The following is a 137,970-nucleotide window of genomic DNA, read 5'->3' as shown; positions in this document are numbered from 1 at the left end:
TCCCTGCAGTGTTGGTGGTGAGCCGGGCCAGCTTCCCGCAGGGCCAGCGCCCGGCCTGGCCCACTCTCTGGCCCTGCTCCCCGCACGGCACGCCCAGCCCCTCCCTGCCCTCCCCGAGGAACACCAAGCCACGTGGGGGTCCAGCAGGCACCGTGACTCCCTCCCCAACTCCGCTGACCCCTTCCCTCTGTCCCGACGCCCCTCGCTGGGGCAGGGGTCAGAGCGGCCAGAGGCCTGCGGGCAGCTGGCGTCTTCCCGGGGAAACGGCTGCTGAGTCCCTCAGCTCCGCAAGGCGGCTTGGAAGGCTGCGACGCACGAGGCGTGCGGGGGCAGCTCTCGCCTGGTTCCTCTGCAGACCCCTGTGCTTGGCCGGACCCTCTCGCCCGTGAGTGTGTGCCCCGTGGCGTTCAGGGGTCATTGCCGGACCCTGCCCCGTCTGCTTGCCGCTTGGTGTTTACAGCGCCGAACCTTCCGCTGATGTCTCTGGTCCTGTCCGGGATTGTTTTACCTACAGGGGAGTTTGCAGACCAGACCCTAGCATGTTCTCTGTGCGAGTCAAACGCCCGACCTGCCCCTGCGGGGATGGCCTGGGGGTGCTGTCTTCCCGCCGGGCTGGGTGGATGCCTGTGGCTTTGTGGCTGAGTCTGCAGCCCGAGCGGGCCGGCCTCAGCCTGGTGTCCCTGCTAGAGACTGTCTGGCTGTCCTGGGTCTTCTGTGGCTCCTGATGAGCTCAGGATTAGTTTTCTCTGTTTCTTTAAAGAATTCTGTTGGGGTTTTGGGGATAGTCGGGAACCTGTGGCCACGGGGGACATGTGGTCTTGAGTCGGGCCATTTCTCTCCCCAGAAGCCAGGACATCGTTCCTTCGTGTCCTCCTCGTGGCTCCTTCAGCAATGGGTTTCTGGTTTTTGTTTCTTTCTTTGATTTGTGGGGTTTATTTTTATTTATTTATTTTTGGGCCATGCCTGGTGATGCTCAGGGATTTCTCCTGGCTCTGCACTGAGGAATCATGCTGGGTGGTGCTTAGGGGACCAAATGGAATGCCAGGGATCGAACCCTGGTCAGCCACATGTAAGACAAAACCTACCTGCTGTGTTATCACTCCAGTCCCATGAATTTTTTTAATGTCTTTTGTGCAGCCAGAGTCAGACCCTGGGGCTCTCCCAGTGGGCGAGTGACCTGGGCTCTCTGCAGGGAGTGCTCTGGGCTCTCAGCGGGGAGTGCTCTGGGCTCTCAGCAGGGAGTGCTCTGGGCTCTCAGCAGGGAGTGCTCTGGACTCTCTGTGGGGAGTACTCTGGGCTCTCAGTGGGGAGTTCTCTAGGCTCTCATCGGGGAATGCTCTGGGCTCACAGTAGGGAGTGCTCTGGGCTCACAGCAGGGAGTGCTCTGGGCTCTCATCAGGGAGTGCTCTGGGCTCTCAGCGGGGAGTGCTCTGGGGTCACAGTGGGGAGTGCTCTGGGCTCACAGTGGGGAGTGCTCTGGGCTCTCAGTAGGGAGTGCTCTGGGCTCTCAGTAGGGAGTGCTCTGGGCTCACAGTGGGGAGTGCTCTGGGCTCACAGTGGGGAGTGCTCTGGGTTCTCAGTGGTGAGTGCTCTGGACTCTCAGTGGGGAGTGCTCTAGGCTCACAGTGGGGAGTGCTCTGGGTTCTCAGTGGGGAGTGCTCTGGGCTCTCAGTGGGGAGTGCTCTGGGCTCTCGGCGACAGTGCTCTGCCTCAGAGTCCCATTCCTTCGTCGGCCCCAGGACCTGCAGTCTGCAGTCTCCATGTTCCTGGTTAAGTTTCTTCCAAGAACTTTGTTTACCGTGAGTGGATTGTTCCCTTAAAATCCCTTTGGGTTCTTCGCTGTTAGTCAGTCACAATACGCCGAATTTTGTGTGATTTTGCGATCCCACAACTTGACTGAATTTATTCGCTGATTCTAGGAACTATTTGTTATTTTCTTTCACTCCTCTACGTCTGTGATCTCGTCCTAGGAGCAGAGAGAAGCTTCCTCAGGCCTCTGCGTTATCCCGTCTCCTCGCTGTGGCTCCGCCTCCAGGGTCACATGCTCCCTCTCTGGCTCTGCTCTGGACAGCCTCGACATAGACCAACCTGCCTTGCCGGAGGGTCTGTGTGGTCTGCGTGAGAAGGCATGTGGCTCTCCCGCCTGCCGACACGCACTGGACACTGAGGGACATGTGTGTGCTGTCCCTGGTCCTGGATGACCCGCCTGGCTGTGTGGGGGCTCTCGCGGCCTCTGCTGGTTTTGTGGAGGACTCGACTGGGAGTGGCCTTCACGCTCCGGGTCCAGCCACAAACACGGGAGCTCGTGACCCAGGGGTGCAGACTCGTCACCCCGTGAAGGCCCAGCGTGGCAGCTGTGCCCGGGGCAGTGTCCAGGGGCTGGCCGACAGAGCGGAGGGGCCTGGCCAGCCCTGCCCTCGCTGCAGTCCTCCTCTCTGTGGGGTCAGGCGGAGTCCCGAGAGGGCACGTCCCAGCAGGCCTCTGGCCATGGCGTTCCTCTGTCCACTCCCCTTTCTTCCTGCAGGTGGCCAGGCCAGGGTCCAGGATGTGGGGATAATGGCCACATCGGCCAGACCCCTCTTGGGGGCTGGGAGGGAGAGGCCGCGGGAGGGAGGAGCGGCCCAGGGGACACGGACGGGGGAAGGAGGGACACTCAGAGTACCAGAGGCAGCTGGTCAGGGACGCAGTCCCCAGGGCAGGCGGAGGGACGTGAAACTGAAGTCTCCAGGGTGGTCAGAGGCCACCAGACCCTCAGGGTCACAGCCAGGGGCACTGGCTGGGGTCTAGGGTGAGGGCAGCTGTGGCCCCCAGCCCCACCCAGGTATAGCCGGGATCAGGCGAGTGCTTCCTGCCTCCCTGGGTAGGACGCGGGCATGCTCCGGGCAGGGTGGCACCTCACACCTGGGGCTTCCGACACAACGGCAGGCACAGCCCCCTGTACAACCTCCCCTCAGCTGATCACACCCAACTCCTATTCATCCCTCAAAACCCTCTGCTCTGCTACCTCAGCTGTGTCCTTCACACACGCCCCTCACCCAGCCCCTCACGCCCATGCTGGTCTGTCTCCGCTGCGTCTGCCAGCCTCCTCCCCCCACCCCCCTGCCCTCCCAGGCAGCCAGGGACATCTCCCAGGCCACGGACCCAACTTCTCTCCAGTCAGACACCAGCTGCCTGGGCTGCCGCTGTGAGGGGCTGTGAACACGGGGGCGTTTGCTGCCGCCTGCACCCTCAGCCGTGGCGACTACAGGTCGCCTAGCCTCCTCCCGCCCGAGCCACCTGGGCGGCACAGCGGGGCAGGGGGCACAGGGGCGACGGCCACGCCAAGCACAGGCCACGCCGCCACGAAATCACCCGGAACACCGACTGACGAGGAGGGGTGTGAGGGAGGGCAGGGGTGTGAGTGTCCCCCTTCTCCTGCCCTCCCCCGTCCTCCCCCGCCCCACACCACGCTTCCCCCTGGGGCCTGTCACCCCCAGTTTCACCTCAGGGCTGCGGCAGTGCTCCCCGCAAAGCCACGGCTCTGACTTGTTCCGGGTGGAGTCTCACCCAGAGGTGCTCAGGGCTGACTCCTGGCCTGCACTAGGCATCACCTGGCGGGCCTGTGGGTGCCCAGACTGAGTCCAGGTGGGCCCTGTGCAAGACAAGCGCCCTCCCCGTGGTACTATTGTTCGGCCCTATATACCACATCTTAAAAATAAACACACACGGACACACACACAGACACATACACACAGACACACACAGACACACATAGACACACATACAGACACACACAGACACAAACACGCAGACACACAGACACACACAGACACACACAGACACACACACAGACACACAGACACACACGCAGACCCACACAGACACATACACAGACACACAGACACACATATGCAGACCCACACAGACAATACATAGACACACACAGACACATACACAGACACACACACAGACACACATGTGCAGACACACAGACACACAGAGACACACACGTGCAGATGCACACACAGACCCACACAGACACACACGTGCAGACCCACACAGACACACACACAGACACACGCAGACACACAGACACACGCAGACACACAGACACCCTTAAAAAGAACTCAGGGAGCTCGAATCGGACCCTCTGCGCCTAAAGACTTTGATTCCAGAGATGTAACACATTCGGGCATCCAGCGCAGCATCCGATAGCAATGCACTGGGACTGCAAACTGGGCTACAACTCTGTGCTGCCAGGGGTGGATTTTTTTTTTCCTCCCCACCCTGTCTTCCTGCACGGAAAGCGGCGGGCTGGCGGCACCCATGTGGCAGGCGCCATCTTCTGTGACTCCAAACCCAGAGGTATTCGGTTTTTACTTTTGGGGCTCCCAGGAACTCATGGGAAGGGGGCGTAACCGGCACGCCCTCGGCCCAGATAAATCCGGAGCCGCTGAGCTCGAATCGGACCCTCTGTGCCTAAAGACTTTGATTCCAGAGATGTAACACATTCGGGCATCCAGCGCAGCATCCGATAGCGATGCACTGGGACTGCGAACTGGGCTACAACTCTGTGCTGCCGGGGGTGGATTTTTTTTTCCTCCCCACCCTGTCTTCCTGCACGGAAAGCGGCGGGCTGGCGGCACCCATGTGGCAGGCGCCATCTTCTATGACTCCAAACCCAGAGGTATTCGGTCTTTACTTTTGGGGCTCCCAGGAACTCATGGGAAGGGGGTGTAACCGGCACGCCCTCGGCCCAGATAAATCCGGAGCCGCTGAGCGCGAATCGGACACTCTGCGCCTAAAGACTTTGAATTCAGAGACTTCTTACAGCAATGCACTGGGACTGTGAGCTGGTCTATGTAATTTGTGGCAGAATTTTCCCTGGACTTTATACAGAAATCCAAAACCATGCGGACGCAGCAGCGTCCGCGCGACTTAACATTTATAATTGTCAGCAATGTGAAATGGTTCCTTTTGAACAGGTCTGACTTAGGGGGGAAACTCCAAATAATAACAGTAAGTTTTTGTTGAAATATTGAAGGTTTTTAATGTAGCAGCCACCTCTCTGGACTGTGAACTAAGCAAAAGCCCCACGCTGGCCGACGCGGCGTGGCGTACACCATACTATGAGGCGCTGGAGGGGGGATGGGGGGAAAAAGGAAAAAAAAAGGGAAAAGGAAAAAGAAAAAAAAAGAGAGAGAGAGAGTTATGTACTTGTAGCAGTGGGGCTACATACATATCTATTCATTTCCAGCAATGAAAAACTAATTATCAAATGTAGTAGGTCTGTCTCTCTTGGTTGGAAACTCCAACAACTATAGTGAGTTTTGTGTTGAATTATGGAATGTAATCAAGGTAAAGAAAAAATGAAGTGAAATTCATTAGTTATACAGTAGGGGGTAGGGGGTGGGGGCGGGGGGTATACTGGGGTTTCTGGTGGTGGAATATGGGCACCGGTGAAGGGATGGGTGTTTGAAAATTGTATAACTGACATATAAACCTGAGAACTTTGTAACTTTCCACATGGTGATTTAATAAAAAGTTTAAAAAAAATAGAAGCAATGCAGAAAAAAAAAAAAAGAACTCAGGATTTTTTAAGTTTTGAAAAGGAGACAAAGTAATAGAGATGTAAGATGAAAGAACCCTCTGGGGAGATCAGACAGGGTCGAGGACCTTCTTTGCCTCCTGCAGACCCTGGTTTGGCCCCAGGACCACTGGGTCCCCAGCACTGGGGGCGACACTCAGGGCCAGGAGCGGCCCCCAACTCCCACCCCTCAGAAAATAAAACTAAAGGGCTGGACTTCACAGCAGTTTAGAAAGCAAACCCAAGACAGCTGCCCTCGACCTGCAAAGGCAGAGAAGGAAACGGCTGAAATAAAGTAGGATGCCCAAAGGGGAAACGGAGAACTTATGATTTATGGGGAATTATTTTCTGTATTAACCATACCAATTTTAATAGATAAGAAAAAAATAAGAAAGAAAAAGATTTACGGGGAATTAAATTAGAAATGTAACACACATCACGTTTAAGCACTAAAAAAGGAGAAAAAGACAGATTTTCTTTAGCCAATAAAAGGCATTGACAGATGACTCACACAGCTTATTAAGCTCCAACGAGATAAATAAAAAGGAAATCTAAGCCAGCGAGTCACCCTAAATGTGCAGAGATGCAGAGATGAAGAAAACCATTTTAGGAACAGCCACAGGGGAGGGAAGGGGGCCTGGGAAAGCACAGCTCTGGGCCGGGCAGGGCAGGGGTGCGGGAAAGAGACGGACCTTCAGGAAGGGGCCAGGCCAGGGCTGAGGACAGCAGGAAAGGTGTGAGAGTGGGCAGCGTGGGACAGACCAGGACCCGCCAGTCTCCAAGAGCAGGGAGCACTGTCAGGGAGCACTCAGCAGGGCCATGGGGGCCTGTGAGGGGGCGGGGGCACCCCAGCCATGAGACTCCCCTCCTGCACGTGCCTGGGTGCCCCGTCAGGGAGCAGCAGAGAGGCGGCGGGGTCGTCCCTGGGGACTCGGCAGCCAGGCTCACTCCCCTGAGTGCTCTCTGGTAAGTGCTCCTGAGCCAGGAACCCACAGCCTGGGCAGAGAGAAAGGCCTGATCCCTCTGGAGAGGCTGGGCTTCATCCTGGGCGTGAAGGGCAGTGCCACAGGGACACGACCGCCCCACACCACTGAGGATCGGGCAGGAGCGACAGGCCGGGTCACGGGGCGGCAGGCGAGCTGAGGAGGGCTGCAGCATGGACCCTCCTTGGCAGCCAGAACCAACGTGGCTGTGGGTGGGGCAGAGAAAGATCCAGCCAGAGCTCGGGGACACAGTGCTCCATGTGACACAACACAGCGACAGGCCCCACCGCTGTGGAGACAGCGAGGAGAGAACCTGGGGCAGGAAGAAAGCTCAGGAGAAGTCCGCAGGCTGACCACCGTCCACGGGACACAGGACGCGGCGGGGGGAGTGCCGGGCTCCCAGCCCCGCCGAGACCCCCGAGGGCAGCGGGCAGGGCAGCGGCCGGGCGCCGGGAGCTTCGAGAGGGCAGGGACCTCACCTGCCTCTTGCCTCTGAGCAGGCCAGAGGACGTCGAAGCTCTCCGAGGTTTCAAACCACGCGGGGTCGGTCCACGGCAGGAGCCTCAGCTGCTCCTTCACCCCGGGAAACGCCGTCGAGGTTCCAGGTGCTCCACGGAACCCTTCACGGAGGGACAAGGAGGAGGTGAGCACTGGAGAGTGAAGCAGCAACAGAGCCACTACAGCCGCCACCACAGTCGAGACTGAGGAGCAGGCGACCACGGGCGGGCGGGGCCTCATCACGCCGCCGGGCAGGCAGAGGCGTCAGCAACGCGCTCGGGGCGGGAGTTCTGACTCCCTCCTCTCCTGAGTGACCGACGGGCAGGCCGGGTCGGGAAGGCGTGTGGAGAGGAGAGCAGCGGGGCGGGCAGAGACATTCTGCACGGCCACGCTCGGCTGTGGCACCGGCCACACGCCCCGCTCCAGCCAACGGGCAGTGCTCTGGTCCGGAAATCAAGCTGCAGAGGGGGTGACAAAAGGCGACTGGCACCTCCCTGTCCTTGGCATCACTCGGGTCTTACAGACTCGCCACGTGACGGGGGAAGTCGAGTTCCTTGCCCGGCGGCACACACGTAAGCTGAGGGGACTCGGGCAGCACCGCACTGGAAGGGCGGAGCCAGGAGCTTCCTGGGTGTCAGTGAGGGGAAGGACTTTATTTATTTATTTATTTATTTATTTATTTTGCTTTTTAGGCCGACCTGGGTTGATTCCTCCGCCCCTCTCAGAGAGCCCGGCAAGCTACCGAGAGTATCGAGAGTATCCCGCCTGCACGGCAGAGCCTGGCAAGCTACCTGTGGTGTATTTGATATGCCAAAAACAGTAAAAACAAGTCTCACAATGGAGATGTTATTGGTGCCCACTCGAGCAAATTGATGAACAACAGGACGACAGTGCTACAGTGCTTGGGTCACACCCAGAGATGCTCAGGGGCTCCTCCTGGCTCTGCACTCAGGAATTGCTCCTGGCAATGCTCAGGGACCATATGGGATGCTGGGGATTGAACCCAGGTCGGCCGCGTGCAAGGCAAATGCCCTACCCGCTGTGCTATTGCTCCAGCCCCAAAGTGGAATACTTTAGTTGAAGACATTTTCCCTAGAGGAACCTGAGGTGAGAGGCAGAGAGGCAGAGGCAGTCGAGAGATAGCACAGGTGGAAACATCCCTCACTCGCAGTAGGGAGGGAGCCGCACAGAGGCAGGCGGGACGGGACAAGGGGAAGGTCCCCAAAGAAGACAGAAATGTCACGTAAGAGAGTCCTGCCAGGGGCACAGGATGGTGAAAAAGGGCCAGTAAACTATCAGGCACATGAAATATCAATAAAAATAGAGTTGGGCCTGGAGCGATAGCACAGCGGGTAGGGCGTTTGCCTTGCATGCGACCGACCCGGGTTCAATTCCCAGCATCCTATGTGGTCCCCCAAGCACCGCCAGGAGTGATTCCTGAGTGCAGAGCCAGGAGTGACCCCTGAGCATCACCGGGTGTGACCCAAAAAGCAAAAGATAAATAAATAAACAAACAAACAAATAAATAAATAAATAAAAACAGAGTTAATCCAATGTCGAAGAGCAAGTAAGTGCGTTGTTGGTCGACGCCAGTGAGACTCATTGGTGATTAAGGTGAAGGTGTGAATCAGCGTCTCGGTGGGCATCGGGCGGGCGCAGGCTGATGGGGCACCGCCCTGTGGCCCAGAGAGGACACGCGGCTGACATGCTGGGCTGGAGGGGGAGCAGAGCGTCTGGAATGGTCCTGAGAGGCCGGCTGACTCCTGCACCATGAGGTTCCCCTGAGCACTGCACTGAGAGTAGCCACAAACCAGTGCGGTCCCAAAGAGAACCAAACCAACTGCCCCGGGTTTAGTGAGCTGTGATGGATGCAGACCATGTTGGACATGGCTGCAGGGGACACGGGGAGCCACGCAGAGGACACAGACCCCGAGGGACACAGACACGCGGGACATGAGTCGCACTCATGCAGACGCAGGCACAGACCTCGGAGGAGTCTCCTTCTCCAAGCCAACGGGCAGGGACGCACGGCCACGGGGGCGGGCCCTGGACACAGTTGCTTTCTGAGGGGCAGCATGCCGGCCACACCGCCCCAGACATAGCTCAGCTCCCCCAGGCGACGCCCCTCGCTGTGCCCGGCAACCCGAGCTGGCTCGCGCTGCCCAGCCATGCAGTGCTCAGCAAAGCCGGGTGTGGGCCCTGCCAGCCTGCGGCCGCTCCCCGGCTCAGGAGGCCGGGACCGAACAGGAAGGGCTCCCAAAGGCCCCCAAGAACAGCCCGGGGTCTGAAAGGGGCCACTGCACGCTCACGGCACACACACACACACACACACACACACACACACACACACGCACGCTCACTCGCACTCACTCCCACACACACTCCCGAACATGCTCCCGAACACGCTCACACACACGCTCCCGCACATGCTCCCGCACATGCTCCCACACATGCTCCCACACATGCTCCCACACACATTCATACATACTCCCTCACACACTCCCACACTCCCACATACTCCCCCCCACACACGCTCCCACACACACACTCCCACATGCACCCTCATACACACACACGCTCCCACACTCACACACACTCCCACATATGCTCCCACACACTCACACACACTCACACATGTACCCTCACACCCACACTCGCTCCCACAAGCTCTCACACATACACACTCCTACTCCCCCCACACACGCTCTCACATACCTACACACGCTCCCACACGTTCTCACACGTACTCACACACTCCTACTCCCCACACACAAGCTCTCACAAACACACACACACACACACACACACACACACACACACACACACACACACTCTCTTCTCTCTCTCATACACGTGCCTGTCCAAGACGCCAAGTGAAGGAGGGGCCCAGTGACACCTTTGGGTGCTTTCTCTTCTCCTCTTTGCTGGCTAAAATAGGGAGGTCCCACTTCCTTAGTAAAGTTTAATACAGCAAAACAACAACAACTAAATAAATAAATAAATAAAGCCCTCGCTCTTGCCAAGAAGTTTCCAGAAGCTGCTATTCTGGTCGGGCTCCGGGAAGGCAGCAGCTCCCAGGCCCGCTGACGGTGCAGCCTGGCCGCTCCCGCCATCTGGGCCGCGTGCAGATGTGGGGGCAGGAAGGCGCCCCCCTCGCGTCTCCCGTGTCGTGGAACAAAGGGGCCGGGGCAATTTCAGCTCCATTCAGAGAGCGGGGAGGCGGCCGGGAATCAATATTTGCTCAGAGGAGAAGAACAAAATCAGTTGGGGGAAAACAATTATTTGCCGCTTTTCAGAGAATATTACAAATAATGACGGTTCAGAACCGTGTGTGCGGCTCAGAGCGAGCCCGTCACGGGGCCCGACCCGCCCTGCGTCTTCCTCCCCGGACGAGCTGAGGCTGGGAGGGTTCACAGGCTGGTTGCCCCCAGCGCCCACCTCCCGGGGCGGCAGGGAGGGGCAGAGCCGGAGCCTGCAAGCGGAACCCAAGGCTGCCCTGGAGCGTGACAAAGGCCCGTCCCCCAGCGCCCCAGAAGCCTCTTGTCCAAACCTGAACACGATTAACCTGCGGGGGGAGGGGGGCGGCAGCGCCCCCGGGGACACGTGTCCTTCCGGAAACCCTCTCCTGGCCCCCCGGGGGCGCGGCCGGACTCAGGAGGACGTGGAGCGAAACTTCCAGAACAAGGACGTGCTGCTGCCCCGTGGAGACCAGCCCCCACTGACCGGGCCCCGACAGGACCCACCCTGGCTCCTGGCAGCCCCCTCCCCCACCCGGAAGGAGCAAGAGTCGCCAGGACTGGGTGGGAAACTGAGGCCGAGCTCGCTGGACCGTAACGGGCTTCCCAGGGGACACAGCGAGGGCAGGTCCCGGCCCCCGCCCCGGCCTTAGCCCAGCAGTGCTGGGTCCCTGTCCAGCCCGCAGGGGGTGGGGTGCTCCCAGGGGTGCAGGCGCGTGTGGAGCAGCCCCGGGCGAGCCTGCAGTTAGCCGGGCCCCTCGCGGCCAGCCTGGGGACCCCCTTCCTGCTCCCGGACCGTGGGCTGTTTCTCTCAGACTCGGGCGTGTTCCGGGGCCGGGTCCACACAAGGCAGCTGCGACCCATCCCAGGGGCCTTTCTCCCGGTGGCCAGCTGGGTGGGCTGGGGGGCCTTGGGGTGTCCCAGAACGGCTCTGCTCGGGGCTCTTCCGTGTGCAGGACTCACGGCACAGTGCTCGGCAGAATGTGCTGGAAGCACAGAGGCTCACGGCCAGAACCGGGAACCGCTGGGTCGTGGGGCCTCCTCGGGGCAGCATGGGGGAGGGCACGGGGGCTTCAGCTGCGGACACGCCGGTTAGCCGCGCTGGCCCGAGCAGCCCGGAGCCCGCAGCCACCTCACGGACGCCACATGGAGCAGGACCTGCAGCCCGTGCAGACAGAGGCGAGGGTGGGGGGGACAGACAGCCGGGCGGAGGAGAGAGGACGGAGGGGCAGGTGGAGGAAGAGGGGCTCGAGTGAGCCCTGACGTGGAGGGGCCCACCCCAGGCCGTGTGGGAGTGAGTGGGGCTTCGGGGTGGGGACTGCTCGAGCATCCCGGGCACTCGGACGGGCCTCGTGAGGGTCAGCCCGAGGCTCCCCTGCCCCTCCCGGCAGCCCTGGCCACAGGCAATGGTGTGACAGGCCAGAGAGGGGCACAGGCCAGGCCCACGGCAGTGCCCACCCCTCATGCTGACCCCCGCAGTGCCGTGACCTCCCAGTGCTGACCCCCAGCAAAGCCATGACCCCGCAGTGCTGTGACCCCGCAGTGCTGAGCCCAAGCCTCACCAGGACCGCGGGAGCAGTGGGCTGGACGCACGCTGGGTCCTCCCAGGGGCAGGTGGGGGCGTCCCTAACAGTTTGTACTCCTTGAGCCCCCCCGCGCTGAGGGCACCAACCCCCCAGCGGATGCCAAGGGGGCCCAGGAAGGAAGATTCTCCCCATCCCCGTCACCCCTGCCAGTCCGGGCTGCAGTGGGGGCGTCCTTGGGCGGGGTCCCCGGGATCACAGTGAGCTCACAGACCCCCAGGCCTGCTCTCTGCACCGGAGACGGGGCCGCTGGCCCTGCATGTGGCTGACCCCAGTTCCATCCCTGCCACCAAATACAGCCCCCCCAAACCCCAGCAGGAGTGAGCCCTGAGCACAGAGCCAGGAGTGATCTCTGAGCACGGAGCCGGGAGTGAGCCCTGAGCACAGAGTTGGGAGTCAGCCCCAAGCACAGAACCAGGAGTGAGCCCTGAGCACAGAGTTGGGAGTCAGCCCCAAGCACAGAACCAGGAGTGAGCCCTGAGCACAGAGTTGGGAGTCAGCCCCAAGCACAGAACCAGGAGTGACCCTGAGCACAGAACCGGGAGTAAGCCCTGAGCACAGAGCCAGGAGTGATCTCTGAGCACAGAGCCGGGAGTGAGCCCTGAGCACAGAGCCAGGAGTGATCTCTGAGCACAGAGCCAGGAGTGAGCCCTGAGCACAGAGCCAGGAGTGAGCCCCGAGCACAGAGCCAGGAGTGAGCCCCAAGCACAGAACCAGGAGTGACCCTGAGCACAGAACCGGGAGTAAGCCTTGAGCACAGAGCCAGGAGTGATCTCTGAGCACAGAGCCGGGAGTGCGCCCCGAGCACAGAGCCAGGAGTGAGCCCTGAGCACAGAGCCAGGAGTGATCTCTGAGCACAGAGCCAGGAGTGAGCCCTGAGCACAGAGCCAGGAGTGAGCCCCGAGCACAGAGCCAGGAGTGAGCCCCAAGCACAGAACCAGGAGTGACCCTGAGCACAGAACCGGGAGTAAGCCTTGAGCACAGAGCCAGGAGTGATCTCTGAGCACAGAGCCGGGAGTGCGCCCCGAGCACAGAGCCAGGAGTGAGCCCTGAGCACAGAGCCGGGAGTGAGCCCCGAGCACAGAGCCAGGAGTGAGCCCTGAGCACAGAGCCGGGAGTGAGCCCCGAGCACAGAGCCAGGAGTGACCCTGAGCACAGAGCCGGGAGTGGGGCCATGGGGGGCGCCCGGACACAGCCTGTAGCAGCAGACTTGGGCCTGGGCGCTGGGCCCCGCCCTGCAGGGTCAGCCCTCCCAGCAAGGCCCTGAGCTCATTCACCGCCCGACCTTCCCCGCAACAGTGAGGGGGCCAAGACCACAATCCCTGGGGGCGGGGGGCTCCTCGGGATCGGCAGAGCTGGACAAGCCCCCAGCCCGGCCCTGCGCGGGCTGAGCCCGTGTCCCCAGCAGAGGGGCCCGTCCGGGAAGCCGAGGTGCAGGTGGCCCGGCAGGGCGGGCTCGGGCGCTCATTCCCGGCCGGGCACGCGTGGACGGCTCCTCCTTCCGAGTGGGCAGTGTTGGTGCTGGCCGGCCTCCTTCGTCCTTCACAAAGGAAGCCCCTCCGAGAGGTCTCGGGGCTGGACTGCGGCCCCCTCCGACGGTCAGGCAGGGGATGGCCGTGGGGGTGACGCAGCAAACAGGGCCACGGGAGGGAGATACGGGACTGAGTCCACAGAGGGTCACACAGACCTGGTGGGGGGCGGGTGTAGGGAGGCGTCTCTGATCCTGGTCAGAGTCACGCAGCAGAGTCACGCGTGGCGGCCCCCCCGGCTCTCCGTGGCTCTCACGGACACCAGCAGCGGGGAGACCGTTTCTAAGGCTCTCTGGTCCCGCCGACGTTTGACAAACGCCCGGTGGAAGCGGCTTCCCGGCTGCCAGTGCTCCTGCCTCCACACGTGGTCCGGAGCCCACCGGGAGCCGCCTCCCGCCCAGGGGAGACAGAAACGCGGACATGACAGAGTATTATGAGGTAGCATCCGCCGAGGTGCGTTATTACGCCTCGCGGGAAGGCGCCTGCTCCTAATGAGCTCACGCCCAGCCTGCGCTCGCCGCCCGGCCCGCGGTGAGGGATCTGCCGCTCCTCCTGCAGACAGCAAGGCCCAGGGGCTGCATCCGGCCGAGCCGCTCGGCTCCACAGGGACCCAGTTCCCCCCGGGTCAGAGCCCCGAGTCCGGCTCTGCAGGGCCCTTAGCAAGGGGCAGTCGCCTTGTCCTTCCGTCTCTCAGCACGAGTCCGAGGGTGGCCAGCAAGTGTGTGACTAGCCTCGGAGCCCGGGCCGGCCGCCCCAGACCCGCGTGGGGCCCGCCAACGCCCCGCGAGTGAGCTAGAGGGACGGACCCCAGGACCCGGCCGGCAGTGGGGCAGAGGCCGAGCCCCGCAGGGCGTCCTCGGGGCTGAGAGTGGGCAGGCGGGCACCTGGGGGCGGAGTTGTCTGGAGGATGGGGGCAGGGTTCGAGCAGGGCCATCGCTGGTGGCGGGAGGGCGCAGACCGTCTGTTTTACAGCCGAGGCCCGGCCCAGGGCACGGGGATCTGCTAAACTGGAAATACGTGTGAGAGGCATTTTCTTCTCTTCATGTTGTATTTCATAGGGGGGAAACTAAGCTAAATAATACGTCGTGTCCGAAGGGTCTTTCTCCAAGTCACCCAGAGGTGATTCAGCGTTTGAAAAATCTATCAGCGTCATCTGGAACGATGGTTAATGAAGAAAACCGTCCAGCATTCGCCCAACCAAAGGGGGTTGGTGAATTAAGAACACATGTGCACGACTGCGCGCAAAGCCCGCGAGAAACTAGGAATAAAGGGAAACGTCTGGACGCGGCAGAATGCTTTGAGCCAGGCCCAGAGCAGGGGCCCGAGTCTGCGAACCAGCCAGACGGCGGGTCGGGGAGGCACGGCCCTCGCGAGGGAGCACGCAGCGGGACCTGGCAGAGGGCACGACACCTGCGCTGCGGGCAGGAATGGGCACAGAAATCGAGGAAGCCCAGCCTCCACCAGACGAGAACACGGGTGTTAGCAGGGGTGAGCAGGAGAGAGGGCCCTGCAGGGGTGAGCAGGAATGAGGCCCCTGCTTGGGTGAGCAGGGGTGAGGCCCTTGCAGGGGTGTGCAAGGGTGAGGGTCCTAGATGAGGCCCCTACAGGAGTGAGCAGGGATGAGGCCCTTGCAGGGGTGTGCAAGGGTGAGGGTCCTCGATGAGGCCCCTACAGGAGTGAGCAGGGATGAGGCCCTTGCAGGGGTGTGCAGGGGTGAGCAGGGGTGAGGCCCCTGCCGGGGTGTGCAGCGTGGAGGACATAATTCATGCACCTGTGATTAGAAGGATGGAAGGAGGCAGGTGTGCGCGGGCAGCCCCTGGACATGCCAACACCCCGGAGGGCGACAGGGCACTCCAGGGAGGTGCAGGGAGCGCTGTGGGGTAGTGAGACCCAAAGGGGAGCGAGAGCAGCGTCCCGGTCACTGGGGAGGGAGTCCATGCAGAACGACACTCTCCGGAAGCCATCCAGCACCTCAGGGAATTCTCGCCCAAGTCCCACCGAGGGAAGCTTCAAAGACTCCGGCAGACTCTTCCAACAGTGCTCTGCGGAACAAGCGTGGGGGCCAGGTGGACCGGCACCTGCGGGGTGGTCTCGGCACTGCAGAAGAGCATGAAAGCTCAGCGATCTGGGAGCGGCGGGCAGAGCTATGGACACCACATGTGACCTGCTGCTCGGAGTGGGCAGAGCGTGGGCAGGCACTGGGGGGGCACCCCAAAGGGACTCAGCTCCCCGGACAGGGACTGGGGGGGCGGGAAGGGGCAGCGCTGCCCCCAGCACAGGAGGGGCGGGCACCTGTGTCCACTGTTAAAGTGACGGGAGGGGCAGCCCTGAGTAACTTCAGGACTCGTGTTGTGGGAAGAATGTTCTGGAATCTTCTGGAATCGTGCATAGATGCTGCACTTGTGTCTTCAGCGTCTGCTCGTGCTGCGTCTCTGCTGCAGTGAGACCCATCCCCACGTGCCCTCCCTCCGCTCACCGCCATCCTCAGCCCCCTCGCGGTTCCCGTGGGCAGCCCCCTCTGAATCCCCACCCGGCCGCAGCTCCTGTACCCGTCGGGTCGAGCCGGGGGTGAGCACGGGGCGTGCGTCCACGCCCGAGCTGTCTCAGCTGTCTGGTGAAGCACCCGGCCAGTCCCGCCACCCGGCCCCGTGGTTTGTGGTTCCTGAGAATCCCGATGCTCAGTCCGGACGGCCGTGTGTCCCTGTACACACACACACACACCACGGCTCCTGGGAGAGGAAGCTCGAGCTGCTGAGGCCACGGGGCTCAGTGTCCTGCGGGCCGGGCGCACCCGAGTCCTGGGCAGCCAGGTGGCCTCGGGCACTGCCCACTGCGCTGCCTGGCCCCTGCCTGGCGCAGCCACGGGGCAGAGGGAGTGCTGGCCCTTGGCTGCTGGCGGAGGAGGGGCCATCGGGGCGAAGGGGAGGTGCCACGCCGTGTCCACTCCCCAGAGCCCGCCGTGCCCGGGTGAGTGGCGTCCGTGGGTCCACCGTGGAGCCAGGCGTGCACCAGGCCGGGCGCCCACGGCAAGCGAGGGGGTGCGGGCCAGGCGGAGGCTCAGCTCTGCGGAGCCTGATCAGACGCAGCTGCTCCGTGATGCCTGTTTACTCTCGGGCAGGACGGGGCCTTTGAAACCCAGGACCAAAATAAACAGTGGCCGGGGAGGGGGCGGGCCAGGCAGGCAAGGGGCAGCCGCCAAGAGGGGTCACCAGCCGCCACCCCGGGGTGCCCCGCCGTGTGCGGCACCGGCTGGAAGGGGTAGAGCCAGCAGCAGGGAGCGAACAGGAAACCACCATCTCCGGCCGAGGACGCGAGGACGCAGTGCCGGCCAGGGACAATGGCTCTCAGCAATTAAGCCCTGGTGATCGCAGATGCAGAAATACAGTTTAATTGAATTAAGACAGAAAAGAACTTTTTATTTACACAAGCCCACATCATCTCTGACCCAAAATCGTCAAAGTGAAAGCGAAGGCGGCCTCGGGGCACAGGGCCAGGGACTCCGCCAGAAGGAGGCTCTTCCCAGCCGCACGCACTCCCGTCCCGGCCAGCGTTCCAACGGAGAAAACCCCCATTTCAAGGGAATATGGTGAAAATAAAACACAAAACAAAACAAAACAAAACCTCATTTGAACGACTGTCGCTCGTGCGCTGCAGCTAATGAGATTAGCGCCCGCCTTCGCGGTGATTGAAGCCGCCCTGCGCGGAGCTTCTCACCACGGCGTTGCATTAATGTCTCGGTTTCTAAGAGATGGAGGCCTCGGCGGTCCCATTGTTCTCCGAGGTAATGACCCAGAGAAAGCGGCTGTTTGCTTTTCGTTCCCGCTCGCTCGGAGGGGAGGGGACGCGAGAGCCCAGGGCCCGAGCGAGGGGGACGGAGAGGCCCTGGCCGGACAGTCTTGTCCTCGCCCCCGGGGCACACTGAGCTCTGGCCCTGCTGCTGGGGTCCCTCCGGCCCGACCCTCCTGACGGTCCCGGGCAGTCCCCCTGACGGTCCCCTGGAGATGCTGTTTCTCGGTGCATCTGTCGCCCTGGACCAGAGGCACACGCGTTCGTCCCCGCGTCTGTCCTGGGCTGCCCACCCCGCAGTGCCCCCACCGAGCCAGCAGGGAGGTGTTAGTTAGCGTGTCCCGGGCCTGCAGGGCCCAGCCCACGTCACGGAGCAGGGCGCCAGGGAGAGCTCGAGAAAGAGGGAGAGTGTGGGGTTGCCGGGATGGGGGGGGGGCAAGCCCCGCCTGGCCAAGCACTGCTGGGAGGGACCCTGTGAAGGAAGGGGGGTGCAAGGCCCGGGCGGGGGCTGGGACGCCACACGCCTCTCCCTGGGGCGAGGGGGGTCCTGGAGGAGCAGGGCAGGGGTGGCGGGTGGCGGGCGCCCTGCTTTCTGCGGAATCGGACAGGTGGCCATCCGAGGGGGCCTTGGGGACGCAGGCTCCTGGGGTCAGCAGCCTCCGGGCAGACGAGTCACAGAATTCTCTGGAAGGACCTAGACCTGCTCAGAGAAGGCTCTGGGCCGGCCGGCAGGTCCATGCAGGGCGGGGCCTTCCGCCTGCTGCACAGGGTCCGCCAGCAGCCTGCGGGGCAGGGCAGGGCAGGGGGGGGCGGGGACCACCCCACTGGGTCGAGTGAGGGCTCCGGAAGGCTCTGGAAGCCGGGTCTCCTCGGACCCCAATAGAGGATGGACACCCGGGCCACAGCAGAACCGTCTGGAACGGCCCAGACTGGGGCTGCTGAGACGGTGCCAGCGGGTAAGCACACGCCTGTGTGGCCGGCACTGGCGAGGCCCCGCTGGCCTCACCCCTGCCCCAGCATCTCCCAGACCCAGCCCTTCACAGGGAAAGCCTGAAGGAGAGAGCGATGCCCGCCCCTGTCCGGCCTCTGCCACTCCCTGACGCACCTGTCGTGCCACGCCCCCGCCACGCCCACTCCCTGACACACCTGTCGTGCCACGCCCCGCCACGCCCACTCCCTGACACACCTGTCGTGCCACGCCCCCGCCACGCCCACTCCCTGCACCACCACACCCCTACCCTGCCCACACCCTTACCACCACCCGCCCCAGCCCCGCCCCTCCCTGCCCTGCCACGCCCCACCCCGCCCCACCCCGCCCCTGCTGGCTCCCCAACCCTCTCCCAGTGGCAGTACCTAAGTGACGCCCCCAGAACCGGTCCAAACAGCCCCTGCTGCCTGCCGCCCAGGGGCCTCCGTGTTGGAGAATGAGAGGGGTGACCCCTGGGCCAGAACAGGTGTCCAGGACCAAGAGAGGACTTGGGGAAGTGGGGCCCAGGAAGAGTGGGGGCACTGACCCAGGAGTCAGGGGGCTCCTGCACCCTGCCCCAGACGCTCCCCACCCCGAGCCCCCCACCTTCCCTGCACCCCCAGGGGCGCCCAGGGCTGCCCTTGCTCAGCTCTCAGACCCCTGCTGGCTTCCAGCCACTCACGGGGTGGGGGCGCGAGGAGGGGGGGAGCGGAGGGGAGGGGGACGCAGGCCAGCTGTGTGAACTCCAGGACTGGGTATCCAAGGCCGGCTGTGTGAACTCCAGGACTGGGTATCCAGGGAGGGCCGGGCAGCAGGGCAGGGGCCAGACGGAAGGGCCCGGCTCCCGCAGAGATGGGGGGCCGGAAGAAGCAGAGCTGGCCTTGGGGGGACTGGAGGGGCCTGGGGGTCTGGGCCTGGCCTGGGGGTTTGGGCCTGGCCTGGGGGTCTGGGCTGGGCCTGGCTGGGCCTGGGGGTCTGGGCCTGGCCTGGGGGTCTGGGCCTGGCCTGGCTGGGCCTGAGGGTCTGGGCTGGGCCTGGGACCCCCGAAGCCTGTTTCCGTTTGTGTCGTGAGCATTGAGTTGGCCCTGAAATAGGCCCTTCCCCGAGTCCCGGAGAGCAGCCGTGCCTAGAGTCCCTGGGGGTGGCGGGGCAGGCGCCCACGGTGGTCTGGAGCCTCAAGGCCACATGTGCCGCCCGGCCCAGTCTCTCCGAGGGTGGCCAGGGGCCCACTCTGACCCCAGCCTCGAGGGACGGGTGCTGCGCCTCGAGGAAGCAGCCCCCACGCAGCCCACCCGTCTCGGGGCCCCTCCCCAGCCGGAGCACAGGACACTGGCTGGCCGTTGTGAGCGGCGATCGGCTATCCAGGCCTTTGTGCCTTGGTGTGGAGAAGAAAAGGACCCTCCAAACTCAAGGTGCGTCCAGCCGGGGCCTTTGTCTGCCTCCTGCCCGGTCGGAGCAGCTGCCCTCTGCTCGCAGGGGTGAATTGTTCCGGGTGGCCCGGAGCTGGCCAGGGCGGCCGAGGGCGCAGACAAAGCCCAGTCTTTCAGGGACGAGCGAGAATTTGTAGGCAGGGCGCAGCTATTCCGAGACTCCTTGATAAAGATATACAACCTGAACAAAAGGTAAGTATTGCGCTCGTCTGTGAAAGCCTGCGGAATTTATTTTTGCAAGCGCTTACAGCCCATGGCCTTCCCATTCAATCTTGAATAATAGCACTGAATTGAGCTGTAAAAGCTTCCGAAGTTTGAAGCCTTTTGACAAGTTAATTTAGCAGTATGGTAAAAAGTTTTTCCCCAAGACAGAATAAAGCCATCACATGATGCGCTCAGCCACGTCCCGAGGAAAGAAAACGCCATTAGGGTCAGGAGTGATGTGCTTTATGGAGAGGGTTTGTGGTTTCGTGTAATCCACTATCAATATTTCAGGAGAAAGATGTTCCACTCATCAGTCAGATGCGAGTCAATATCTCCACTTAGAGCCAACACCCAGGGGCCAGATCACATCTTTCTTTTATTGGAAAAATCACATTCTCGAGGCCGTTTTCCTTTCTGCAATTCTTTAGATTCTAATTGTGGGGTGCGTGTGTTTGTGTGTGTGTGCGAGAGAGTGAGACAAAGAGGTCTCTCTCTCTCCTTTCTTCTAGGAAAAAACAAGGAACAGAAAGCAGCAATATTTTCTTTGTCCCCCCCACACACATAAATCTCCCACCCACACTTTCCCTGCACGGCTGGAAGCCGTTTTCGTGCCCGTACAAAGTGCTGGGAACCAGCCAGGCCCTTCCTTAGATAAGATGGGAAAACCGGGTGAGCTGCTATCATTGTCCTTCGGGTTTTTGTTTTTAAAAATTAAAGCCGGTCAGTGACTCAGGCACCTGGTTGAGGTCGCTCGTGTGCTGGACAGCACGCGGCCAGGATGAGAGAGAGAGAGAGAGAGGGCCGTGGCCGCTGCAGGACACTCTCCACCTATAAATAGGATGAGTGCTACAGATCTGGCTTTGTCATGATGGAGAAAAAAAGCCAAGAAAAATTAATTATATTTCACAAAGAAATGCTTCAGATGCCATTTGGTCTTGTGCCCTGAATATAAATCTCCAAATGTTTCTCACTTGAATATTTTAGTGGGGAAAAGAAAATTAAAATTGAAAAGCAGATGCCCTATTATTGTGTTTATCTCGCGGTTGCACGGGCTGCCTCGGGCTGCAGCTTCTTGGGGACGAGGCTCCGGGGGCTGGGCGGAGGGCAGGCGGGCTCCCGCAGACGGACGGACGCCCCAGCCCACACGGCCAGCACGGGGACCGTTTCCGGGCCGCTGGACCCCGGCTTTGTGGGGGAGGGAGTCCAGTCGAACTTTCCTTCAAGAAAATCATCTTTCATCATCAAAGCCCATCTCGTGCCCTCACGGCCCCCGAGCGTTTCTGGAAGAAGCCGCCTGGCGGGACGGGAGAAGGGGAGGACAGCCAGCGTCCACGGGGGCCGCTTGCCCACGCCTGCGTCCACACGCGCTCTCCACCCACTAGGTGGTTCTGGAGGCATTGCCTCAGCAGATGGGCCGGGCAGACTCTGCAGCGGGGAGGGCACTTGACTGCGTGAGACCAGCCCGGGTTCCACCGCATCTGGTTCCCCGAACACCTCAGACGAGGTCCCTGAGCGCCGACCCGAGAGGGAGTCTTGGCTTAGCCCCAGGGGCGCTCCGCGAGCTGCTGTGCCCGGGCGATGGTCTTAGGTCTGCGCCTGGGTGGCTTCTTCCGTCCTGAGCAGCAGGGCGAGCTGGGGTCCTGCCATGCTCTGGGGGCGCACTGGGCTCGCAGAAGGGCCGGGGCAGCCGGGTCCTCTGAGCCGATCCGGGGGTGGCAGGGGCCACGCCAAGAAGCTCCGAGGTGCAGGATGGTTCCAGTTCGGGTGAGAGAAAACGTCTCCCCGGGGCTCCTCCCATCCACACAGACACTGGTGTGTGTCCCCTCCGGTGACCATCCGTGAGAGTCCCTTGGAATTTCTGTGTCCAATCAGGAGTGGACGGCACTTTGGCCATGGAAGTAGCAGCTGGCGAGAGACAGAGAAACAGCGGCAGAGCCATGACAGGCTCACAGAGCAGCCAGGAGAAGCGAGGCCTGAGTTCCGGTCCCAGGATTCCCGGGATCGAGCACAGATACCTGGGGTTGAGTCAGGATTTCCCCGGAGGGAGGTAGCCATGGCGAGGGCAACCAAGGGTCACCCCCCAGATGCAGGCGGGAAGTCCCCGGAGAGCCCTTACGGAACGCTTACCGACCCGTATGGGACTCAGCTTACAACCAAGCAGCTAGGGACAGGGAGTGGGGAGCCCCTCGGGCTCCAAGAGGGTAGTCCGCAGAAAGCTCTGTTGCATAATGCCATGGTATAAAGGCCCCTCACTTTTGAGAGTCCCGAGAGGCTGCCCTGTGTCGGTGAGCCGACGAGGCCTGAGTCAATAAAGACCCTGTGCTTGTTGAATCGCAACTTGTTTCCGTGTGGTTCTCTGGGGAGATCTCAGCCCAGCCTAACACCAGCACCCACCGCTGGCCTGGCCCCCAACGCCTGCCACCACTGGGCCGTGAGCCGCCTGTGGGCCGTGAGGGGTCCCCGTGCCCCCCACAGCCTCGGCAGTGTCGCCTCAGGTGCAGGGCCCAGTGGGGGCCGGGCACTGAGAGGGGGGCTCTGACGGGCTACCCAGGCGCGAGCAACCACCATCGTCCCGAGCCGACGGGGAGGAGGGGGCTCGCTCTTGAAACTGTCCTCCTCCACTCTATTCTCACTTGTTTCTCTTTCTTCTGCAAACGGCACAGTGGGGCTTTGCTTAGCCCAGGCCGGACGCGTCACCCATCCTGCTGCTTCTTTCCCCCCTTGGACGCAGAAGCAGCTCTCGCAAACAGGCGGGCAGCTCCTAATTCAGATAAGAGTCAGATCTTCTCACCGGCTTACGGAGGTCCCAGGGCACACGACAGCGATTCCTGCACTAAAAGATGTGGCACTGGTCAGTTTGTCCCGTTTTGGTTACAAAACAAGCTCTGGCCTTAGCGGTATCTCTGTTCCACTCTCCCTCCCTAGGACACATGCCTTAGCCGTGTCTCTCGGCTGGCTGCTCCTCGGTGTTCTGCTGCAGAGACTTGGGCGGAGATGGGCACGGCCGCCTCCAGCCAGCCTCGCGTCCTGCCGTGCCCGGACTCAGTGCATCCCCTGGGTCTTCTTAAAGGGCCCACGGGACTCTCAGTTTTCTCTCTGCACGACCTTGGTTCGCCGCTCTACATTTTTTTACCCTTACAGATACCACTAGTGTCTGTAACAAATTTCCAAAACTTCCGAATAGTTTTGATTGACAGGAAAGTTGAAACGGTAGACCTTACGTATGGGAAACTATCTGCAGAAGAGGAAGAGGCTGACAGGAATAAGAGTCAAAGAGTTTTTCACTTAAGATTTGCAAATCTGGCTGAAGAGGAGATGGCTCAAGGGATGTGTGCCATGCGCGTTGCGTGTGCGACCCCTAGGTCTGAACCTCAGAGTGGGGGTGAAAAGTGCGTGCTCGCAACGTGGGCCTCCCACGAGAACAGCCTCCCCAGGACGAAGGAAGGCAGGGCTGGGAGCGAAGGGAAGGCCACAGGTGGGTTGGCAGCTGGGACCTCTGCCTCCCCCTCCCCCCCTTCACCGCTTCATAATGTGCATCGATGCTGCTTGGCGGCAAACAAGGCTGGACCGACTCCCTTCACTCACAAACGCGTTTATTCGGAAAAGCACAACAAAAAGGCAGTTTGGCCCCTGCAGGAGCCGCTGAGACTTCCTGCTTCCCCAGAGCAGAGGCCAGGACCAGCTCAGGCAGATTCCAGAGAGCCCATTGGTGGAGACCAGGAGTGTGTGTGTGCGTGTGTGTGTGTGTGTGTGTGTGTGTGCATGTGTGCATGTGTGTTTATATGTGTATATGTGTGCATGTGTGTATGCATGTGTGCGTGTGTGAGTACGTGTGTATGTGTGTGTGTGAGTGCATGTGTGCGTGTGTGCATGCGTGTGGGGGCTTTCCATTGGTCGGTCTCTCTCTCTTTGGCTGGGCTGTTGCCAGGCGACTAGGCCCCACCTCCTTTCCTCGCCCGGCGGGGGGCGGTGTCGAGGCGGGACCCTGCAGCTGCCAGTCCTGTCAGTAGGAGAATCGGCCTCAGGGGCTGTGGCCAGGAGTCTCACCGCGTCCTCCTCTGCGGATCTCCATGGCTGTCCAAGCTGAGCAGGGGCCCGTGAGGCTTTCTTTACAGCACGGTTAGCCAGTGCCCGTCCCTGCGGCTGGGCCCGGAGCACGCACGTGCCACTCCTTGCCTGGCGATCGGTGGTCGGCGGCGGGGTGCACGGGGGGCGCGGGCCGCGGAGCTGCTCCCACGTTTCAGTCCTGCGCCTGGGCAGCGCCCACCTCGGGGCACTGCCACTCGGGCGGCCGCTTTGGGAACAACCGCTGGCCGGGCGCGGCCACTGCCAGGCTAGCACCCCCTGCACTGGCCACTGTCCTGCCTCCCCCGCCGCGGGCACCGAGGTGGCAGCCCCTGCGGTCTGATCTGCGTCTCCCCCTTGCTGGTGGTGGCAGACTAAGCTGCCAGTTCTGCTAGTATTTCCCTTTCTGCGTCCTGCCCTTCGTGTCCCGTGGAAGAAACCCTCTTACGGCCCGCGAATGCTCGGCCCATGCTCTTCCCTGGAACTTCAGGGCTCGCTTTACATCGCGGCGTCCTGCTGGTACGCCCGAGTGCTCGGTGGGAGATGAGAACTTTATATTTTACAGGATGGTCAGCCAGTTGTCCAGGCATCAATTATTCAGTATTGCTCCTTCCGTGCGCTGTAACTCAATCGCTCTCACAGATGAGTCCTCCTTCCCCGCGTCTGCCCGGCCTGGACTCCGCCCTCTGTCCCCCGGACAAACCCCACACGGTCAGACCCTCCAACTTGGACAGACCTTGATACCTGAGGGGCGTCTCCCCGCCCCCTCCCCGCTCCCCACCCACACCGAGTGTTTATCAGAAGTATTACTTAGGGCTGGCCTGGGCGTACAGTGGGGAGGGCGCTTGCCCTGCACACGGCGGTCACAGCATCGATCCCCGGCATCCCAGATGGTCCTCCGAGCACCGCCAGGAGAGATTCCTGAGTGCAGAGCCAGCAGTAAACCCTGAGCACCGCCAGGTGTGGCCCAAAAACAAAATATCATTTAGGAAAACACCAAGTTATGTCTACAACTGGGCTCTTTGCTAGCAAACGATTTTCAGAAGTAACTTACTGAAGGCCGCTTAAACGTCAAAAAGTGCGTGACTGGGGCTGGAGCGATAGCACAGCGGGTAGGGCGTTTGCCTTGCATGCGGCCGACCCGGGTTCGAATCCCAGCATCCCATATGGTCCCCTGAGCACCGCCAGGGGTGATTCCTGAGTGCATGAGCCAGGAGTGACCCCTGTGCATTGCCAGGTATGACCCAAAAAAAGAAAAAAAAAAGTGCGTGACTGAGGGCGACCGTCTTTCCCATCTGCAGTCTGTCAGTCCGTCCATCTGTCCACCTGTGGCTTTGGTTTCCAAGCCTCCGGGCCCAGGATGGGAGCGAGTGGAAGGAAGAACTCGTGATTCTGCGTGCGGAGCCGTGCTGAAGCGGACGACGCTGCGACAGGGCTGAGCCCGCTCACTCTGACGGGGTCTGATTTCCCACGTGTGGAAGACGAGAGCGAAACTCGAAGCGTGCTTTGGAGCTGGCGGCGCCTGCTGTCGCCCCGCTCGGCTCTTTGGGGGACACCCTGAGAGGAAGCCCCAGAAATAGCTCACAGACACTTTGGGGCGCACCTAGCTATTCCGAGCCTTCTGAGGACTCTGCGTGTGGAGGGGCAGCGGGTGTCCAGGGGTGGACCTCTGGCCACATCTCCGCGTCTGCCATCCTGCCCTCAGAGTCACCTTTGGTGACGGCTTCCTCTCTCGGCCCAGTCGGGTCCAGGAGGGCGGTGACCAGCTGCCCGTGCTGGTCACCTGCCCCGGCGCTCCTGGTGTCGGCCCCGAAGAGTGGGCAGAGTGGGCATGTGCCGTGTGGGGCTGCTGCTGGGCACAGGCATTCTTCAAATCGGTTCCATTTGCTTGTGTTTGTTCTTGGTGCTCAGAGCTTGCTCCTGGCTCTGTGCTCAGGGATCTCCACTGGGGGACCATCTGGGGCTCCCAGGGACTGGGTGTGGACGCGAGGCAATCGTGTCCCCCTGCTGCTGTCCTGGGCCTCGACTCTCAGCTACCGATTATTGAAAGACTAAAGCGTTCCACGTTTACAGGTTATAAATGGAAACGTTTGACATTTTTTTACATTAATTTGTTGACAAATTAGTAGCTGGGAATGAAGTTTCAGCTGGTTTATCTCCCTGGCAACTGCCCCTCTGGCCGTTACGGGGGCACCTCTCTCTGCTGTGTTCTTTCTTCGGGGTTTGTTTTGGTTGATAATATTTGGTTGATATTATTATAAAAACAGGAGCTGCTTTTGCTTATTGGTGGCCTGAAGCAGCTTTTGTGCCTCACAATCAACCCATTTTTCAGGATTTTCATTTTTAGGACAATCACTTATAAACGCGCGCGGGGAGAGGTAGAGTTGGGGGGTCATGTGGTGTGAGGGCCCACACCGGGGCCTCAGGCTCGCGGGGCCGTCACACTGGACGGCAGGCACGGGAGGTGGCAGCTGGCACCTTGGTAGGTAGACGCCCGTGGGTGATACAGGGTCACCGAGCGGCGAGGAGGCCAGGGCTCCCTGGGTGCCGCGTGGCTCTGCACCATGCCCGTTTCGGGACGCCCCTCCTGGTCGTCTCCCGGGGAAGCCGTCTCGCAGGCGGAGGGGCGGACCCCCCGGACCAGGAGGCCATGCTCGACCCCTTTTCAAGCTTCCTGTGCGCTGGCGTGCCACCTCCCCCCCCCCCCCCAGCCAGCGGGCAGCCACTCTCTCCAGCACCAGCCTCCGAGGCGGACCCCCGAGCAGGCCCCCCTCTGAGGAGCCTTTGACCCCTGTGCCGCAGCCCAGGAAGTCCTGGCTGTCCTGTCACCCCCATCTTCGGAGCAGCCGTGGGTCCCCAGGGCCCCCACGCCACCTGCCCGCCTGCGGCCCCTGCTCACCTGCGTGTGCTTCCCACGAGCCGGTGCTCCACGCTATTCGGTGCTCCGTCCTTTTTTATTGCTCAGTCGTATTCCCTTGAGTGACTATGTGACAATTGGGTTTTTTTGGTTCGTTACTGTTTATTTGGGCCACACCAGCTCAGGGATCACTCCCAGCAGGGCTTGGGGGACCATATGGGGTGCTGGGGATCAAACCTGGGTCGACTGTGGGCACGGCAGGTGCTGCTCCACTGGACTTTCACGTCCCCAGTGGGGGTTCCTCTACTTCCCCGGCAACTGGACCCCAAACTTACACTGTAACCAAACTCATCAGCATTTCCCCGTACAACTGCTAACGGAACCCTCTTACACCATCCCCCTACGGAAACGCTGACTACCACGGTTTACCGAGTATTTTTGCGATTTATTGTCTTTGCACAAGGATCGTCTCTCGCCTGCGAGATGGGAATGCCGGGGAGGCGGGGCTGTTTCTCTCCAGTCCTGGGAGATGTCCGTCCCCCGCAGGGTCTGCGCAGGTCTGAGAAAACGCCTTTACTGTATTTTGCATTATTCCCGGGAGTTATCAAGAATACCTTGCGGGCAGCCCCTGCCCAGGTGTGTCTGCGGGTCTGCATGCCGGGGCCTGGTGGGACGGATGGACGGACAGCCGGGCAGCAGTGGCGGCTGGATGTCCACTTGGGGCTGTTCCCTCGTGCTCTGTTCTTCACCATCGACCAGGGCCAGGCCACTGTGTTTGCAGCCGGAGCCGGAGAATCTGTTTTGTTTTCTGGGGTCACACTTTCTCCCTCATTACTCTTCCCTGTGACAGCTCTGAAATGTTTATTCTTCCGAGCGGACAATCCAACCATTCGTGCCAATTCCCCTGAAGTTCTATGAGGATTTAATGCTACATTTAGGTGTTTAAAATGTCCCTCTGCTAATGTGATTGGAAACTTTCCATCATCAAAGATGCTGAGCACGAGCCTTCCTCGGCGAGTATTCCCGCTGGTCCGGGGCCACTGCGTGTCCGTTGCTAGTGGCGCAGAGTGAGAACGGTGAGGATTTCAAAACACACGTATTTCCTTTGCAGGCGGCCATCTTGCTGACCCGGCTGCGGGTGGGGGGGGACACGCCGCCTCCCTCTCGCCCGCTATCCGGACACCTGGGTCGGCCCCCGCGCCCACGTGCGTTTGAGACGCTGCTGTACCTCTGAGCGAATCCCGGGTGGAGGGAACACCGTCCCCAACACCCCTCGCAGCCCCCACACGGCGCCCAGACCAGCAGCCCACCCCTCCTGCCCTGCCCACCTCCCGGGCTGCTCACACGCTTCCCACCGGCTCCACCTGGCACACCCGCCACCCGCTCGGCCACGTCACACAGCACCCCTGGGGCGTCCCCCTCTCCAGCCGGGCCCGTGGGCGTCTGTAAAGCGAAGCTTGCTCCTGCTCTGCCGGACTCCCGGCCCCCGTCCACGCCGGCACCGCTCTGGGGGCCTCGTGTCTGCGACTGTGCGGCCCCCGTCCTGGGCAGCGGCTCTGGGCCCCGAGGGCTTTGGGGTTCGAGTTAGGCTTTGGGGGAGGCGTTTCTTCTTAGATTTCCCAATCACTACCTTTGCTTCACTGGATCACTGTTGTCCCATTGTTCATCGATTTGCTCGAGTGGGCACCAGTAACGTCTCCATTGTTACTGTTTGTGGCACATCGAATATGCCACGGGGAGCTTGCCAGGCTCTGCCGTGCTGGCGGGATACTCTCGGTAGCTTGCCGGGCTCTCCAAGAGGGGCGGAGGAATCGAACCCGGGTCGGCCACGTGCAAGACAAACACCCTACCCGCTGTGCTATCACTCCAGCCTACCCTCACACAACCACACCCACACGTCCTAACACATACACATCAACACGCCCATACATCCTCACACACACCCTCACACACTAAACCACACCCCCTCTCTCACAACCACACCCATAACATCCTCACACACACATACAGCCACACACCCCCTCTCTCACAAACCCCTGCAGATCACACCTACACACGCTCACACCCTCACTTCCCCAGACACCCCCACGCCCCCACATCCAACACTCTGCCAGGCTCCATGCCGCACTCACAACTCGGGCCTAGGGGGGCTCCCAGGAGAGCCTTTCAGGATGCTCTCCTCCAAGGGGCTCGGAGTAGGGGTTCAGTGCTGAGCTCCTACTCCTACCTCTACTTCATGAATTAAAAAATATTGGAAAACTGGAAATGACATATATGTATGCATGTGCTCGTGCACGCATACACACACACACATTCCACACAGCTATTCTTTTTCTCTAAAACTCACTGATGAAGAACAGAACCAGAAGCCATCTTTGCTCCTGAGAGACCCTACAGATGACCTGCACCCCCACTGCACCCGACCTGTGGTCTGACCATGCAAATGGCATCCGATTCTGGCCCTGTCTGCATCAAGGATGATCTAACGGGGCTGGAGAGAAATACAGAGTTAAGGTCACTGTGTGTGCCCAGCCTCTGTTCAAATCCCGAGCACAGCACCAGGAGTGACCCCCGAGTACAGCGCCGGGAGTGAGCCCTGAGCACAGAGTCGGGAGTTGGCCCTGAGCACAGAGCCGGGAGTGAGCCCTGGCACAGAGCCCTGAGTTCTGAGCATGGAGCCCTGAGTGAGCCCTGCACCCCGCCAGGTGCTGTCTAAACCTCCCCCCTTCCCTCTCCCCCATCCTGCAGAAAGGACAATCTAGATTGATAATTAAACAGACCTGTTCCCTAACTCTTTTATTTTTAATTTTGTTTCTGGGCCACACCTGGCGATGCTCAGGGCCAATCCTGCTTTGCAGTCATGGGCCTGTGGGATGCCCAGGCTCGGACCCGTGACTGACGCGTGCCCGGCAAGCGCCCTCCCCGCTGTCCTATTTCTCCTCTAACTTTCTTTAAAATTCCTGACCGTTGGGGGGGAAAAAAATCACACACAAAAATTTAAAGCGTACATTGTAAGCAGTAAATTAGCAATAGTAAATTTAAATAGCTCATAGTAAGTTTCTATAGTAAAAGCACAAAGCATTGATTTTTGAGGAAACGTGAGTGTTCCCCTGGGAAGGAGGCCGCAGTGGCCAGAGGAGAGTCCATCTGTCCCCATGTGTAGACAGCGAGGTGGGGGGACCCGGCGCCCGGCCCTGCTGGGGATGGTCAGTGCGGCCCCTCCAGGAACTCAGGCTGGACGTGGTGGACGCGTGCAGAGGTGTCCAGGAGCACGGCCCCTCGGGGACCCCACGTGGACGTGGTGGACGTGCAGGGGTGTCCAGCAGCACGGTCCCTCGGAACCCCAGCTGGACGGGAGGGACCGTGCAGGAGTGCCCAGGAGCGCGGTCCTCGGGGACCCCAGGTGGACGGGCGGGACGTGCGCCGGCTTCGGGTGGGCGCGCGGGGCTCCCGCCCTATGCCCTGTCCTGCTGCTGTCCCCGAGATGCCCCGACGCCGCCCGTGCGGGCCTGGCCGCAGACCTCGGGCTTCGGGGGCGGCGTCCCGCGCGACCGACGCCCGCCGCGGGCCCCGAGCCCTCGGAACGCGGGCCCGGGCCCGCCGGGCTCCGGCGCACGCGGGAGGGCGGCACCCACGCGGCCACACCTGGCCAAGGTGCTCCGCTCACGTGGCCGCGGCCGCGGGGCCGGCGCGACCCCCGCCACCGCCTTCCCGCCGCGGGGCAAGGCGGGGTCCCGCGCCTGCGCACTGGCCGCCCGCGCCGCCACCGCGTCTCCGGGCGGCACGTGACCGGCTGCCAGGACCCAACATGGAGGCCGCGGCCCGCGAGCACCGCGGGGCCCGGGCCGGCGCCGAGCGGCTCTGCGTGACTGCGGGGCCGGGCTGGCCGGGGCCCGGGCCCCCTCCGCCGGGCAGTGCCCGCCCCGCCTGCCGGCACTGGCTCAACCACGAAGCGCCCAGCGACTGGCGCCGGGAGCGTCCTTCGCCAGCCCCGCCTCGGGGGATTGGCAGCCTCGGCGGCCAATGGGGCCCAAGACGTGTGCAGGGGGGCGGGCGGAGGCGGGGCCCCGCCGCCGTGCCCGGGCCGTCGGGCGCGGCGATTGGCGGCCGCGGGCCGAGGGGCGGGCGCAGACGGGGCCGGGCCCGGGCCCCGGCGGGCCAATGGGCGCGCGGCCGAGCGCCCGGGTAGGGCGGGGCCGAGCCGTAATTGACGAGCTCTTCATTAGAAACCAGCCGGGAGGGCGGGGCCCGGTGAGGGCGGGGCCGCGCGCGGGCCCCGGCCAATGGGCGCCGCGCCGCCGGCGGGCGGGCGGGGCCGCGGCGGCTGACGGGCGGCGCGCGCGGCCTATGGGCGGCCGGCTCGGCGCCGGCGGGGGGAGCAGCATCATGGTTCAACGTGGGTCAATTTTTTGTGAATGAGGAGGGGAGGTTGTGGGGCCGCCGCCGCGGAGCCCCGTCCCCGCCGCCGCCGCCGCGCCCGCCGCCGCCGCCCGCGCCCGCCGCGCCGCCGCCGCGCCCGCCGCCCGCCTTCGCCGCCGCCGCGATGCGGCCCGGAGCGCCCGCCCGCCGCCCGGTAAGGCCGGCCGCGACCATTGTCAGGTGGACCCGCCCGCGGCCGCCCGCCGCCCGTGCAGGCCGCAGGCCGCGCCGCAGGTGGGCCGGGGCCGCGCCGCGCGCGTTTATGTAACTTTGTCCGCGGCTGTGAGTTTGCAGAAAAACGCCCTCCCGGGCCCGGGCCCGCCGCTCCTGCCAGGCCCCGGAGGCCCCGGCCAGCGCGCCCACCCGGCCCGCGCCGCGCTGCCCCTGCTGCCCCTCCCGCGCGGCGGGCAGCGCCCGGCCCGGCCCGGGGGCGTCGCGGGGGAGCCGGAGTTGTTCCCTCGGACGGCTTCCCGGCCCGAGCCCGGAGCGCCGCGGGGACAGCCCGATGGCCCGAGCCGCCGGCGCCGGGACCGGGCCGGGCGCCGGTGCCGCAAGCGCGGGGCCCCGGGTGCGCCGGCCCGGCCCGCCCGACCCGGCTCGGCTCGGCTCGGCTCGGCCCGGCCCGGCCCCCGCCCGCACCCCCGCCCGCACTCCCGCCCCCCGCTGCAGGGGGACCCGGGCCGCCCGAGTTCGGATCGGTCCCGCCCGCGGTTCCGAGCGCGGCTTTGGAGGCGTCCCGTGGCGGCCCGGGTGGCCGTGGCAGAACCAGCCCGGGAGGTGCTGATTGGGGAGAGGGGAGAGATTGAATTAAGGAAACTCAGCTGCTTGTACACAAATAAACACTCGGGCAATTACAGGCAACAAAAGTTATTGCAGAATTCTGCGGTAACTATGGCAACACAATTACTCTATTATAATTGGAAACGCAGAATGCCGCCGCCGCCGCCGCCGCCGCCGCCCTCCAAGTTTCCCGGGACCGAGTTTGGGATGTCACAGCAGGGGGGTCTCCTGGCCCTCTCTCTCTCCCTCTGTTTTCCAGGCGCTCCCTGAGAATTCTAGATTCTGTCCAGGGATCCGTTTGTGCCATTGCTCAGGCCCTCTGGCCCTTGGGCTCCGGGCTCTTCTGCTGACGCTGTTTTGGGGGTGGTGCTTGGGGGGGCTTTGCTCCTGCCTCAAGCCCACCCCGCATGCACGGGGGTCCTGGCTCCTGGACTTTTTATTTCAAAGATCTGACACTTTTCCGAGGCCCTGGTGTCTCTGGGAAGCAGCTGGCAGATGGAACCGGCTGCCCTGGGGGGCTCCCATCAGGGCGGGGGCGAGGAGGGGTGTGTGGGTGATCACGGCAGGCCCCGGACCCAGGACAGATGTGGCTAGGCAGGGACGAGGAGCCAGAGAGGACGTTCTGTGGTCAGCGGCTTCTGAGCAGTGTGGAAATCCGCGGATGCCCCGTTTCCCCCAGCCCCGGGGGGCCGGGGTGGTACCCCCCGGCCACGCAGCAGGAGCCGCACATCTGGCCCACCAGCGGTCAGACCCTGGCTCTCCAGCGCGGCCCTTCTTGATGTTTAGCAGGAGGACTCTGGTTCTGGAAGTTTCCACATTGTAGGGCTGCTGCAGTGTAATTTCGTTATAACTCGCCTTTTAACTGCTGCATATTTATGCCCAGTAACCCACTCGCATTTTCCAGCCTCATCGTGAGGTTTCAGTGCAGCGTGAATGGCTTTGAATCCCCAGCCTTTGATGTCGGGGGTGGCCCCGGAGGGAAGCCGACTTTGTGCGTCGTAATTGCCAGAGCAGAAGAAACATTTCATCACGCCGTGGAAGCCGTCCCTACCACTCTCGATTGGAAACGGCTGGTGCTCGTGGCTGGGCGGCGTGAGGGAGTTGTACCTGGCGGCCCGTGTGCGCCGCAGCCAGGCGGTCGGCTTTGGAGGCGCTCCTTTTCCGGCCGTCACTTAGTGTGTGGTGCCGGGGTGCAGTGGCCTCTGGCCGGGCTCCCGGGGTCCCGGCTGGGCCCACCTAGCAGGCGCGTGTCTCTGCTCAGGCCAGCGGTCCTGTGGCCGGCCTCTTTCTGGGCGCGGAGGCTGAGTCCAGGTGGGCTGCAGCCCCCAGACTCTGCCTGAAATGCCTGCGCTGTGGCCCTCCCCCGTGGCCCCCTCGCCCATGGCCATGTCCCCTGTGGCCCTTCCCCCGAGGCCCCTCCCCCGTGGCCGCCTCTCCGTGGCCTCATCCCTGTGGCCCCCCTTGGCCCCCTCCTGTGGCCGCCTGCCCCAAGGTGCTCTCCCTCGTGGCCACCTCGCCGTGGCCCCCCTGTTCCGTGGCCCTCTGGTTCCCTGTGTGCAAGGTGCCAGAGTGACTCATTCCCGGCGTTAGGAGCGGCCATGCAGCAGGGGCCAGGGGTCATGGGCACCTGCCTGGCCACGCGCTGTGTGCGGTGCTGGTGTGTCCCCTCCCAGGCCTCTCCCACCAGAGGCCACCAGGCTTACTTGGCCGCCGTCCCCTTTTCAGAATAGAAGCCCTTAGCGGCCCCCTGGGGATCTGCCTCCTTTAGGAACAGACAGGAAGTGCCCCTGCCCCCTGCCCCGGGGGCTCGTGGGGGCCCACAGCACCCACTGTGGGGGGCGAGGGCAGGGCACTTGCTGAGTGTGCTGGGTGCTCTGTGTGGGCCCCGGGGCAAAGCTGGCTCCGTGGAGGGGCTGGAAGCCTCGCTCCTGGCTTGGGTCTTCCTGGGGGTCGCCTGGGACCCCGCCGCCTGGGCGGTGCTCGATTTCTGCTCTCATGTCCAGTGAGGACCCTCAGCATGTGGCCAGACATGGGCGAAGGAGGATTCGGGCCCCACGAAGAGGGGAAGCGGCTTCCTCAGGCCGGGCCGGGCTGGGGGCTCCTTTCCTGCCATCCTGGGGAAGGGCCGGGCCACCTGCCCATGTGCATGTGGTATGCATGTGCAGTCTGGGTCTGCGTCTGCATGTCTGGGCACATATATGTTCATGTGCATCCCTGTTCATGCATGCATATATATGCATACATGCGTCAGGGTGTCTTGTGTGTGCACATGTGTGCATGCACATGTGTCTGTGTGCCATACTGTTGCATCTGTTTCCCTCTGTGTGTGCACACATTTCCGTGTGTATGTGCCATGCTGGTGTACCTGTGTTCTGCTTGTGCACATGTGTGTGTGCTTATGTGTCCTGTGTCCTGTGTGTGCACATATGCTTATGTGTCCTATGTGTGCACATGTTCTTGAGTGTGTGCACATGTGTTGGTGTGCGTGTGCCAGGCTGATGCACTTGTGTCCTTTTGCATGTGCTCACATGTCCTTGTGTGTGTGCATGTGTGTCGGTGTGCATGTGCCAGACTGGTATACTTGTGTCCTTCTGCATATACACGTGTCCTGTGTGTGCATGCATGCGTATCGGTGTGCATGTGCCAGAATGGTGTACGTGTGTCCTTCTGCATGTGTGTCTTGTGTGTGTGTGCATGTGTGTCAGTATGTGTGTGCCAGACTGGTGCACTTGTGTCCTTCTGCATGTGCACGTGTGTTCTGTGTGTGTGCATGCGTGTCAGTGTGTGTGTACCATGTTGGTGCCCAGGCCTCGCTTTCGGTGCTTTGCTCTGGAAAGTTCTGGTCTTTATGCTGGGGCTCAGGAGGTTCAGGGCACTGTCGGGGATTCTTGCTCAACTGGGCCAGACCAGTGGTTGGGCCTAGCGGTGCTTGGGCCGCCGCAGTGCCTGGTGGTCCGCGGGGGGATGTGGCATCAGGGACCAGACTCGGGGCCTGTGTCGGCCCATGTGGCCCTTCGTGGGCAGCCGCCCTGCTGAGAGCAGAGGGCAGTATGCTGACCGAGGGCGTCCCCTGGGTCGGCGTGCAGGGTGGCCGGCAGTTCTGTAGGCTGCTGGGCCGGCGCCTCGTCCAGGGCACGGTTAGCACCAGGAAGGTGCTGGCCTTGCATGCGGCCGACCTGCGTTGGTTCTGCTTCCTATAGGGTTCCCTGAGCACAGAGCCAGGAGCCAGCCCTGAGCCCTGCCGGGTGTGGTCCCGACCTCACAACCCAAACTAGCCCAGTGTGATGGTTCCGCTGGGGACTGGTTCCCTCGCTGTGCTCTTGGGAGTGGGTGCAAGGCCTCAGGCTGCGTGTCAGAGCTTGGCCTCCGGTTCTCCAGAGCAGCATCTCAGAGCACCCACGCGGGCCCAGTGGGTCAGGGCCACCCGTTGAGGGGCACAGGAAGGACCCAGTGGGGAGGCAAAGAGAGCCGTCTGCTGCCCGCTCCCTGTGTTCCTCCTGTGCGCTTGTCCTGGCTCCTGCTGCTGAAAACCCCAGGGCCTTTGCATATGCCAGAGTCGAGGCATCCTCTGCCTTTGCCCCCTCGCCCCAGCCTTTGGTTCCTTCCCTCCCTGGGCTCCCATTTTATGGGACCACTCATGCCATTTCAGCTGTGTCCCGCATGCTGGGGGCGGGAGCTCCATGGGGTCGCAGGAACCAGTGTGCCTCACACCTGTTTAGTGCCCACGGGGGAATTAATGAACAGATAGACAGGAGCCCAGTGACCAGCCAGGCCTCAGCTCCTGAATCACTTGCTCCATCCTTCCCCAGGTAGGAGATTTGGCACCTGTAGAGAGGGGCCGAGCTGACGAGTAGACAAGCAGGGCTGAGAGTGGCCGGGAGCCCTGTGCTGGACCCTGCCAGGGCTAGCTCGTCCCACATGTGGCCGTCTGGGGTGCGACCCAGCCTACCTCCCGCGGTGCCTAGGCCTTTGGCCAACCCCCATGTGACCGGAGCTCCGCCCTGGGTGGGCTGAGATGGGCCTGGTGGGCCCCAGGTGGGCTGCTGAGAGCTGGGGCCCACTTTTCCCTGGGCGCAGGACCCTCTTTAGCCCGGCCTCCCTCTCGGGGCGGGGGTGGGGGGCTTTTCGGAACGTTCCTCGTGGATGAGCTGCTGGTTCGCGGGCACCTGTGCCCAGGGCCAGGCTCGTGGGGCGTGTCCCGGGGGCCCAGCTCTGCCTGGCAGGGGTGTGTGTCGTGGGGGCAGGTGTGCAGCTGGGAGGCTCTTCCCAGCCGGGAGGGGAGAGGGTGCAGGGACCGGGGGGTGGCGAGTCGGGGGTCCTTCTTGTGGTGTCTTACCCCCTGCCCGGAGTGCTGGCCCTGGGCACGGCGAAGCAGGGAACCTTCCAGAAGGGACGGGGCCGTTTCCTTCTGCACTAGGAGCCACGACTGACCCTCCCGGCAGGCAGGACGCAGGCTGCAAGCTGGGGGCACGTGAGCGCCCCCCCACAGAGCCTCCCGGCCTCCGCCTGCCCCGCCCCCAGCAGCCGCCCCAGAAACCCACCTTCCTGCACAGAAGGTGCCTCCGGTGCCCACCCACGGCTCAGCCCGGCTGCAGCCAGGTCACTGCCCATGTGGGGCCACGGGGCCGGGGTCAGCCTGGGCTCCCGAGCGAGAGCCACACCCCCAGGGCATGCGGGAAGTGCACCCAGCTTGCCCACCCCTGCACCCACCTCACCCCACCCCTGCACCCAGCTTGCCTACTCCTGCACCCACCTCACCCCACCCCTGCACCCAGCTTGCCCACTCTTGTACCCTCCTCACCCCACCCCTGCACCCAGCTTGCCCACTCTTGTACCCTCCTCACCCCACACCCACACCCAGCTCTGCCCCACCCCCACACCCAGCTCTGCCCCACCCCTGCACCCAGCTCTGTCCCACCCCCACACCCAGTTCTGCCCCACCCCTGCACCCAGCTCTGCCCCAGCTCTGCACCCACCTCACCCCACCCCTGCACCGAGCTCTGCTTGCTGCCCTGGGACAGCCCTGTGCTGTGAGCGGCATGGCCGACTCTGGTGCCTGTGGACACTGAGCATGTGTGGTTCCTCGTGCGTCTGCGTGCGAGGTCAGAGGTCACAGCAGCGCCCGCACCTCGCCGCAGTCACCGGGCCAGTCTCCTGGTGCAGAGGGCTGAGATCTCCGGACGGGCCTGGCCAGCCCCCGCGCCTGGTCCCCACTCAGGGCTCTGAGAACAGTGTCCTTGGAACTGCTGTCAGAGTGGAAGGGCCAGTTGGTGGGACCCTCCCTGTCCACTCTCCCACCCCTGCCTGCACCCCCCCTCTCAGCCCCCACCTGTGGTCTCTGCGGGCCCCTGTGCCCAGTGCTCTTTGATCTTTCTGGGGGCCACACCTGCTGGTGCTCGGGACTCCCTCCTGGCTCAGTGTTCAGGGGTGACTCCTAGTTCTGTGCTCAGGATCATTCTTGGCTCTGTGCTCAGGGATGATTCCCGGCTCTGTGCTCAGGGCTCACTCACAGCTCTGTGCTCGGGGCTAACTCCCAGTTCTGTGCTCAGGGTCACTCCTGACTCTGCTCAGGGCTCCCTCCCGGCTCAGTGTTCAGGGCTCACTCTGGCGGAACTCAGGGGACCCTGTGTGATGCTGGGGATTGAATGTGTCGGCTAGGTGCAAGGCAAATGCCCTCCCCACTGGACATCACTCAGCCCCAGTCCTTGGTCTGTCTGACGCAGGCGGTGGCCTTCGCAGCCCCTTTGCTCAGGTGGAGGAGAAGGGGTCCAGGTGGGATGGGGACATGGCAGGCCAGGGGGTGCCATGCACTCGCCTCAGCATGACACAGGGGCGTGGTCCCCCTGCCCCCCATCTTTGCTGTCCTTATTAAGGCCCGGCCCGGGGTGGTTCTACCCTTGTCGTGGCATTTCCTCTGTGTGGCAGAGTGGGGCTCAGCGAGCAGCAGCCCCTCACTGCCTGTGGCTGGCATGTGGCGTCCCCATGGCTCAGCTCGCAGGCCCAGCCCGGGCTGTGAGCTGTCTGCCCGCAGGGATGCAGTGCCCTGCGCTGCCATCTGCCTGGCTGGCGCTTCTGGGGATGTGCATGCGTGTCTGGGAGTGACGATGTTGGGGTGTGTGTGACAGAGGTGAGGTGTGGGTGATGGTGTTGAGTGTGGATGATGGTATTGGTTGTGGGTAACAGTGTTGAGGTGTGGGTGATGGTCTTGGGGTACAGTGATGGTGTTGGGTGTGGGTGATGGTGTTGGTTGTGGGTGATGGTCTTGGGGTGTGGGTGACAGAGTTGTAGTGTGCATGTGTGTTTTGTGTGGGTGACAGTGTTGGGTGTGGGTGACAGTGTTGGGTGTGGGGGTGCGGTGTTGGGGTGTGGGTGACGGTGTTGGGTGTGGGTATGGTGTTGGGGTGTGGGTGATGGTGTTGGGTGTAGGTGACGGTGTTGGGTGTGGGTGATGGTGTTGGGTGTAGGTGACGGTGTTGGGTGTGGGTGATGGTGTTGGATATGGGTGACAATGTTGGGTGTGGATGACGGTGTTGGGTATGGTGATGGTGTTGGGATGTGGGTGACAATGTTGGGTGTGGGTGGCGGTGTTGGGTGTGGGTGATAACATTGGGTGTGGGTGACGGTGTTGGGGTATGGGTGACAATGTTGGGTGTGGGGGTACGGTGTTGGGTGCGGGTGACAGTATTGGGTGTGGGTGATGGTGTTGGGTGTGGGTGATGGTGTTGGGTGTGGGTGATGGTGTTGGGTATGGGTGACGGTGTTGGGTATGGGTGATGGTGTTGGGTGGGTACAGTGTTGGGGTGTGGGTGGTGGTGTTTGGTGTGGTGACAATGTTGGGTATGGGTGACGGTGTTGGGAATGGGTGACGGTGTTGGGGTGTGGGTGACAATGTTGGGTGTGGGTGGCAGTGTTGGGTGTGGGTGATAATGTTGGGTGTGGGTGACAATGTTGGGTGTGGGTGACAGTGTTGGGGTGTGGGTGACGGTGTTGGGTGTGGTGATGGTGTTGGGTGTGGGGGTACGGTGTTGGGGTGTGGGTGATGGTGTTGGGTGTGGGTGACGGTGTTGGGTGGGTACAGTGTTGGGGTGTGGGTGATGGTGTTGGTGTGGGGGTGACAGTGTTGGGGTGTGGGTGACAATGTTGGGTGTGGGTGACAGTGTTGGGGTGTGGATGACGGTGTTGGTGTGGGTAACGGTGTTGGGTGTGGGTGTGTCCCTGCGGCCCAGGCTTCTGTCCATCCTAGGCCTGGGTGGCTGATGTCCCCCAGCATGGCCAGTGTACTCGGCGGCATGCACAGGCCCGAGGCCCACGGGGGTTTCTGCATCAGCCTTGACCGTGGTGCCCACCTGTGTCGGCGCCAGGCAGGCTCCTGCTGGGGGCTGTGCGTGTGAGTAAGGACAGGAAGGCTGGCCGACCCCTTTCTCAGGCTCAGCCTCTGCACACATGCCTGCCGTCAGGGGCACGTTTGGGAGCCGCGAGCTGCTGTGAGGCTCCCTCCAGCAGCACGGCTGTGCCACTTTGCATCTGCGTCCCCGTGTCCCCCGTCCCCTCTGTGCTCAGACCTCAGGGCCTGGGCGCTGTGTCCTGACGTGGGCGGGAGCTGGTGCTTTGGGTCGCGGCTCGGATGCGGCTGAGCTCTGAGTAGGTGTGGCGTGGTGGGTGTGGGCCGTTCCCTTGCGTTTGTGCCATGAGATTCCAGCCCCTGGAGTGCGGCTCGGCCTCTTCCGGGAGGCTGGGGCAGACGAGGGCGCAGCCGCGTGGTCAGACTGTGGGCAGCGTGTGTGCACCTGTGAGTCTGCACATGTGTGTATGTCTGTGTGAGTCTGTGTGCGTGTATGTGAGGGTGTGTGTGCCCTCTTGTGTGCACACAAGTGTATGCCTGTGTGATTGTGTCTGCATGTATGTGAGTGCGTGTGTGCATCTGCGTGTCTGCACATATGTGCAAGTCTGTGAGTGCTTGAGTCTGTGAGTATGTGGCACATGTGTGTATGCCCGTGTGAGTGCATGTGCAACCATGTGTGTGTGAAAATGTGTCTGCACAGGTGACCCTGTGTGTGTGTGTGTGTGTGTGTGTGTGTGTGTGTGTGCGCGCGCACGCGCGTAAGTGAATGTGCTCACTGGTGCATTTCAGCCCAGACCTTTTGCAGGGGTGAGAAGCCCATCTTGGGGGGGCGGCCCTGTTGTCCTGGGCACAGCCCCAGCCCCTCGGAGAGACCAGGAGTGTCCCCGCATCAACTCTGCTGGAGTTTCACAGGCGCTCCCTCAGGCCATTGGGTGGGCTGGCTCTGTGGAGTCAGGGGTCTCGCCCCATCCGTGGGGTTGGGGGTCGCGCTTTGTGGGGTCGGGGGTCTCAGTCCATCAGTGGGGTTGGGGAGTCTCGCTCCGTCCGTGGGGTCGGGCGTCTCGCTCTGTCTGTGGGGTCAGGGGTCTCGCTCTGTCTGTGGGGTTGGGGGTCTCAGTCCATCAGTGGGGTTGGGGAGTCTCGCTCCGTCCGTGGGGTCGGGGGTCTTGCTCTGTCTGTGGGGTCGGGAGTCTCAGTTCGTCTGTGGGGTTGGGGGTCTCGCTCCGTCCTTGGGGTCGGGGGTCTTGCTCTGTCCGTGGGGTCGGGGGTCTCGCTCTGTCTATGGGGTCAGGGGTCTCGCTCTGTCGGGTCAGGGTCTTGCTTCGTTCGTGGGGTCGGGGGTCACACTCCAGCCTGAGATCAGGGGTCACGCTGCCTCTATGGCTGTCCCGCCAGGCCCCTGTCTCATGGGCTTCTCCTTCCCGGGGGCCACACAGACCCCCCCGCCCGTGTCCAGGGCACAGAATCCTGTGCTGCCTTGCCCCGTCTCCAGGAGCCCCGTGGGGCGCTGGCGTGGGAGAAGGCAGAGTGGGTGCAGGGTTGGGATGTCAGTTCTGGGGGCTGGGGGTCACCTCAGGCAGTGGCCATCTGCCCAGAGTGAGGTCCATGAGCCTGAGGAGGGAGCTGGGCCTCAGAGACCTCCCATGGCCGCCGCCTGCCTGCCCGCACCCCGCCCCTGGGCCTCGGACCCTGTGTGCACGCCCGGCTGAGGGAGACTGGCTGCCCGGCTGAGTCCTGCAGGGAGACTGACTGGGTGCAGCAGCTTTGGCCAAACTGACCTCTTGGTGTGAGTGTGAAGGCATGTGTGTGCACATGAGTGTGCATGTGAGTGCATGTGTACATGTGAATGTAAGGGTGAGTATGTGTGTGAAGGTGTATGTGTGTTAGTGTAGGTGTGAGGGTATGTGTGTACAAGTGTATGTGTGAGGGTATGTGTGTACAAGTGTATGTGTGAGGGTATGTGTGAGTGTATGTGTGACGGTGTGTGTGTATGAGTGTACATGTGTCAGGGTGTGAGTATACATGTGAGTGTGTGCAGGTGTACATGTGAGTGTTGCATGTGAGTGTACGGAGAGCATGTGTCTGCGAGTACGTGGGAATTTGTGCATGTTATACATGTAGGGTGTTTGAGTGTATATCTGTGAGTGTACATGTGAGGGTGTGTGCATGTGAATGTACATGTGAAGGCGCGTACATGCAGGTGTACATGTGAGGGCATGTGCATGAGAGTGTACATATGAGGGTGTGCTAGCAAATGTACATATGAGGGTATATGTGAGCTGATGTATATGTGAGGGTGTGTGTGAGTGAAAGTATGTGAGAGTGCATTTGAGTGTACATGTGATGGCGTGGGCGTGTGTACATGTGAGGGGTGTGCAAGGGTTTGTTTATGTGAGTGTACATGTGTGAGGATAGAGATGTGTGAGACATGTGTGAGAGCCTGTGCATGTGCATGTGTGAGTGGGGATGGCCATGACAGCAGTCACAGGCCTGGCCTTAGTGTTGGTTGAATCCTCAGACCCTCACATGTACACTTGTGTGCACATTCCCCCACCCTTACACATGGATACTCGCATGCAACCTTTCACATGTATAATGGCATGCACACACCGTCATGTACGCTTATGCATACACCCTCACACACATACTCACGTGTACATGCCTTCATATATGCACGCTAACATATACATGGCTTCACACATGTACACTCACATGTACACCCCACGCACGTGCCCTCACATATGTATAATCAGTATGCACATGGCTTCTCGTATGTACATGCACTCAAACATGTCCACACACACGCCCTCACACATGTGCACTCACATGCTGAGGCCGGCTGGCTCTACACCCGCCCCATTAGTGCTGCGGGAATCCCACAGGGGCCCCCCCCCGACGTGCCCGGTTCTGGCCATGGCCATCCTGCACCACCGCTCGCTGCTGGGAGTGGGCGTGTCTGGGGGCGCTGCCCTCCCGTCGCCAGCCTGTCTGCCGCCGTGCCCTGCCATTGCTGGGCTCTGGTCTCACGGCCGTGGGAGCGTGTGCGTGTCCTCCCTGTGCCCGTGCCTGGGCACCCGGGTGCTGACCGGGCGGGACCTGCTCCGGGAGAAGCCGTGGCGTCACCGTAGGTGCCTCTCCCCCTCAGCTTCTGCTCCCCAGAAACAGCCACCGTCTGTCCCGCGCCGCGGCCCTGGCCCGCGTCCTGCCCAGGCAGACGCTCTGCTCCCCCCGGCACAGCAGAATCGAGTGTGGACAGGGTGTCAGGTACCCCAGAGCCGCCTCAGCCTCGGACCCAGCCTGCAGTGGCTCCCGCCAGCCCCAGGCCTCTTCCTGACACCGGGCTCAGGCCTGGGGGCCCCCGAGGACTTGTCCAGCGCCTGCCTGCCGCATTCACCCAGACGGGCCTGCCTGTGGGGCCGTGAGGACCCCCGGACTCAGGGTGCGGGCGTGGGGTCCTGGCCACATCCCCGGGACTGGGTGTCCACAGCAGGCAGCTCTGGGTGCTGTCCCTGGGGGACGTTGCTGCCGTGGACACCCCTCGTCTGTAACGTGTGTCCCTGGCGCCGTGCCGGTCAGTGGTCTGGAGCCCCGTGCCCCTGAGCCTGGCCTGGGCTGAGCCCCTAAGCTCACTTTCACGTCCCCTCTGTGTACACCTGCCCAGAGCCTCACACACGTACACTCGGCGTGCATTGTCTCGGATTGACCCCGACTGCCCCACCCTGGACCCTGCCACCAGCTGCTGTCGGGGAGAGGGCGCTGGTGCTGGGCCACCCGGGAGGGGGCGTCCGTGTGCGCACCTGTGATGTGTGTGTACACATGCGCATCTTCGTGACTGGGGTTTGTGTGTGTGCGCACACGTGTGTGCTCGGGTGACGTGTGCTTATGTGTGCCTGCATGTATGTGCTTGTGTGTGTGTGCTGCGTGCTGTGTGCTTGGCTGCTGCATGCTCCTGCATTGTGCTCGCATGTATATTTGCATGTACCTGTGCACGTATGAGTCCAGTGCGGCTGTCTGGCTCCCCTCCTCTCCCCTGCACGTCCCCCTGCGGCTCTCAGGCAGTGGATCCAGCTCTCCGCAGCCCGTCAGTGGGATCATTGCCTCCGAGCTCCTGTGGGGCTGACTGCCAAGCGGCCCGTGCCTCTTCCTCCATGCTTCCTGCCTTGGTTTCCCCTGTGGCCTGTCTGTGGCAGGCATGAAGGTGCAGCTTGTCCCTGTCACCTTGCCCGGGGGCCTTCAAAAAAGCTTCTTCCCTTCTGTGGGCCGAGCCCTCGGCTGCTCAGAGGCACGGCCTGAAGTCCCCGTCCAGGCGCCGCAGCAGGCGGTCAGCGTCCTCCGTCCACCCTCCCTGCCCTTTCCGGCCCGTGCTAGGGCCTGCAGTCTGGCTCGTCCTGGTGCCCACTGAGCCGCCCCAGGCCAGTGCTGGCTCCTGCCTGGGCTCTTCTGCCCGTAACGGTGCCCAGGTGTGTCCAGGCTTTCCCGTAGCCCTTCTCTGGTGCTCAGGCGTGGATCTGGGTGACAGGAGTGTCCCGGCACGGCAGCCTGCGGGCGCAGGGGTGAGGGAGCCGCGCCGGTCCCCACGGTCCTCACGTCTGGCCGGGTCAGGGAGTGGCTGTGCCTGTGCCTTGGGAGGGCTCAGGGAGGTGCTCTGGCACCGGGCACGGGCACGTGCGGGCACCTCTGCTCCCTGCGCCGGCCGGGCCATCCGCAGCCTCTCGGGCAGTGGACATCTTGGGTCCCCAGCGCAGCTGCATTTCTAGAGTCTTCCACGTGGCAGTGACCGCAGCACCGCTGTGGCCCGGTCTGAGCGCGGCCTGGCCGCTGGGAGGGGCTGTCAGTCTGGGCCCTTCAGGGTGCATGTGGCGGACCAGCAGGGTGGCAGGCGGGGCAGGTGGGGGCAGGGGACTGCGGGGGCCTGGGGGGCAGGGCCTGGGGGTCCTGGTGCCACTCCCCACAGCGGAGCAGCAGCTGGCCGGTCGCGGTCACAGCCGTGTTTGTCGTGGGCACCGCCTGCAGAGACCCGCGGTGGGCAGTGGAGACGCTGCCCACGGGGGCACGGGCCAGGAGCGGCCCTGGGGCTGGCCTGGGAGCAGAGTGGGTGGCGCAGGGCCGCCAGGTCTGTCCCTGTGCTTAGTGCCTCCGCATGCACAGACAGGTCAGCAGGGGCCCGGATGGAGCATGCGTCAGCCACCGTGGAGCAGGGGCGACCAGGCGCGGGCGGGGCCAGCGCAGGGCCTGTCCCCACGCTGTGCCGAGACGGGCCAGCACTCGTGTCCTGCCTGGGTATCTGCACCCCGGCCACCTGTCCTGCGCCTTGCTGCAGCACTTCCTGCTCTGGGTGCTGCTGCCTCCCGCCAGGGCTGGGATCCAAACCCACGAGGGCCAGGGCCGTGCTGGGGCCGGGTGCCGGGGCCCCGAGGGGGTGTGTCCTGGTGAGCGGGCAGGCCGGTGGCAGCCCTGGTGCAGAGGTGGCCTGGCGGCCCTCTGTGGCTGTCTCTGATCTGGTGCTTGAAGGTGCCTGTTCCTCCCGTGTGGCCACCGGATGCCACACCCCGGCGCCTCACGCTGAGAAGCTGCTGCCGGCCCGGCTCTGTCCCGAGTCTGTCACCATCAGCGTCGCCCTGCTCGACTTCTCAGGACGACCGTGGCCCCCGCCAGCCCTGGCTGCTGTCCGTCCCACCCCCGGCTCCGCTGTCTCTTCCTGGAACTCCTTCATTTCAGGCGTTTGGGTCTCCTGGAAGCCTCCGTGGATGACTTCTGTCTTGCCTTTCTGGTTTGGGGCCACACCGGGCTGTGCTCCGGGCTTCGTCCTGGCTCTGCGCTCGGGACCACTCCTGGCTGCAGGGGGAGGGGGGCCTGTGGTGTATCGGGGGCCGACCCCCGGGGGGTTGCGTGCAGGCAGTGCCTCATCCCTGCGCTCTCTCCAGTCTCCAGCAGGTTCCTACCCTCTGCCCAGCCTGGGACACATCTTGGGCCGTGCACCCTTGGGAGCGGGTCTGTGGGTGTTCGTCCTCGCCTGCTTCCTGCGGGGAAAGTGCCACCAGCTTCTGCACTCGCCGGGCGTGTCCCTCCATGCACAGGGTACTCCCGGCTGCATGGACCTTGTTGCAGCTTGCCCGGCATGCTGTGGGATGGACCGGCCCTTGCCCCTTGCGTGGTGGTCCCAGAAGTGTCTGCTATAGGGGAGCCCCTGGCACAAGCTCCCCAGCTTGTGGTGACTGGCCCGGCTGGTCTCTGAGACCCCCGGAGGCCCCTTCTTGGCTGCTGGTGCGCACTTCCCTCGGGCCCTGGGGGCGGTGGCCCTGCTCCGGGGACTAGGGGCGCGGCTCAGGCGGGGACTTGCCAGGGTTTGCGGTGCCCCTTCCTCCCAGTGCTTCCCAGCTGCCCCGTGGCCCCTCCTGAGCGGGGGGGGGGGGCTGCCCCCTCGGAGGGTCTGTGTCTCCCCGCACATCTGGTCTCCTCAGGGCTCGCTGCCCTCGTGCCCCCTGGCCATTGCCGTCGTGCAGGCCGGTGGGGCCGTGTGACACGCGCAGCCGCGTCCGTGGAACGGCTGCCTTGGCGGCCGGCCCGGGCCTGCAGAGCCACTTGCTGGGGGCGGCAGCCCCTGGCCTGGGCCGAGTCTGGGTACCAGACACCTCCCTGGCCTGTCGGGGCTGCTCTGAGAGTCGCCAATCAGGGTGGCCCCTCTGGAGGCGGGGCCATGCACGCCCACGGGGTGGGGGGCTGCTCGGGGAGGCGGAGCACTTGGGGTGACCGTGAACCCCTAGGTGGGTGCATCCAGGCGCCCACCCTCGGGCCCTGGGCCATGCAGGGGGCGGCCCAATCAGGGTGGTGCTGGCGCTTGGGGGGGCAGCCCCTCCTCTGGCAGCCTCGGGGGCTGCGGGGAAAAGCCCCAGGGTGTCCCTGCTGGCGTCCGGGCCCCTCCTCCCGCTGCCCTGCTCCGCCCAGCTCCGTGGCTCCCTGACCCTGTTCCTCGCCTCCAACCCAGGAGGCTCATCCCGCCTGCGGCCCCCGGGCCTGTCAGGGGCCTCGGGGCACGGCTCGACTCGCCCCTCCTGGGGGCCCGGGGTGGGGCTCGTCTTGACATTGGTGGTATTCAGGTGGCCGTGGGGTCAGCCTGGAGGGGGTGGGGAAGGCAGAGCCAGGGCTCCCCAGGGTTGGGGGCAGGCACTGTGGCCGTAGATGGCCAGAGCAGAGCAGGGAGGGGGCTGGGGAGGTCTGCAGGCCCCACCCCCACCATTTCCCACTGGGGTCACAGGGATTCTCACCTCGCACCCCACAAGCCGCTAGGCAGTGGACGTATGGCCCCTGGTGCCATGCTGTGGACGTGCGCCCCTTGCGCCTGTGCGGTGGAAGTGCGTCCCCTGATGGCCATGCTGTTGAAGTGCATATCCTGCTGTCCATGCAGCGGAAGTGCGTCCCCCGGTGGACTTGCAGTGGAAGTGCAGCCCCTGTTGTCCATGCAGTGGCAGTGCGTCCCCTGGTGGCCATGCAGTGGAAGTGCAGTGGAAGTGCATCCGCTGGTGGACATGCAGCGGAAGTGCATCCCAGGGGTCCTGTGCAGTGCAAGTGCGTCCCCTGGTGGCCATGCAGTGGAAGTGCGTCTGTCCCCAGGGGCCGCTGGTGCAGGGCAGTGGCACCAGGCCCATGGGGTTGTGTCCTCGGCTCCCCTCACTTGCTCTGTCTCTGTTCCCCCCACAGGCCCGCTCCTGAGCCTGCTGTTCCACCCTCCTGGAGCTGCTCCAGGGCGCTGCCTGTCTGGCAGGAGTCCAGTGGTCAGCCAGGGCCCCTCCCCACTGCCGTCTGCGCATGTGCCGGGGGGACCCAGGAGCCCCCATTCTCCCGCACGTCGCCAGCCCTTTCCTGCCGAGGAGAGGGGCGCATGCTGCCATGAGCTCGCAGGGCCACCCAGGTAAGCAGCAGCCCGCGAGGGAGCCGAGGTGTGAGTGTTGTGTGGTGGGGCACTGGAGGGGGATCTGCGGGTTCCGTCCGGGTCGAGGGCTGGGAGAGCCACCTGTGGGAGCTGGGGGAGCGTCAGCTCAGCAGGCGTGCCTGGCTCTGAGCTGAGAGAGGATCTGGCTGCACTTTGGTCCCCACGATCCTGGCAGAGCCTCAGAGCCTGGGCGGTGGCCAGCGGGCTGGGTACTAGTGACCCCGTGCCCCGCATCTGTTCCTGGGAGCCGAGTATCCCTGTCGGATAGTGTCAGGATGTTCTCCGTATGTCACCATGCAGACTTTGGAGCTGCCTGAACCCTTGGGGGCCTGAGGTCCCTGGTTAGATTTAGGTCGGCTTCTGCATAGGGGGATGGAAAGGTGTCCCCAAAGGCCCCCACAGAGGACCGACAGGCCACCTCCCTGGGCTCGGGCTGTCAGGGGAACCTGGTGTCTTCTGCAGGGGCATTGTGGCCTGTTGACTGTTTTCGATGTAATACAGTATACCCATATTCTGTGTAGGTGTAGCATATACACACACTGTAGGAATAGTGTATACACACCATGTAGGTAGATTGCTCATATGCACCCTGTAGGTACGGCTTATACACACACTGTAGATACCTCCACCACGTAGGTACAGGTGTACGTGCACTGTATGGGTTACACACTGTAGTTACAGTGTATGTGGCAGCTTCCTTTGCATGTCCAAGCAATGTGGACTAGAGCACAGGTACAGAGAGCAGGTTCCACGACCAAACAATGGCATACGTGTGCTGACAGCAATAGAGCACGGGTACAGGTAGGATACAGTTAGAGTACAGATGGAAAACCTGTGTGTGCGTGGCTGGATATAGTGTGTGTGCAGATACATGCAGTGTATGTGCAGATACAGTGTGTGTGTGTGTGTGCAGAGAGTATGCAGATATAGTGTGTATGCAAATACAGCATATGTGCAGTGTGTGCAGAGTGTATATGCAGATACAGCATGTGTGCAGAGTGTGTGTAGATACAGTGTGTGTGCAGATCCAATGTATGCGCGCAGAGATTGCAGATACAGTGTGCATACAGGGATAGTGTGTGTGCAGATACAGTGCGAGTGCAGAGATTGCAGATACAGTGTGTGTACAAATATAGTGTATGTGCAGGTACAGCGTGTGTGTGTGCAGAGAGAATGTGTGCGGCACAGTGTATGTGCAGAGATAGTGTGTGCAGATAATGTGTACAGATATAGTGTATGTGCAGGTACACTGTGTGCAGAGTGTGTGCAGAGCTAGTGTGCAGATAGTGTGTGTGCAGATAGTGTGTGTGCAGATAGTGTGTGCCAATACAGTGTGTGTAGAGATAGTGACTGCAGATACAGTGTGCATGCAGAGAGAGTGCAGATAAAGTGTCTGCAGATACAGTGTGTATGCAGAGATAGTGTGCATGTGGGTACAGTGCGTATGGGTACAGTATGTGTATGGGTACAGTGTGTGCAGGTAGAGTGTACGTGTAGGTACAATGTGCTTGCAGGTACAGTGTGCGGGTACAGTATGTGTGCGGGTACAGTATGTGTGTGGGCACAGTATGTGTGTGGGTACAGTGTGTGCGGGTACAGTGTGTGTGTGGGTATAGTATGTGTGAGTACAGTGTGTGTATGTATAGTGTGTGTGTGGGTACAGTATGTCCGGTTACAGTGTGTGGTACGGTGTGTGCGTGTACAGTGTGTGTGTGGGTACAATGTGTGTGGGTATAGTATGTGTGGTACAGTGTACGTGCGGATACAGTGTATGCAGGTACAGGGTGTGTGGGTACAATGTGTATGTACAGTGTGTGTGCAGGCACAGTGTGTGCAGGTACAGTATTGTGCAGGGGTACAGTGTTGGTGTGGGTACAGTGTTTGTGTGGGTGCAGTGCAGCGGGTACAGTGTGTACAGGTACAGTGCGGCAGGTACAGCATGTGCAGGTACTGTGTTTGTGTGGGTACAGTGTGTGCGGGGAAAGTGCGGTGGGTACAGTGTATGTGCAGGTACAGTGTAAGCATGTACAGTGTGTGCGGGTACAGTGTGTGTGGGTACAGTGTGTGTGCGGGTACAGTGCAGCGGGTACAGTGTGTGTGCGGGTACAGTATGTGTGCGGGTATAGTGCAGCGGGTACAGTGTGTGTGCGGGTACAGTGCAGCAGGTACAGTGTGTGTGCGGGTACAGTATGTGTGCGGGTATAGTGCAGCGGGTACAGTGTGTGTGTGGGTACAGTGCAGCAGGTACAGTGTGTGTGCGGGTACAGTATGTGTGCGGGTATAGTGCAGTGGGTACAGTGTGTGTGCGGGTACAGTGTGGCAGGTATAGTGTGGCGGGTACAGTATGTACAGGTACAGTGCAGTAGGTACAGTGTGTGTGCGCTGGTGTAGTGCAGCGGTACAGTGAGGTGGGTATAGTGTGGCGGGTACAGTGTGTGTGCAGGTACAGTGTGGCGGGTAGTGTGTGTGCAGGTACAGTGCAGCAGGTACAGTGTGTGTGCGGGTACAGTGCGGCGGGTACACTGTGTGTGCGGGTACACTGTGCAGGTACAGTGCGGCGGGTACAGTGTGTGTGGGTACAGTGTGTGTGCGCGGGTACAGTGTGGCGGGTACAGTGTGGCGGGTACAGTGTGTGTGTGGGTACAGTGTGGGCGGGTACAGTGTGTGCGGGTACAGTGTGTGTGCGGGTACAGTATGGCGGGTACAGTGTGTGCAGGTAAAGTGCGGCGGGTACCGTGTGTGCAGGTACCATGTATGCAGGTACTGTGTGGGGCAGGTCCCGGAGGTTCATGTGGGCGGGGCGACCATCTCAGGTGTGGCTGCCGGACGCTCACGGCCCCTGCCCACCCGGAGACAGCTCCCTGTGTCCATCGTGCCTCACGGGGGCCGGGAGCCCCGGGCGTCTGTGGGCTGGTCCTGTGTGGTGGTCGGTGGCTCGTGACCGAGTGTGTCACTCTCTGCAGCCCCGCCGCCCCCGCCCCTGCACGGCCTGTTCCCGAGACCCCCGCCTGCTGTCTGGGGGCCGTGTGCTGCTTCCCACTGCCCCGCCTGGCGGCCCTACCCTTCCTGCCTGGGGTCCGGGCCGGGTGCTGTCCTCTTGAGGCCATGAGGGCCCCACCCCTGCCCTTTGCGGAGAGGGACTCGGCTTTACCCAGCTGTGTGATGGGAGATCCTCGGGGCTCATCGCCCCGCCCTGGGCCCTGCTCCCGGGACCCCCGTCACCCGCAGCGTGGCCGGCTGTGCCTTGGCAGCCACACGGCCGCTCCCTGAAGCGCCCTGCGCTGGCCTCAGTGCCGGCCTCAGAGCAGGGCGTGGCCTGCGCTCTGCATTTATGGCTGAGCTTGCCCTGCCAGGCCCTGCCTCTGACGTCAGAGACTTAACTGTTGGGCGTTTATTGCTCTGGGGAAACTGTTGATGATGGGAACGGCCGGGGGAGGCCTGGCTCGGGAGCCTGGAAGAATCCGCCTTTGAGAGTAAGAAATCTGAAGAGGCTGCTGGTCTTGTGCCTGCCTGGACCTCGCTGTCCGGGGTGGGGGCTTGGCCTGCTGGGGGCGCCAGGGGCTGTGGGGGCACCGGCCTTGTGGATGGACTCTCGGGGGTGTGGGGATTCAGGCCTACGGGGGTGGGGGACTCGGGGCAGTGTCGGGGCTCGGGCCCGCCTGGCTGGGGTATGTGGGGGTACATGGACCCGTTGGAGCGGGCAGTCACTCGGTTCCAGTCCTGCCCATTGCCCTAGGCCGCACCCCCGTGTCCGTCTGTCCCACTTACATGGGCCTCCTCAGGGAGCCGTGGGACCTTCTGGGCTGCTCAGACCAAGGTGCTCAGGTGCTCCCGCGTCTGCGCCGATGTGCTACACCCAGCGCCCCAGCTGCGAGGCTGTCTCTGGGCGCATCCTGTCCTGAGGCCGCCAGGCTGGGGGGCGGCGGGCCGGAGCCCCTGGTGGGAGTCACTGGCTCGCGGGGAGCAGGGGAGAGCCCCACGGCCGCTGAGGCACGGGGTCTGGAGCAGCAGAGGGAGCGAGCCGAGACCCCGAGCCGGGCCCGCGCCTCCTCAGGTCCCGTGCCTCCCCCAGTCCCTGCCACCAGTGCCCGGCGCAATCAGACGCCGTTTGTCTGGGGCTCTCGCAGACAGAGCCGCTTCTCTTTCAGCCTTTTTTCTTTTTTTTCAAATCCTCAAATTGTGTTTTGTCTTTGCGGAATCACAAATGCCCGCTGCTCCTGGAGAGCAGGGAGGCGCGCGTCAGGCGGCGCATTGACGGTCTGTTTGGGCAATTCTCGCGCGTTCTCTCGCAGTCGGTGGAGTATTTGCATTTTCTGTCCTTGTTTTCAAAGCCCCATTGTAGAAATGCAAGCGTCTGAGCTGGAGATGATGAATGCTGGATGATTAATGATATTGAAATGAAGCGCGAACTCCCGGTGTGTATCTGACACAGAGCACCCTCGCAGGAGAGTCATCAGGCGCCATTGACGGGGCAGAGCCGTGGGGCGGGTGGGGGTGGGTGGGCGCAGAGTGGCCCAGTCTCGGGGGAGCGGCGGCCCGTGCGGCAGCGTCTGTGTGAGCCGTGCTCTCGGCTCTGTCCCGCCCGGCCTGAGCCTGGTGCTGGGACCCACGTCCCGCTTTGCACGAGACGCTCAGGCTGCCGTGGGGTGTCCTCGCCCCCAGGGCCCATGTCGGGCCTGGCTCTGCACCCAGGGGGCCGTGGCTTCCTGCAGCGGAGTGGGATGGGCAGGGAGGCCCAGAGGGGATCTAGGTTTGGGCTTTGAGCTGAACTGGGCAGCTGGTCGGGTGCCTGCCCGGGGGAGGTGGCCTCTTCCGGGGTGGGCGGGTTGCCAGCAGAAGTGGGTCCTGGGCTGGAGCAGGAGGATCATGTTGTCAGAGCCTGTCCGCCTATCTGTCCATCTGCCTACCCTCCTTCTGGTGGCTCTGTGCTTGCTGGTTTCCGCCATGGGTGTCGATCGCCTCTGTGCTCCCGGCATGCGCCTGGTCCCCTCACCCGTGCTGAGAGCCGCGCGTGAGCCGCCCCGTCTCTGGATACTCGGCACTTCCCTTCCAGCCAGGGTGGCCGTGTCCAGTCCCTGCCCACGCCTCGTCCTGCCCCGGCCCCGCGCTCCCGTCCATGTGCGGGCAGCAGGTGTCCCGATGGTCTTGGCCGGCGCCGCTGCTGTTCCTGGGACACACCCCGTGGCCCACGTGGAGCTGACTTAAAAGACACGCGTGAGGCTGGGGTTGAGTTAACTTCATGTTGCAAATCAGCTGCCCGGCTGAATCATGAAAAGTTTCTCCATGGTACGCAGAGCTGCTGTCCACTCGGGGGCGGGTGGGTTCTGGGGTGTCCTGTCCACTCGGGTGTGGGCGGGTTCTGGTGTTCTGTCCACTCGGGTGTGGGCGGGTTCAGGGGTGTCCTGTCCTCTCGACTGTGTGGGCAGGTTCAGGGGTGTCCTGTCATCACTCAGTGTGCGGTCTGGTCCGGTCTGGTCTGGCTTTCGGGCCTGTCCTGGCCTGCTGTCCCGTTGGGACAGTGTCTGCCAGCTTCCTTTGAACCCGTCTATGCTGGTGTCTGGCTGCAGCTCTCCTGCCCATGGGGGTGAAGGCCTGTGCGTCCCCATGAATGTCCCCACTCCCCCCGCATCCTGCCGTGGTGCCGCCTTGGCATCTCCTGGGCCCGGGCGGGCTCCTGTCCCGTTTGCGGGGCCTCGCCCTCGTCTGCCCGCCTCATTGCAGCCTCCGTGTGGGGTCAGGGTTTCCATGCTGCCGCTGTGCTTTCGTCTTTGTCTCTTGCATGCAGAAGTTGATGTCGGCCTCTGTCTGCGTGCCGGTTGCACTGTGTGTGCACAGTGTCAGCACGGGAGCATCTGAGAGGGCCGGGGGCTGGGGAGCCCGAGTGGTGGACGCTTCGCAGTTCGGCTTCCAGGAGACTCAGGCATGTTCCTGAGGGGAGTAGCAATGAGCACATGTGGCGTGTGCACAGAGTGCGAGAAACGTCACCCAGTGCAGTGAAGAGCAGGAGGCTGGAGGTCAGAAAGGGTCACTGCGCAGTCCCTGGTCCTGCCCAGGGCAGAGGTGTCTGGGTGCAGCTCTGGCCCTGCTTCTCCAGCAAGCGGTCACACCATGCCAGTGGCAAGCCCGGCATTTGCGGGGCGGACAGGAGGGGCAGAGCTGGCCAGGCGTGGGCGATTCCCCCATCTGCCCGTTTTCATTGCCCGTGTCCGTTTGCGGGGGGTACGTGAACAGTCTCTGTCAGGTGAGTGTGGTTTTGTCTGTCCTTGGTCTGTGGCGTTTTCCTCTCGAGCAGGTGTTAAAGTACTTGCTTGATCCATGTGATACTGGATCCTTTTCAGTCCCTAAAATGGCACTTGCGTGTCTCAAATTGGTTAGGTATTATCGTGCATCTTATAATTGTTTCCTCTTGATTAATGTGACAAATTTTTCTTAATAAATAACTTAGTTAGAATGCATCTTATTCTTAGACAATTTATATTCGGCTGTCACTTTGTGGTGGGAGCAGGTGTTTGGGGCATGCCTGCTGGAGCCCGGGCTGACTCCTGGCGGGGCTCTGGGGACCAGCATGCTGGAGCCGTTCCCAGGTCAGCGGCACGCGGGACAAGCAGTGAGCCTGCGGCTGTATTGCTCTGGCCTGCCTTAGCTTCGTTTTTCCATCTGAATTTGTGTGAGATTTCCCTTTGATTTTCTCTGTTCGGCTCCCGTTTGGGTTCTGCTGGTCTCTTGAAGGCAGTGAGGCGTCCCCTCGAACCCTGTGGTTGGCAGTTGGCACTGACCACGTGGGCTTAAATTCCCATTTCAAAGTGTCAAACCAGGGACCAGAGAGATAGTACAGTGTTGGGATGCTTACTTTGTATGCTGCCAACCCAGGTTCAATCCCTGGCATCCCGCATGGCCCCCCAATCAGCACCTAACAAAAACAAACAGAAAAATTCATATGCAAACTCAAAACAACAAAAAGAAGCACCTACTATGGGTGGGGGAGTGATGAGAGATAGAATGGTGCAGAGGCACTTGCCTTGCATGCGGCTGATTGATTCCCAGCATCCCGTCTGGTCCTCTGAGCCCTGCCAAGAGTAGCTCCTGGGCACAGAGCCACCTGCACCCTGCAGGTGTAGCCCCAAACCAAAACCAAAATAAAAGTGTAGAATCCAGCTTCATCAGGTGGTACAGAAAGGGGCCGTGGAGACAGGGTGGGGCTGCCAGGCCCGACCCATGCATGCCTGGGTGCAGTTTGGAGCCTGAGCACTGTCCCAGGTGCAGTCTGGAGCCCTGAGTACTGCCCAGGGTGGTCCTATAGTGGGTCCCTGGTGGATGCCCAGTGCCTGAACAGGGCCTGAACAGTGCTGCCTCCCGGGGCCTTAGCACTGCCCTGTTGCCCGGGTATTGCCAGAAACGGCTCCTGACATCCCGAGGTGTTGGGTTGAGCCTGCCGAGTCTGTGAGGGTCTGGTCCCAGGGGGCCACTGAGCTCCTCTGCTGTCCTTGTGGTTTCTAGGATCGGGTGTCACCACTCCACTCACCTTGGCGCTGGGCTGGGGGTTGCCTCGCGTCTCCTCAGCCAGTCTGGGCTCTTCATTTTTCCTTCACTCTTCTTTGCCTGGATACGGTCATTGGCATTTTAAAAGCATCTCCTGGTTTTCTTCCTTCTTTTGCATTGGGTTAGAAAAATCAGTTTCTACTCTGACAGTTCCCACCTTTCAGGCTGGGTTTACTTCAGGCTTTTCACGGGTTGAGATGAGGTAAGTATTGACTTTCCAGGGTCTCTTGTCCCTCGGGCACCTGAGGTTTGATTGTCACTCACGTGACCCACACTGGCTTCAGGTCATTCAGAGTCACTTGTCATTAAGACTCACTTAGAAGAATCTCTAGTTTCCCTTTTTATTTCTTCTCTGACCTGTGGGTGAATCTAAAAGTAGATTTCAGCTATTTGTGAATTTCTTAGTAATTTACTTTTATTATCGATTTCCGGTGTAATTTTACTTGGTGGAAACCGCGCAATCTCATTCAGAGTTTGGAAACTTATGTGAGTGTTGCTTTATCGCTGCCTGTTCCGCGCTGAAGGGCTGTTGGAGACCGTCCACGCAGCGCTGCCCGGGTTGCCTGTCGTTGGCGCTTCCTGCCTTCCCTCAGCCGCCAGGGGCATCCCCACTTGCCCGCTCTGATGACGGGCGGTGCTCTTCCACCATTTGGTTCTGCAGGTTTTCACTTTCGGTGTTGTTTTTTTTTGCGGGGTGGGGGTGCCCAGAGGGGCTGGGGTCCTGTCAGTGACGCTCCCCTGCCAAGCACTGGGCGTGGCCTAGCTCACCGGCCCTCTTCGCGAGCGGCTGCAAGTGGGGTGGCTGCAAGCTGACGCCCAGTGACGCTCAGGGACACCCAGTGACGCCCAGTGACAGTGATGCTCAGTGACACCAGTGACGCTCAGTGACGCTCAGTGACGCCAGTGACGCCCAGTGACACTCAGTGACGCTCAGTGACGCCAGTGATGCTCAGTGACTCCCAGTGACGCTCAGTGACGCCCAGTGACACTCAGTGACTACCAGTGACGCTCAGTGACACCAGTGACTCCCAGTGGTGCTCAGTGACGCCCAGTGACACTCAGTGCCCGCCTCCGGACTCACCTTGTTCCTTGGTCTCGGCTGCCCCGGTGCGCGGAGGGCTGGGAATTGTTCCCGCCCCGCCCCACGCCCCCATGTTTGCCGGCAGGGGGTTCCCTGCAGGGCTGCTCGCGGCCTGACCCGCCTCCTGGTCCATCGGCCGGACTCTCCCCACCATGCTCCGGCCTTCCGGCCTGGAGCTTGCTGGAGCCCGGAGAGGGGCGAGGCTGTAGGGGCGTGGTCATGAGGGGCGGGGCCGTGAGGACTGTGGGGGCGTGGTCATGAGGGGCGGGCCGTGGGAGCATGGTGCCTCAGGCTCTTGGCAGGGCCTCCCGACCCCGCAAACCTCTTCCCACCAGTTCCTGCCTTGCTGGATGCCCTGCTGTCCCCCTGTCCTCCTGCCCTCTTCCCCTCCTCCCTTCCCCCTCTCCTCCCCTCCTCCCCTCCTGCCCTCCCGCCCTCTGCCCTCCCACCCACCTCCCCTCTTGCCTCCTCCCCTCCTCCCCTCCTCCCTTCCTGCCCTCCTCCCCTCTTGTCCCTGCCCTCCTCCCCTCCTCCCCTCCTGCCCCCGCCCCTCCTTCCATCCTTCCCTCCTCCCCTCCCGCCCTCCTCCTCTCTTGCCCCCTCCCCTCCTCCCCTCCTGCCCTTTGCCCTCCCACCCTCCTCCCCTCCTCCTCTCCTGCCCCCTGCCCTCCTCCCTTCTCCCATCCTCCCCTCCTGCCCCCTGCCCTCCTGCCCCCTGCCCTCCTCCCTTCTCCCATCCTCCCCTCCTCCCCTCATGCTCTCCTCCCCTCATGTCCTCTGTGCAGCCTGGTCCTGCGGTGGCCTAGCTGGGCTGCGTGGGCTCGGCAGGGAGATGCCCCTTCTCTGTGCGGCGCTGTGCTCGGGAGCGTCCCCCCCCAGGGCCGAGGGAGTCCCTGGACAGTGCGGTCTGCTGACCAGGGCCTGAGCCACCGGTGCCCTTTCAAGGTGCAGACGCCCTGCGCGCCCCGAGACGGTGCTGGAAGTGGGTCCCACCGTCGCAGGAACACCACCTTTGTTTTCCAGAACCTTCTATCAGGGCGCGAACAGAGCCTGTCTCTGAGTGCGTGGGGTGCGCTCTGGGAGCTGTGGGGGTGGCGGGGTGCCCTTCCTCGTCCCCCTGCAGCCGGGGGTCTGCGCACTCGCCTCCCAGTGCAGCGCCCACCCTGGTTTTGGGGTGCGACGGCCAGTGCCAGGCCTGGGCATCACCCCAGGGTGTCTCTGGGGCGGGGGTGGGTAGGCGAGATGCTGTCACCTGTCCCGGGGCCGCCTCTGTGCCCATGGCTTAGGGTGGGGCTCTTGGGGTGGCCCCAGCGCCCCCGAAGAGAGCGGGCGGCCGAGTGCCCGGACCCTCGGTCTCTCAGGCACAGGAGGTCCCTCTGCGGGCTGCATGCCCGCCCCACTCAGCAGCGGGTGGCACCGTCTGTACCTGGGCCGGCGCCGGGGGCTTGCCTTGCAGCTCAGCGGGCCTGGGGCAGGGCGGGCCCTCTCGTGGCCCCGCTCTCATGCCCGTCCTGGGGTGAGGAGGGGGCTCCCGCCAGGGCAGAGCTTCCCGCCCTCCCCATCTGGTCTGACGGGAGCTTCAGAGCCCTGGGTGTGGGCGGGGCAGCTGCCTGGTGGGGGGTCTCCGCCTGGGGGGGGGCACCCCCGCCGTGGAGCTCAGCTTTCACCCAGCCACGGGCTGCCTCGGAGCCGCAGCCGCCCTGATTAGCCTCTGGCCGGGGCTCTGGCGCTCTTGCGTCAGTAACCCGTCACGGCCCGCCCGCCCGGGCGAGACATAAACAGCAGAGCCGGCTGCGCCGTGGGCCCAGCCAGCGCTGGCCGCCCTGAGCCGCGGCCGGGCTCCAGGTGACGCTGCCAGGCGTGCGGCGCCCATGACGCAGCCGGGCTCGGGCTCGGCACATTCTGCTCCGGGGGCCGTGCCAGGTCCGTCCCAGCGCCCCCCTGGGCTCCTCGGCGGGGCGGCTCTGCCCCTGCTCCCCGCCCACCCCACCCCGGCCCTGCCGACTCCTGTTCCCGTGCTCCCCAGTGCTCCCCGGAACCTGCCTTCCCGACCGGAGAGCTGGCGTGCAGGAGCCGGGCAGCCCTGGACGGGGCGAGGCCACCATCTGACCCTCCCTGTGGCCCCCGGCCCCACCCACCCCGGGAGTGCCCTTCTGGGGGCTTTCTGCCCCTGGGCCAGGGGGCAGGACTGTGGCCGCGGTGGGCATGGTCTGCACGGAGATGCGGGCGGGGGTGGGAGTGGCCAGGTCGCGGGCAGCAGTGGGCAGAGCTGGCCTGGCCTTGGGCCTCCCCTGAGCGAGGGGGTGGGGCTGCCCGGGGTGTCCAGTCCGGGTTCTGACCTGAGGCTCCGCTGGCCGGCGGGGAGGTAGAGGCAGAGCTGGACTAGGGCTGCCCTGGGGACCCCAAACCATCAGCCCGGGGGGTTGTTCCTCCCCTGCTGCCTCAGCGGGCCCCTGCCTCGGGCTTCTCGGGGCCCTGAGCCCCCGGGCGCTCGTCTCGGTGTGGGCGCCTGCCCGAGTGCTCGGGAAACAGCGGGACCCCCGCAGAGGCCAGTGCAGGTGCGCAGGTCAGTAGGGGGCGCCTCTGTGTCCTCACCCCTGCCCGGCTGGAAGGCCACCTGCTCTGACTGCGGCGTGGACACCGCCCCCACCCCCAGTGGGCTGCCCCGTCTGGGCCCTGCTCGCTTTCCGAGTGTCCACGCCTCCTAGCCCGGGCCGGCCCTTGGCTGTCCTCCCACAGGGCAGTCGTGGGCAGCGCCTGCGCCACGGTCACGTAGGGACAGTCTCCGCTCCGCGGAGCCAGCCTGTCCCCGCGCTGTGCTGCGTCTCACGGCGGGGCCCCCGGAGCGCCTGTCCGGGCTGGGAACCTGCTAGACTGTTCTGGCAGCGGTGGCGAGTGGTGCCCGCTCCACACCCCGCCCACCCTCAGCTCCCGCGGGGGCGGCAGGCGGGGCACAGGTGGCGTCTGGCGGGCCTGTTTGCGTTCCCGTGACTAACACGCCGAGCAGCTCTGGGCCGTGGGCCGGGTTTCTGCTTCCTCCGGGGAGCGTCTGCTCAGGTCCGCGGCCGGTTTCGGCTGCGGGTGCTGGTGGGGTCACCTTGGCTGTCCTGAGGGCCGGGCCCGGGCTCCGTCCAGCCTTGCGCTCTGCCTGGACGTGTCTCCCCGGTGGCATTCGTGCCGTGTGCTCACCGTGCGGCCTCCAGTGCTCCCAGCTTTCCCTGGCAGTTCTGTGACCGTGGCTCTCCCGTGGCGTGAGCTCGGCCCCTGTGCTGTCTGAGTGGCCGGCAGTGCCCTGAGCCGTGATTCTGGGTCAGAACTGGCGTTTCTTTGGCCCATCTGGCCCCAAGTTAGCGCAGGAAACATGGGGCCACTCCTGGTGGTCCTCGGGGCCTACCAGGCCACAGCCCACGTGCTCTCGGGCCACGTGGTGCCCTCGCTGCTGAGCACGTGCTGTGCCGCCTCGTCACGTCTGCCCTGGGCCTGGACACGTGGGCAGCGGGTGCTGCCGTATCCGCCGGTGGCTTCCTGGGGGCAGGCCCAGTGCGATGAGCTTAGCTCCGCCCTCATGGGGGCTGGGGCCGGGGCCGCTGCCCTGGCTGCCCACACGGAGCCTGGCCTCTGTGTCCAGCCCCCAGTGGCCGGCAGGGACCCACGCGCAGACACAGCCCAGCGCTTCCGGGAACTGGGGTGTCCGGGACCTCGTGTACCTGCCTGCTGATTGAGCTTCGGTGTGGGGGCCACTCGGGGGTGGTGCTCGGGGGACACAGCTCCTGCGTGCAGCGCCCGTGCTCAGTGTGTGCCGTCACGTGTGAGACTCTGCAGAGCCATGTCTCCGCCCGTGTGTCTCTTGGTGGCCTCGGCTCCTTGTGCTGAACCGCGAGGTCGCCTGTCCAGAGCTTCCCGGCGGCCAGAGAGCAGGCTCCTCCGCACCCGACCCTGTCCCCGGCTGGACCCGCTGCCGCCTCCTGCCCGCCGCGGTCCTGGGAGTCAGGCAGGAGACGGTGCCGGCGCTGGGCTGGGCAGAGCCAGCGGCCACGAGGAGACTGGCCCCGTGCATGCAGAGCACACGCACACAGGGCACGGCATGCACGCACAGGGAACATGGCGTGGGTACGTGACGAGCACGCACGGCTTACATGGCCTGCATGCATGCGGTACATGGCGCGCATATATAATGTCTACGCACGGGATACATGATGTGCACGCAGGATGCAGAGCGCGCGCGCGCACACACACACACACACCCAGAGCGCTGCTCTCGCAGCCCCACCCCCAAACCGGTCAGTCCGAGTCACCTGTCCAGTGTCCTGCACGCTCTGCTCGGGGCCGGGCAGCTGTGCCACAGCCCTGCCCCAGAGTCCCCAAGGCCCTGGCCCGTGGCCGCCAGTGAGAAGGTCAATATTTAAATGACACTCAGGGACGCTGCCCAGCTCCAGAAGAGTGTGTCCAAGGGTCTCGCCTGGGACCATCGGCGCTTGTCCATATGCTGTTGACGGGGACACTCAGGACCTCGCCCGTGCTGGGACGGGCTGGCCGGCTCCTGAGCGGGTACACGGCCTCTCCAGCTGGGCGTCTCCTGGCACCCACATGGCTCCTGCTCACAGCGGGGTGCTCCGGGACGGGCTGGGGGACTCGCGAGCCCCCACTGAGGCCAGCGTGCAGGGGTTCCCCCAGCCTTTCTCACGCCCCGCACCCTTTCCTGCCTGTTTATCTGCATGTCACCTATCCTTGATGCCCCTTCGTTCCTGCTCCTGCCTCAGTCCCTTTGCACGGCCCTGGAGGTGCTCTGTGGAGTACGTGCTGGGTTTCCTGGGCCCTGCACCAGCACGCAGAATGTGTGCCTGGCTCTGCCCATGGCCCTGTCACGGCACAGCCTGCGCTCACTGGCTGCCCCTTGGCGAAGCCCCCCACGGTCTGTCCCGCCAGCTGCCAGGACTCCCTGGGTCTGGAAGGCGCCGGGGCTTCCCCGGGCGTCCTGGACCTTAACTTTCCCACTTAACCCTTAGAGGCTGCAGTCTGGGGGCCGGAAACGTGTGAGACCCTGCGGGGAGCTTGTTTGCGCACAGACTACAGGGCCGGGCGCTGCGCCCGCGCGGGAGGCCCCTGTGCTGGGCGGGCGGCCGGAGCCAGGGCAGGGCAGCACTCTGGGCTCTGGAGCCCTTGCGGCTCATGCCTGGGTCTCAGCTCGCCAGCTGGCTCTGCGTGGACGCTCCGTGTCCACTTCTGGGCCTGCGCAGGCCCCTGAGAGCTGACTCACCCCGGCCCGGCCTGGGCTGCACCCCAGCGCTCCCTCCAGGACGGGAAGCTCCTGTATGGGGATGGATCCCGACTCGGCTCCCGCCGCAGCGCCTGTGCCCAACAGCGGCCCTGGCCGGGCCCCTCGGGGAGGTGAGGCGCCTGCCTGCCCCCGCCCAGACCCGCCTGCGGGGGCTGCTGACCGGGCTGGGAGTGTCTGGGCACCCCCGTACACACTCACCGTGCTCACACCCACCTGCACACACTCACCGTGCTCACACTCATGCACACACTCACCGTGCTCACACTCATGCACACACTCACCGTGCTCACACCCACCGCATACACTCACTGTGCTCACACCCACCCACACACACCGTGCTCACACCCACCCTCACACACTGACCGTGCTCACACCCACCCGCACACACTCACCGTGCTCATACTCATGCACACACTGCTCACACCCCTGCACACACTCACCGTGCTCACACTCACGCACACACTGTGCTCACACCCCTTGTACGCACTCACCATGCTCTCACACCCACCTGCACACACTTACCGTGCTCACACTCACGCACACACTGTGCTCACACCCACCTGCACACACCGTGCTCACACTCACCATGCTCACACCCCTCGCACACACTCACCGTGCTCACACTCATGCACACTGTGCTCACACTCACCGTGCTCACACCCACCCGCACACACTCATCGTGCTCACACCCCCGCACATACTCACTGTGCTCACACCTACCCGCACACACCGCGCTCACACTCACCTGCACACACTCACCATGCTCACACCCACCCACAAACAACGTGCTCACACCCACCTGCACACACTCACACCCACACACCATGCTCACACGCACCCGCACACACTGGGCTTATACACACCTGCCCTCCACCCTTTGTTGCTGTTCACCTGGTGACTGCTGAGGCGCTGGCCATGCTGCCCTGGGGTCCCGCACCCCTGGGATCTGTCAGCTTCTCCCCCAGACTCTGAAGGTGGCCGAGGGCCGGGCTCGGGGAGGGGCTGTGCAGGTGCTCTGTGGCTGCCGTGGCCCAGGGCCCCCTCCACACGCCTCTGTTCCGGGCGGCTCCAAGAGACCACAGCTCCGGCCCCTGACACCCCCTGCCGCCTCCCGCCAGCTGTGCTCCCCTCTGCTCTTCCCCTTGGCGACGGGCTGGGCCTGGCTGAGGGGGGCTGCAGGGCTGGTGGTGCCACCCCTGGACAGCAGCATCCGGCAGAGCCAGCTCAGCCGTGGCAGGGCTCTGTGCCACCCCCAGGTGCCAAGGAGGAGGCCCGAGGGGGTGGGCGTGGGCAGGTCCTGGGACCTGCTTCCTGGCAGGGGCATGAGTGGACCCGGCTCCCTGCTGGCCGGCAGGGGCATGAGTGGACCCCGGTTTCCTGCTGGCCAGCAGGGGCGTGAGTAGATCCCGGCTCCTGCTGGCCAGCAGGGGCGTGAGTGGACCCCGGCTCCTGCTGGCCAGCAGGGGCGGCGTGAGTGGACCCCGGCTCCTGCTGGCCAGCAGGGGCGTGAGTGGACCCCGGCTCCTGCTGGCCAGCAGGGGTGTGAGTGGACCCCGGTCTCCTGCTGGCCTGGCCGGCAGGGGTGTGAGTGGACCCCGGTCTCCTGCTGGCCGGCAGGGGCGTGAGTGGACCCCACTGCCTGCTGCCCTGTGCTCACTGGGCAGTTCCAGGACACGCTGTCCCCCCGCCCCCCGCTGGGCAGGCAGAGCCCACGGCTGTCTGCGCAGGGCTCTGGAGGGCTCTGGCGCTCAGAGGGGCTGGCCGGGCCGGGTGCCCACCAGGCGCGTCTCTCGCGAGCAGACCCAGCCCTGGGACTGGCCATGGCAGCGCGAGGCCCGGGCGCGGCGGTCTCTGGGCTGAATGGACCCGCGCCCGCGCCCGCGCCCGCCGCGTCATCTCCCGCTGTGGAATGTGACAGTGCGGCTGAAATAGGAACCAGATGTCCCTGCAGGGGACCGGCGGACGGACGGCGCTGCTCAGGCCCGCGGCCCACGCCCAAGCGGCTGAGCGGACGCTGGAGGTGAGTGGCCATGTCGCGGCCGCGTCCCGGGAGGCGAGGGTCCAGGGAGGGCAGGTGCGGGGCACTCTGAGGGTGCCTGGACACGCCGGCCTCAGAGCACCGCCCAGCGGCGTGCAGGGTGCGGGCTGGGCTTGTCCCTCCGGCTGCTGCCCCGCCCCCACCCCTTTGGACACCTCGCCGACCGGCCCCAGGCCCAGCAGTGTTGGGGCACGCATGCCTCAGGCAGACCCAGGTGGAGGGGGAGCCGGTGGGCCCCGGGGGGGCAGCAGACAGAGTCCCTCGTGACAGCGCGGGCACAGTGGGTCCCCGCTATCCCAGGGAGCCCCGGGCACTCCTGGGGTCAGTGGGCTCAGGGTTGGAAGGTGAGCTCGGGCCTCTCCCTGCCCCCACCCCGTGCCAGGCAGATCCCCGTGCCACCTGGAGCTCTTCCAGAAGGTTCCCCAGTGACCCTGCACCGCTGTTACGGTGCCCCGACCCGTGTGCTGGTGCGGGGGCCGCGTCCCCTTGGCTGGCCGGGTCCTGAGGTGTGGGCAGCTTCCTCGAGCATCTCCGATCTCTGTTCAGTGCCGGGCCAGGGGCACTGCAGTGTGGCACCTGCGGGTGGAGCAGACAGCGCCCCGGACCTCAGACCTCACCTCCCGTCCCCCTGCCCGCGCCTCCAGCACACCCGCACGCCCGCCGGGACCGCTGCCTGTGGGCCTGTCCGTGCGTGCCCGGGTGTGATGCGTGCCCATTTGTGCGTGCCCGTGGGTGCGTGCTCGCGGCCTTCCATGTGTGCATGGTGCCCGTGTATGCATCACATGCCCGTGTGCCCATGTACATGCTCGTGCCCTTACACACCCATGTACCCGTGTGTGCATGCATGTGCATGTGCCCCTGTGTGCATGCACGGCCTTGCAGGCCCGTGTGCGCCCCGCGCCTGCCGTAGCCCCGACACTGAGTGGGACTAGCACACACTCGCCGACCCCAGCTGCAACCCAGCTGAAAGCGAACCCGGCCTCCCCCGCCCCTGCTGGGCACCTCCACATGGACGCAGAGCGCGGCCTTCCGTCCATCTGCGCAGCCCCACACCCAAGCACCCGTGGAGGCAGGTCAGTGCTGGGGGCTCCCCGAAGACCCCCAGCCCCGCCAGGGAGGGGCCTCAGCCCCACCCGCCGTCGCACCACCCCCCCCCCCCACCAGCTGTTCGCTGGGCCCCGGCCGTGGCCTGTCCCTCTCAGGTTACCAGGCTACAGCAGGTGGCATGGGAGAGGCCTGCGGGGGTGCCTGCCCCAGGGGCTTCAGCTCGACCCCACCTGCGCTGGCCAGACTGACCACTCCTACGCCCGCAGGGGCCATGGCCTTGCACTGTCCAGCTGCGTCTGCGCCCCGTCTCAGAGCCTTTGGGGTTCTTGGGCGTGGCTGTGGTGCTGGGGCTCCGAGTGGCCCGGCTGCCAGGACACAGGCCTGCGGGGCGGCTGCTGATCCTGCCAGGCCGCCCGGCTCCAGGTCTGCACGGGCACGTGTGCTGGCGACATCAGCCGGTCAGCCCGAGGGCGGCCTTGCTCGAACATACTCGGACACGGGCTCTCCTGCTGCTGCCCGCCTCTGGTTTCTGTGCTCCCGGCGCCCGAGCCTGCACTTGTCCTGCCCCGGCCTTGCGGGGCCCCCGGGGAGCCCGGGACAGGGGCCGTTGGGGTTCCCTGGCTGGTTCCCCACTGGCCCGCAGGCGCTGCGGGGCCTGGCAGTGGTGGGTGGCGGGACAGGCGCAGGGTCGCAGGGTCCCCGAGGGGCCGTTCTGCTGAGTCTGGGCCTGGGCAGGGGAAAGGTGTCCCCCCGCTGGCGCTGCAGGAGTGGGGCCCAGGTAGCAGAGTCGACCGTGGGGGGAGGGGAGCCCGCCCGGGCCCATGCTTGTGTCTGCCCGGCCACATGTCCCCCATGTTCGGCCACCCCTGTGCCCCGCCCCCTGCCCCCACTCCCTGTCCTGCCCTGCCCACCCGTGCCCACCCCGTGCCCCGCCGCCCGAGCCCTGCCCGCCGCCCTGCACCAGGGCCTGCTGGCTGGCGCCCTGGCTGGGCACGGAAGTGCCCGTGCTGGAAACTCCCGCAGCTCCCGAGTGAGCGAGCCCGGGCGCCAGCATCCTTGCACCTGTCAGGCCCTGGACGCTGTCCTCTGGCCTCCCGCACTGCCCAGCTGCTCTGCGGCCTCTGGCGCCCAGGGACTGCCCCGCCCCCCGCCCCCACCCCGTGTGCCGCGTCGGGATGATCCGGTTTGGTGTTTCTGATGCCTGTCTGGGCGGGGTCTGGGGCGGGTGGCCGCCTCCCCTCAAGCCCAGCAGCTGTGCATCCCCTCCGGTCCCGTCCTGATGGGTGACTCCCCCCCACCCAGCTACCCACCCCCTTCCAGCCTCGGTGCCTCTGCGGGGCCTCTGGCCCTCCGGAGCCTGGTGGACCTGTGGGAAGTTCTGTTTGTTTGGGAGGCAGCCTTCTGTGGGGGAGAGCAGTGTGGCCGGAGCGGTCAGCTTGGCCGTCGGCCAGTGTGGTCTGTAGTCGGTGTGATCAGTGTGGCAGTGTGGTCAGTGCCCCAGCGTGTCCGTCTGTGCGAGCAAAGTGAGCAGTGCAGCTTGTGTGGTTATCATGGCCGGCGTGATTGGTGTGGTCAGTGGCCAGCGTGGTCAGTGTGGCCAGCGTGGTCTGTGTGATCAGTGTGGCCAGCGTGGTTTGTGTGGCCAGCGTGGTCCTCTTGGCCTGCCCAGCCCCAAGGGCCCCCCCCTACGGGAGCTGGAGTCCAGGAAGGGGGTCCAGGGCCACAGCCGGCCAGAGTGGGCCGGAAGCTGCGGCTCTGATCTGGTTGGGCCCAACCCCCTGCCCCAGGACCGCCACAGCAGACTGGCCGCCCCCCCCCCCCCCAGCTGCCAGCGTCTCCAGGAGCCGCAGAAAGGGCAGCTCCCGTGGCCTCCTGACGGGTCTGCCCAGCAGGACCCCAGCTGGACGCGCAGTGGTCCAGGTGTCCGCAGCAGTCGGTCGCCCAGTGCTCAGGGCTCCTGTGGCGCCCGGGAGTTGCCGCCTGGGTGGCTCTGTGCCGCGGACACCGCACCAGCCTGGGCTCCTGCCGGGGCCGCACGCTGGCCTGAGTCTGCAGGGCACGGCCGCTTCCTTAGCTCCTGCTCTGCGCGGGAGGGCCGCCCCTGGGCAGGGTCACCCCCAGCGTGTCGCCAGCCGGTGTCCACGCTGTGGTCGGGCGCAGCACTGCCGGGTTTACTTCTCGAAGCAGCGAGGTGAGAGTGCGTCAGCTCCCGCGCCCGGTGCCCTGGCAGCGTCTGGGCCGCACTTTCATTTGGGAGAAATACCGTGTCGGGGGGGGGGGGTGCACTGCAGACAGCGCCAAGGCAGCCTGGCCCGCCCGCCCGATGGAGCCGTGAGTCCAGCGTGTTCTCATCTGTCGACTCTGAGCACCTCCCGGGTGGGGCCGGCTCCACCTTCTGGACCTTTCTCTCCGGCCGGGGGGTCCACGCGCTGCTGCACTGTCCCCAGCAGACTGGGAAGGACCACGAGGTTGGCCGCCAGGGATGGCCCCGCGCTCAGGGACAGGAGGCGGGAGCAGGTGTGGGAGGTGGGCCAGCGAGGGGCCGGGGACAGCCTGGGGAGCAGCTGAGAGTGGAATGTGAGCAGATGGCCGTGGGCCTGTCGCTCTGCACGCCTGTACGCAGTCAGTCTGCACGCTTGTACACCATTGCTCTTCATGCTCCTACGCGGTCAGTCTACACGCTTGTACGCAGTTGCTCTGCGCCCTTGTGCAGTCAGTCTGCTTGTACATCATTGCCTTGCTTACCTGTACCAGTTTGCATGCTTGATGTCATTGCTCTGCACACTTGTACGCAGTTGATCTGCACACTTGCACACCATTGCTTTGTGTGCTTGTATGCAGTCGGTTTGCATGCTTATATGCCGTTGCTCTGCATGCTTACACGCCATCAGTCTGCATACTTGTGTGCTGTTGCTCTGCACGCCTGTACACAGTTGTCTGCACGCTTGTATGTGGTCAGTCTTCGTACTTGTATGTGGTTGTATGTGGTTTGTGTACACCCCTGTACACCGTCACCGGCAGGCTTCTGGTGGGGGCATTTCTGCTCTGCCTGTCTTTTCGGCCCCTGTGGCCATTCCAGAGGGCGCCTGGGGTCAGGCAAGGAAAAGCCGTGCACGTGTGCCACCAGCTCACGCTTGGAGTCGGCGTCAGCCTGCACTGGTGGCTGGCTGTCCACGTGACACCGCTGGCCCTTGACAGCGCCGAGAACCCAGGGACCCCCGTGCCCTCCTGCTCCTTGGGCTCGCCGGCCCGCCTGTCTCCACCGTCCCCGCGCTGCTGGGATGGCCCAAGGGGGCTTGTTGGAGGCGGGAGCGTGCGCTGGGGCTGTCCCTGGAGGTGGGTGCGTGCGCTGGGGCTGCCCCTGGGCACGCCGTCCCCCCACCTGCCTTTCCCGCCCTCGCCTGCCTTCTCACTCGTGGCTGTGCTCGAGCTCGCACCCTGGCGTGTCCCTCTGTGGGCGTGACCGCTGTCCCCCGCAGCCGGGGCAGGGCCTGCATCACGGAGGGCTGTACAGTGCACAGGCTGTGGCTGGTGTCACCACGGTGTGTGAGGGTAGTATGTGACGTAAAGGGGATGCGTACGGTGTATGTAGTTGTGGCACACCCGTGCTGTGTGTGGTCTGCTTGGTTGTGCATGTACTGTGTATGTGGGGTGTGTCTAGTGTATATGTGTTAGGATATGTATGGGCTATGTTTCATTTTACACACCATGTGTTGTGTGTATGGCGTGTTCTCTTGTGTATAGGGGGTGTGAGTATGGGGTGTGTACGTATGTTGTGTGCTTGTGGTAGATATCAACGTGTGGCATATGTGCTCTGGTGTATGGGGTGTGGTGTATGTATGGGGTGTGTGATGTGTGTACATGTGACTCGTGCATATTTATGGGGCAGATGGTGTGTGTATTCTGCAGGGGCTTGTATGGCATATATACTCTATGGGACATGTATGATGTGCTGTGTGCTGTACATGGTGTGTGACATGTATGGCGTGTGTTCTCTATTTGCAATGTGGTGTGTATATATGGGGGCATGTGTGGTGTCTGCTCTGTATATGCAACGTGTTTATGTATGTGGTATGTATAGAGTGTGGTGTGTGTAGGGGTTATGTGTGGTCTGTGTCTCTGCGTACCTGCAGTATGTAATCTGTATGTGATGTTACGTTATGCGTGTATGCTGTGCATGGTGTTTGTATTTGCATATGTGGTATGTGGTGTGAGGCGTGAGTGCTCTATGTGTATGGGGTATGTGCTGTGCATGTCTGTGTATGTAGATGAGGTATGTGCTGTGTGTGTGTATGGGGCGTATGCCATATCTGTGTTTATGTGGGGGCCTGTGCCGTGAGTGTGTATGGGGCCTGTGCTGTAGTGTGTGTGTGCGGGGTGTGGGGGTGTACACTGGGGACCGTATTTCACATGCGTCCTGCCCTCTGAGTTGCGTGACTGGGCGGTGTCGTGTCCGCCCGTGCCCGTGTCTGTGGACTCGCCTGCATGCCCTGCGCTCTGAAGGCTGGTGCAGCCCCTGCTCCTGAATTCTGCCCGAGGCCCTGCCGGCCACCTTCTCCCTCCCTGCGCCAGCCGTGGTGAGACCCTGCCCGCTGGCGCCGGCAACCCTGTGCCCACTTCTCCCTGCCCCTGGCTCCGGCAACCCTGTGCCCACTTCTCCCTGCCTGCTTGCTCCGGCAACCCTGTGCCCGCTTCTCCGTGCCTGCTGGCTCCGGCAACCCTGTGCCCACTTCTCCCCCAGGCCTCGCCCCCACCTCCCGGAGGCCGAGTCCGTCGCCCCTGTGCTGAAGCCAGTGGGGGCTGCAGCCCTGCTGGGCCGGGCGAGCGATGCCCAGCGTGGGCACCCGCTGTTCCCAGCGCCAGCTCGGCCGGGTGTTTCCAGGCCGTGGCCGTGTCTCTGGAAGGCCCTTTCCTGTCCTGGTGCGCGGGAATGTGGTCCAGCTCTGGATCCTGTGTCCATCCCTGGCTAAAGCCGACAGCATGCCCGAGTTTCTCTTTCGATTCTCCGTGCTTCCCCAGAGAGGGTGGGCCTGGACGCTGGCCTGCAGCCCGGTGTGACGTGTACGTGTATGTGCACGTATGTACTCACTGGCCCAGAGCCCTGTGTGCACGTGTGTGCATACAGGTCCCCTCCCACACTGGCCGGGAGCACGTGCATGGTCCGTCCCTGTGCTCACACACGCGTGTGCTCGCGGTGCCTGCTTACGCCCAGCGCCTGGTGGCGGGTGGCCAGTCCCTGCCCTTCGGGCCGTGCTGGACAGTGAGGAATCACCCGGCCCTGCATTTGCGTCAGCCAGACCACATGTGAGGCAGTGGCCTGGCCTTCAGTGCGGGGGCAGTGCCAGCCGGCCCCAGGCTCCCCACCACCCCCAAACCACAGTGTCCTTGCTGGTCTGCTCAGGGTGACCGCGGCCATCCTGTCTGCTCCCGAGCCCCCCACCCCCCGCCTGGACCTGGGCCAGCCCGACAAAGTGCGTTGGACTCAAAACCGGAGAGGCTAGAGGTGGGGGGGATGGGCGGGGCCGAGTGGCAGAGCGTGACCACGATGGGCAGGGCCGGGGGGCCTGGGAGGGACGGGAGCAGGGGTGGGGCGGGGCCTCGGCGGGGGCGGGGCCGGAGTGGGGGCGGGGTCTGCCGGGAGTGGGCGGGGCCGGAGCCCAGCAGGAGCCCGGCAGGCCAGCCGGGGCCAGCGCTCCCTGCAGAGGCCGGGCCTCCCGGGGCCTGGCGTGAGGCGGGGGTGTCTGTCCTTCCTGTGGAGGCGCTGAAAGGCCACAGTAAGGCAGGACCGTCCTGGCGGGACAGCGCCTCTGCTGCCCACCCTTACCCTGGGACCGCGGCCCAGCTCCCTGCCCGCCCGTCTGTCCCTGCGTTCCCTCGGTGGGTCTGGGGACTGCGTGACCATGGCCGGGCGGGGGCCCCACAGGTGTCGGTGTCCGCCGTGGGCCCCTGGGGGCGGAGGGACGGGGCTGCCCCCTGCCCCTTCAGCTCCCGATCCAGCCCTGTCCCGTCACTGTGTTTCTGGGACGCATCGGTGGGGGTCAGGCGGGGTCAGGGGCTGGGAAGAACTGGAACCCAGGGGCCATTCGGGGTCTCCGCTCTCACCCCCAGACGAGAGCTCGAGAGCCTTCCGGGTACTGGGGGGCTCGTGGTGGCCCTCGGGTGGAGAGCACGTCTGGGAGGGCACTTTCTGGGCTGCAGCTGCAGCCTGACCCTCGTGCTGGACTCTAAGCCGGCTGGCCCCTGCTGAGGGTCACGCGTGTGGCCCCTGCTGTGGGCCGTGGGGTCTGTGCCCCTGCGCGTCCCGCCCTGACCCCAGCATACCCCGGAGGAGCGGTCTTGCCTTCCACAGTGCCCGCCCGGCCCCGGGTCTCCCCTGCACGCTGGGCCTTTCCTCAGCCTTGTCCCTGAGGAGCGCAGGCCTTGGTCTGCTCACTCGGTGGCTTTTGGGGTCACACCTGGTGATGCTCAGGGCTCACTCCTGGCATTGCTCAGGGGACCACATGGGATGCCAGGGATCGAACCCGGGTCACCCGCGAGCAAGGCAGATGCCTCACCTGCTGGATGGTCGCTCTGGCCCCTGTTTGTTCGCTTTGGGGCTTGAGGCTCCCCTGCTGGTGCTCAGGCCCTGGTGCCGATGGCCACGGGCACCTTGCAGCAGCTGGTCCAGGGAGGGTGAGTGCAGGATGGGCCATCAGCGGGGACGTCACCGGGGTCTCTGCAATGTTCAGTGAGCCTGCACATGCCCAGAGGGAGTGTCAGCCGTGCAGGGTGGGGTGTGGGGGTGCCGGGTGCAGGGGTGCCCTGCGTGGGGTGTGGGGGGCTGAGGGTGCAGGGGTGCCCTGGGTGGGGTGTGGGGGGCTGAGGGTGCAGGGGTGCCCTGGGTGGGGTGTGGGGGGCTGAGGGTGCAGGGGTGCCCTGGGTGGGGTGTGGGGGGCTGAGGGTGCAGGGGCCGGCCGGCCATGGCCAGTCCCGACCTGTGTGCCCAGCGCTGCCCAGCGCTGCTGTGTTGGTATCAGGCCTGCGGGGTGCTGAGTGCCGGTGATAGCAAGTAGGGTGCCCCCGGGCTGGCCCCCGGGGTCAGGCGCACGCCCCCTCGTTGCCTGGGCAGCCGTGACTCATCCTGGCCTGCCCCAGCCATGGTGCACGCAGCTGGTGACCGCAGCTGGTGACCGGTGACTGTGGCTGGTGGCTTCCTGCTTCCCTGGCCCCGGCCTGAGCTCTAGGGGTCAGCCGGGGGCACCAAGGCCAGCAGGACTGGGACAGACGCCCACTCAGGGCTGTCCTGGTGTCTGTGGGGCTTCCTGACCCCACGGGTTGGCCACGGGGGTCACAGAGAGCAGCGAGGGCTGCTGGACGGGCAGTTCCTGGGTGGGCGCTGGGCGTCTGGAAGGTTCCGAGGCAGCTGATCAGGGGCTTCCCCAGGGGCATGGGTGGGGGGGAACCTGGGAGCGGAGAGCGGCCCAGAGACCCCCCGGCCTGTAGCCGGCCCTCTTCTCGTATCCCGCAGCCCCTCACTCCTGGGGTCACCGTCAGCCTCGTTCCCTGGAGCACCCCCAGACCCTGTACCGCTCCAGGCGTGGGGGAGGAGCTTTGTGATGGTTCTGGAATAGGCCCTGGGCCTCCTGGGAGTCCACACTGGGAGGAGGTGTCCCCAAGGCCCCCCACTTGCCTCTGGGGCTGCAGAGGCACCGACTGAGGCACCTCAGCATAGGTTTGGCAGAGAGGGCCGGGAGGGCTGGGTTGTGGGGGATGGGCAGCAGGGCCAAGCGGGGCTGGATGGCAGGGCTGGGCCGTGCGGGGCTGGACGGCAGGGCTGAGTGGGGCTGGACAGCAGGGCTGGGCCGTGTGGGGCTGGACGGCAGGATTGGCCATGCGGGGATGGACAGCAGGGCTGGGCCATTCGGGGATGGACGGCAGGGCTGGGCTGGATACCGGGCTGGGCCGTGCGGGGATGGACGGCAGGATTGGCCATGCGGGGATGGATGGCAGGGCTGGGTCGTACGGGGATGGATGGCAGGGCAGGGCCATGCGGGGATGGACGGCAGGGCTGGGCTGGATACAGGGCTGGGCCGTGTGGGGCTGGACGGCCGGGTTGGGCTGTGCGGGGATGGACGGCAGGGCTGGGCTGGATGCAGGGCTGGGCCGTGTGGGGATGGACGCAGGGCTGGGCCGTGCGGGGCTGGATGCAGGGACCCTGGCCTTGCTTCTCTGTGGCTTTGGGGTCAGGACAGTGTTTGCTCTGGGGAAGCTACTGGGGACTGTTTGCTTCTTTGATTTCCCAGAAGAGCCTGAAGGGGATTGACAGTAGGTCTTTATTTTTATATCACTGTCACTGTCAACACCGTCATTCCGTTGTTCATCAATTTGCTTGAGCGGGCGCCAGTAACGTCTCCATTTGTCTCTGTCACGTGCTAGTGTAGCCGGATGTCATATTGGAGGCTCTTTCAGGGTCAGGGGAATGAGGACCGTCATTGTTGCTATTTTTGGCATATTGAGTATGCCACAGGTAGCTTGCCAGGCTCTACCGTGAATATTTACATATATATATATATATTTTACTTTCATTTTCATGAGGTTGTTTGCAATAATTGATTACATTCAATATTTCAACACCAATTCTACCACCATTACACCTTCCCACCACCGTTACTTCAGAGTTTCCTACTACCAGTCAAGCCTGCCCACAGGCAGATGCCAGATAACTTATTCCGTATTGCTGGTTATAAAAAGTATAAGGTGTCTGTAAGGTTCTATCTCACAGTGATTCAACAAAAAATTTAAAAAAATAGTATGAGATATCACTGTCCAGTGCTCCTGGGATCGTAAAAACTTAAATAATTGGGATCCAGAGCACCACTGCAGCAAGAGACTCGGTTCTGAGGTCCATTTGTGAGTCTCTGGACCAACGCACTTAACTGGCGCCCCGAGGCAGTTCGTGGGTGACAGCAGGGCCCAGGAGGGCGGGAGACGGGGAGGGACGGCCCGGTTGAGGCCTGGCCTTTCTGGTCACTGGCCCACATACCTGGCTTCTTCAGCAGATTCAGTCTCTTGCGTGCGGGGCCAGGACAAGTGACGGCAGGTCTCTAAAGGCTTGGAGAACTCACTCAGTCCTCTTGGGCTTTCGGGAAGACTTTGGTCACATTCCGTTTCCTCCGTCGCTTTAGGTCTGCCCAGGTGTTCTAGAACACCTTGGGGCGGCCTTGGGAGGCTACGGGAGGTTGGGACTTGGCCTGTTTCTTCTAGGTTCTCCTGTTCCGTGGCATAAAGATTTTCAAATACTCTCTGATACCCTTTTGAGTTACTGTGGTATATATTGGGACATCCCCCCTTTCCTTTCTCATTTGGTTGATTAGGGTTTTCTCTCTTGTTCTTTGTGAGTTTTGCTCGTAGTTTATCAATCTTGTTTTTCCTTAAGAACCACCTTTTGGTTTCATTAGTCTTTTGAGTGTTTTTTTTTTAATTCCAATTCATTGATTTCTGTTCTACATTTTATTATTTCCTTTTCTTGCCTGCCTTGGGCTCCTTTTGTTGGTGATTCTCCAGTTTCTCAAGCTGTGCTGTTCGGTTATTTATGTGGGCCCTTTCCCTCTCCCTGACGTCTGCTCTCGGGGCTGTGACCTGTCCGAATGCCGCTTTGCCATGCTCCCTAGGTTCTGGTGTCTCCTGCCTTCATTCTCATTTGTTTCCAGGAATCTTGACTTTCCCCTCTGGCCCATGATTGCTCGGTAGTGAGCTGTCTAATTTCCAGGTGTTTCAGGTGTTTCTTCATTCCTCCTTATGGTTGATTTCTGTTTTCAGAGCACGATGATCTGAGAAGAGAGTTGACGTAGTTTCTGTGCTCTTGGCTTTGGAGGTCTGTTCGGTGTCTGTCCGGAGAGTGTCCCACGTGTGTTGCAGAAGAATGTGCGTTCTGCTCTCGAGGGTGGAAAGCCCTGGGTGTGTCCACTGAGCCCCTCCCGGCCATTCCAAGTCCAGCATTTCCTGGCTAGGTCAGGATCTGTCCATCTGTCGCGTTGGTAGCGTGGGCGTTGGCGCCTCCAGCCATCACCGTCTCACCGGTGCCTCCCTTGGGCTCCGTGGGCAGCCGTGTCCGGCCTTGCTGGCCCCGTGTTAGGTGCATGTTTGTCTCACTGGTGCCTCCCTCGGGCTCCGTGAGCAGCCGTGTCCGGCCTTGCTGGCCCCGTGTTAGGTGCATGTTTGTCTCACTGGTGCCTCCCTCGGGCTCCGTGAGCAGCCGTGTCCGGCCTTGCTGGCCCCGTGTTAGGTGCATGTTTGTCTCGGGGAGCGAGTTCTTCACCCTTCATCATTAAGAAAAGGCTCTCTCTGTCTCTCCCAACCCCTCTGGTCCTGACGTCGGTGTTACCTGGCCCCAGGGTTGTTTGCCTGAACTGTTGTCTCCCGGCCTTTGGCGTGGAGTCTGACTTGCCCCTGCTGTGCAGTGTGTCTCTTGTGAGCAGCAGCAGGTCGATCTGATTCCTAATGCCCCGTCATTCTGCGTCTCTGAGCTGTGCGTCGAGGCCCTGGACGCTGAGAGAGTATTGCAGGGGGTTGTGCCATCTTTCCATGAAAGTTTGGTGTGTTTGTGGGGTCTGTCTTGTCTTACGGGCTGGAGCGATAGCACAGCGGGTAGGGCATTTGCCTTGCACGAGGCCGACCTGGGTTTGATTCCTCCGTCCCTCTCAGAGAGCCTGGCAAGCTCCCCGTGGTATATTCGATATGCCAAAAACAGTAACAAGTCTCACAATGGAGACGTTACTGGTGCCCGCTCAAGCAAATGGATGAACAACAGGACGACAGTGACATTGACACAGTGTCTTGTCTTACAGCAGCCCATTTTTTTGTTTGTTTTTTTTTTTGCTTTTTGGGTCACACCCAGCAGTGCACAGGGGTTACTCCTGGCTCTGCACTCAGGAATTACTCCTAGGAGTGCTCGGGGATGCCGGGAATTGAATCCGGCGTGGGCGCGTGTAAGGCAAACGCCCTCCCCGCTGTGCTATTGCTCCAGCCCCGCAGTAGCCCTTTCAGTTCTTGTAGAAATGATTTCGAGTCTGTGAAGTTCTTGAGCTGCTGCTTATCCGTGAAGTTGTGTCTCAGTCCTTCGAATCTGAATGAGATTCTGGCTGGGCCTTCGTGAGTTCATTCCATTGAGTATTTTAACGGCGTCCCACCATTGGCATCGGGCCGGAGGTTCCCGTGTGATAAGTCTGCTGTGAGTCCTGCCAGCCCGTTGTGTGTGATTTCCCCCTTGGGCCTTGCTGCTCTCAGTACTCTGTCTCGGCTCTGGCTCTCTTGGTCTGACGCATCTCCGGGCTCTGGGTGCTGTGCCCCCGGCTCTGGGGGCGTCTCAGCAGTGATGCCTCTGACTGTTGCTTCTCTGTGACTTTGCTGTCCCTCTGGGGCCCCAGTGTTTCTTTCTTTTCTTTTAACTTCTTTATTTACTCCTGTGGGGCAACCCTTACAAAGCAGTCATGGCTGGGTTTCAGTCGTGCAGTATTCCAACCCCCCTTCCGCCCCAGTGTACGTGTCCCAGCACCCACGAGGGACCCGCTGGTTCCCACGCTGTCCCTCGAGTTCACCCAGCAGCAGTTCTGTCGGCTGCTGCTGCTGTCAGGAGTCTGTTCCCGGGGCTCGCTCACCTGCTCCAGCGGCCGCCGGGGCCTCCCGAGGAGTTTGTTCCACCTGCCAGATGCGTTCATTTAGGCGTTTCTGCTCGCCCCCCCACTTGTGTCTTACTGGCCGTCCGTCCCCTCGTGTTTTGGTGCTCCTTTAACACCCTCCGTGTTTCCTCCTCGTCCCTATGGAAAGGCCGGTGGGCCGGGTCTCGCTGGCCGAGCCGTCAGGTGACCAAGGCGGGTGGTTCTGCCTTGCTTTCCCCTGTGCCTCTGTGGCCTGTGGGGAACCATTACTCCCGGGCGCCCGGGCACGGGCAGGAGGCTGCGGTGGGGCGAAGCCGGGCGGGCACATGGAGAGACCCTCTGGGAGCCGATCCGGTGGTCAGAGCTCAGCTTTATTGCCGAGTACACACATGCCTGGAGAGGCCCTGCCACGCAGAGCTCAACTCCTTGGCCAGCCGCCAGCTGCCAGGCCCCCTGCTCCACCCCGGCCCAGCCCCCCTCGAGGCTGATGTTGCAGTTGGATGAAGGTGGACGTGACAAGGTGGCCGAGTGTGGCCCAAGGCCCCGTTTAGCTCTGCCCAGTTGCGAGGTTTCACTTCAGGGCCGTGAGAGGTCGGGTTTGTCCTGCTCCAGTGCCCGTCTCTCTGCCCCCCACACCCCCAAGACGCGTTTGCCGTCCTCGTGTGCCAGGGCACCCTTGGAGACATGAAGGCGCTGACCTGGCTGCGCGCTTGGGGGACTGGCCGGGGGGGGGGGGGGAACGGCACAGCCGTGTGCGCAGCTGGGACTCCGCGGCCGGAGCACGCCGGGGCTCTTGGCTGGCCGGGCTGGACAGCGCCCCCCTGAGCGGCCCCCCGACGGGAAGGGCATGTTTCTTGGTATTCTAGGATGACTCTGGCCTGGGCCCCCTTTTCACTGGGAAACCGCTGGAAGATGTGGGAAGCCCCCGGGCGGGCCCGTGCCCCGTGGGCTGGCCCCGTGTCCGGGCACAGCATTGGAGGTCACTGCCGCTCACACCCTTTCTCAGTGTTCCATGGCTGACCCGGTTCCGGCGACCCCGCTGACTGCCACCGGGGGTTCAGTGCTGCCCCTTGCCCGTCCAGGCTCCCCGCGTCACGTCACCGTGGCAGCCCCTGTTCCCAGCTGTGACATCACTGCCTCGTCCTCAACACTGTTGAGTTTCTCTGTCTTTACAAAGAACCTGTAAAGTTCGTGAGGGGGTGATGGCATGCGTGTTGTGTTCTGTTGCCCACGGGCTCTCGGGGCAGTTCTCTCGCACACACAGCGCTCGTGTTCGGTGCTCTCGAGCCGCTGTGTATGGACTGGATTGGGATGGCTCCTCCTTGTGCTCTGCTTCTGTGTGTGCCACTGTACTCTCTTCTGTCTGTCTCTCCTCTGGCCTCTTCCGACCTCTCTGTCTCTGCTTCTGTCTTCTCTCTGCTTCTGTGTCTTCTCCTTGCTTCTGTCTTGCCTCTGTCTTTCTCCCTCGCTTCTGTACCTTCTCCTTGCTGTGTCTTCTATTGTCTGTGTCCTGCTGCCTCTGCTGTCTCTGCTGCCTCTTCTTCTGTCTCTGCTGTCTCTTTCACTTCTGTGTCTTCCCCTACTTCTGTTACAGTCTTAGTTGATATAGCAATCACACATAATCATGCTGTCAACTTATAGTTGAATATTGTGGCGCTTTGGCCTGGCCCATTTCGATGCCAGCGTAGCTCACAGCTTGCCCTGGGTCCATTCCATCCCTCTTCGGGACCCTGCTTTTGGGGTGCTAGGAACTAAGGGCAACTGAGTCGAGAAAGCAGATGCCCAAGAGTAAATATTATTGGAGTCAATCAGCTCCCAAGTTACAAAGCATAACATTAACTGTCTTCCTGTGTCCATACAGAAAGGACATTGCTTTAAGGTAAACTAAGTTCCCTGCGGCAAGGCTGAAAGGACAAACCCAATGTTACCATACACCCACCCATCCATGATCTATCCATCCCTCCATCTACTTACTCATCCCCCTACCCATCAACCCATCAATCCACCCATCCACCCATCCATTCATCTCCCTATCCATCCACCCATCCACTCATCTATTCATCCACTGATCCATCTATCCATCCCTCCACCCAAGCACCTATCAACCCATCTATCCATCTACCTACCCATCCATCCATCCACCCATCCACCTATCTATTCACGCATCTATCCACCCATCCATCCACTCATCTACCCATCATCCATCCACCCATCCGTCCACCCATCTACCCATCCACCCTTCCATCCACCCATCCATCCATCTACCCATCCATCCACCCATCCACCCTTCCATCCATCCATCCATCCATCCATCCATCCATCCATCCATCCACCCATTCATGCATCTATCCATCCATCCATCCATCCATCCACTGATCCGTCCCCCCATCCATCCATCCACCCATCCATCCCCCCACCCTCCCATCCATCCCCCCATCCACCCATCCATCCCCCATGCCCCTCCATGCCCCCTCCCACCTGTCCTGTTCTTTCTCTACTGTTGCTGATCTTGTCACTGTTTGGAGATTCTGGGTTTAAAAATGAAGCTGTTGCGGCTGTGTGGAGTCCGTGACCCTGCGCAGGGCCAGCTGACGTCAGGGTGTGGTGGTGGGCTCTGTCTCCTGCCTCAGAGGGCGCCCCGAGGTCGCCCGTGTCCCTTCCCATGTCTGTCCTCTGCGAGTGCTCCCCCAGCAGAAGCCTGTAGGAGACGGAATCCTGATCCTGCCCTGGGCGTGTTGGCCCCTCCTATGGAGCAGCGGCGCCCGCAGCCCCGTAGCCCTGGCCCTCCGCGCTGCCGCGACGGCTCTGCACACGTGTCCCCCGAGCAGCAGCTGGAAGACACTGAGCCGCTCACAGTCGGGAGAGGCAGGCAGATGCCGTTAGGTTCGGATCGGGCAGACAGAACATTTGCATTAATGCGCCTCTGCAGACGCATTTGCACACGGCGCTTCAGCCGCTCCGGAGCGGGCAACTCTGAGGTAATTTCCGTGCACAGCAGAGACGCAATCTTGCGCTGATTATTTCTCACAATGAGTTGCTTTCAAAGCCAGCCTCTCTGACATGCAAATGTGGTGTCACGGGAGGGAGGCGCAGGGACAGCTGCCAATCTCATCATGTGGCACGGCCTCTGCCTGCCTCAGTGGCACCGAGGTCTGCAGCTGAGAAGCCGTCTAATGTTGGCTGACTGAGGTGTGCGGCGCTGTCCCCGTGCGTCCCACGTTCACTCAGACACACACCCTTCCTCACACACCCTCACACCCTCACACGTGCTCACCCACACACAGCCACATACAACCACACCCTCACACATGCTCACCCACACTCACACACCCATACACCCTTACTCATGCTCACCCCCCACATACACACCCGCACACACTCCACCCACTCACACCCACTCACACACCCGCACACCCACACATCCTCACACATGCTCACCCACACACAGCCACACACACCCACACCCTCACACATGCTCCCCCCCACACCCCCACACACCCCCTCACACGTGCTCACCTGCACACACCCACACATACACACACCCCCTTACAGTGCCCGCACACACACATATACATCCTCCCACGCTCATACACCCTCATATATGCTCACTCATACACCCCCTCACTCACACCCCCTCACACACATGTTCACACATTCACATACTTTGTCTTCACACATGGTCACACGCACAGTCAGACATACCTTCACTCACCCTCACACACTCATACAATGCTCACACACCCTCACAGTGCACACACACCCTCACTCACATACCCTCACACACGCTCTCATAGTCACACACCCCCTTGCTCAGGCTCGCTCACTCACACTCCTCCATCACACAATGCTCACTAATACACACATGCGCACACACCCTCACATACTCCAACCTCACACATGCTCACGCATTATACACAAACTCACAAGACATATTCACACATTTGCAGTTACACACATACACATACATAATCATGAACCATGCTCACATGGATACACTCACACACACCCACATACACATTCACAGTTACACACCACCATACACGCCCACACGGATACACTCAGCTATTCACACACCACACACAGCCATGCACAGTCACTGTTCTCACAGCCCCTGCTCAGCCTCCCCACACAGTCAGGCCTCACACACTCGAGACCCCAGCGCGGGCGCCCGGAGCAGGGGAGCACGAGCGTGTCGTAGGCCGGCGCTTGACTCTCGGGGCTCCCGTCTCCAGCCCTTTCCCGGCCTGGCCGTGGGGGTCGCGCGTTCTGTCAGCCACCCGTCCTCTTCCCGGAGGCCTTTCCTTCCCCAACTGTCGCGCCCAGATGCCGCACGGGCCTCGTCCCTCTCACGCTGCGCTCTGCCTGTGGACACGCGGGCTCACCTCTGGGCTGGGCACTGATGATGGGGGCTGCGGTGCCAGGGTTTCACGCCATGTCCCTCCATCTCAGGCCGCTCCCCGCCCGCGCAGACCTGCACAGACCCGTCTGGCCCGGTCCTGCGGCTTCTGCTCCAGCTCATGGTCCCGGCGGGGCGGCCGCCCAGCCTGTGTCCGCGCCCGGGGCTGGAGCCTGCGTCCAGGTTCTCTGCAGGCACGGGGGGGGAGCGGGGTCGTGGGGGGAGGACAGCTCACCCACCGTCAGACACTGTCTGGTGTGTCCGTGTCCGATGGGCAGAGCCCCCGGCGGCCCCTCTGCTTCCCGCCTTGAGGACCCCCGTCCCTCCGCATGTACCTGGAGGTGGGCGCAGGCAGCTGTTTCTCCACCAGGCCTCTGGGCGGGCGGAGCGCACCCCACGCTTGAGCGCCACAGGACGGGGCGGGGACAGTGGGGCCCGGTGTGTGTGTGGCGGGGGACAGTGGGGCCCGATATGTGTGTGTGTGGGGAGACAGCAGGACCCGATGTGTGTGTGTGGGGGGACAGCGGGGCCCGGTGTGTGAGTATGTGGGGACAGCGGGGCCCGGTGTGTGTGGGGGGGGGACAGCGGGGCCCGGTGTGTGTGTGTGGGTGGGGGGGGACAGCGGGGCCCGGTGTGTGTGTGTGGGTGGGGGGGGACAGCGGGGCCCGGTGTGTGAGTGTGTGGGGACAGCGGGGCCCGGTGTATGTGTGTGGGGACAGCGGGGCCTGGTGTGTGTGGGGGGGGACAGCGGGGCCCAGTGTGTGTGTGTGTGTGGGGACAGCGGGGCCCGGTGTGTGTGGGGGGGGGACAGCGGGGCCTAGTGTGTGTGTGTGTGGGGACAGCGGGGCCTGGTGTGTGTGTGTGTGGGGACAGCGGGGCCCGGTGTGTGTGTGTGTGTGGGGACAGCGGGGCCTGGTGTGTGAGTGTGTGGGGACAGCGGGGCCTGGTGTGTGTGTGTGTGGGGACAGCGGGGCCTGGTGTGTGTGGGGACAGCGTGTGTGGGGACAGCACGGGGTGTGTGTGGGGACAGCGGGGCCTGGTGTGTGTGTGTGTGGACAGTGGGGCCTGGTGTGTGTGTGTGGGGACAGCAGGGCCTGGTGTGTGTGTGTGTGGGGACAGCGGGGCCTGGTGTGCGAGTGTGTGGGGACAGCGGGGCCTGGTGTGTGTGTGTGGGGACGGGGCGGGCACAGTGGGGCCCAGCGTGTGTGGGGACAGCACGGGGCGGGAACAGCGAGACCTGCCGTGTGTGTGTGTGTGTGTGTGTGTGTGTGTGTGTGTGTGTGTGTGTGTGTGTACAGTAGGGCCCCAGATGTATGTGTCTGTGGGGATGGGGCGGGGACAGCTGTCCGGGTGTGTGGGGACAGCAGGGCCTGTGAGCTGCGTGGCGCCTGGGCATCACGGGGGCAGAGTGGCGCTCCCAGTCGTGCTGTCGCCCCCTCCCTGAAGTGACCCCAGGGACAGTGGCCGGGCTGAGTCCCGGGAGGCACTGGGAGGACAGGGGGCATGGGTGGTTCGCCGGGGCTTGTGTGAGGGGCGCATGTGTCCAGGCCCTGAGTGTGCGGAGACGGGAGGGGCGGCAAGTCCATGTCCCATGGGGCCTTGCGGGGAGTGTATCCGGGACCCCCGCCTCCACGACCCCTGCACCCCAGTCTCCGCACAGAGCCCAGAGTGGGAGGGCTCCGAGGGGCCCTGCACTTCACCCCCTGACCTCTCCCCTCTGACCCCTGGCCTCACCCACTGATCTCTCCCCTCTAAACTCTCCCACTGACCTGTCCACACTGACCTCACCTCATCCTGACCTCTCCCCTCTGACCTCACCTCACTGACCTCTCTTCTCTGACCTCGCCTCTGGGTCAGGGCTCAGCTGTCCCATCTTCGGGGTCGGGGCCAGGGGGCAGCAGCCCCTCACTGGCCAGCTCTCCCTCTCGCCGTTCACCGTCTTGGTCGCGGTGGCCCTCGGGTCCGAGGCGGCTGGGCGGGAGCGGCGGGCCGACCTTTCGACACTGTCTCCGCAGACGGACTCTCCGGCCGAGACCAGCCCGTGGAGCTGCTGAGCCCCGCCCGCGTCGGCCACATGCCCGGCCCTGGTGAGTCGGGCCTCGGGGTGGGCCCGGGTGCATGACAGGGAGTGGCCGGCTGGAGGGACCCCCCACCCCGCCCGACCCTGCCTCCCGGGCCTGAGCAGGATGGGTCCCTGGGCAGCAGGTGGCCACCCGGGCTGGGGCGGGAGTCGGGTCGCCTGCAGGGACTGCACAGAGCAGCACTGGGCAGGGTGGACGGGATGGACAGCCCCTCCCCGCCCCGGCCCTGCCCTGCCTCCCCAGACTGCCCCCTGCCTCTCTCCCCGCCCCCAAGCCTGACCCTGTCCCCAGCCCCATCCCCCAGCCTCTCAGCACCCCCTTTGGTCTGACCTTTGGCTCCTTTGGGGTCATGGCAGGTGGTGCTCAGGGCTGACTCCTGGCTCAGTGCTCAGGGGCCCAATGGGGTGCCCGGCTCAGACCCGGGCGGGTCCCAGGGTCCTGTTGCTCCAGCCCTTTATCCCGATTTCCGGCCTGAGTCGGGGTGGGGAGTGGAGGACAGCCCCCGTTCCTCTCCTGCTGAGACCCTGTGGGGCTGTGAGAGGAGCCTGGCCCCGCACCCCAAGCCCCCCGCGCACACCCTGTGCCTGGGGAAGGGGCTGGCTCGGAAGACCGGTCCACGGTCCAGCATGCAGCGGGGCGCAGAGGCGGGGCCTGAGTCCCTGTGCTGCAGACCTGTGAGCTGACGTGCAGGACAGGGCAGTTGTGAGTGGAGGCGCCGTCCCCACCGTCCACACTGTCCCCCGCCATCCACACTGTCCCCCGCCGTCCACACTGTCCCCCGCTCTCCACACTGTCCCCGCTCTCCACACTGTCCACACTGTCCCCCGCCGTCCACACTGTCCCCCGCCGTCCACACTGTCCCCCACCGTCCACACCGTCCCCCACTGTCTACACTATCCCTGTCCCCCGCCATCCACACTGTCCCTTGCCGTCCACACTGTCCCCCACCCTCCACACTGTCCACACTGTCCCCCGCCGTCCACACTGTCCCCCGCCGTCCACACTGTCCCCCGCCATCCACACTGTCCCCCGCCGTCCACACTGTCCCCCGTCGTCCCCGCTGTCCCTTGCCGTCCACACTGTCCCCCACCCTCCACACTGTCCACACTGTCCCCCGCCGTCCACACTGTCCCCCGCCGTCCACACTGTCCCCCGCCATCCACACTGTCCCCCGCCGTCCACACTGTCCCCCGTCGTCCCCGCTGTCCACACTGTCCCCGCCGTCCACACTGTCCCCCGCTGTCCACACTGTCCCCCACTGTCCCCTGCCATTCACACTGTCCCCCGCCGTCCACACTGTCCCCCGCTGTCCACACTGTCCCCCGCCGTCCCCACTGTCCCCCACTGTCCACACTATCCCCCGCCATCCACACTGTCCCCGTCTGTCCACACTGTCCCCCGCCGTCCACACCGTCCCCCGCTGTCCACACTGTCCCCCACTGTCCACACTGTCCCCCGCCATCCACACCGTCTCCCGCCATCCACACTGTCCCCCTCTGTCCACACTGTCCCCCACCATCCACACTGTCCCCGTCTGTCCACACTGTCCCCCGCCATCCACACTGTCCCCCTCTGTCCACACTGTCCCCCGCCGTCCACACTGTCCCCCACTGTCCCCCTCTGTCCACACTGCCCCACCGCCGCCCTCCGAGTCCAGGGCCTGTCGCGGGGAGAGGCCAGTGCCCCCAGCGTCTGCCGCTGTGCGGACGGGGCCGAGACAGGCCCTTGGGGAAGCCGAGGGCACGAGCCGTGTTCACCCTCTCTGAGCGTCCAGGGCGGGGCGGGGGGCAGCCCCACTGCCCTGTCCAGCTCAGTGGATTTACCACAGACCCTCAGGCCCTGCCCTCCGCCCCGCCCCACCTCTGCCCCTCACGGCCCCACCCTCAGGCCCTCAGACCCCCACCCTGTTGCTCAGAATCCCCGAGGACCCCGGTGTCCGCCTCTCTCCCAGCGCCCAGCCCTGCCCTCTGACCCGGGTCGCAGAGAGGGACTCGGAGCAGCCGGCTCAGAGCACCAGGGCTGTTCTGCCCCACGGCTCTCCTCATCTCCCCTCCCGGGCCACTGCACCCCTCCCTCTGGGGGCTGCCGCTATCCTCCCTCAATTACCGCCTCCTCCAGGCAGGCAGGCGGCGTGAACTCACCATCAGGACACATGGGCAGTCCCATGGGGCCACCCTCGCGGGGCTGAGCCCTGGCCCCAGCTCTCCCTGTGTCACTGGGGGTCCATGCCGGGCAGAGGCCATGGAGGCCTTGGTATGTGCAGGGTGAGGCGTGTGCGGTGGAGGGAAGTGTGAAGGGGGGGCATGTGCAGGGGGAGGCATGCTGAGGAGGCAGTGCAGGGGAGGCGTGGCAGGGGTGGCATGTGCAGGGGAGAGTCGTGGTGGACAGGCATGTGTAGGGGGCAGGTGTGTGCAGGGAAGAGAGAATCGGGGTGGAGACAGGTGCAGGGGGAGGCAGTGCAGGGCAGAGGCGTGGCTGGGGGGAGGCATGTGCAGAGAAGCCTGGCTGGGGAGGCGGTGCAGAGGAGAGGCGTGGCTGGGGAGGCTGTGCAGGGGAGAGACGTGGCGGGGAGGCATGTGCAGAGAAGCCTGGCTGGGGAGGCGGTGCAGAGGAGAGGCGTGGCTGGGGAGGCTGTGCAGGGGAGAGGCGTGGCGGGGGAGGCATGGGCGGGGGTAGGTGTGGCAGGGGCAGGTGTAGGGGGAGGCGTGTGCAGGGGTTCACTCACACTGGGGGAGCCTGGCAGGTTCTCAGACCCCCAGCTTGTCACCCTCACCAGGGGGGCCTTCTGCCGTCCCCTCACATCGGGGTCTCCCTGGGGCGGCCCCCCTGCAGGTTCTCTGCCCGGCTGGAGGGAGCGGCCGTGCCTTCCCCACGGACCATGGCCACTGCGGCGCGGCGTCCATCCTGGTCCACGAGGCGCTGCCCCTCTCTGCTCAGAGGCCCTGGGTGGCCTTCTCTGTGGTCCCCCAGCCCTGCTGGGTGAGCTCCCTGGGCAGTGCTCGGCCCCTGCGTGCCTGACCGCCCCACTCCTGGCCCTGCCTGGCCCGGGAACTGTCCTCCCCGGCCGCTGTAGCCAGCCCCGACGCGCTCCCCGCCGGCCACGTGGGGACGCTCTGGTGTGGCCCTGCCCGTCTGCCAGCGGGCTCACTGCATTCCCGTGGCTGTGTCCGTGGCCCGGCACTGCCTTTTCTTTTGTGTTCTTTGGTGTTTGTGATGAGGCTCTGCTCCCTCCCCGGTGGGAGGGCTTGAGCAGTGCGTTTCCTTAAAGCTTCCGTTGGAGAAGAGGAGTCGGGCTCGAGCTCTTGTTATTACCGTGCTGGAAAGGTCTGGAAAGTACTGACTTCAGTCAGTTTGTGATTATGGGATTGTGCTGTTTTCTATTTCTAATCGGCTCAGGAAACAGTGTTTGAGAACTTGTCTGTTTCGTGTTGTTTTGAAAGACGACGGGCCGTTGACTGGTTTCTCAAAGTTTGATTCCTCGTCTCTGAAGCTGGGGGTGCGGGTGCCTCTGTGTCCCCGGGATTCTGAATTTGCGCCTCTTCTCTCACTTTGTAAACACCTTGTCAGAAGTTTTCCTGTTGTTGGTCTTTACAAAGAACCGGCTTCCCATTGTGTTGGTTGGAGTGAACATATGTAATGAATCTTGAATTCCATTTATGTATTTGTTATTTCTTCCATCTGTTTTCCTTGGGTTTGCTGTTGTGTTCTAATTTCTTGAGGCTAGATCCAGTTTGTTTATTTGTATACCCTCGTCCTCGGATACAAACATTGAAATCTGCCCATTTTCTGCTGAATGCGGGCGGAGATTTGCGTGTCTGACACAAGTTTTCCGCAGTCTCTGCGTCTGAACCTTGTTAAGGTGTGGGTTGCTTCTTGGACCCCCCCAGTTCTTAGAAAGTGGCTGAAATGCGTCTGCTGCTCCCCTGTTCTGGGGGACAGTCACCAGCCCTGCCCTCGGCCCCACTCCTGTCGGGTCCGTGCAATGTTCCCCCGTGCAGGCCTGTCGGGCCCTTCCCGCCACTCAGCTGCTCGATTTCTCACCCCGGCTTGTCACCGGAGACCAGGGTGATCCCCCGGGGTGAAGCCCACCCAGAGAGTGGGAGGGGCTTCTGCACTCTGTGGGGACTGGAGGCCAGCACTGAGGGGCCTGGCTGTGTGTGCCCGTGTGTGTGGGGGGAGGAGGTATGTGAGGAGGATGTGTGTGTGTGTGTGTGGTCCGGGTGTGTGCATCTGTGTGGGCTGAAGGTACTAGGATGGTGTCTGAGGGCAGTACACACACTTCCACAGCCCTGCAACACAGGCACATGCCCCATACACATTATCCACACGCTGTATGTTTATGCACAGAGGCATGCAAACCTCGCCATGCACATGTGTCTGCACAAACAGCCACACACACACACACACACACACACACACACACAGGTAGGTTCTTTGTAGCAAAGTACACATGGTGCACTGTGGTGGACACACGTGGGCAGGTGCACCAGGCAGACACACCCGCACACACACAAACACACACATGGGCAGGTGCACCATGGCAGGCACATACACACCTGCACACACACATGGACAGGTGCACCGTGGCAGACACACACACGCACATGCACACAGGGGCAGGTGCATCGTTGCTTTCTGCCTGGCGGGGCTCGGGGACCACATGGGGCGTTAGGGGTGGGATCTGCCCCTTGCGGCAGACACAGCCTGTGCCCACCCAGTGCCTGCTCCGTGCCCCACGGGGCTGCCAGCCCTGTCCCCGTGTTCGCGGGAGCGCCCCGCCAGCTGCCGCGCCTTTGCTGCCGTGGGCCACACCGTGAGGGCAGGGGGCGGGTGCAGCGAGAGGCTGTGATGTCCGTGTGGGGCCCCGGCCGGGCAGTGGGCGCTCAGGAGTGGCCGGGCCGTGGCTGTGCCCAGCAGCACCGTCCCATGGCGGACGGAGTGGGACACGCATCCCTGCCTCGGGCCCTGAAGCCCCTTTGTGTGCGCTGACGTCAGGCCAGGCCGTGCCCGTGGACACCCACGGAGGCTGGCACTCCGGCTGGGCCCCGCATTCCTGGGCAGAGAAGGGCCCTTGTTCTCCCTGCGACCTCTTGGGCCGGGTCGGGGACGGAAATAGTCACGGCGTCACTGTGACGCACCGCGGCGCCCCCGCCTGTCCCCCTTCCCAGCCGCTCTCCTGTGACCCCCAGGCTTCTCGCCACAGTGCTCTCCCTGCCACCCGCAGCCGTGCGGGCCCTCCCCCGCCCCCAGGCCTGTCCCCAGCCCGGCCTGCCCGTCACTGTGGCCTCGCTGGCCTTCATTGGCGGGTCAGCTTCCGGGCATCCGGGTGCCCAGCCCCGTCCAGGGCCCGCGTCGGGCGCTGACAAGACCCGACTCCGCTGCTCCAGCCCCTGGATCTTGGGGACCCCAAGGTTTCCTGGGCAGGGACACCCCAGGGGAAGGTTGCCGTGAGGGTCCTCGTGTCCCCCACACCGCTGTGCCCACGGCTGAGGTCAGCCAGGTCAGGGCCTGCAAATGCGCCCGGACAGTTGGGGGCACCAGGGTCTGAGTTCCCAGGAGGCAGCCCTGCGCGGGACCCTCCTCTCCCCGCACTGCGCAGGGCAGGGGCCTGCGTCCACTGACACAGCACCGGGGGCCCAGAGCTGGCTGCCCAGGCAGGCTCGCACCCACACGTGCCCCCCAAGTTGGGGTGCCCTCCTGGCAGTTTGGGGAACGGGGTCAGCTGGTGCCTGCGTGCAGGGGCCAAGGGTGTCGCGAGTCCTCCTGGCCCTCTCTGAGGGCTCTGGGATGTGCAGCCATGGGTTCGGGCAGACGACGGCTCGTGGGGGCCTGCCCGCTGCCCAGGGAGGGGACGGGGCGTCCCAGAAGCCGCAGCCGTGTCAGGGCAGACGCACAGCCGTGCCAAGCCGTGCCCTTGTCTGAACCGGCGTCCGGCACACGCAGCCTCGCGCCCGTCCGTGACCGCTTGTGTGCTCTCCCTGCAGTGGACGTGGCCTCGGCGCTGCCCCTGCAGGTGGCCCCCCCAGCCGTGCCCATGGACCTGCGCCTGGACCACCCCTTCTCCCTGCCCGTGGCCGAGCCTGGCCTGCGGGAGCAGCAGCTGCAGCAGGAGCTCCTGGCGCTGAAGCAGAAGCAGCAGCTGCAGCGGCAGATCCTCATCGCCGAGTTCCAGCGGCAACATGAGCAGCTGTCGCGGCAGCACGAGGCCCAGCTGCACGAGCACATCAAGGTGAGCAGGCGCGCAGGGCACAGACACGCCTAGGACACGCATGGCACGGACATGCCTAGGACACGCATGGCATGGACATGCCTAGGGCACACAGGGCCACAGACACGTCTAGGACAGGTGCAGGGCTACTGAGACGCCTAGGATACACAGGGCCTCAGACACGCAGGGCCACGGACACGCCGGGCCACAGACACGCTCAGGGCCCACTTCACAGGCATGGCCACGAACACGCAGTGTCACAGACACAGGGAGGACCACGCACTAGTATACACGCAGGGCCAGGCTTTCTGGTTGCGCGGGCCCCGGGGATGTCACTGCCTGGCACCAGGAGCCAAGGGGCCACAGATCTCCCGGCCCAGAGGGGCCGTCTCGTGGCTCCTGCCTTCATTGAGGGCAGAGGTGCCCGCGGTGGGGCCCAGCCTGACCAGGGCACCGTCCATTCAGCCAGCCACCAGCTGCGTGGGCGCCTCACCGCCCCTCCCCTCCGCCCACGACCTCAGGCTGTCGCTCATTCTGCCCAGTGCTCACCCAGCCTGTCAGAAAGGGTGTTTCAGCCTCTGCCTACGTCCCTGTGTCTCGTGGCCGTGGCCGTGTCCCCCATGCACCCAGCATGTTCCTGCGTGGGTGGGGGCGGGACTTCAGACACCGGGGGTCTCTGGCTGCTCACTCTGGCCGAGCCCATGACAGCGCCGGGGAGGTGGACAGCCAGGTGCAGCCGCTCCCTGACCGCGGGGCTGCGGGCTGGCCTGTGCGGATGTGAGTGCCTCGGGACCTCCTGTGCCCGCTGGGCAGCGGGGCCGCTGGGCGAGGGAAGGAGAGCAGCTCGGGGCGCAGCGGGCGCGGCCAGCACCAGAGTGGGGGCGCAGAGGGCACGGCCAGCACCGGAGTGGGGGCGCAGAGGGCGCGGCCAGCACCAGAGTGGGGGCGCAGAGGGCGTGGCCAACACCCGGAGTGGGGTTGCAGAGGGCGCAGCCAGCACCCGGAGTGGGGGCGCAGAGGGTGAGGCAAACACCCAGAGTGGGGGCGCAGAGGGCACGGCCAACACCCGGAATGGGGGTGCAGCGGGCACAGCCAACACCCAGAGTGGGGTCGCAGAGGGTGAGGCAAACACCCAGAGTGGGGGCGCAGAGGGCACGGCCGACATCCGGAGTGGGGGGTGCAGAGGGCATGGCCAACACCCAGAGTGGGGGCGCAGAGGGCACGGCCAACACCCGGAGTGGGGGCGCAGAGGGCGCGGCCAACACCCGGAATGGGGGCGCAGAGGGCACGGCCAACACCCGGAGTGGGGGCGCAGAGGGCGCGGCCAACACCCGGAGTGGGGGCGCAGAGGGCGCGGCTGACACCCAGAGTGGGGGTGCAGCGGGTGCGGCCAGCATGGGGCTGAGGCGGGGGCTCGGCTAGGGATCTGGGCCCCAGGTGGGAGAATCACGAGCAAGCTGGTGTCGAGAAGCGGGTCAGAGCCGCCAGCCTAGCTAGGCTCCATGTGACCCGGTCGCCCAAATGAGGCCCCGGCACAGGCCCCCGGGCCCACGCGTGTGGGGCTGAGCAGGGGTGCTGGGGTGGCACGGCCCTGAGCGCCCGTCTCATGCACACAGTCTCAGGGCCCTTCTGGCGTGGCCACGGGAGGCCGGTGCCCAGGCAGGTGCCACTCCTGAAGGCCGGACACACCTCCCCGCCTCCGGCTCCGCCAGAGCAGGGCTGCAGTGGAGCCCTGGGCCCCTGCTCCCTGGGGACCCTGTACGCCCGGATGGCCACATGCAGGGCGGGGCCTGAACCTGTCGGCTCTGTCTGGCCCCTCCGTTTAGTCATGTGTGTGGTGTGTGTATGTGTGGTGTGTGTATGTGTGTTGTGTGTGTATATTTGTGTGTATGTATGTGGTGGGTGTGTGTGTGGTAGAAGTGTGTATGTATTTGTGGTGTATGTATGTGGTGTGTGTATGTGTGTGGTCTGTGTATGTGTATGGTGTGTGTATGTGTGCGTGGTGTGTGTTTTTGTGTGTGGTGTGGTGTGCGTGGTGTGTGTGGTGTGTATGTGTATGTATGTGTGTGTGGTGTATGTGTGCATGGTGTGTGTTTGTGTGTGTGTGGTGTGGTGTGCGTGGTGTGTATGGTGTGTGTGTGGTGTGTGGTGTGTGTGGTGTGTGTGGTGTATGTGTGTGGGTGTGTGGTATATGTGTGTGAGTGTGTGTGGGCACACCCAGCAGGCTCAGGCCTGACTCCTGGCGGGCTCGGGGACTATGTGAGGTGCTGGGGACAGAACCTGGGCAGCCACATGCCAGGCAGAGAGCCGCCCGCTGCACTGGGCTGTGGCCCCTCAGTGTTGTCCAGAGCTGGCCCGGGCTCCAGGGCTCTGGGCGGCTCAGAGTGACGCAGGTCAGTGTGGCGCTGACGGGCGGGGACATGGGCGAGAGCGCTGCTCCCTCTAAGCCACACGGCAGAAGTCTGAGCGCCTCCGACCGCAGGTGTGCAGTTCACGCCGGGACATGCGTCTCTTCCGCTCCCAGCCCCGGGAGACAGGAGGAAGGGACGGGGTCCACGTGGGGCCTCTTCACCTCAGCAGGGCTGTGAGGCGGCTGAGAGCCACGTCTGCACATGGGGCGTGTGGGTGCGGACATGGGTGTGTGGGTGTGGTTGTGGGTGTGGGTGTCTGGGTGTGTCTGTGTGGGTGTGTGTCGTGTCTGCCTGTGGATGTGTGGGTGTGTGTTGTGTGTGGTATGTGGGGGGTGTGTGAGTGGGGCTGTGCATGTGGGGGTGATTGTGAGTGTGAGTGTGGTCTGTGGGGGGGGTCATGTGCGTCTGTGGGTATGTGTCTGTGTGGGTGTGCCGTCGTGTGTGTCTGTGAGTGTGGTATGTGGGTATGTGTGGGTATGTGTGACTGTGGTCTGTGGGGGGGTGTCGTGTGTCTAGGTGTGTGTCTGTGGGGGGTATGTGGGTGTGTCATGTGTGTCTGTGGGCATATGTGGGTGTGGGTGTGTGTCTTGTGTCGGTGTGGGTGAGTGTGGGTGTGTGAGTGTGGTCTGTGTGGGTATCGTGTGTGTCTGTGGGATGTGTAGGGGTGTGTTGTGTGTGTCTGTGGGGTGTGTGGGTGTGTGTTGTGTGTAAGGGTATGTCGTGTGTGTTTGTGGGGGTGTGTGTTGTGTGTACTGAGTCGTGTGTGTCTGGGGGTGTGGGGGTGTGTGTTGTGTGTATCTGGGGTGTGTAGGGGTATGTCGTGTGTGTTTGTGGGGGTGTGTGTTGTGTGTACTGAGTCGTGTGTGTCTGAGGGTGTGTGGGTGTGGGTGTGTGTTGTGTGTATCTGGGGTGTGTAGGGGTGTGTCGTGTGTGTTTGTGGGGGTGTGTGTTGTGTGTACTGAGTCGTGTGTGTCTGGGGGTGTGGGGGTGTGTGTTGTGTGTATCTGGGGTGTGTAGGGGTATGTCGTGTGTGTTTGTGGGGGTGTGTGTTGTGTGTACTGAGTCGTGTGTGTCTGGGGGTGTGTGGGTGTGGGTGTGTGTTGTGTGTATCTGGGGTGTGTAGGGGTGTGTCGTGTGTGTTTGTGGGGGTGTGTGTTGTGTGTACTGAGTCGTGTGTGTCTGGGGGTGTGGGGGTGTGTGTTGTGTGTATCTGGGGGTGTGTAGGGGTGTGTTGTGTGTGTGTCTGGGGGTGTGTGTTGTGTGTAGTGTGTCGTGTGTGTCTGGGGGTGTGTGGGTTTGGGTGTGTGTCGTGTGAGTCTGGGGGTGTGTGGGTGAGTGTGGTCTGTGGGGGTGTCGTGTGTGTCTGTGTCTGTGGGTGAGTGTGGGGGCTCCTGCAGGACTCTGGGTGGGACTCAGAACCCCCTTTCCTGCTCTCCCTGAAGTGGCCGCCAGGGGGCCCGGGCCGCTCAGGGACTGCTCACCGGGTTTCCCAGCGGGGGTCGGCCCTGCCCGGCCAGGCCTGCTGCGGCCTCAGTGGACAGTGCCGTGCGGGCGGGGCAGCCTGCCTCCGTGTCCAGAGGCCGGAGGGGCCAGGAGACGCCGCACTCCCGCACTCCGTGGTCTCCGCGCGGGCCGGCGGCGCTGACCGCTGTCCCCACAGCAGCAGCAGGAGCTGCTGGCCCTGAAGCACCAGCAGGAGCTGCTCGAGCACCAGCGGAAGCTGGAGAGGCACCGGCAGGAGCAGGAGCTGGAGAAGCAGCACCGCGAGCAGAAGCTGCAGCAGCTGAAGAACAAGGAGAAGGGCAAAGAGAGTGAGCGCCCACCCGCCCCGCCCACCCCGCCCAGCCTCCACCTCGCTGTCCTCCATCCCACGGGCCCTCCCGCCCTCCATCCCATGGCCCTCCCGGTCCCACTGACCCCCTCCCGAATCCCACTGACCCCCTGCCTAACCCCACTGACCCCCTCCCTAATCCCACTGACCCCCTCCCTAATCCCACTGACCCCCTGCCTAATCCCACTGAGCCCCTGCCTAACCCCACTGAGCCCCTGCCTAACCCCACTGACCCCCTCCCTAATCCTACTGACCCCCTCCCTAATCCCACTGAGCCCCCCTCCCAAATCCCACTGACCCCCTCCCTAATCCCACTGACTCCCTCCCTAATCCCACTGAGCCCCTTCCTAATCCCACTGACCCCCTGCCTAATCCCACTGACCCCCTCCCTAATCCCACTGACCCCCTGCCTAATCCCACTGAGCCCCTGCCTAACCCCACTGAGCCCCTGCCTAACCCCACTGACCCCCTCCCTAATCCCACTGACCCCCTCCCTAATCCCACTGAGCCCCTTCCTAATCCCACTGACCCCCTGCCTAACCCCACTGACCCCCTCCCTAATCCCACTGACCCCCTCCCTAATCCCACTGAGCCCCCCTCCCAAATCCCACTGACCCCCTCTCTAATCCCACTGAGCCCCTTCCTAATCCCACTGACCCCCTGCCTAACCCCACTGACCCCCTGCCTAATCCCACTGACCCCCTCCCTAATCCCACTGAGCCCCCTCCCTAATCCCACTGACCCCCTCCCTAATCCCACTGTGCCCTCCTCCCTAATCCCACTGACCCACCCTCCCTAATCCCACCAGCCCCCTTCCTAATCAATCCCACAGTGGTCTGCCTCTTATCTCAGCCTGTGGCTCTGCTCACTGTGGTTCTGCCCCTTCCTGCCCCCCCTATTATGTGGCCACCTGACCTCGTCACTCTTGTCTATGTGACCCTGTCTTGGTCCCCACCTCTGGTGTGTGTCCCAGCGTGACCCAGGGATTCATATAAGCTTGAGCCTCGCAGCCCTGACCCTCCCGCCCCGCAGCCAGTGTGGGGGACAGTGCATCATGACATGAGCCCCTCCTCTCTGGTCAGGTCCTCCCTCAGGTGACCCTTGAGGGAGGTCCCCGGCACCCATGGCACAGGGCGGCTCAGCCAGCCTGGGTGTCAACCGTAGGTGTAGACTGTGGGTATAGACCATGGATGTAGATCTTGGATGCAGACCATGGATAGACACTGTGGTTAGGCCATGGGTGTCGACTGCGGGTGTAGACCACAGGTGTAGACGGTGGGTATAGACCATGGGTGTAGACTATGGATATAGACTGCAGGTATAGACCATGGGTATAGACTGTGGGTATAGACTGCAGGTATAGACCTTGGGCGTAGACTGCGGGTATAGACCATGGGTGTAGACTGCAGGTATAGACTGCAGGTATAGACCTTGGGCGTAGACTGCGGGTATAGGCTGGGGGTATAGACTGCAGGTGTAGACTGTGGGTATAGGCCGTGGGTGTAGACCACAGGTGTAGACTGTGGGTATAGACTATTGGTGTAGACCGTGGGTGTGGACTGCGGGTGTAGACCACAGGTGTAGACTGTGGGTATAGACTATTGGTATAGACTGTGGGTGTAGACTGTGGGTGTGGACCGCGGGTGTGGACCATGGGTGTAGACTGTGGGTATAGGCTGGGGGTATAGACTGCAGGTGTAGACTGTGGGTATAGACTATTGGTGTAGACTGTGGGTGTAGACCGTGGGTGTGGACTGCAGGTGTAGACCATGGGTGTAGACTGTGGGTATAGACTATTGGTGTAGACCATGGGTGTAGACTGTGGGTATAGGCTGGGGGTATAGACCGCAGGTATAGACTGCAGGTATAGACTGTGGGTATAGACCGTGGGTGTAGACTGTGGGTATAGGCTGGGGGTGTAGACCGTGAATGTGGGCTGCGGGTGTAGACCACCGAGTGCCTGCTGCCCGCTCCCTGACCCAGCTGGAGGACGTGGCCCCACCATTCCCTGCGGGAGGTGCGTCCTCCCCTCGGTGCCCACGTGCCCTTCACGGGCCACGGGGCTCTGTCACCGAGAGTGACATGGAGTGGGGTCACGCACGAGCAGGGGGAGCCAGGACCCCGTGCCATGGAGGTGGGCCCGGCCCTCACGCGGCGCCCTGAGCCGAGCCTGCGCGCCGAGAGCCTTTCCCGAGGGCCCCGCCCTGCCCCCGCGAGAGGCGCCGGAACTGGCCTCGGGCGGGCACGGGAGCAGCGTGGCAGCGTGGCACAGGGGGTTTGTCCCGTGGCGAGTGTGTGGCCGCAGCGTGGGGGCTGCCGTGTTCCGGGAGCCCCGGGCCGCAGAGAGCTGGCCCTGCGCCGGCCGGGCCATGAAGGGCGCGGGGTTTCCTGCCTGTGGCAGCGGCCCTGCAGGTCACTCTCTTCGCTGCGCCTGCACTGCCTGGCTCTGGGCCCCGGAGCGCCACTGGTGGGCAAGAAGGGGGGCCCAGCAGGGCCAAGGGAGGGACCTCGCTCCCCGTGGCCCTTTCGGCTGGCTGGCCCCGGCCGCCCTCCTCGTGTGGACACCGCCTCTGTCCTCTGGTGGCCACCTCAGCCGAGCACTGTGCCCTGAGCTCCAGGGGGTGCCTGTGCGGGACCTCTTTGCAGAGGGGCCCTGGGCGCACGTCCGCCTTGTCCTGCCCCACGTCCTGTCCCGCCCTGACCTGTCCCATCCTGCACCATACCGCCCTGCTCTACCCCGTCCCACCCCTCCCACCCCTCCCGTCAGCGTGCGTGCCCGCCCCTCCCCGCCCCACCCCTCCCGCCCGTCAGCGTGCGTGCCCGCCGCAGGCGCCGTGGCCAGCACAGAGGTGAAGATGAAGCTGCAGGAGTTCGTCCTGAACAAGAAGAAGGCGCTGGCCCAGCGGAGCCTGAACCACTGCATCACCAGCGACCCGCGCTACTGGTACGGGTGAGTGCCCGCCCGAGCCCCCTGTCCCCCCGCCGCCCGCCCCACCCCGCCCGCCCGCGCTCAGCCCCGCCGCCCCCTCCAGGAAGACCCAGCACAGCTCGCTGGACCAGAGCTCCCCGCCGCAGAGCGGGGCGTCGGCCTCCTACCAGCACCCGCTCCTGGGCATGTACGACGCCAAGGACGACTTCCCGCTGCGCAAGACAGGTGGGCGAGGGGGCGGCGCGGCCCGGGAGGGCCGTGGGAGGGGCTCTGCGGGGCTGGCCGGGAGCTGCTGCAGCCGGTGCGGCCCCTGTGCTGCCCCTGTGCGGGTGACGCCACCGAGGGTCCTCCTGACCCCCCCTCAGAGCACACGGCGCCCACCCCGTCAGTCCACTGTCCCCGGGGCGGGCCTGGCAGGTGCAGCAGGGCTGGGGGTGCCCAGACGTGGTGCTTCCGGGGGGTGGCTCATGGGGGGGGGTGTTCCCCCGCAGTCGGGCGGGTTGGCGTGGGGGGCAGGGGGTATCCTGGGCCCCTTGCCCGCGCCTGGCGAGGACACCAGCCGTCCACTGCAGCCTGAGCGCGTCCAGGCCGGGAGGGCGGCAGAGCCCCCCGCACGTGTCAGCCCTGAGCACACGGACTGGCCAGCCGCCCCCGCCCCGCCCCACCCCTGCGGCCACCTGGGTTTGGTGCCACTGCACGGTGGCTGCTCCGAGACATCCTGAGAAGCACGAGGACCGGCCGTGGCTCGGGGCCCACCACCCTGTGCTCGTCGCCTCGCGGTCTGGGGGTGCTCAGGCCTGATGCTGTCCTCACAAGGGGGGAGCTGCAGGCCTGGGTCATGGCCCCCCCACCCTGGCGACTCTTCAGAGACCAGCCAGCCCCTCCCTCCTGGCTCCAGAGCCGGGCAGAACCGACAGCACCACCCCCCCCCCCGCCCTCCCGTGCGCCCCATTGACCAGGAGACCCAGGACAGACGGGCGGGCAGAGGAGAAAGGGGAGCCCCCCCGCCCGGCCCGACTCCAGCGGGCCCTGTAGGCCGAGCTCCGGGGGTCTCCCTGCTCTGGGCTGAGCGAGCCCCTGTCACGTGCCGCCAGCAGTGTCTGCTCTGTCACTCACAGGGGCTGGTGCGGGCAGCAGGGAGAGACCAGGGCGCACTGGCCACATCCAGCGGGACCCTGGCCCGAGCCCCAGAGAGGGTAGAGGGCAGGGGCATGGCGTCCAGCCCGCTCACTTCAGGACACACACAGAGACACACACAGAGATACAGAGACACACAGAGATACAGAGACACACAGAGATACAGAGACACGCACGCACGCACACACCCCCCCCCCACATGCTGGGTGTGGGGCTGCCCCCGGGGCAGGGCCTGTGCCTTCCTGTGTCCTGCTCCTTGGGCCCCCGAGGCCCCCCTGGGGGCTTCTAGCCGGGGTCTCAGCCCCTGCGGGTCACGGGGAGCCACCTAGGTGCGGGTGGAGGCCAGAAAACCGGACCCTCAGGAGCTGCACCCAGGGTCCCGTTGCTGCCCCCGGCGCGTGTGGCCGGTGTGGGCCAGTGGTGGGCGCCGGGCCCGGCTGACCGCGCCCCGCCCGCAGCCTCCGAGCCCAACCTGAAGCTGCGCTCGCGGCTGAAGCAGAAGGTGGCCGAGCGGCGGAGCAGCCCGCTGCTGCGGAGGAAGGGCGGGCCCGTGGTCACCGCGCTCAAGAAGCGGCCCCTGGACGTGCCCGGTGAGTGGCCCGGGGGTCTGCCCCGCCCGCTCCCCGCGGGGCGCCGAAGTCCGCCAAGGGACACTGGCCTGCCTGTCCCGCTCCCCTCCCCGCGCTCGGCGCTGCTCTCGGGCGCCCTCTGGCCACCGAGCGGCGGAAGCGCACCCGGGTCTGCGGCCGCCCTCCCCGAGCTGGGTCCCAGGGGGCGGGGCGCGGGGCCTGGTCCTGGGGGCAGTGGGGGGGCGCGGGGGCGGGGGCTCGGGCCGGCCTCACCCCCTCTTCCCGCAGACTCGGCCTGCAGCAGTGCGCCCGGCTCAGGGCCCAGCTCCCCCAACAACAGCTCGGGCAACGTCAGCGCGGAGAACGGCCTCGCCCCCGCGGTGCCCAGCGTCCCCGCCGAGGTCAGTGCCCTCTCTCGGCTCGGCTCGGGCCCGCCCACCCGTCCCTGGCGCCCCTCCGCACCCAGCGCCCTGCACGTGCCCGCAGGCTTTCCGCACAGATGGGGGCGGGGGGGCAGCGGGCAGACCCGGAAGACCCCCAGAAGCTGGCTCGGACGCTGCCAGGTCACAGGGTCGCTGTCCGGCTGCCCGGCTGCCCAGTGCAGAGTGGACCTGCCTCCTGCATTCTCCACTCCCTGGGTCCAGTGTGTCAGGGCCCACCTGGTCTCTGTCGCGGGACCCCCAGTTCACCAGGAGTGGGGCTAAGGTGCAGAGCTGCGCCCTGATGGGGTCCCGGGAGCGGCTGACGGTGGGGGCAGCCTGCCCCTCCTGCCCCTGGCCAACATGAGGTGTCACTCAGGCTGCCCGCCTCAGTCCCGCCCCGCAGACCCCCACGGCCCCACCCCTACACTGCTGCCCTTCTGCCCAGGCCCTCACGTACTCTGTCAGAGGCCTCGGCTACAGCCGAGGTGGGCAGGGCGCCCCCCCCCCCCCCCCCCGTGGCCCTGACCTCAACCCTGAACCCGAGCCCAGGAGCTCCGTGTCCCGCTGTGCACTACAACCCATCCTGACGCTCCCTCAGCCGGTGGCCTCTCCCAGTCACATGGAGGGGGGTATCGGGGCTGTCCTGTCCTCTGACGCCGAGACCGGGCACCCTCTGGCATCCCCGGGCGGCTGGGTGGACAGTGGCCACACACCCCTGGGCAGTGTGGCCGCAGTCAGAAACGCTTCCTACTTACGTTGGGCTTCGGGCCTGGCTCCTCGTGTCACCGCGTCCCCCAGCTTCCCCGGTGACATCTGGTTAACATGCCCCTACAGCATGGCCTGAGGGGCAGGGGACTGTCCTGTCCCCATGGCAAAGCCAACCCGCAGGGCTTCAGCGGTCTCCGCTCACCGTCCCCTGGCCGGGACAGCCCAGGGCAGAGCTCAGGCCCCGGGCGGGTCCCCGTCCAGGAGTCACGGCCTCCGACGTGTTCCCGGTCACTCCGTGCCCTTGAGTCACGCTGTCCTAGCCCTGGCCCTGCGTCCCTTTCGGTGTCCTTGTCCTTTGCCTCTCAGTGGCTGTTAGTGGGGCCACGCTGGACGGAGCCCCGGGGGGCGTCCACCAGCCGAGGGCCCCTTCCCCGGGGCTGACGCGCATCTCTCCCCAGACCGGCCTGGCCCACAGACTGGTGGGGCGTGAGGCCGCACCGCTGCCCCTCTACACGTCGCCGTCCCTGCCCAACATCACGCTGGGGCTGCCGGCCACGGGCCCCTCTGCGGTGAGTGGGGGTCTGAGCGGGGGTGGGTGGGCAGGCGCCCCCAGCCCCCTGAGCTGCCTGTGCCCCGCAGGGCGCAGCCGGCCAGCAGGACGTGGAGCGCCTGGCCCTGCCCGGGCTCCCGCAGCGCCTCCCCCTCTTCCCCAGCGCGCACCTGCCCCCCTACCTGGGCACGGCACCCCTGGAGCGGGACGGCGCCCACAACCCGCTGCTGCCGCACATGGTCCTCCTGGAGCCGCCCACCGCCCAGTCGCCCCTGGTCGCCGGTGAGTGGGGACGCGGGGGGCTGCGGGCACTGTGCGGGCTCTGGGGAGGCGGGGCCGGGGCGGGCGGCTGGGCATGGGCTCCGGGCATCCTGGAGGAGAGTAAGCCCGACCCCCGGTCTGCCCTGAGAGTTCTCTGCCAGCACACACTGGGCCCCGCCCCGAGCAAACCCCCCGGCACTGGGTGCAGACCCCGCCCCAGACCCCAGCGTTGGGGCAGACCCTGTCTGGGCAGACCCCGGCATGGGGCAGGTACTATCCGGGCAGACCCCGGGGCCCTGGGGCTGCAGGTCACCCTGCAGATGCCCCTGCTCAGGGTTGCTTGTGTCTCTGGAATGTTTGGGGCAGACTCGGGCACCACGTCCTCTCACGCCACCGCCTGTCCCGGCACCCCCCGAGTCCCCCCACTCCCCGTCTGCGTCCCTCCGCCTCCACTCCGTCCCCGTCCCCAGCCGGCTCTCCTGTCCTACCGCCAGTCTCCTCCACGTGGCCGGGGCGGCCGCTCACCTCTGCAACCCCGGCTGTTGGGTGCAGGGGGTGGCGCCGCCGTGACCGTGCCCCCGTGTCCTGCAGGCCTGGGCGCGCTGCCCCTGCACGCCCAGTCCCTGGTGGGGGCCGAGCGCGTGTCCCCATCCATGCACAAGCTGCGGCAGCACCGGCCGCTGGGGCGCACGCAGTCGGCGCCGCTGCCCCAGAACACGCAGGCCCTGCAGCAGCTCGTGGTCCAGCAGCAGCACCAGCACTTCCTGGAGAAGCAGAAGCAGCTGCACCTTGGCAAGGTGGGTGCCAGGCCCCCCGCCCCCGGGGCCTCGCCAGGTGAGCAGACAGGGAGGGAGTGCTGGTGCTTGGTCCTCCTAGCGGTGCTGGGGATAGAGCTGGGCCGGCCCCCACTGTCCGGGCACCAAGCAGGCCTCTCCGCAGGGCGCAGACCTGTGTCACCGGAGCATGTTGGCACCCCCGCTGCCTGTGGGTGGGTGGGACCCCAGACGGCTGCCTCCTGCCTGCCCTCAGCAGTTCCCCAGAGCCGCTGGGCTGACCTGTGACCTGGGCCGGGGTCCCGAGCGTGCAGGAAGGCTCTGCTGGGAGCCAGGGGTCCGTCTCCGGCCGTGGCCCTGGGCCCCTGCTTTCAGCTCTGCATGGCCATTGGCACGATACGGTGCGGCTCGCCAGTCCCCGCCCCTGCCCGCGTGGCCGCCCTCTCCCCGCAGGCCCACTGCCAGCCGCTGGCCTCTGGGGCAGCCGGCCAGTGCAGGTGCCACCCCCTGCTCTGCCCCTGCCCCTTCCCGGCCCCGCTGCCCACACAGCGCCCCGCATGGGCGCGAGCCTCACGCCCGCTGCCCCCCGCAGATGATCCCGAAGCCCAGCGAACCGGCCCGGCAGCCCGAGAGCCACCCCGAGGAGACGGAGGAGGAGCTGCGCGAGCACCAGGCCCTGCCCGAGGAGCCCTTCCTGGACCGGCTGGCGGGCCACTCGGAGCCGCACGGCCTGGCCGGGGTGCAGGTGAAGCAGGAGCCCATCGAGAGCGATGAGGAGGACGCTGAGCCCCAACGGGACGCAGAGCTGGGCCAGCGCCAGCCCAGCGAGCAGGAGCTGCTCTTCCGACAGGTGGGGGGCGTGGCTGAGGGGCGGGCCCGATGGAGGGCGGGGCCGGCAAGGGGGCATGGCTGAGGGGCGGGTCCGACTGGGGTGTGGCCGAGGGGCAGGCCCAATGGAGGGCGGGGCTGATGATGGGGCGGGGCCAAGGAGTCAGAACCGGTTCCGTGGGGGCTGGTCTTTGGGCAGGCAGTGAGAGCGGAGCTCAAGGCACCCGCCGAGGCCAGCGCCGCACCCCTGGGCCAGGTACTTTGCTGCGGCCAGGGCCAGTGTGGGAGGACAGCAGAGCTAGCAGCAGACGGCCAGGTGGGAATGACCCAGGAAGGCCTGACCCTGCCACCTGGCGCAGGAGCAGGCGGAGACCCGAGGGGAGCTGGCAGGACCCCCGGAGGCCCCCTCAGACACTCCTGCCCCCGGCTGCTGCATTCCCGAGCCGGGATGGAGGCGTCTGCTCCGCAACGGCCCCGAGAGCCAGGGGCAGGGCCTGCGCCTCGCGCCCTCCCAGTCAGGGGTTGCCCGTGGGGGTGGGGCAGGCGGGGGCGGGGGCGGGGGTGCCCTCTGACGCGCCGCGCGCCCCGCAGCAAGCCCTGCTCCTGGAGCAGCAGCGGATCCACCAGCTGAGGAACTACCAGGCCTCCATGGAGGCCGCCGGCATCCCCGTGTCCTTCGGCGGCCACCGGCCTCTGTCCCGAGCGCAGTCCTCCCCGGCGTCCGCCACCTTCCCCATGTCTGTACAGGAGCCGCCCCCGAAACCGAGGTTCACCACAGGTAAAGTGCGGGAGCCCGGGCAGCCCGAGTGGCCAGGCGCCCCCTTCTCCCTGTGCACCCACACTGCCCCCCGCACCCCTGCCGGGGCCCAGGGTGCTGCCGCTCAGCCGGACGGGCCTGGGCGGGCCTCCCACGTCCAGCCTGTCTGCTGGCAGAGGGACCCTGTGCCCCACGCCCTCCGCACACCGAGTCACCCTTGTCTGGAAGGGAACCAGACAGCCGCCGAGGGCACCCGGCTCCCCCCAGAGCAGAGGTCACTGACGGGAGGGGTCCCTTCCCGGAGAGCCGCCCCAGTGACGGGCGCACACTCCTCCGTCTGCTGCTGTCACTGTGTAAAGCTCGTGTGGCTGCAGGCACGGGAACCAGGGCGTCCCTGTCAGCACCGCGGAGGTGGCCGCTGGGGAGTCCATCGGTCACGGTGGACACTGCCTGCTCCTGCCCCTCGCGGCGCCCCTGGGCTGCCCTCCCCCGCGGGTCCCTACAAGCCGGCCTCGCCCCCCTGCTGCCGCGGCTGTGCCCACACGGGGTCCCTCCTGTCAGCTGGCTCTGCCGGGTGCTCGGTGGCCCCGGTCATGGCGGGCAGGCCCCTCTCTGACCTGCCCGCGGGGGGCGGCACCCCGCCAGGCCTCGTCCCCAGAGGCTGAGCCGGCTCTGCCCGCAGGCCTGGTGTACGACACCCTCATGCTGAAGCACCAGTGCGCCTGCGGCAGCAGCAGCACCCACCCCGAGCACGCCGGCCGCATCCAGAGCATCTGGTCCCGGCTGCAGGAGACCGGCCTGCGCGGCAAGTGCGAGGTGAGCTGGCCCCGCCCCTGCCTGCCCTGCCCTCCGCGCCCCTGCACACACGGCTGCAGCTGGGCCCTGCCGCGCACCCCAGCCCCACCTCGGTGTGCACCACCCACTGCACAGCACAGCCGGCCTGGAGTCAGGGGCAGTCCCCGAGCCCCCCTCCGCCCCACAGCACATGGAGGCTGGGCCTGGGTCCCCCAAATCTTTCCTCGTTGCTCCCTCGGGTATGGGGGGCCGGAGGTTGGGCTGAGAAGCTGAGCGCAGTGCCGTACCCGGCCCTGGTCCCCGCTGCCCCAGGAGCCTATGGCACCTGCTGGCTGGCCGAGGCCACACCACTGGGGGGCAGCATCGCCCCAAGACTGGGCAGCGAGTGCCAGCTCCCGGACCTGCTGCCCCCGCAGCTGCTGGCGTCCCTGTGACCTCCCTAACCCTGTGTCCCGGGATGAGGGCCGGGGGCTCTGAGGCCCCCCAGCAGCAGAGAGAACCAGCAGCCCCCAGAGCTGCCCCCCATCCAGGCCCATGGCCGGAGGTCTGGGGGTCCCGGGCCAGGCTGGAACCTGCTCGACAGTGGACAGGACAGGTGGGGTGCGGACACGGGTCAGGCCTGTCCCGCCCACACAAGGCCCCAGTTCACTCAGCTCGGGGCTGACACGGCTTCGGCACTGGATCAGACCCCCACGTCCCTCCAGACGAGCCCCCAGCTGGGGAGGGGGATGCGGGTCCCCCTTGGCCCCTGGACGGGGAGGTCGCTGCTGCAGGGCTGCCCAGTTTACTGGCTGGAGCTGGGGGCCTGACGGGAAGGAAGCCCAGGCCGAACTCCCTGCCCCTCGCTGCCGACATCCCACCCCCCTTCCGCCAGCTACCCCCGCACAGCAGACGCCTCGCAGGGGCCTCTGGCACAGGCGCCCCTCGGAGGAAGAGGGACCCGGGAGGGGCTCCCAGAGCCACAGCTGCTGGCCAGGCTGGGGGGCTCTGCAGCCTGCTGGAAGCGCGCATGCCCGTGTTGTGAGCGAGCGCGGGCCCATGCTGTGAGCGCACTTCTCCCCTCAGTGCATCCGAGGCCGCAAGGCAACGCTGGAGGAGCTGCAGACGGTGCACTCGGAGGCGCACGCCCTACTCTACGGCACCAACCCACTCAACCGGCAGAAACTGGACAGTAAGAAACTTCTAGGTACTCCTCGGCCTCTGGCGTTCCCCACCTCTCCCGCGGACGCAGGCCGTCGTGGCACCCAGGGCCAGCTGCCGGGGACAGGGAGAGGCTGACGGGGCCGGGGCATGGTCACTTCCCTCACACTCCTCACCCTGATGCACCCACACCCTCATAACCTCACTGCACAGTCTCACCCCCTCAGCTTCACCCCCTCAGACTCACCCCCTGACAGACTCACCCCCTCACAGACTCACCTCCTCACAGTCTCACCCTCTCAGTCTCACCCCTCTCACAGACTCACCCCTCACAGACTCACCCCCTCACAGTCTCACCCCCTCACAGACTCACTCCCTCAGTCTCACCCTCACAGACTCACCCCTCACAGACTCACCCCCTCACAGTCTCACCCCCTCACAGACTCACCCCCTCACAGACTCACTCCCTCAGTCTCACCCTCACAGTCTCACCCCCTTACAGACTCACCCCCTTACAGACTCACTCCCTCAGTCTCACCCCCTCATAGACTCACTGCCTCAGAGTCTTCCCCTTTCACAGACTCACTCCCTCAGTCTCACTCCCTCAGTCTCACTCCCTCAGTCTCACCCCCTCACAGTCTCACCCCCTCACAGTCTTACCCCCTCACTCAGACTCTCTCACCCGCTCGTCATGCTCACCCCCTCATACTCCTCATGCTCTCTCCCTCTCCCTCCCTCACGCTAACCTTCACACTCCTCCTCTCCCTCACGCTCTCATGCTCGCCCACTGCCTCCCACCCTCGCCCTCCCTCACACGCGCGCCCATTCTCACACCCTCTCCCTTGTCACACTGCTGCATCACACGTGCGCCCATTCTCACACCCTCTCCCTTGTCACACTGCTGCATCACACGTGCGCCCACTCTCACACCCTCTCCCTTGTCACACTGCTGCATCTGTCACGAGGCCAGCAAGGGGTGGCACTGCCCAGGTGCACACCCCCTACTTTCTGCATTACGTGCTCCCCAGTCAGCCCCCAGCGCAGGGGACACCCTCCTCTGTCCCCTCTGTCCCCCACTCCGCCCCACACGCACCCCCCCACCCTGTCTGGCGCCCACGGTCCCCCAGTACAGACAGGAAGCACCTGAGGACCGGAGTGGCCGCCGTGGTGCTCTCTGCTCTTCAGGGGCCTGGGGAGGGGATGGGACAGGCCTAGGGAAGGGGCAGGTGGCCCCCAGCACACCAGCCACGCCCCCTCCTGCACCTGTGGCACCAGGTGACCCTCCAGACAGCGGACGGGGTGAGGACGGGCCCAGCTGGCCCTGCCAGGGACAGCAGGTTGGCGCACGCCGGTCCCCACAGAGCCCCCGGCCCAGGCACTGCCCCTTCCCCGCGTCCGCGTCTCCAGTGTGCTGACCTTGTCCCCTCCCCGCAGGCTCGCTGGCCTCCGTGTTTGTCAGGCTGCCCTGCGGCGGTGTTGGGGTGAGTCGGCTGCCCGCGTGTGTCCCCAGGAACCCGGATCGGGGGCGCCCTCCACCGGGACCCGCATGACCCAGTGCCCCCGAAGCCAGGCGCGGCCCAGTGCTCAGCAGCGCAGGGGGAGCCAGCGTCCTCCCGGGGGGTGGGGGCAGCAGGCCTGGGGCTCACTCCCGGCTCGCGGCAGAGCCTGGGGTCTGGGTTCTGTTACAGAAGTGGAACAAAACTGTTTTCCTCCTGAGTCTGTGCAGAAATCGCGGCTTTGAAAATTACCCCGTCAGGGAGCAAACAGCTCGTCCATGCCACCGCACCCCTGCCCAGCACTGGCCGTAGCCGCAGCCCTGCTCAGGGGCCGGTGCTGGGTCTGTCCTGCGTGGAGCAGGAAGAGACGGGGCCCTCCAGGCGGGGACCCTAGGATTCGTCTGTGTCCATCACAGGCCCCTGGGGTCCCTCCTGGCCGCCCTCAGTGGGGGACACGCCTCCCCCGGGTCCGCCTAGGCGTCTGTGCAGCCCTGGGGGATAGTCAAGCTTTCCGGGGTCCCCCATATCCCCCCAGAGGTGACAACTCAGGGGAGCCCGTCCTCAAAGCCCAGCTGCCTCTCAGGGTTTCTGGGCCGTGCCGGGGGTGACTCAGCCGCAGCAGGGGTCCCGGGGTGTGGTGTGTCCTGGTCTTCCCGCTACCTGGGTTCAGAGAAGCAGCCAGAGCAGCTTCACCCGGGGCCCGTCCCAGGCCAGAGGCCGGCCCGTGCGGCACAGCCTCAGACATTTGGAAACGATTCAGAACAGGCGGCCTCGGGAAACGGCTTGACCCCCCGCCAGTGATGCTGCAGTGCGGCTTTGAAGGTGCCGAGGCAGGTTCCCCTGAGGCCGGCCGGCAGCGGTTGCACCCGGCACACTGGGTTAGGCACACGCTGCCTCCGCAGAGGCGGGGTCCCCACGCGTGTCCCAGCTCCCTCTGCACCACAGCCCTCAGGCCCTGGCCCGGGCCTCTGCACCCGCCTCGCCAAGAGCAGCTCGCCTGTGCAGAGCCGGGACTGCCGGCCCAGGCTCATGCACCCGCCTGACACGGGACAGCTGCAGGCAGAGGGACACATGAGCCGAGCCGGGTCAGCTGCTCCCGGCAGCCCACAGCAGGGGCCCCGTGGCCTTTCGGCCGGTTCATTCCCTGGTTCAGTGGCTTCTTGGCTCCTTGGCTGGGTCCCTGAGCTTGGGGCCGGCCTGTTTCTAAAGCCCTTACCGAGGGGCCTGAGCGATAGCACAGCGGGGGGGACGTTTGCATTGCATGCATCCGACCCGGCTTTGATCCCCAGCATCCCATATGGTCCCCCAAGCACTGCCAGGAGCAATTTCTGAGTGCAGAGCCAGGAGTAACCCGTGAGCACGACTGGGTGTGACCCAAAAAGGCAATAAATAAATAAATAAGGGGGTCTCACAGAGCCCCTGCCGTGGGCCTCACTGTGGCACCTTGTCCCACAGGTGGACAGTGACACCATCTGGAACGAGGTGCACTCCTCCGGGGCCGCCCGTCTGGCTGTGGGGTGTGTGGTCGAGCTGGTCTTCAAGGTGGCCACGGGGGAGCTAAAGGTCAGTGTCCACTGCACGGGGGCCTGGGGGGCAGCTCTGGGTGGTCGCTGGGACGCTGAGCCTGGAACAGCTCTCCTGGCCTCACTTTGGCCCGGGTGGTCCTGGCTGGGATGTGATGTCTTGGCCAGCAGAGCAGGCAGGGCAGGTGTGGGTCCCCACTCAGGCCAGCAGGCCCGTGACGTGGGCCCCGTGCTGCCCTGTGGCGTCCCAAGCCGAGTGGGGGCTGGGGGGCAGGGGTCTCCAGCCTGGGCTCTGAGGACCTCCACGTCATCAGCAGACTCGGGCCTGTCCCTCCCGACGGGCCTCCACGGAGGGCTGCACCCCCGCCCGGTGTGGGCGTGTCACGGGGGAGCAAGCACTGGGGCTCCCATCATACAGGGTTCCAGGGGGTCCCGTAAATGTAGGAAGTGTGGGGATGCCGTGGTATGGGGTGTCGGGGGTCTCATGGATACAGGGAATCTAAGGGTCCCGTTGATGGGGGTCTTGCCGCCCACTGCAGTATCCCAGGGTCCCTGGGTAACTACTTGCAGTGGGACTCAGTCTGGGGGCCGGCCCCTCTCCCCTCCCACCACGTTCTACACTGGGGTGCCCTTGTTTCCTGCAGTAGACCCCGCTGGGACCCGGGTGCCAGGGGTGACCTGGCAGCCAGACCTCACCGGGCCTCCCCGTCCTGGGGAGACGCAGCGTGTTGGGGGCTGGAACCTTCCCTCCCCCAGGTCCCAGAGCCACTGGAACGGAAGTCTCTTCCCTCTGACCCGAGGGGCTGGGCTGGGCCTCAGCACCTGGTGCCCACCCCGCCTGGACCTCGTGTCGCCATGTGCCCTGAGCTGTGGCCACCTCTGGCCACGAGCGTCCTTCTGACCCTCCCTCCTCTCGCCCCTCTCTCCCTGCCTCCGCCGTGCAGAATGGCTTCGCGGTGGTCCGGCCCCCTGGGCATCACGCAGAGGAGAGCACCCCCATGTAAGTAGCCTAGGCTGTTCCGCAGGGCCACCCTTGGGTGACGGGGGGGTGGGGGGTGAGGGGTTCCCATACGCCCTTCCCCAACCTGCAGTGCCCACATGACCCATGCACCCCCAGTGGATCAAAACCTTCCGCCTTTGAGACATGAAGAGCGTGGGTCTGGGTGGGCGGGGCCGAGTCAGCGCGCGAGTCTGATTGGCCGAGGGTCAGGAGGGTGGGGCCAAGTCTCCGAGTCTGATTGGCCGAGTGCCAGAGGGGCGGAGTCAAGTCATCACGCGAGTCTGACTGACCAAGCATCCTTACACTTTCTCATACTCATACGTATTGTTCTGGAACATTCAGGCCAGACCCCAAGGCCAGAGTCCACAGGGCCTGCCACATGGCTCCCCAGAGCAAGGCTGAGATGCATGCATGTGGCTGCAGAGTGTCCAGTCCAGCGCTGTAGGTGGGGCCTCTGGCAGGTGCCCCTGCCTGGGCCCAGGACTGGCCGTGAACCTGAAGGCTGCGGCAGCCCAGTGGTGCCCGCCTAGAGCAGTGTTGCCGCGAGGACCCAGCCAGGCCTCCTGACCATGGGAGGGAACCTCACCTCCCAGGCCCACTGCCCTGCCCTGGTCTGCCCCGTGGGTACAGAAGCATCCGTTTAACCGCCCCGCGTGGCAGTGCTGGAAGGTCTCAGCGTTTGTAGCGGGAGCCCCGTAGGTACTGGGGTGAGCCGTGGCAGTCCCCACTCTGGGCCCACTGGGGCCCAGCAACCTTTGTTGTTTGTTTGTTTATTTTAGTAAATAGGTAATTCTTTTTATTGTTTTATTTAAATTGGGTCACTGTGAGATAGTCTATATTTATCTATAGATAGATATGCATGTATATAGGTAGATATACATATATAGATAGATATACATATATATGGAGAGAGAGAGAGAGAGAGAGAGAGAGAGAGAGAGAGAGAGAGAGAGAGGTGGGGATAGCACAGCGGGGAGGGCGTCTGCCTTGCACGCAGCCGACCCAGGTTCGATTCCTCTGTCCCTCTCAGAGAACTCGGCAAGCTGCTGAGAGTATCCTGCCCCCATGGCAGAGCCTGGCAAGCTCCCCGTGGCATATTTGATATGCTAGAAACAGTAACAAGTCTCACAATGGAGACATTACTGGTGCCCGCTCAAGCAAATCGATGAGCAACGGGATGACAGTGTTATATCTATAGATAGTCATGCGATGCAGCCGCACAATATCCGATAGCCTAGTTCTCCCTCTTGGAGAACCTGGCAAACTCTCCATGGTGTATTCATATGTCCAAACCATAACAATGATGGGTCTCATTCCCTGACCCTGAAAGAGCCTCTAATGTGGCACCATTGGGAAGGACGAGTAAAGAGAGGCTGCTAAAATCTCAGGGCTAGGACGAATGATGGAGACATTACTGGGCGCGCTCGAGCAAATCGACGATCAACAGGATGACAGTGACAGTGACATTTCAGTCATACCATGATCGAGCACCCATCACTCCACCAGTGCACATTTTCCACCACCAACGTCCCTAGTACCTCTCTCACCGCCCCCATCCCACCCCCATTCCTTCTTACTCTCTGATTTGGGCCCAGCGGCCTGGTGAGCCAGATTTCCCAGCTCTCTGCAGCGGGTTTTCCTGCTCTGCTGGGTGAGCGCAACACCAGTCCGTCCTGGGTGACCAGGTCCCCCTGCAGGGCCTTAGACTGCAGGACACCGATGCAACAAGTCACTTCTGTGTCCTGCAGGCCGAGAGGCCCTCAGGAGGCCAGGAGGTCCTGTGCAGTTCGGGGGCCGGTCAGGAAGTGGGTGCACAGTGGAGGGTTCATCCTGAGTCCCTGTCGCCGAGTAAGGACACAGAGCAGAGCCCTCGAGACTGCCGAGAGTCTCCAGATACTCCGGCAGCCGTGCGGGCCTGACGCCGCCCTAAGGGTCCTTCCTCCCGACTCCCCACAGGGGCTTCTGCTACTTCAACTCCGTGGCCATCGCAGCCAAGCTTCTCCAGCAGCGGCTGAGTGTGAGCAAGACGCTCATTGTGGACTGGGTACGTGGGCAGGACGTGGGCTGGAGTTGAGGCCGGGACGTGGGCTGGGACGTGGACCTGGGCATGGACCTGAATATGGACATGGGCTAGAACATGGGCCGGGCTGCCCTGCCACTAACTTGCTCGAGCCCCGCGATGCAGTGAGTGTAGCTGACAGGTGCAGCGGCTTCCTGGCCAGGGCCTGGGCTCCAGAGGCAGCTGAAAGAAGCCAATGGTGGGGGGGTGAGGCTGAGGTGGTGCAGCTCTGACAGCAGCTCGCGGTGGGTACCATGTGAGGGCACCCCCCGTCCTGCTGGGACAGAACAGCTGCCCGCTCCGAGCCTCCGGCCTAGGGAGCGTACTGACCCTGCCCCACTGAGCCAGCTCCCCTGCCTTCCAGGACGTGCACCATGGCAACGGCACCCAGCAGGCCTTCTACAGCGATCCCAGCGTCCTGTATGTGTCCCTGCACCGCTATGACGACGGCAACTTCTTCCCGGGCAGCGGGGCACCCGACGAGGTGGGCGGGGCACCCACTGGAGGGGCGAGTCGGGAGCGGGGCCTGGGCCTGAGCATAGCCAAGCTGAGAGTGAGGGCAGGGTGCAACCCCCGGGCTCCTCGGGAGAACACCCCTTCCCACCCACCTTCACCCCTGTCTTCACATGACCACCTAGTCCAGCTGTTAGGAGAGTGTGACCTGGTCAAAGTCAGCTTCAGCAGCTCTGAGGAAGACCAGGAGCACTGCCTCTGTCAGCAGGGGCTCTGAGCAGCGTCTCACCTGTTTGTACTGTCCAGGCCCAGGCACACCCCTCATCCTGTGAGGGCTCCAGAAGTGGGTGCTCAGAGCCCTCACTCCCCCAACAGGAACCTCTCAGTACTCACCCCCACAGGGAGCACTCAGAGTCTCACTCCCCTCAGGGACCCCTCAGAGCCTCACTCCCCACAGAGATCCCTCAGAGCCTCACTCCCCACAGGGAGCCCTCAGAGCCTCACTCCCCACAGGGAGCCCTCAGAGCCTCACTCCTCCACAGGGACCCCTCAGAGCCTCACTCCTCCACAGGGACCCCTCAGAGTCTCACTTCCCACAGGGACCCCCTCAGAGTCTCACTCCTACAGGGAGCCCTCAGAGTCTCACTCCCCACAGGGACCCCTCAGAGCCTCACTCCCCACAGGGACCGCTCAGAGCCTCCCTCCCCACAGGGACCCCTTAGTACTCACTCCCCACAGGAAGCACTCAGAGCCTCAGTCCCCACAGGGAGCCCTCGAGCCTCACTCCCCACAGGGAGCACTCAGAGTCTCACTCCCCCACAGGGACCCCTCAGAGCCTCTCCCCACAGGGAGCCCTCAGAGCCTCACTCCCCACAGGGACCCCTCAGAGCCTCACTCTCCACAGGAACCCCTCAGAGCCTCACTCCCCACAGGAAGCCCTTAGTACTCACTCTCCACAGGGAGCCCTCAGAGTCTCACTCCCCTCAGAGAACCCTCAGAGCCTCACTCCCCACAGGGACTGCTCAGAGCCTCACTCCCCACAGGGACCCCTCGGAGCCTCACTCCCCACAGGGACCCCTCAGAGCCCCACTCCCCACAGGGTCGGACCCCCCAGAGCCTCACTCCCCGCAGGGAGCCCTCAGAGCCCCACTCCCCACAGGGACCCCTCAGTACTCACTCCCCCACTGGGAGCCCTCAGAGCCTCACTCCCCTACAAGTGTGGTCAGCCCAGCACCCGCAGGAGGACCCTGTGCCCACAGCGCCTGGTGACCCTCACACTGGGCAGCCTGAGCTTGCTGTGGGGTGCCTGCTGAAGCTGTGCCCCTGCTCTCTGCACACAGGTGGGCACGGGGCCAGGCGTGGGCTTCAACGTCAACATGGCCTTCACCGGGGGCCTCGACCCCCCCATGGGCGACGCTGAATACCTGGCAGCCTTCAGGTGAGTTCCCCCCCCCCCGCCCGTGTTCTTCGGGTGGCCTTGCCTCCAGTCTCCACAACCTGGCTGCAGTGGCCGCATCTGGAGGCTGCGGGCAGCGGGGAGCAGGCTGCGGAGTGGACATGGCCATGCGCACAGCCCCTGGAGGCTGAGTCAGGGCGTGGCTTCCCCTCTCCTGAAGGCGTGGTATATTCCAGGGGCGTGGCTTCCCTCTTTGGGGGCGTGGCTTCTCTTCCAGGGGCGTGGCTTCCCCTGTCCTGGGGGCGTGGCTTCTCCATTCTAGGCCCTGATGCCTGCCTAGCTTCTGCCCATCAGGAGTCAGATGCATTTGCCTGTGGTCTGGTGGTCATTTCACAGGGTCTGGTGGTGAAGGGACCCCACCTTCAGGGCAGACACCTGTCCCCAGGGCCCAGGGCCCAGCAGAAGCTGTGGTGGAGCTAGGCACAGGCCCGTGGTTCCCGAGAACTCTTGATCACCTCTGCCTCATGTGGTAGGAGGCAGAGCACGTGCCGGTGTGCGGACACAGAGTGGGTGTGTGGGCACAGCCATGTCCTCCCACAGGAGCTGGGAGGGTAGTTTCGGGGGCCCTCACCCAGCACACAGGATGTGTCAGGGAGAATTTCAGCTCGCTCCCTGTGTGGGAGTGAACTCCAATGGCAGTTGGAGCTCCCCCAGCACTGGGCCCTGGGCACGTGACCCGCAGTGTCTGGGGTTCAGCATCCCTGAGGACCCCAGTTCCGCCCAGGCCCCCTCTCCTGTCCTGCGAATCTCGCTCCTCACCGAAAGTGACATCACCGGAGAGCTGCCCTGTCCAAAGGTGTCACACACCCGGCAGCTGCCGAAGCTGCAGATGGGCGAGGGGTCCCTCTCTCCCTCTGCCGGGGCGCTGGCTTGTGTCTACTGCCCCAGGCGGGAAGCCCCCAGCCCGCAGGCCCTGCCTGACCCCCTCAGGAACCTGCGTGCTGCTCACCGCGGCTCCCGTTTCATCTGGTGCCAAGTGTGCCTGTGACGATACCTTATCAAGTGAACTTTCCAACTGAAATAGCTCCTTTGAAAAGGGAAATTGTTTCAGGCTTTTTAAAATTTTTATTTTAATGTAGAGCCGTGCTTTGAAGTTCGCGATTTATGGCTCCCTGGGCATTGCCGAGGCGGGAGAGGGTGGGGGCGGCTTTCCTCCGTGCTCCTCCCGCGGCCCGAGGGACACCGCGTGCCTCGACAGAGCCCTGTTACTCCCCGGCCCTGCCACGTTGCATTTCAGGAGATCAAGCCGAAGATGCAGAGGAGATAAGAGCATGGCCCTAATGAAAGCCAGAACCCAGCTCTCGGCCCCGAGACTCGCAGGGAGGGGCCTTAATTCAAACCAGTCCCCGGCCAGACGCACTTTGAAGTTGGCAGAGCGGCGGGGCTGCTCTCCGGGGCCGGGGCCGCCCACATGGCCCTGCCCGCGTCCCCTGCAGCGGCGTGCCCGGGCCGGGCAGCTTCGCGAGGGCCTTTCCGCCGTGTCGCCGAGCTCGCCCGGCGCGTGCGCACACGTTCCTCTGCCATCTCTCCCCGGAAGTGGTTCCTGGGGGCCCGAGGGGGAGGCCAGAGGTGTGGGTGGGAGAGGGGGTCTGCAGCGCTGCTCCCAGGGGCCTTTGGGAAGGCAGTGTGTCCAGACACCGGGGCACAGGCCGTGTGGGGTGGGAGCCAGCAAAGGGGTTGTGCGCCCAGAGAGGAAACTTCCAGAAGGGGCTGTGGTCGGTCCCACACCACACCAGGCCCCGCCACACCTGGTGCCTTGTTCCCTGAGGGTGCTGCGTCTGGAAGGGTCAGGGGCTGTGGAGGGCTGCAGCCAACCCACAGCGACAGGACACAGGGAGCCAGGGCAGGTGTGAGCCCTGGGCACGTGTGGGGCTCGGCCTGTTTCCATGGTGACACGGGCGGTACCAGGGGGCTGGGGGTGTCACAGGCGGTACCAGGGGGCTGGGGGTGACATGGGCGGTACCAGGGGGCTGGGGGTGTCACAGGCGGTACCAGGGGGCTGGGGGTGTCATGGGCGGTACCAGGGGGCTGGGGGTGACATGGGCGGTACCAGGGGGCTGGGGGTGACACGGACGGTACCAGGGGGCTGGGGGTGACACGGGCGGTACCAGGGGGCTGGGGGTGACACAGGCGGTACCAGGGGGCTGGGGGTGTCACGGGCGGTACCAGGGGGCCGGGGGTGACATGGGCGGGTACAGGGGGCCGGGGGTGACATGGGCGGGTACAGGGTGGCTGCATCGGGCACGATGGCGGGCAGCGGGGTGGCCCCGGCCCTGGGGATGCTCCTCGCAGAGCAGACGCCCTGACAAAGGGGCACTGCAGACCTGAACCCTGTGTCCATGAGCGGCCAGCGTGGGAAGGTCAGGGAACTCTCCGGAAGGGGGAGCCTGTGGACACCTCCTGCGTGCCTGAGGCTCTCTGGGGATCTGGTGATCACATCTGCAGAGAAAAGGGCCACCCCACCCCCGGGCGGCTCTGGCCCGTCCCTCCATCCCTAGTCAGAGGGGCTCCTGCGGAGAGCTGCTCTCTAGGATGCCCCGCACACGTGTCCCGGCAGAAGCAGGGACACGGGAGGGCTGGGCGGGCGGGGCTTCCCCACCAGCTGGTCCTCTGGGTTCGTGTCACGTGGCTCGCGTGGTGGGACATGTCGCTGTGCGAGGATGGGGCTGTGGAGCCACGTCCTGCCAGGCCCCACTGTCCCCGTGGCCCATGCCAGCCTCGCCAGCCCGCCCAGACGCACCCACTCTGCCCACAGGACCGTGGTCATGCCCATCGCCAGCGAGTTTGCCCCGGACGTGGTGCTGGTGTCGTCTGGCTTCGACGCCGTGGAGGGCCACCCCACGCCTCTGGGTGGCTACAACCTGTCCGCCAGATGTGAGTCCGGCCTCGAGGGCTGGGCCCCGCCCACCCTCCCGGCAGGCGCCCGCGCGGCGGCTTGGAGTTCCCACCTCCCATGGGGGCTGAGGGACCAGGACTGGGATGGAAACCACATGTGGGGGGCTCTGTGTGTGCGCGTGCCCGTGTGTGTGCACAGGGACCTGTGTGTGATGTATGTAGTGTGTGCACACGTGTAGGCTGTTGCACGTGGGCCTGTGAGTGCAAGTGTGTGCCTGGGCATGCACGTGGTACGCACACACTCGTGTGCCCAGCCCGGTGGCGGGGGGCTGCCGCACCCCCCTCTGCTCTCGGGTGAGCACCCCACTTCCCGGGACTCCCCGCCCTGCAGTGAGATGATTTGCTGCGTTATAAAAGGAAAGTCGGGGACCATAATTCCTGCTCTCCGACAGATCAAAAAGCGCCGGGCAGAAACGCTCCGTGAATTTATTACTGTCCAAGCTGGCTTCCATTACGGCCGCCGCGGCCACTGCCCCGGGCCGGGCGGGCTGGGGCCCTGTCAGGCTTTGATCGTGCCGCGCCTCCACTCCCGTCTCCGGCCCCGCAGGTTTTGGGTACCTGACGCGGCAACTGATGGGCTTGGCCGGCGGCCGCATCGTGCTAGCCCTGGAGGGCGGCCACGACCTCACGGCTATCTGCGACGCATCAGAGGCCTGCGTCTCGGCGCTGCTGGGCAACGAGGTAGGCGGCCCCCACGCACGCGCTCTCCAGCAGACCCGCCTGTCCCCTTTCCCGGGCGGGACCCAGCCAGGCTCCCAGGACCCCTCTGCTCCCCCCACGGGGCCACAGGACCCTGCAGGAGGGGGTGGGGGTGGGGCCTGCCTCTCCCAGCACGTCCCAGGTCAGGCAGCCGGTGAAGCCGCGCCTGTGGCATGAGGCAGAAGGCCCCCCCGCCCCCCACCCCGTGCCGGCCTCACTGAGGGCTGGGCTGTGACCCCCGCCCCCAAGGCCCTAAGGACGAGAAGCAGCCCCTCCCGCACGGGGACACTCACAGCTCCCACTGCCACCTGCACCCCTGAGTGCGACCCCCCCGCTCACAGACCCACTCACGGGGCCAGGAGGGGTGACCGGAAAGGGCAGTGTCCACTCTGCCCGGGAGGGTGCCCAGAGGACAGTGTCGGTGCCCCCGCTTCAGCGAGCAGCAGGGGTGACAGTCCCCACAGCTGCGCAGAGCTTGGTCCTCAGAGACCTGAGTCTGGGGGCGTCTTCTCGGCATTGCTGGGGGAGCTGTCTCGGGGGTCTCTGGAGCGTGTCTCAGGGTCTCTGGGGGCATCTCGGGGTCCTGGGGCTTGTGGGGGGGGTCCCTGGAGGCCGCTTGGCTCTCCCGCAGACCGTGCCCGTGGCCTGTGGGCCCCTCCCAGCCGGGCCCGCCGCTCCTCCTGCCCATAGTCTTCCCGGTGTCGGGTCCCACTTCCCCCACCCCTCCTGGCTCCCCCGGGGGCTGTGCTGTCGAGTCTGTGCCCAGGGCCAGGGCGAGTCCGTGGCGTCCAGCCGGGCGGCTGTGCAATGTCCAAGGGTCAGTTGCTGGCCCTGAGTCTGGGGCGCCAGGCGGCCCCACCCAGTGCCTTGTTGTCCTCCTGCACGTGGCTCCACCCGTCGGGTGGCTCTGAAGAGCCGGCCGGCCACGTGGGGACACCTCGGCCATTCCCCGCAGCCTCTGCCGGTCCTCGTCCCCCCGGGAAGCCCCCGCCCTGTGTGCCAGACCCCTCGCCGCCAGCCGGGTGTGCCTTCCCGGGCCAGGAGAGCCAGCGGGCTGTGGCAGCGGGCGCGGGGGCGAGAGCCGCCCTGGCCTGTGGGCCCCTGCAGGGTGGGTCCCCACTCGGACCCGGCTGTGAGCAGGCGCACGGCCGTACCCAGAGGGGCTCTCATCCGAGGGGCTGCGCGGGCAGCGCGAGGGCCTCAGCCGTGGGCGTGGAGCCAACTCCCGCCCCTGGGATGAGCCTTTGCCCTGGGTGCAGCCTCGCTCCACCGGGGTCCCTCCCCCGTCACCCCGCCCCTGCGGTGACATGCCGGGCCCCTCCTGCCCCATCTACCATCTGTCTGTCTGTCCCCTGGTGGCCAAACCTGCCACATGCCTGACTGTCCCCAGAGAAGTCCTGTGGAAGAACAGTGTGTTCGCAAGAATCTTCCGGAGCAGGCAGACTCGGTCCTGCTCTGCGCCCACCCGCACCCCTCACCCCTCACACACTCACCCCTCACTGCTCACCCCTCACCCCTCACCCCTCACTGCTCACCCCTCACCCCTCACCCCTCACTGCTCACCCCTCACTCCTCACACACTCACCCCTCACTGCTCACCCCTCACCCCTCACTGCTCACCCTTCACCCCTCACCCCCTCACTGCTCACCCCTCACCCCCTCACCCCCTCACCCCTCGCCCCTCACCCTCTCACCCCTCACTGCTCACCCCTCACCCGCTCACCCCTGACCCCTCACCCGCTCACCCCTGACCCCTCACAGACTCACCCCCTCACTGCTCACCTCTCACCCCCTCACCCCTCACCCCCTCACCCTTCGCCCCTCACTGCTCACCCCTCACCCCCTCACTGTTCACCCCTCACCCCCTCACCCCTCACCCTTCACCCCTCACTGCTCACCCCTCACCCCCTCACCCGCTCTTCCCTCACCCTCTCACCCGCTCACCCCTCACTGCTCACTCCTCACCCCTCAACCCTCACCCACTCACCCCTCACCTCCTCACCCACCCACCCCTCACCCCCTCACCTGTTACCCACTCACTCCCTCACCCCTCACCCCTCACCCGCTCACCTCCAGCCCCAGCCCGCGCTCAGTCTGCAGCGTGTCTCTTGCAGCTGGACCCACTCCCAGAGAAGGTCTTGGAGCAGCGGCCCAACGCCAATGCGGTGCGGTCCATGGAGAAGGTCATCAGCATCCATAGTGAGTGGGGCAGACCCGGCCCCCTGACCCCTGACCCCCGACCCCCGACCCCTGCCCCTGCCCCACCTGCGCATGGGGCTGGTACTTCACTCGCCCACAGGCGTGTGACCGGTGCCCGCACACCTGGTCAGGGGGCCCCCAAGAGCCCGAAGGGTCGGGGGTGCACCCCACCCTCCCGCAGGCCCTGGCCCACCTCCAGGGCAGCCCCGTGGCCCCTCCCGGCCCGGGCGCCCCTGACCGCACTGTCCCCCAGGCCAGTACTGGCGGTCCCTGCAGCGCCTGTCCTCCACGGCGGGCTACGCGCTGCTCGAGGCGCAGAAGTGCGAGAACGAGGAGGCCGAGACGGTCACGGCCATGGCCTCCCTGTCCGTGGGCGTGACGCCCGCCGAGAAGAGGTAAGTGTCCCGTGCCCGCCCCGGCCTGCCGCCCCCGCCCGGGCCGGGTCTGACGGCGTCTCCCCGCAGGGCGGACGAGGAGCCCATGGAGCAGGAGCCGCCCCTGTAGCCTCCGCCGTCTCTCTGTCTGTCTGTCTTGACGCGCAGCCGGGAAGACGCGTCCTGTGTCCTGCTGGCCCTGGACACCAGGTGCCAGGGGGCAAGCGGCTCGGGGAGCCCTTCTGCCGCCCAGCCCCCGGGGCCCGGACGGACGCCGCCCTGGGGCGAGCGCACACGCGGCGGCTCAGGGTGAGTCGCCTGCCTGGGCACCGCCGAGCGCAGTCCAGGCTCGGACACCGCGACCCCACTTGACCCAACTGGTGCTGGACGCTCGCTCCCACCCACGTGGCCGTGACCCCTTCGACTCATCTTGTAGCTTCTTTTCTTGCGAAGACGACGTTGGCTCCGGCTTCCGCCGCGGACCTGAGCGTGGGCACCGGGTGGGCACCAGCGAGACCGCCCTCGAGGACGGAGACTGGGCAGGAACGGGGGGGCCCCCGGGCCCCCCCGGAAGCCATGGGAGACGCGAGTTTGTGCCTTTCTTTATTGCTCGGATGGACGTGGGGCTGGGTTTTCTGAAGTCTGAGGAACGATGCCTTAAGCAAAATCAGCAGCAGGAAGGGGGGGTCCAAACCCCGCTTCCGCATTTCTGCTGTTTGGGGGATGGAGGTGGTTCCAGCCAAGTGGCAGAGACTGTGGGGGGCGTTCAGGTCCACCCCGTTTTCGACGAATCCAAAGTGTTCTTTCCTTCCGTCACCTGACGCCGTCGCTATGAAGCATGCCCAGACCGGAATGCTTTTTATGAAAAGCAAGTAGCATGAAGTATTGCTTAAATTTTAGGTATAAATAAATATATATATGTATAATATAGATTCCAATGTATTCCAAGCTAAGAAACTTGATTCTTATGAAATCTTGATAAAATATTTATAATGCATTTATAGAAAAAGTATATATATATACAAATATATATATAAAGTAAATGCAGATGGCAAAGGTCCCTGGTGGTGACCGACTGTGGACTCGATTCAAAGGTGCTTCCAGAGGACCTCGCAGGGAGCCCCTGGAGGGCGGGGCCGAGACCCCCGCGCCTCACGCACAATCTGTACTTACTGGACCTGTATAGCCACGAGGACACGTTTGCTGTTGGTTTTTTGTATGACTTTTCTACAAAGGGCCTGGATATGCGTCATTCTGTGAGTCTGTGTCCGTTCTCTCCACCAGGTGGGTTTTCCGACGGGGGGCCGGTGCTCCCTCTCTCCTTCTGAACTCGCACTCGTACGCTTTTCTTTTCTTTTTTTTTTTTTTTGACTCTCAGAGGTGTGTTTTTTTAAGCTTTTCGTTGTGTTCTGTTTTGTGCAGTGGCGGGTTCCGCGGCGCAGAGTGTGGCCGCAGGCTCGGGGCTGCCGCCATGGCAGGACCCCCCCGCCCCCCCACCGCTGGTGCTCACTCCACTGGCTGCACTGTTGGGGCAGAGTTTTAACTTGAGTTTCCCAAAGACCTTTTCAGAGCTGGTGGGCGCGGGCCGGCCCGTTCCTGCAGTGCCCCCGTTGTCCCGGCCCTGGGTGCAGCTGGTGGTGACCGCGCCCGTCGGCCGCCCGCCTCGGCTCTTCTCTCACTTTTTTTCCGGTTCCTTGTTTTCTATCACGTGAAGCCACCGACCACCTCCCGTGTGCCCCAGCGTGCCGGCCGTGGGCCTGCGGGCCGGCCTTTTGGCGACGGGCACTTTGGACCCAGTGCTTGTCCGGTCGGGGGCAGGACGGGGCTGGATGGGTCGTGCACAGCCCACAGCGGTCCAGTGACCACCCTGGGGCCGGACAGCAGACTCCACTCCGAGGGGTCGTTCTGAGCCTCCTGGGGGCTTCCCGCAGTCCGGAGCGGGGCTGGCTGGCCAGCCAGCCGGGCAGTACAGGGCAGCGGAGGCCGGGCGGCCTTTGCACTGAGCACATGCAGCGGCCGGGCTGTGCGCGGCCCAGCCTTCCGGGAGCGCAGGCCAGCACTTTATACCCTTTGCAGACCCCTGCGGGTCCCCAGCAGGAGGCCGGCCGGGCGCCTGCGAGAGAGTGTTTCAGATTTTCTTTCCTCGGAGGGGTGCGTGGGGGCGATGCGCGCCCGAGCCCTCCCGCCCGCAGCGCTCACTCCGTCTTCTTTGTAGCCCCGGCCTGTGTGTTTCCGGGCGCTGATACACATCTGAATCTCTATAGAAATACACATGAATCTATTTTTTTAAGTTTCCTACTCCTGAAGTCGCATGGGCAAGCACGCATGTCTGCCCTGGACAGTTTGCACGCGTCTCGGCAGCTCGGGGAGAAATGCCTTTTCCCCCTCTCCTGACACTTGCAGGTGCAAAAGATGGGGATTTTTCTGTAAAGCAAAGCGCTGGAGCCAGCGTCGGGAGGGGGAGCGTTTGCGTCTTTACTGGACTTACTCTTGAGAAATCGTACTTTTTATTGTAAGGAAAATTAAAAAAAAAAAAGTCTACTTAAACATTTGTCATATTAAGAAAAAGTTTATCTAGCCTTTGTGACTTACCAATCATAGAGTCTGTTGTATCTATGTGGAAACAGTGTTTGCAGGGCCCCCGGGGACTCGCCAGGGTGGGGGGGCCCCCTCCTGGCGGGCCCTGCGCCCCCACCGAGCCGCCCGGACTCCGCTGCCTCCTGCGCTTCCTCTTTCTCAGCGTCGGGCCGGCTCGGACTCACTTTCCGCCAGAGCGGTGGGCAGGCTGGGGCACTGCGGTTTCAAATTCTACTTTGCATTGAGAGGAAACCGTTTCTTCCTTGTACTGGGGCGGGCGGCTCCCGGCCCAGCTCCTGTTGTCTCTGACCTGATTAAAAGTCTCCTATTGAAAGAAAAGTCGCGACGTCGGTGTCCTGCTTCCCGCGCTGCCCGCCCCCGCCCGCCCGCCCCGTCCTGTCCCCGGGGACGCCTGGAGAGCTGCAGCCAGCTGCCCTCCACCCCCTGGCCCCAGCCCTGCAGGTCAGCCCATGGCCGCTCGTCCCTCGGGCCTCCCCCTGCAGCCCCCCGAGTCCAAAATCCTGCTGCACCGACCCGGCCCCGATGGCCCCGAGCCTGCCCGGCACGGCCGCAAAGCTGCACCCACTGCGGCTGGGGCCCGTGCTTCAGACCCGGGCGCTCCTCCTGCTGAGCGGCTCCAGAGACAGCCCTGCCCTGCACCTGCTCCGGCCCCGCGTTTCCCTAACGGACGCCAGGCCTGCCCACCGCGCGAAGGAGGGTCCCTAGGGGTGCAGCCAGGCCCAGCATGGCGGGGGCCCGACCCCCCCCAGCCTCTGACCGCTGGGCCGACTCCGTGCTGGCTGCCCTCGCACCTGCTGCCGTGTCACCCCCAAGTGCAGACACTCGCCAGGGCTCCGGGCTGTTGCCTCCTGCGGTTCTCTGGGGGTCTCTGGCGAGCATCCGGCTTGGGGCTCCGTAGGCCGGGGGTCGTGGGGGCAGACACGCCGGGGGGCCGAGGAGACCGGCCTCCGTCCCGGCTGCAGGTGATGGGGCGGGGTGGCTCGTGGCAGGGATGTGGGTGTTTCTGTGAGCACAGAGGCTGGGGCAGATGTTGGTGCAACTGGACACCGCCTGCCCCTCCGCCTTACACACCTCCCCGGACTCACTGGTTCCCGAGTGCCACCCAGACCCCGGGGCAGAGCCGGCAGGCCTGGTGCCAGCCGCACTGCAAGCACCCCTGCATGTGCAGCGCCTAGAGCACGTGAGGCCCGGAGCTTCTCTCTCAGAACCTTCCCTCTGACCCGCGCCCTGGGAAGGCTGGAGAGGAAAGGGGAGCTGCCCCCACACCAGAGCACACCCATGCCTGCCCCCAGCTGCCGCCGGCCGCCCCGCCCAGGGCAGGCATGGTGGAACCTGCGCCCCTGGTTCCCCGGTGGCCTGCCCCCTGCTGCCACCCTGCCGCACAGACCAGGCCGGGCCCCCTCCTCAGCCGGGCTCCACCCCTGCGGGCCCCCTGGGTCGGTCTGTCTCTGCCCATGTCCCTCTCTGCTCTCATGCAGCGAGGCCCGGGCCTCCTGCAGTGACCCCCTCACCACCGGCCTCAGCATCCTTGCGGGCCTCTGCCCAACTATGACAGGACCCGAGATCCTCAGGCTCGAGACCTAGAAAGGGAAGGGCGGCAGCTCCCAGGGTTCAAAGGAGGAGGAGGGGCCAGGGTGAGCAGCCTGGGCTCTATCCCCGGCACCCCACAGTCCCCGAGCACTGTTGGGAGTGATGCCTGAGTGCAGAGCCAGGAGGAACCCCCGAGCATCGCCGGGTTCCAGGACATGGGTGCGGGTGTTTCCGTGGATGTGGGTGCGGGTGTTAACATGGACCCCCCCAGAGACAGACAGACAGACGGAGACAGACAGAGAAGCAAAGGGGGGTTGCACCCGGGGCTGGAGACGTCCACACTTTCAGGACCCCCAGACGTTCCCCTTGAAGCGACCCCGTGAGTGTCGGGAACTGTTTGTCGGCCCAAGGCGGGGCAGTGGCGGGGCAGGAGCTGCCATGCCGTGGGGCCCTGGCACCAGGCCTCAGCGGGTGACGCTGTCTCAAGTCACAGGTGTGGCCAGACGCAGATCCCGTGAGACGGCAGCAGTCAGGGGGCCCGCCCCCACAGGGACCGCCCAGGTCTCTCGGGGACAGCAGCGTTCCCACTTGGTCCTTCAGCATGGCCAGCTGGGCCACACCATCACTCCTGGGAAGGTTCCGGAAAAAAAGGCTGGAGCAACGTCACTGCAGAATCTCCTATATTTGGGGACATTCGGCATCCCAGCTGCCCCCCAGACCCTCCCTGGCCCTTCCCAGCTCCCAGTATGGACTCAGAAATAGGGGGGCACGGACCCCAATGCACGCAGAGGCCTTGGGTCTGGCCCAGGTCTCAGGCGTGTCAGATTAGGGGCGTGTTGGATGAGGCCTTTCAGACTAGGGGTGCGCTTGTCAGATCAGAGCTGTGTTGGGTAAGGGGGAGTGTTGGATTAGGGGTGTTTGAGTTTGATCAGGGGCACATCTCAGAAACAACAGGTATATATTAGGGGGCTGTGTTGGAACAGGGGTGCGTGTGTCTGATTAGGGGGGTGTGTTGGGTTAGGGGTGTTCATTGGGGGTGTGATACCAGGGGTGTTGATTGGAGGGTGCTCTAAGGTGTTGGTTAGTAGGGGTGTTGGCGAGGTGTAGATTAGGGGTGTTGGGTTAGGGTGGGGGTTGCTCCTCACGCCACAAGACACCAGACAGCAGGGGCTCTGGGCCATCCAGCAGGGGTGACCCGGGGTGTGGGGATGGGGAAGGATGGGCGTGGCCATAGCTGGCCACGGCTCAGGTGGACGGGCAGCCCCCCTGCTGGGCACCCCCTGCTGACAGCCGCCCCCCTGGCCGAGAGCCAGCACAGGTGAGGTCCCCCAGCACAGCACCTTGGGGGTGGGACAAGCAGGGCCTGCAGGCGAGGGGCACTGGACGGGACTGTCCAGCCTCGAGTGTGGTGGTGAGGCGCGGGCGAGGGGACGGAGCAGGGGCCAGCTGCCTACACACCAGCTCTCAGGTGTGTGAACGGCGGGAGCAGCTCCAGGGCCCACGGCTCTGGGGGGCTCACACACGGCTGGGGGTGGCACTGGGAGTGCGGCATCCGGGTCACCCACGTCACAGGGGTCGGCCCCCAGGAACCTGTGCCTGGCCGGGCACTGTGGTCCAGTTCTTCGGAGGCCTCCTGAGAGGCCCGTGCGATGCCAGCGCCACCTGGTGGTGACACGTGGAACTGCCGCTGAATCAGCCCCACCCGCTCTGGTCAGACCCTGATGGACAGGACCAGGGTACGGCCCCTCACGCCACGAGCACAAGGCTCCCACTCCGCCTACCACGCCCCCCTGGGTTTCTGTTGCCTGAAAGGGGCAGGAGCTGGACCACCTGCTGGGGCGGGGCGGTAGGTGGGACCCCAGACTGGGCAGGGGAGCCCAGCAGAGGGGGGGGGGACCGGGCAGCACCGGGCAGCAAGGCGCAGTCAGGGAGGGGGGCAGAAGGCCCACCCTCAGGTTCTGGAACCTTCCATAGGAGGGAGGGAGGGAGGGAGGGAGCTGGGGCCGGGGTTGATGCTGGAGCGGTGATGGCAGGTCTCTGGTCACGGTTCCCAGGGTCTTCAATAGTCTCGAGAAAGAGAATCCCGAGTCACGCGATGCGCACTGGAGTCGGGACGCTTCTCGGAAAGCAGCGGAGAGGAAGGGGAGTCCCGCGTGGGAGAACTTAGCACAGGACCCCGTTAGCTCTGGCTCTTCGGGCCGTTTGTGGGAGAGCCGGGTCTGTGCTATAGGGAAGGCTGGGGGTTCGAGACAGGGGTTTTCCTGTAGGCCTTTAAATGACAATTGGGCTCTGGGCAAGGGTTCCAGAGGACGTGAGGCCCTCGCAGGCCCCTTCTGGCCCCTGCCTGGGGTGCTGCCCACTGCCTCCGATCCTCACCGGGCAGATGGACACTTGTCAGCGTCAGCACGAAAGCCGGCTTCCCTGTGCTGGGGTCTTGGGAATTGTGTGAAAGGTTTGCATACAAAACCCAAAGACTGTTTATTGTGCAGAAAGGGAAGATGGTTCCAGGCCCCTCCCCAGACATCCAGGCCTCTCCTCCACCCGGGAATGGTGACCAGGCCCTGTGCCTCACGCTGCCCGGTTCGTGAACGGCTCCCCTGTCCTGTTCCACGCTGCCCACTCGCCTCCCATGCACGATGGCCGGGGTCTGCCCGCGTGGCCCTCCCCGGGGTTCCTCTCCGCACTTCCGGCCACCAGCGTCCAGTGGGCAGGGCCCTGCGTCCCGACGTTGGCCTCCAGCTGTCCCCAGCATCGCCTGTCGTCTGGTCACAGCCACGTGCGTGGGTGCGAGAGTCCTGGGCTCAATTACCTGCCACTACCTGGGCGTCAGACCCTGCTGGACCCGAGTTACCCTGGGCCCCTGAGCCCTCCCGTCCCTGAGCCTCCCTGGGCGTCAGCCCTGCCTGGACCTGCCCCTCCTGGCCCAGAGTGGCCCTGCTGTGTGCCCCTTGTCTCCGGGAGAGGAGAGGCCAGGGGGCATGTGCCAGAGAGCTGCTGAGCTGGGCGGGGGCTTCCCTTGGCCTGTTGCCAAGTCCCAGCCATCCCGTTCTGCGTCCTGATTGGCTCCAGTGCTGTGGGCGGACTGAGCGGGCCCAGCTCTCTCCAGAGCATCCTGCGGCGTCATTGACTCCCGCTCATCAGAGAGAGCCCAGGGACTCGCAGGTCAAACCTGCAGAATGGGCCAGAGCGGTAGGACAGCAGGTAAGGCATTTACCCGCCCCGGGTTCAATCCCCGGCATCCCATATGGTCCCCCGAGCACCGCCAGGAGTGACCCCTGAGTATCGCTGGGTGTGGCAAAAAAAAAGAGGGAAAAAAAGGATGGTCCAGCCCCAAAGGGGTCAGCTCGGGCAGCTGGCAAGGGGGACCGAGGCTCCTCGCTGCCGTGGCTGGGCGCGGACACAGGACCCTGTGGGGAGGGGGCCCAGGAGCCTGCCTGTCCTGCCCAGGGTCACCCTGCCTGGCCTCCTCCCCAGGTGCTGCCGGGGGCACCGGGGCCTGGTCACTTAGGGCTGGGGGGCCCAAGTTCAAGGCCGAGCCCTGACCATCGGGGTGCTGCAGCCAGGAAGGGCACATGACTCGGGGCCCCCACCCTGGACGCCTCCACAGTGCTGTCCTCTGCCCGCCCCGCCCTCTAGAACCTTCCGCGCTTGAGCCCCGCTGGCCATTCCCACATCAGCTGTGTTGGGGGTCCTGAGGGTCAGGATCCTCTGCCCCAGGGGCTCTGAGCAATGAGGCGCAGGGGTGAGGCATACAGAGGAGCCTTCCCACAGGGGCACTGCCCGGCCTGAGTGGCGGCCCCCAGCAGGGGGGCGTAGTGCTCCCAGCAGACCCCAGACTCACGCCGGCCGCTTCATCCTTGGAGGGACAGTGACTGCTGGGCACTGACTGAGTGTTCCCGCGGCGAGAATGTTCTTCAGTCTCGGTTCGACCTGGAGCAGGCCAGGGGCTGCAGGGGGCACTGGGCACCCAAGGATGTAAACAGAGAAGGAGGACAATTTTGGGCACTGCTGCAGCCTCGTCTTCCGGCCCGGCACACCCATGCCCAACCCCTTCCCAAGTGAAGTGCCTGGTGGTGCTGGAGCAGGGGAGAGAGACAGCATCTCTGCACTGAGGCTGGGGGCCGGAGAGGGAGGGAGAGGGGCAGAGGGGGAGAGGGAGGGGAAGAGGGAAAGAGGGAGAGAAAGAGAGGGAGAAAGGGAGAGAGAGTGAGAGTGTGTGAGTGAGAGTGAGAGCGTGAGAGTGTGTGAGAGTGAGCGTGAGTGAGAGTGAGAGTGTGAGTGAGTGTGAGTGAGAGTGAGCATGAGAGTGAGTGTGAGAGTGAGAGTGAGTGTGTGAGAGTGAGCATGAGTGAGAGTGAGTGAGTGTGAGTGAGTGAGAGTGAGCATGAGAATGAGTGTGAGAGTGAGTGTGAGTGAGCGAGTGTGAGAGTGAGAGAGCGAGAGTGTGTGAGAGTATGTGAATGTGAGAGCGAGCATGAGTTAGAGTGTGAGAGTGAGAGAGTGAGTGAGAGTTTGGGAGTGAGAATAGGTGAGTGAAAGTGTGAGTGAGAGTGAGTGTGTGATAGTGAGCGTGAGAGTGAGAGAGTGTGTGAGTGAGAGTGAGCGTGAGTGAGAGAGTGAATGAGAGTGTGAGTGTGAGAGTGTGAGTGAGAGTGTGAATGAGAGTGAGAGTGAGTGTGAGAGTGTGAGTGAGTGTGAGCGTGAGTGTGTGAGAGTCAGAGAGTAAGTGAGAGTGAGAGAGTGAGTGTGTGAGCGTGTGTGAGTCAGAGTGAGAGAGTGAGTGTGAGAGTGAGTGTGAGTGTGTGAGAGTGTGTGTGAGAGAGTGAGTTGAGTGAGAGTGAGTGTGTGAGCGTGTGTGAGTCAGAGTGAGAGAATGAGTGTGAGAGTGTGAGAGTGAGAGTGTGTGAGTAGAGTGTGAGAGTGAGAGTGAGTTGAGTAAGAGTGTGAGAGAGAATGAGTGAGAGTATGCGTGAGTATGTGAGTGTGAGTGAGCATGAGTGAGGGTGAGAGAGTGTGTGAGTGAGAGTGAGAGAGTGTGAGTGTGAGAGTGAGAGAGTGAGTGTGAGAGTGAGAGAGTGAGAGTGAGTGTGAGAGTGAGAGAGTGAGAGTGAGAGTGAGTGTGAGTGTGAGTGAGAGTGAGTGACTGAGGTTGCTGAGTGAGAGAGTGAGGCTGTGTCCCTCTGAGCACTCCCTTGGCGCGTGTTTCCGGCTGGAGTTGGGTCTGGAGCAGGCGTGGGTGTGGCCTTGCTGCCCCACGACACCCAGGACCGTGCTTGGTCCCCGCCAGCCCCACCCGGACCCTGGCAGGAAGTGCATCAGCCAGCACGTGGGGGCTCTGGGCTTCTTGGCTGGGGAGGGCAGGTGCCGCCTCAGTGCCGGGGCCCCCAGTGCCACTCCCTGACGCCCCAGTGGCAGCACCAGGCACAGCCCACAGACTCTGCGGCTCCAGAGACGCCCTGAGGGCTGTGCGGAGGGGCGAGTCCCGGGAGCCAGGGGACGCCTCTTCCAGGCCAACCTCGGGTCTAGCAGGTGCCATGGAGGGCGCTGGTGCTAGCGTGGTCCCACTGCGACCTCTGGGGTGCGGAGTGGGTGGGAATGTGGGGGTATGAGAGTTTGGGGTGCGGGGTACACGGGTATGAGGTACATGGGTGCAGGGTGTGGGGTACAGGGGTAGGAGCTGTGGGGTACAGGGGTGTGGGTGGGGGTACAGGGGTGTGGGGTGGGGGTGGGGGTACAGGGGTGTGGGTGGGGGTGCAGGGGTGGGGATGGGGGTATAGGGGTGGGGATAGGGGTACAGGGATGAGGGTGGGGTACAGGGGCGGGGTGGGGGTGCAGGGATGCGGGTTGTGGCATCTCTGAGGAGGGAGCCTGGAGCCCATGGTGGCAGTCACTCTTGGGGTGGGGGGTGAAGGGGGCCCCAGGGCAGCCGCAGGGGCGACACTCAGCTTAGGAGCCGTCAGTGGGGCAGGGTGGCCTCAGGGACCAGGACCCTCCCGGGGTCTCCCCGCCCCCGCCGTGTGCCCTGCCCTCTCAGGGACAAGCCAAGGTCCTCAGAATCGGGCCAGCAGGTGGGCCCCTCCGGGGGTCCCTGGGACCCTGCTGGACACTGGGGGACGCTCAGGCTGATGGTCCCCCCGACACCCCTCCAAAGTGCTGCTCCTGCGATCAGTGTCGGGTGAGGGTGGGAGGAGAGGCAGGGATGGAGGGAGGAGGGAGAGAAGAGGGGGAGGCAGGGATGGAGAGAGGAGGGAGAGAAGAGGGGGAGGGAGGAGGGGAAGGAGGAAGAAAGAGAGGGCGAGAGGCAGGAGGGAGGGAGGGAGGGAGGGGAGAGGGCGAGAGGGGAGGGCTGCGGTGCCCCTGGGGGTCGTAACCTGCCCTGGTCCCTAGGCGGGGCTGGGCTGTCTCCTGATGAGTGGCTGTAATGAGCGCGGGCGGCTGTAGGTTGTGATTATAATCACGTCCTCTGAGGCCCGGGACCCTCTAATCAGCTGCGGTGCCTCCCAGAGCCGGCTCAGCCCCCTGACCCCTGTGTGCTCGCCGCATGCACATCATGCATGCACACACACTTGCACACACATGCAAACATGCACATGTGCACGAAGTCACACACAGGCATGTGTACACACATGCACAGACACACACGCACACGGGGACCTGTTTGTGCACGCTTCTGTGCATGTGTGTATATGTATATGCATGCACACACGGGTGCACACAGAGCCACACACGGCTTTGGGGTGCTCAGATCCCCCTCCCAGCCCAGCGGCCAGAGGGGAGTGGGGGGCCTGGGGGCCTGCTCGGTCCCGTCCGGAGCGTGGACACGCCCCACCGGCTATTCTGGACGAGTGGCCGGTGACGTGGCCACCACAGCGAGCGCCCGGCCCAGCGCCCAGGAGGGACGGAGGCCCTGGGCGTTTCTGGGCGCTGCAGGGCCCATGGCAGCGCTGCCCCCTGCGCGCCCCTGCTCGCTTTAATCACGGCGGGCCCTGGCAGCGGCGCCCGCCGCCCTTTGATCCGGTTATTCTGAACAGTTCCCCCAAACAAAGCCCCACGCTTCACGTCGCCCGGCGTGTTCCTGGAGACCATGTGAAACACATTTAGACAGAGCTGGCGCTGCCCGCAATTACCGCCCGAGCCCGACCCGCTGCCCAGCTGACGGCGGACGGAGCCGCGGGCAGCCAGCTGGGCCAGCAGCCCCCCTCCGACTCTCACTGGCCCCGAGGCCCTGCTAGGCTCGGGGGGTGTGCGCTGACCTGGCGACCCCACGGGCAGGGTGGGCGGGAGGCCCAGCGGCTCCTGCGTGCACCGAGCAGACCGGCCCGCCCGCCGTCCAGCGCCCGTCTGGCCGAGCCCCTCACCGCCCCGTCCAGGATGCCGGAGCTGCAGGCATGAGCTGCCACGCCCAGGACAGCCCGGCCACCTCCCCCCCCAACCCCTTCTCCTCACTACATACACACCTGCCGCCTCACGCCCTGTGACCTGCTCTGCCGTGGACGACAGACCCCAGTCCCACCCCTTAGTCGGCCCTGCTAAGGCAAATGGGTTTGTGAACAAATACACCAGGATCCTGGTCGTCTGGATCTTCACTTCCACTGTCAGACAAGAACTGAAACCAATGCACTGAGAAGGGCCTCCCCGGGGGTGGGTCTGGTCCAATCAGTTGAAGGTAGACGTATCAACCGCACCTGTGTGACCGCCCTTGAGGGGGACCAGGTATCCCCTCCTGCCTTCCACACAGTCACACAAGCCCCTCCAGGCGAGTCTGTCCTGGGTCTCTGAGGGTGGGGAAGCCTCTGCCCCTCCTCACGTGAGCCCCTTAGCACGGTAAATCTCATTCCCCGCACAGACACCCGAGTTTGTGCTGGTCCTCCCAGCCCCCTGAGGCCCGTGTTGAGAGCTCTCTGGAAGCAAGCCCAGGTGGGCTGGGTCGGGAGTGGGGACGCGTGGGCAAAGACAGCTCTGGACAGGCCCCAGGGAGTGGCCACCGGAAGCAAGGAAGGTGACTTGGGGCTCCAACCGGGAAGGCGAAACTGCTTCCACGTCGAACATAAACCTTCAGATGTCGGGAACTGGACAGCAATGAGCAAATGGACTCAGAGCTACTCCTCACGCCAGGCACAAACGCCAGGTCAAAGTGGAGGAAGGACCTTCATCTCAGACCTGAACCCATGAGGCAGACAGCGAAACATGTCGGCAAAACCCTCCACAACTCTGAAGCTAAAGGCTGAAGCACCGCTGCCCACGCAGGTGAAAGCAGGATCAACAAACGGGGCCATATTAAACCAAGGAGCTGCTGCACCTCGAGGGAAGCGAAGGCCAGGATCCAGGCAGCCGCGGAGTGGGGGAAATCATCTGCCAGACACTTAGCTGGTCAGGGTTAGTATACAAGATATATCAGGCATAGGGAGAAGCAAGAAAAATAGTCAACCCCATCAAAAAATGGGGAGAAGAAATGAATAGAAACTTCCTCAGAGAAGAAATACAAACAGCCAAAAGGCACGTGAGAAAATGCCCCACATCACTAATCATCAGGGAGATGCAGATCAAAACAACAACGAGGGTCACCTTCCACCACAGAGACTGGCTCATGTTAAAAAAGAAAGAAAGAATAAGAACAACCAGTGCTGGCATGGATGCAGGGAGAAAAGGACTCTTCTTCATTGTTGGTGGGAATGCCGACTGGTCCAGCCTTTCTGGAAAACAATATGGGCATTCCTCAAAAAACTAGAAATTGGGCTTCTTATGATCTATTAACTCCATTTTTTGGAATATTCCCAAAGACCCAGAAACAAAGTGGAGAAAAGACAGCTTGCACCCTATGTTCCTTGTGGCATTATCCACAATAGCCCAAATCTGGAAACAACCACATGTCCAAGAATAGATGCCTGGATAAAGACACTGGTATGTCTACACAGTGAAATATTACTTGGCCATAGAAAAGAGAAAGTCATGCAGTTTGCTGCTACACAGAGGGACCTGGAGAGTCTCCTGCTGAGTGAGTCAGAGGGAGAGAGACAGAGGGTCTCTCGCATATGCGGGTGTAAGGAAACATAACAGGGGCAATGAATGCCCAAAGGCAGTGAAACAAGGGCCAGGAGAATAGGAACTCAGCAGGAAATATGCCACTGAAGGGGCTGGGGGCATGAGGGGAGGGGCAGCGACTTAGGGGGAGGGAGGTCAAACGGGAGGGAGGATGCTGGAAGGGTGGAAGTGTCACCCTGTTGGCAACAGTGGAGCAGACCACGTGTGAAAAATAGAGAGGGAGAGAGAATGAGAGAGACCGAGAGAAAGTGAGAGGGAGAGAGATAGAGTGTGAGAGTGAGAGAGTGAAAGGGAGAGAGTGTGAGTGAGAGAGAGGGAGTGAGAGTGTGAGAGAATGAAAATGAGAGTGTGTAAGAGTGAGTGTGAGAGTGAGTGTCTGTGAGAGAATGAGAGATCAAGCAAGAGGAGAGAGTGAGAGTGTGTGAGTCTGAGAGTGAAAATGAGAGTGTGAGAGACTGAGAGGGAGTGAGAGTGAGAGTGTGAGAATGAGTGTGAGAGAATGAGAGATAGAGCAAGAGTAGGAGAGAAAGAATGAGAGAGAGAGTGAGAGAAAGAGAATGAGCTAATGAGAGTGAGGGAGAGGGAGAGTGTTATGAGTGAGATAGTATGAAAGAGTAAGAGAGTGTATGAGTGAGTGTGAGAGAGTGAGAGGGTGAGAGTGAGGGAGAGGGTGAGAGGGAGGGAGAAGGTGAGAGGGAGGGAGAGGGTGAGAGTGAGGGAGAGGGAGAGGGTGAGAGTGAGGGAGAAGGTGAGAGAGAGGGAGGGTGAGGGAGAGGGTGAGAGTGAGGGAGAGGGTGAGAGGGAGGGAGAGGGTGAGAGTGAGGGAGAAGGTGAGAGTGAGAGGGAGGGTGAGGGAGAGGGTGAGAGTGAGGGAGAGGGTGAGAGTGAGGGAGAGGGTGAGGGTGAGGGAGAGGGTGAGAGGGAGGGAGGGTGAGAGGGAGGGTGAGAGGGAGGGTTAGACCCTCTCATAGAGGCTGGCTGGTGGGTGGGAGGGGCAGTGGTGGGGGTGGGGGTTGAGACACTGTGTGTCTGAGCCCAGCTATGAATAGCTCTGTAAGTTCACAGTGACTAAATAAATTTTAAAAATAAAGAAAAGAATTTGGGGGGGCTGGAGTGATAGCACAGCGGGTAGGGCGTTTGCCTTGCATGCGGCCGACCCGGGTTTGATTCCTCTGTCCCTCTCGGAGAGCCCAGCAAGCTACCGAGAGTATCCCGCCCACACGGCAGAGCCTGGCAAGCTCCCCGTGGCGTATTCGATATGCCAAAAACAGTGACAACAAGCCTCACCATGGAGACGTGACTGGTGCCCGCTCGAGCAAATCGATGAGCAACGGGACGACTGTGACAGTGATACAGCAAGAAAAGAAAAGACAAATATTAGCTAAATACTGGTGAAGGCGGCAGGTTGATAGGAGAAGAGAAGAGGGGAGGGCTGAAGCCTTGTTGCAGTCAGGGCTGCAGCAGTGCCCGGGGCGGCCTGACCCTCGCACCCGGCCGCACCCCCGGCACCACACAGGCTCCCTGAGCATCTCGGGGAGTGAGTCTGAGCACCGCGGGTGTCCCCCTCCTGGCCACCACCGTCCTAAGGGCGTTGCCAGTAGGAAAAGGCGGGAGGACAGGATGGCAAGGCGGGGCAGGCGCCGAGTCCAGGCTGGGACAGGGCAGGCCAGGGCCAGGGCGCCCGCCTGGGCTCCAGACCCCAGCCCCGCCAGGAGGGACCCAGACCCCAGCCCCGCCAGGAGGGACCCAGACCCCAGCCCCGCCAGGAGGGACCCGGGCACCGCTGGGGGGCCCACCCAGCCCTCAGCTGAGTGGCCAGACGGCCAGGAACTCCTCACCCTGACAGACTCAGCCACAGACCGGGAGGGCGGGCAGAGGGCCGACTCCCCGAGCACAGGGCCGGGAAGGGCCGCAGAGCGGGGACAGAAACGGGGGACAGGAGCACCTGGCCGCAGGCAGGGCAGTGGGAGAGAACTCAGAGTGGCCCTTGGGGTCACCGCGGCCTGCCAGGGCCAAGGCCTCCCCGCAGCCCCCCAGCGCTGTGCTGCTGTGCTCTCTGGGCTGCCCAGCAGGGCCCGGCCGAGAACTGGCCCTGAAGACCCCTGGCCCAGCAGGGCCTCCCCCTCCCTGCCTCCCTCCCTCCCTCCCTCCCTCCTTCCTTCCTTCCTCCTTCCTTCCTTTCTTCTTCCTTCCTTCTTCCTCCCCTCCTTCTTTCCCTCCTTTCTTCCCTCCCTCCCTCCCTCCTTCCTCCCTCCCTCCTTTCTTCCTTCTCCCCTCCTTCCTTCCTTCTTCCTTCCCTCCTTCCTTCCCTCCCTCCCTCCCTCCCTCCCTCCCTCCCTCCTTCCTTCCTTCCTTCCTTCCTTCCTTCCTTCCTTCCTTCCTTCCTCCCTTCCCTCCTTCCTTCCTTCCTTCCTTCCTTCCTTCCTTCCTTCCTTCCTTCCTTCCTTCCTTCCTTCCTTCCTTCCTTCCTTCCTTCCTCCTCCCTTCCCCCTCCCTCCCTCCCTCCCTTCCTTTCCCCTCCCTTCCTCCCTGCACTGGCCCTGTAAGGGTGAGAACTGCAGTCCCCTTCGTGCCCCCGAGCCCAGGCCAACAGTGCTCGGGAAAGCAGCCGAGAGGGCGGGGAGGCGGGGGCTGGGGTTCATCGCCAGGAGTGCCAGGGAGCGGGCAGGGTCTGGAGGCGGCAGCCTCAGCGCTGTGGGGGAGGACCCCCGAGACCTGAATGGGGACGCGGTGGGGGAGCAGGGAAGGGCCCTCGGCCCCTGCTTCTCTCCCGGCCCGGGCTTGGCCTCGCACAAGCGTCTCTCCAGGGTCTGGCCGAGGCTGTGCCCTGGGCGTGCCCGTGCAGAGGATGGGTACAGACAGGGCACAGATAGGGCACAGACGCTCCTGGCCGGTGCTCCCCCCCTCGGGCTTGGCGCCGTGCTCCGGCTGGGACGAGCAGGGACGTCCCCGCCGCCCTTCTCCGACCCTCACGGCCCGGCTGCATCCCCTGGGAGCCAGAGCCCAGCTGGGGGCCGCCCCGCAGGCAGAACTGGGGCGAGGGACCTCCCTGGCTCCCAGCCGCTCGCACAGGACGCCCCTCCCCAGGGGGCAGGAGGGGGCAGGGCCCGAATCCCTTCCCATGGACCCATTCCTCAAACCCCGTTTCCGGGCCCCCGTCACATGACCCCGGGGGTAGCTTCAGCACTGGACAAGCCCGGCCTCGGGGATGGTTGGGTCTTTGGGGGTCCGGGACCCCCCGGCACCTGCCCTGATATGGCGACGCCCCGCCCCGTGCCCGCTGACCGGAGCCATCCTGCTCGCTCTCCCCCCTGAGGCCAGAGGACCGCGAGGGGGAGGGGCCGCGTGGACAGCCGTGACCGGCCGGAGCGCCGGAGGGCGCGCGGGGGGCACCAGCCACCCCTTCCCAGGGCTCCAGCCAGGCATGCTGGCCCGGACCGGCCCAGTCCAGCTGGACGGCTGCCCCGACTGACCAGCCCTCTTCCGTCCACCTGGAGCCCTGAAGGGCCCACGGCGGCCCCAGGGGGCAGTGCTGGGGCCCTGAGGTTGCAGCCAGCAGCCAGCAGGTGGCGCAGGAGAGTCCTGCAGGGGCAGGGTGGGGCAGGGGACAGAGGACATGAGGTAGGGGGCAGGGGACAGAGGGCATGGGCCAGGGGAGAGGTGACGGGGGACGGAGGACATGGGCAGGGGGCGGGGACAGAGGGCAGGGGGTAGGGGACAGGAAGAGGAGCTGAGGGGCAGTAACCCCCTGGACCTCAGGGCCTGCAGGGAGAATGATGCTTGTGCCCCTCTTGGTCAGTGGTGGGAGTGCAAGGTGACCCCCCTCCCACCGCGGACACTGGGGTCTGGTCAGTGGCTGGTGACCGTGACCCGAGATGTTGCTGGCGGGGGCTGGGGTGGCGCTGGCAGCGGGGGTCACAGGCAGCCAATGAGGCGCAATGGGGGGGCTGGAGGCCCCTTTCCCAGCAGGCCGCCCCTGGGGTCAGCACACCCGGTCAGTGCGGGCAGTGGGCATCCGCAGTGGGGGTCGAGGGCGCGGGGATCCGCCCGGAACAAGAGCTCCCAGACCCTGTGCTCCCGAGGGCCCGGCCTCCATGTGGGCGGGCTGCAGCCCCCTCCCTGGGTGGCGCCTGCTGGCCTGTGCCCGGCCCCCTGCGTGCGGGCAGAGAGGGGGCAGCTCTGTCCTGTCCACAGCCAGTGGGTCTGATCCCCAGATGGCTGGCCGGGGCCCAGGGGCCCCCAGCCCCTCTGCTGTGCATCCTGGGTCCCTGCCGGGCTGCTGGGGCCAGGCCAAGCCCTTCCTGGGGCGCCCGAGGGCCGCTGGCCTCTGTCCCTGGCGGAGTGGGTGACCTTGCTGCCAGAACCCCCGGGGCCCCGCTGGGCTGGACTCCGACTCGGGGTCTGCGGGGGTGTGGGTCCCCTCAGCTGTCCATGGGCACCGTCGCGCTGGTGAGCGGAGCTCCAGGGAGGCTGCGGGCAGGAGAAGCTGCTCAGAGCAGGCCGGGCCGGGGGGCGGGGAGTGGCTGGAGAGAGCAGCAGGGCCAGGGGCAGGGCCGGAGCCCCAGAGAACTCAAGTGTTTGGACGGACGGCCCGGTCCTTCCCCGGGCTCCCATCAGGCGAGGGTGCGAGGGCGAGTGAGGCTGGCCCTGGCCAGCCCTGGGCCTCCCCCGCCGGGAAACCAGGCACCCTGACTCCCGGGGACACGTGTGCCCAAGTGCACGGGGCTGTGTGTGCGGGGCTGTGTGCACAGGGCTGGCGTGTGCAGGGCTGGCGTACACAGGGCTGGTGTGTGCAGGGCTGCGTGTATGGGAATGTGTGCGCAGGGCTGTGTGTGCAGGGCTGTGTGCACAGGGCTGGCGTGTGCAAGGCTGATGTACACAGGGCTGGTGTGTGCAGGGATGCGTGTATGGGAATGTGTGTGCGGGGCTGCGTGTGCGGGCTCTGTGCACGCTGGACGGCTCTGGGCGCAGACCGCAGCACACACATGTGCGTGGACACTGTGCCCAGTGGCACGCAGGACGCTGGCCACTGGCCTAGGCCAGGCGGACCCCAGGCAGGAGTGCACTCGGGGGGTGACGGGCCACCTGGCAGCCCCTCTGGCCTGCAGTCCCCCACCCCCACCCGGCTCCCGAGATCAGGGTGCTGGCCCCCTTAGCTCTCACCCCAGCCCCGCCCTGAGCTGTCACTCTGGCAGGCTCCAGTCTGCGATTGGCTGCTAGCTGCTGGGGGGCGGGACACCCACAGGAAGCCACCCAGCCTGGTGCCCAGCGGAGCCCTGCGGGGGACACGCGGCCCGTCCGAAGCCCAGGGTGCTGTGCCCACACGTGTTCGTCCCTGTGCGCATCCTCCCTTGTTGGTGCAATGCACATACACATGCATGTGTGAGAGCATTGTGCATGTGCCAGTGTATGCTCACATGTCCACATCTCTGTGGGAGCAGCATGTACGTGCTCGGTCACATGCGTGTACACATGTGTGTGCACATGTTCACGTGTGTGCGCATGTAAGTGTATGTACACACATGTGAGCCTGTGGGTGTATGCTTGTGCCTGTGCCCGCATGTGTATGCTCACGTATATGTGTGCTCATATGTGTGTATGTGTGTGTTCACATGTGTGCACATGCACGAGCATGAGCAGAACACGGTTGAAGCAAAAGCTCATGGGGCATCCGTGGAGCCACGGGGCTTCTGGCCCAGGACAGGTCAGTGCCCAAAGGGGTCCCAGCAGAGCCGGGACTGACCAGGACTCCCCGGAGCCCCTCGTGCTGGACTCTGGGCACTCTGGTGCAGGAGAGAGTGGACAGGAGCTGGCGGGCCTCAATGGCCAGTGACGGCTGCTGGTTTGGGAGCTCAGACCCCAGCCTCAGGGCACCACAGGAGCCTGGGGCTGCCGGGAGTGCCCCTCCCCTTCCGCACGTGATTCAGACCTGACAGCCAGCAGCCCCGGCGGGCAGACCTCAGGGCCACAAAGCGTGGTGTGGACAGGTGGGACCGACATGGTGGCCACCAGCCAGGCCAGGCACCCACCAGAGCAGACGGCAGCGGCCGGAGGCCACAGCTCCACCTGGCCAGTGCGCCCCGAAGGCACAGACCCGGGGCAGAGTCCCGGGGCCTGGACTGACCGCTCTCCTCTCTGCGGGGGGGCGGTGACCAGCCGTGCCCCCTTAGAGCTACACTCAGCCCCGCCCCGGCCTGCCCACCTGCACGGCCGCCTCTGCCCGCGGCCTCCTCCCGACCAAACTCACTGGGGTGGAGAGAGCACAGCGGGAGGGCACTCGCCTTGCACACGGCACCAGCCACGGGCCCTGGAGCCCTGCCAGGGGGGTCCCGAGCACAGAGCCGGGAGTCGGCCCTGGTCACTGAGGGGTGGTCGTCAAAAAACAAGAACAAAAATCAAACTCCTGTTGAGATCGTCACGGGCCCGCGGCGGCCGGGAAAGCCACCTCCTCTTCACCGGGTTCCCACAGGGCGGCACGTTCTGGAATCAGGAGACGGCGCGTGTGCGCGGGACGCCCGCTCAGCCGGGCCCCTGCTGGCGGCTTCCTTCTACCCTGCCTGGCACGGCCCGGCCCCTCTGAAGGAGAGCAGGTCTCTGTGCCAGCCCGCTGGCACTGCGGGACCGACGCCCGCGTGTGGAACACCGGGGCGAGAGTGGCAGGTTCCGTGTTTTAAGATGCTCTGACTGTCCCAGGGGCGGCAGGCGCGCGCGTCCGAGTCCCCCCGCACACGCCCCGCTGCTGACCCTCGTGGTCCCTCGGGGCGGCTGTGGTGCGGGATCCCCTCCCAGAGAGTCTGTCCACACTTTTGCTCATTTTTCTTATGAAATTGCTGGATTATTTTCTTTTTTTGACTATGAAGTTTGGAAAGTTCCTTGTAGACTCCAGGTCCCCGCCTGTCCTTCGTCAAATGTGGGGTCAGTAAACACCCACCCCACCCCCTGCTTCTCTCTTCCTTCTCTGAACAGTATTTCACAGCAATCGTAGTCACTGGTGAAGCCCAGCCTAGTAACTATTCCTTCTCTCGACCGTGGCTGTTCTGCGCTGTGCCGTTCTCC

At 64.2% G+C, this 137,970-nt stretch overlaps 1 protein-coding gene across 6 annotated transcripts; it reads left to right on the top strand.

The window, feature by feature from the left end:
- Positions 1-31,209: 31,209 nt before the first annotated feature.
- Positions 31,210-120,651, top strand: HDAC4 (histone deacetylase 4). Of its 6 annotated transcripts, none has more exons than XM_055120693.1 (27): positions 31,210-31,277; positions 46,944-47,154; positions 82,206-82,277; positions 88,256-88,500; positions 92,551-92,701; positions 95,551-95,671; positions 95,754-95,875; positions 97,246-97,377; positions 97,645-97,757; positions 98,945-99,055; positions 99,126-99,318; positions 99,889-100,094; positions 100,663-100,920; positions 101,490-101,676; positions 102,338-102,471; positions 103,516-103,636; positions 105,025-105,071; positions 106,542-106,649; positions 107,554-107,609; positions 109,566-109,653; positions 110,033-110,152; positions 111,462-111,559; positions 114,333-114,451; positions 115,020-115,153; positions 117,286-117,370; positions 117,624-117,765; positions 117,835-120,651. In XM_055120693.1, exons 2-27 carry the CDS (start codon positions 47,052-47,054, stop codon positions 117,872-117,874), a joined length of 3,306 nt encoding a protein of 1,101 aa, XP_054976668.1. In that variant the 5' UTR covers positions 31,210-31,277; positions 46,944-47,051; the 3' UTR covers positions 117,875-120,651. The 6 variants fall into 6 exon arrangements, with proteins under 6 accessions (XP_054976668.1, XP_054976672.1, XP_054976669.1 ...); XM_055120694.1 differs by lacking the exon at positions 31,210-31,277 and adding an exon at positions 45,309-45,323 and having other exon boundaries at positions 92,554-92,701; XM_055120692.1 differs by lacking the exon at positions 31,210-31,277 and adding an exon at positions 45,309-45,323.
- Positions 120,652-137,970: the final 17,319 nt, after the last annotated feature.

The sequence above is a fragment of the Sorex araneus genome, chromosome X, assembly GCF_027595985.1.
Source record: "Sorex araneus isolate mSorAra2 chromosome X, mSorAra2.pri, whole genome shotgun sequence".
In the NCBI taxonomy this organism is placed as follows: Eukaryota; Metazoa; Chordata; class Mammalia; order Eulipotyphla; family Soricidae; genus Sorex; species Sorex araneus.
This window is presented reverse-complemented; position numbering and strand designations above follow the sequence as displayed.

What these genes read in the sequence shown, in the direction of transcription:
- HDAC4 (XM_055120693.1), top strand. Translation starts at nt 47,052, where the DNA reads ATGTGCCGGGGGGACCCAGGAGCCCCCATTCTCCCGCACGTCGCCAGC. An exon ending in CGGCCACGGGCCCCTCTGCG is followed by an intron (nt 99,056 to 99,125) that starts GTGAGTGGGGGT and finishes TGTGCCCCGCAG; the next exon opens with GGCGCAGCCGGCCAGCAGGA. An exon ending in GCCTGCGCGGCAAGTGCGAG is followed by an intron (nt 102,472 to 103,515) that starts GTGAGCTGGCCC and finishes TTCTCCCCTCAG; the next exon opens with TGCATCCGAGGCCGCAAGGC.